General features: G+C 34.1%; 4 protein-coding genes across 6 annotated transcripts; 2 read left to right on the forward strand and 2 right to left on the reverse strand.

Annotated features, from left to right (window-relative positions):
- Positions 1-11,069: 11,069 nt before the first annotated feature.
- LOC140062859 (sialin-like) lies at positions 11,070-20,718 on the reverse strand. Its single transcript, XM_072109230.1, has 9 exons — positions 20,665-20,718; positions 19,714-19,947; positions 19,008-19,095; positions 14,960-15,055; positions 14,577-14,707; positions 14,202-14,351; positions 12,993-13,125; positions 12,337-12,578; positions 11,070-11,573 (listed from the first exon to the last, which is right to left on the reverse strand). Exons 2-9 carry the CDS (start codon positions 19,873-19,875, stop codon positions 11,370-11,372), a joined length of 1,206 nt encoding a protein of 401 aa, XP_071965331.1. The 5' UTR covers positions 19,876-19,947; positions 20,665-20,718; the 3' UTR covers positions 11,070-11,369.
- Positions 20,719-25,536: 4,818 nt separating this feature from the next.
- Positions 25,537-37,642, forward strand: LOC140062241 (E3 ubiquitin-protein ligase parkin-like). Its single transcript, XM_072108370.1, has 10 exons — positions 25,537-25,914; positions 27,659-27,806; positions 28,704-28,822; positions 30,612-30,695; positions 30,979-31,094; positions 32,635-32,771; positions 33,669-33,730; positions 34,416-34,565; positions 34,821-35,019; positions 36,878-37,642. The coding sequence occupies exons 1-10, from the start codon at positions 25,537-25,539 to the stop codon at positions 37,003-37,005; spliced, it is 1,521 nt and encodes a 506-aa protein (XP_071964471.1). The 3' UTR covers positions 37,006-37,642.
- Positions 37,643-38,244: 602 nt separating this feature from the next.
- On the forward strand, positions 38,245-100,768 carry LOC140062001 (uncharacterized). The gene is made up of 28 exons (XM_072108041.1): positions 38,245-38,337; positions 41,457-41,634; positions 46,387-46,523; positions 47,095-47,293; positions 47,539-47,622; positions 57,906-58,003; positions 58,412-58,556; positions 58,753-58,866; positions 59,926-60,051; positions 60,595-60,762; positions 61,093-61,218; positions 61,610-61,777; positions 69,613-69,750; positions 70,622-70,783; positions 71,320-71,499; positions 72,108-72,187; positions 72,567-72,714; positions 73,614-73,874; positions 74,850-75,040; positions 75,195-75,343; positions 75,753-75,788; positions 76,292-76,417; positions 79,172-79,259; positions 79,485-79,585; positions 82,206-82,359; positions 82,612-82,947; positions 84,263-84,355; positions 100,711-100,768. Coding segments are annotated over exons 2-28 (3,786 nt in total). The 5' UTR covers positions 38,245-38,337; position 41,457; the 3' UTR covers positions 100,712-100,768.
- Positions 85,798-95,062, reverse strand: LOC140063140 (uncharacterized). Of its 3 annotated transcripts, XM_072109586.1 has the most exons (14): positions 94,881-95,061; positions 94,520-94,560; positions 94,124-94,290; positions 93,182-93,319; positions 92,928-92,976; positions 91,695-91,777; positions 90,488-90,692; positions 90,047-90,079; positions 89,938-89,964; positions 89,443-89,667; positions 89,216-89,266; positions 88,294-88,491; positions 87,227-87,316; positions 85,798-86,451 (listed from the first exon to the last, which is right to left on the reverse strand). In XM_072109586.1, the coding sequence occupies exons 1-14, from the start codon at positions 94,925-94,927 to the stop codon at positions 86,246-86,248; spliced, it is 1,560 nt and encodes a 519-aa protein (XP_071965687.1). In that variant the 5' UTR covers positions 94,928-95,061; the 3' UTR covers positions 85,798-86,245. The 3 variants fall into 3 exon arrangements, with proteins under 3 accessions (XP_071965687.1, XP_071965688.1, XP_071965689.1); XM_072109587.1 differs by lacking the exon at positions 89,938-89,964 and having other exon boundaries at positions 94,881-95,062; XM_072109588.1 differs by lacking the exon at positions 89,216-89,266.
- Positions 100,769-144,179: the final 43,411 nt, after the last annotated feature.

A 144,179-nucleotide genomic window follows, 5' to 3' on the forward strand; every position in this document is an offset into this window, starting at 1 on the left:
ATACCTTTAACTCTATTCCACCGACCAGCGTGGGAATCGAACCCACGACGATTAGGCGACTGAGCTAACTGATCATTTTGGTTTATCAAGGTTAATAGGATATTTATGATGTAATGATGAATTACGTAATACACGTATAAATAGACAATTATCAGCTGTTCAGTCATGTTTCAGTTTGTGGTGCAACGGGTAATGCTCAGTTTTTGAGTGGTATCAGCTGGGGTTCCAACCTCTACGGATATTTTTTTTTTTATGAATATTGTTTTTTTTTTTGAAAGAGAGATATTTGGAGGGTTGAAAATGTCAGGCATAGGCAAGTGGATTTTAAATCATAAAGAAAAGTGTATGGCATTCATTTTTCTATTAAATAGACACCATAACACCCCGAATGTTCCTCATTTTTTAGTACTCTTGGGTACGGTGGCTTCTTTTCAACATAAGCTTCTTTTCCACATTGGGTTCTTTTCAAGATTACTTTTGTAAACTAAAGTAGGGGAGTTTCTAGATTTCCGCCCGGAAAATTGTATCTTTACATGATTTGAATTTCTAATAAATATTAACAAAATCAAAATTTAACTTTTAAATTTAATTTTGTGGCGTGTTCACCGCGTAGGACTAACAATACCATCTTCCCCATTACACCTGCACAAACTCATTTGCATAACAATGCAGGGCTTACCAAACTGTTTAAAATAGCTACAAGGTTCCCAGAAATGACACCTATAGTATTTTGAAACATGATATATAAGAGTCTTCACTACCCCACCATTATTGGGGCTGAGCAAAAACAATTTTGAAAAAAAGATTTATTGAAATATGAAATTAAATATTAAGTCTCCAGTTAAGCTCCCCATAGTTGGGGCAGAGCTAAGAATGAAAGCTGAGTCCCCAGGAAATTATGAAACGAAATACAAAAATCTTCAGGACCAGTCATACAATGGTGATTGTTTCCCAAGTGTGAGACATGCAATGCACGCGGCGGCCGTGAATAAAATTATGAAATAAAAACAGAGCTAGCACACAAAAGCCTACTTACTAATTTTAATATTTCTATAATTTAGAGAACAATTAGATTTATCATATCACCTTTGATAATTATAATGTTAAATTTCAACTATCCAGATGCGAATTTTAGGTTGGGTTTTAAAAAAACTCGACTTCGTAATATGCTTCAATTTCGAAGATCTGCTTAAAACACATTTATTTATTTATTCTGCCATAAACTTTTATTCACAAAATATTAGTAGGCCTACAATACAATATCTTGCATGAAACGGATATTTAAAAGTACACTATAATGAGTACGCTTTAGCCATAATGTCTTTCAGTTCATATTTCGTAACGGTAGAATTACAATTCTAATGTAAAAGATTAACAAAATAAAAAATTGAACAGTGTTGTACGTGTGTTGATCGCGAATGACTAACAATACCATCTTTCCCACAGCACATGTGCACACTCATTTGCATAACAAACGCACGGCATACCAAACTACGATGAGATAAAATTAATTCTCTTCTAAACACGTAACGAAGAGAATTAATTACCTTTTTTTCTACATTAAAATAAATTGAGGGCGCTAAACATAAAATTTAAACCACCAAAGCAGTTTGCGAGAGGCAAAAAAAAAAAGATGGTAAATGTGCTCTCCCTGCCTTAGCACTATAAGGCCCTGCCACAGCTTGTTGGGGTCGTTTCCACCACATTACCAGACGCATTGATGTTGTCGCCTTATGATGTGTGGTGGAAAGGGGGACGTATGATCTGTGAACCCCAAACACAGTGACTCGCATAGCCTTAACTCTATTCCACCGACCAGCATGGAAATCGAACCCACGACATACGTGTTGTTAACACGACGCTCAGACGACTGAGCTAACTGATCATTTTGGTTTAGGTTAATAGGGTATTTATGACGTAATGATAAATTACGTAATACACGTATAAATAGACTATTATCAGCTTTTCAGTCATGTACTTGGTGGCGTAATGGGTAATGCTCTGTTTTTGAGTGCTATCGGCTGAGGTTCGAACCTCGACGGATATTTTTTTTTTTTAATATTGGTTTTTTTTAAATAGAGATATGTGACACTGTATTGTCGAACATATATGGTACCATACCGGTAGGTATTCAAATATGCTTAATACGAAAAGATATTAAAATTCAGTGACTTATTTCTATTTTATATCACTGTGCTTCACTGGCTCCAAGTTGGGTCCACTTGAGCACAGTGTATTAACATACGAAAAGATATTTAAATTCCGTGAATTATGTCTATTTTATATCACTGTGCTCGCCTGTTGCCAAATTGAGTACATTGTATTAAAATACGAAAAGATATTACAATTCAGTGACTTATTTCTATTTTATATCACTGTGCTCCACTGACGCCAAATTGGGTCCACTTGAGCACAGTGTATTAAAATACGAAAAGACATTAACATGCAGTGACTTAATTATTTCTATTTTATATCACTGTGCTTCCCTGGCTCCAAATAGGGCTCTATTGAGCAAAGTGTATTAAAATACGAAAAGATATTAAAATTCAGTGACTTATTTCTATTTAATATCACTGTTCTTCCCTGGCTCCAAATTGGGTCCACTTGAGCACAGTGTGTATTAACATACGAAAAGATATTAAAATTCAGTGACTTATTTCTATTTTATATCACTATGCTCCCCTGGCTCCAAATTGGGTCCACATGAGCACAATGTAATAACATATGAAACGATATTAAAATTAGTGACCTATTTCTATGTTATATCACTGTGCTCCACTGGCTCCAAATTGTGTCCACTTGAGCACAGTGTATTAGAATACGAAAAGATATTAACATTCAATGACTTGTTTCTATTTATATCACTGTGCTCCACTGGCTCCAAATTGGGTCCACTTGAGCACAGTGTAATAACGAAAAGATATTAAAATTAGTGACTTATTTCTATTTTATATCACTATACTATTTCTATTTCGGAAGTAAATAAAGGCATAAATGGCGCTCCGTAGAAGTAGAGAATGCTCGATTTGTCGAAATGACGCTCTGAATATACCACTCCTATTCGTTCAATGCAAATAAAAGCGAGACAACATGGAGCTAAATTTAAAGGGCGCCTCGATCGCACGTCGAGTAGGGATACGGAAAGTTATTAGTCGCGTGGAAGCGACTCTATAGTTCACTATGTCGGTCGGTCGGTCGGTCGGTCTGTCTGTCTGTCTGTCTGTCTGTCGGTCGGTCGGTCGGTCTGTCTGTCTGTCTGTCTGTCGGTCTGGTATCTCTATGCGTTTTATCGCTTTATGACCTTATCTTGATATCAGTTTAATCTAGCTAAGTCAATTTTTCACAGAATATTCCTTATGGCCAGGAATCGATGTGGTTATGTTTTCACGGTGCGCAATAACAAATTACGTGGTCTACGCACGATTTAACGAAATCACGTTTGTAATCATATCTTCACAACCATGAATCACAATTAAATAAAATTTGGTACTCATAAATTGCAGGGCATAAATCATCATATGGCAATACAATTACGTGCGTAGCGCATGTAAGGCATGCGTACGCGCGCTTAAAATTTTCAAAATTTATTTTCGATGAAATAAGAGTACGTTTCAGGCAATTTTAAGCGTTTACAAAATTGCCATGAGTGCGCAGATTTTTTGCGCGTTAAATGTTTTTGCGCACTCTTTTTGCCCGATTTCTGTTTTCTTGACTTACTTTTCAACTCGAAATTACGTTATACGAGCACGTCAAAAGTGACAGGCTACGCACGTGTAAATTAAAAAAATATAAATGTTTTTAAACATTTCAACATTTTTAAACATGTTCAGTAATTTCGGTCAGTATAGTTCACTATGTCGGTCGGTCGGTCTGTCTGTCTGTCTGTCGGTCTGTCTGTCGGTCCGGTATCACTATGCATTGTAGCACGCGACTTAATGGCTGTTGGCCTTGTTGTATAGGAAATAAGCTATTATAACAGTAGAATAATATGATTGTAAAATTAAGATTGAATACGAATTAACATATAAAATGTAATGTTATCTTTATAGAAAGTGCAAATGAATCATATTTATATGCTTTGGAATAAAAATTTGTGTTTCAATTACCTGGAATTGTTTAGGTACTTGGAATTGTTTAGGTACCTGGAATATCTACCTGTATTTAATTTCTTTTATTTTAATGTTTTTATTTGCAAATAAATTTTAAAATTATTTACATTTAAATGTTTATCATTGGACAGAGATAGAGAATTTAATACCTAGCTTTAGAAACACTTCTTCATCAGAGTGAATAAATATATTAGGAGCCTAGTGGTAAATAGGCCTACAATGTGTATGCCTATATAATAATCGATTACTTATGATTTTTTTCTAAATGGGTAATACTAGAGAATAGGTAGTATGGCTTGTAATCAATCAATCAATCAATCAATGTTTATTGTAATCAATAATATTATACAAACAGTCGATCTGTATACAATGAATACGGTACCAGTAGGCCTAATAGGAATTTGAGTACGAGTATGTTTTACTGAAAAATACCAATTATTGTTAATTATCTATTAATTTTAATAATTTAATAATAACTAATTATTATATTATGCTTGTAACACTCTGAACTTTCGTGAATTCACCGTAATTGTATATGACATGATTATGTAATTGTGAATGTGATAATAATAACAATAATATAACATTATCGATAATATTAATTATGCCGTGAGTTCATTATTGTTAAGGAAAAAATATCAGTGGGGAGGCCTACTTCAGATTCAGATTCAGATAATATTTATTTAGATAATAATGAATGAATATATACAAAATAGAAAAAAGATATTAAAGTGAACATAGATAAAGCAGTAATTGGTAGTCATTATTATCATGGATCCCTTCTAGAAGTTAAAAACTTGTCCCGTAGGGACCCACAACAAAACACACTTTACCCCCTTTTATTATACTACCCTTACAAAAAATGTTATAGAACTCTACTATAGAAGTTTAGAATTCTATGTTAATCTATAGAAACAGATACTTTCTATAGGATTGAATTTACAGATTTTAACCCTAGAGTTTTATAGAAATTGCTTTATAGAAAATATTGAAATTGCAGAAGAATTGCTATCATTTATTCATAAATCATATATTGTTTGCCAACAACAATACTGTATACTGTAAAATTTGCATTATGACTTGACTGGGGTTTACCAAGATTGGTAAGAGTTTTCCAAATCAAATAGAATATCATTAAAAAAACATCACTTAACGACAAAAGAACAATAATAAAACTATTATATAATTCATCTGGTTCCGAATATAATTAACTGGAAAACTATTACTTTATGTTAACCAAAAAAATACAAACACAAACTAAAGGTATTTATACCAATTTTGTATGTATTTTTTTGGTTCAACATGAAAGTAATAACTTTCCAGTTAATAATTAAAACTGTTATGTCAAAAAAGTCGAGCGGCGTTTTTTGTAAGAAATATTTCTTGTTTAAACCTAAACCTAAACTTATGTAAAATTATGATGTTTAATAACATAAATTATCATCAATTTTAAAAATGTAGTGATTACCGACAAAACTGTAAGTAGGTAGTCGATTAACTAAGATATCTCTATTTAAAATTAAGATATCTCTGTTTAAAACAAAGATATCTCTGTTTAAAACTAAGATATCTCTATTTAAAAACTAAGATATCTCTATTTAAAATTAAGATATCTCTATTTAAAATTAAGATATCTCTATTTAAAACAAAGATATCTCTGTTTAAAACTAAGATATCTCTATTTAAAAACTAAGATATCTATATTTAAAACTAGGATATCTCTATTTAAAACTAATTGATATCTTGTAAATGATTTAATGACAGTTTGGCCCGACATTATGTACGCGCACAAAAACATTGAATCCAACATCGACTTGTTGGAACTATAACGTACATAACAGTAAGTCAACGAGTTAAAAACCAAACAATCGAGTAGCAATAGTATTAAAAAAACATCAAACATCGACTTGGAACTATACGTACATAGCAGTAGGCCAACGAGTTAACAACCAAACTACAAGTAGCAATGGTATATATAGCCTCGACGTTGCAGTGTATCGTGTGCGCGCGCAAAAAAAACATCGAACATCGACTGGAACTACTGTATACGAAGGCCTACATAACAGTAAGCCAACGAGTTAACAACCAAACACTACAAGCAACAATGATAATATGGCATTGACCTTGTAGTATCGTGCACGCGCGCAGCAAATAACAAATATCGTCTTTAAAACAACGAGTTAACATACAAATATAGCGCGCGCGAGCAGCAAATGGTAATATAGTCCAACGCGTTTACGACGACCTTGTGAAACAACTCAATACAATGTATATAAATACATTAACATTAACTCGATCTTTGGGCCTAGCAATAAATTTGATTTTAATTGTGTGTGTGTGTGTGTGTGCGCGAAAAAGTTTCTCTTTTTTAAACATTTGCGGGCTCAACAGCACTCTCAAGTGAACGCCTACACAATACAAACGGAGAGGGTGAGTTACAAATAATAATAGGAAAAGAAAATTATTAAATGAAAGTACTGTTGTGGTATAGACCTATAGGGTAAAATAAATCAAATCTAGTAAAGAATACAACGACACGGCATTCTGAACACGAAGCATTAACATAACAATAGACCCGGGTGTCACGCAACCTAAGACCGCGAAAGCTAAGACCCCCTAAGACCTAAGATCACGAAAGCTAAGACCCAAGACCTAAGATTACAAATATTTATCTTTCACCTGCCTTGTATTTTAACTCCCAACATTTATTCTGAATACCACACCTTAGAATTGGCACTTTCATGAAAAAGAATCACATAAAAAGTAACAAATACATTTTTAAATTGATGATTTTACAGACGTTTTTCTCGCACACAAAATGACTAGCCTACAGACAGTACACTAGTAGGCCTACCCCATGTTCAATGTTTTTGTTTCTATGGAACGTCAAAAGAGCAAAAATTATATAGAGGGCTGAAAACTCTGTGGAGTCCATCTATAGTGTGGATGGAACAATGTAAAATTAAAATTGTAATGATAATAGTATAATCATGCAAGTACGAAGAAATAAATACTGGCAAATAAATTTTAACTTAAAAATCATGATAAGTTTTTTTGTTTCGTTTTCTTTCTGTTTTTATACTTGTACTATTATTGTTGCTCTTTTGGCGCTCCATAAAAACAAAAACATTGAGCATGGGGAGCTCGAGGAGTTACATTACAGTATACAAAGAAACACGTCTGTAAAATCATCAATTTAAAGGATTTATTTATTTGTTATTATGTGTTTCTCCTTCTGAAAGTACTTAAGTCCTAATTTTAAAGTGTGGTATTCAGGATAAAGTTAGTCAACAAATTTGGAGTCAAAATACAAGAAAGGCAGGTGCGTAAGAAAAACATCCTCTGAACCAACACAATGGAGTAAATATATACCAACAAACAACCCGTAAAGTTTGTTTGTTGTAAAGAAAAAAATATACATTTACTCAACGGGCGAAAATAATGTGAGTTTATCTATGTTTTGCGGTAGTATTTAATTATATTTATGGTAATAAATGAAACCTACTGTGTTAAATTATGTATGGATAAACAAGTATTGTTTTTAAGCTGTAGTATATCTTAGAATTTGTAATCTTAGGTCTTGGGTCTTAGCTTTCGTGATCTTAGGTCTTAGGGGGTCTTAGCTTTCGTGGTCTTAGGTTTCGTGACACCCGGCTGTGGGCCTTGTTTTTAACAAAATGGACCTCACACAGGCCATTTCTTTTAAGTAAAATGTTAAACTTGGCAGCTTCTTCCTCCTCCATCTTTCTTTTTTGTTGTACTCGATATAGAGAGAGCCAGGGCTGATGATGAGGGGGGATGGTCAGAGAAGTAATCGCGCGCTTGCTGATCGCCGCACGTCACATGACATCATGGTGTGATCGTCGGAAGAGCGCGCAAGTTCAGACATGCTATCGTGGAATTCCGTCTTGCCGAGATACTTTACCTTGGAATTCCGTCTTTCCGAGATAAACTATCTGAGAATTCCGTCTTTCCGAGATAAACTATCTGAGAATTCCGTCTTTCCGAAATAAACTATCTGAGAATTCCGTCTTTCCGAAATAAACTATCTGAGAATTCCGTCTTTCCGAGATAAACTATCTCAGAATTCCGTCTTTCCGAGATAAACTATCTAAGAATTCCGTCTTTCCGAGATAAACTATCTAAGAATTCCATCTTTCCGAGATAAACTATCTAAGAATTCCATCTTTCCGAGATAAACTATCTGAGAATTCCGTCTTTCCGAGATAAACTATCTGAGAATTCCGTCTTTCCGAGATAAACTATCTCAGAATTCCGTCTTTCCGAGATAAACTATCTCAGAATTCCGTCTTTCCGAGATAAACTATCTAAGAATTCTATCTTTCCAAGATAAACTATCTGAGAATTCCGTCTTTCCGAGATAAACTATCTGAGAATTCCGTCTTTCTGAGTTAATTTATCTTGGAATTCCATCATATCGATTGCTTTATTCCATGTTTCCAAGATAATTATCTCAGTAACTCGGAATCTCGGAAGGTCAATTTAAGCTTCCGTACATAGCTAACTACAGAATGCAAATTGGACTCTATTAGAAAGGAAAACGAAAGAAAAAAGAATATGCAAGAAAAAATAGCATAAGCGTTATGAAATTGGTTAGCGTTTCAGTACGAATAGCAGCCATAATTTATGTACAATTACTACTTGCTGGAGATCATCCAGGGCCTCGTCCAACACGACAGGAAACAACCAAACAAACTGACCCCGACGAAGAAAAGATAACCGGTTCTTCATTTTCTCACATTTAATACAAAATATGAACACAAAAATGAACTATATTGCTGAAGATATAAAACTTATGAAAGCTCAGATGGATACAATAACTAGTAGCATGAACCATTTAAAGAAAGAATTGAAGAAGAAAATAATATCTGAAAAAAGAAAACGAAAAACAAAAAATTAAAATAGACCAAATTGAAGGACAAAGCCGAAGGAAGAATCTAATATTTTATGGAATAAATGAAAGAGACGGTGAAAGTTGGGCTCAAGCCGACGAAAAAGTCAAAGAATACATCACGGAAACTCCAAAAATGGATGGAAATAGTATCCAGTTTGATACTTAATGCTAAAATTAGACAAAGGCCTATAATAGCGAAATTTAAAAAGAAGATATTTTAAGCAGAAAGATACGTCGACATGCAACCGTGGGAGAAAATGTTTTTCAAGCAGAAGCAAGCGTCAATGAAGACTCCACAGCAAGAGTTAGAGCAATTAGAAAGAAACTGAAACCAATGATGGCCGAAGCTATTAAGAAAGGGAAACAAATTAAATTAAGATATGATAAGCTTATTATTTATAATGAATCATTTACCTTTGATTTAGATAATGATAAATTAGTTTCATTAAATAAAAATAAATAGAAAATAAATAATGCCAATATGCAAAATCAAAAAAAGACAAAAACAAAAAATGTAATAGCCTTAAAATCGGCACCAATAATAAACGTAATTGTAAATAAAAATTACATTTAATGTAATAAAAGAATTTGTAAAAAAAATATATAAGTACTAAAAATAATTACAAAAAACTATTAAAACAGAAACAAATAGACTACTACAAAACAAAAAGGAAAAACATAAGACGACTCCTCAAAGATAACGATAATAAAAGATTCCGAGAAGAGAAGAAAAAAAGCAATCTATCAAATGAAATTTCATTAATGGTATGGCATCGACACTTTAGTAATGTAAACAGTTCCAATAATTGTAAGCGTAGTGGACAACTTGCCCTATGTCAATCAAATATTGAACACAGAAATTAAATTAGATGAAGTCATAAGTGCATTTAAACACCAACAAGGGTAAAGCCCCGGGTATTGATGGTATCACGAGCGGAATATTATTAAATGTCCCTAATTTTGTATATGAAAAAAAAATTTAATATTTGTCAGTAGGACTTTCCCTTAATGTTGTGCCACCACTGTAATTATACCAATACATAAAAAGGGAAAAGTTCTGAACCTCAAAACTATAGAGAGGGATATCTCTGATACCAACCATAGCTAAGGCTTTCCTTTATATCATCAATAATAAACTCATAGACTGGACAGATAAATGTAACATTTTGAATCAGGAGCAATCAGGGTCTAGGAAAGGACATCGAACCCTCGACAATATATATTTTGAACACAATTGTATCCAAAAATCTTATTAAGAAGAGGGGCAGAACTTGTGTTACTTTTGTCGACTTAAAATGTGCCTTTGATTCTTCAATAAACCACAATTACCTTACTTACGAATTAAAGAAACTAGGTCTGCAAGATGAAATTTTAAATGTAATTAATTCACTCTATTCAAAACTAAAGTCTTTTGTTAAAATTGATTCCCTACAAAATGGAATTGGTATACAACAGGAGTCACCATTATCATCTCTATACTATTTAATATCTTTCTACAAGACTTAATTCTGCAAAACAATCTGATAAAATACAGATTCAAGATTACAAATTTTAGATCTTGAAAACGAAAAGGGATGATGGACAGGAATTGAAAGGGAAAAACGAATCTGTAAAGTTTACAAATGTAATGAGGTTGAAAATGAATATCACCTAGTTTTAGTATGTCCATACTACAACGAAATTAGACACTCCTTCTTAAAACCTTATTATTTTAATCAACCAACAAATAAAAAGTTTATTTTACTAATGAAAAACAAAAAAAAAGTAATAAAAAACCTGGTAAGATTTGCCTTTTTGGCATATAAAAAGAGAACTAATTATTTTGCTGTTACTACTTCTTAAATTTTACAATATGTATTATTTTCTATTACTGTACTTGGGCCAGTGGCCTACATACTATTGAATAAATGGATGAATGAATAATGTAGTTATGGTTAATGGTTAGCATTGTATCATTGTGATCTCATCTTTCACAAATTTTGAAAACATATATATTTCTATATAATATCTTAATATAATTTATTAAGGCCTATTACCATGTCATCGAATGAATTAAAACAACCGTGTAAACATAAGGAAATGTGTTTTAATATGTATTATTTTATATTATATTAGTAATTAACTGAAGGCCTACATAAAATATTCAATTTTAATGGGTAATAAGATTTAAAATTATAGTAACAATAATAATAATTTAGATTTAGCCTAAATAAAAGGCCAACCAGAAGTTTTAAAAGAGGGTACCAGGGAAAGTATTACTGTAGTTTATACGGGCCTATGTGTACGGATATAGGTGGGTAAATCGCATAAAAAACACAACAAAAAAAACCAACCAAACAATATGCCTATAAGCCTACATGAGAAAATATTTCAAAATGCCCCAGTTTCTTCAAAATCAGTATAGTTATCTGTTCATTCTGATCACGTGATGATTTTCCTTTATCCCATTCCTGTTGTTTTACATCGCCAAACATTAGGAAAATCACGAGTCCAAATATATGTACTACAGCAATGATAATGAATATGATACGCCACTGGTTCATTGAGTTCTGTAATAAAACACAATATATATTAATATTTAATAAACTTATGGATGGATATTACCATTGATTATTAGCACACATAGCCCTTTGCTTTTTAAACTATGCCCCTATAGCAAAGTACAGAGTAGTTGGGTATCACTATGATGCGCTGAGTTCTTCCATAAATTCTTACAGAATGAATTCATGAGGCTTGCTTCATTTTACTTTCATAGAATAAGAGTAAACGGATATTTAACCCAAGTGATGGAGACGTCATCCACAATAGGTGGTGCCATAAAGTGTCTTATTATGATCATGGAAGACCTCTATGTTATTATTATATTTGTTGATGTGTTTAGTATGCGTATGCGGTTGTTGTTTGTTTTTATTGTTTATTTGCGCACACACACACAAGAACAAAATTTAAGTTTAAAAAAAAGGTGTGCAGAAGAAGGCCAAAATAAGTTTAAAGACAAAATTTAAGTCATGGCCAGCAGATTAAATAAATAAAATATTGAAGGTATAGTAGCCCAGTTTACAAGAAGAACAACTTATAATGTTAAGAAACAGTAGCAGGTGTTTGCCATAAGCCGCAACCAGATTCTTATTTAAGTTAAATTTGAACGAAGGAGGATTGGAAAGACATTTGAATGAAGTGCTTAATAAATTCCATAATTTCGGGCCATTTTAAAACATTGATTTTCTTCTCAAATGAAATGTATGCTTTTCGGATAAAATATTGGTTTTGGCAAAGCTTGTAAATTACACGGCAAGTAAAAAGGGAATCTACCTCTGTTTCTAACAGTTTTCCAAGAATTGCCGGTCCAGCGAATCCTGTTCCATTTGAAACCACAAAAATAATTCCAGAAACAAGACCAGTGTGATTTGGACTGATGTCCATAACGTTTGTTTCAATCCCGGAACCTGCAAAACCATATGCACCCAAGGCACCGATAATGCAAAGTGTTCCTACCACCGGGTTGGCACCAAAGTATCCCACAATCGTAAATAAAACAGCGGGTAAAAACAATGCTGAAAAATAAAAAGGTAATTGAAATAATGCTTTTATTTTTTTGAATGAATGTTCGAGTATTATATCATAAGATACAACGTAGACCCTACCGTGCATGCAGAAGGTTAAATATATAAAAATATATTTTGATTCTTTGAGCTTAAAAAATGTTATTTTAAAATTATCATTAGATGAGATCAGGGAGATTTATTTTACATCTCCCTGATGAGATCAAGCATTGTATTCAGATAAAATATTTTACGCATGCGCATTGTCTATCATTCTCTTAGCAGCAGTGCCGCTAACACTGTTTAATTCCATTAACAAGAGAGGCTGTTCGGGTTGCTATGTTTTAATACTTTCAATCTAATCGCAATTGTTTTAAATGGTTATTTGTGTAACAGTATTGATACATGTATATAAAACGTACTTACATAAAAATGTCATTAGTTTTCTGGTAAGTAGGATGCTAATCTTTCCTCTTGACATTAAATAATGTGCAACAATGCCACTTATTATGAAGACAAGCATTTGTGTTAGGTACGCTATGGAAACCATCAAACAGGTCTTGAATATAAAGAAATAATTATAAAAAATATATAAAGTATATCGATAGATATAGACAAATGCCATGATCGTATACAACACCATTTGCTCACAGCATTTTTAGTCGCGTGGAAGCGACTCTATAGTTCACTATGTCGGTCGGTTGGTCGGTCTGTCTGTCTGTCTGTCTGTCGGTCTGTCTGTGTCGGTTTGTCGGTCCGGTATCACTATGCGTTTTATCGCTTTCTGACCTTATCTTGATATCAGTTTAATCTAGCTAGGTCAATTTTTCACAGTATATTCCTTATGGCCAGGAATCAATGTGTTTATGTTTTCACGGTGCGCAATAAAAAATTACGCGGTCTACGCATGATTTAACGAAATCACGTTTGTAATCATATCTTCACAACCATGAATCACAATTAAATAAAATTTGGTACTCATAAATTTCAGGGCATAAATCATCATATGGCAATACAATTACGTGTGTAGCGCATGTAACGCATGCGTACGCGCGCTTACAATTTTCAAAACTTATTTTCGATGAAATAAGAGTACGTTTCAGGCAATTTTAAGCGTTTACAAAATTTCCATGAGTGCGCATATTTTTGCGCGCGCACTGCGCGTTAAATGTTATTGCGCACTCTTTTTGCCCGATTTCTGTTTTCTTGACTTACTTTTCAACTCGAAATTACGTTATACGAGCACGTCAAAAGTGAAATTAAAAAAATATAAATGTTTTTAAACATTTTCAACATTTTTAAACATGTTCAGTAATTTCGGTCAGTATAGTTCACTATGTCGGTCGGTCGGTCTGTCGGTCTGTCTGTCGGTCTGTCTGTCGGTCTGTCTGTCGGTTCGGTATCACTATGCATTGTAGCACGCGACTTAATGGCTGTTGGCCTTGTTTTAATTTGTTTACTTCGAGAAACGCCAATTACAGGATGGATAAACTATTCATTCCGTTCTTTGTTGTACGAGATTATAATTTACGATTTCTTTTCAAACATCATCCACAGACATCATAATAGAGTACATCTTCATTTACTAGTTCTAATAACCAATTGTATCTTAGCTATCTTAATGTGCCTACTTACAACTTTGACGTTCAAATTTAGTATAGTAGTGAAAAACATAGGTACGTTTGAGTGTCCAAAGAAGTAACCAAGTTGGAAGGCAGTGTAACTTATAAAAAATGCCCAAAATGGAGCCGACGTTAACATTCCAGACCATGACAAACTTGGATTCTATTTGAAAAATAGAATAAAATATTATAATATAATAGGTACGCCATTTTTTACAGATAAAATGGATTTCTTGTGTAGGCGGAAAACGGTTTGGGGAGGGACGATTATGTAGGCAAATACGTGTACCATTTTAAATTATTCACGTCTTCATCGTCTATGACTCACTATACATTTTATCATTTAAGCACCCCCAGTTATGCCATTATCACATTAAAACGTTAATACCTGACTTTGATGTTTATCTTGTTTCCAGCTTTGAATATGTTTCTTTTCTTGAACTGATATTCTGGGATTTCTATCTGGATTGTCCAGATGAAACCAATTCCAGAAGAAACAAAAAACCAGCCCAATGCAGCCTATAAATTATTATTAAACTTCATTTAATCCTTTAAATTTGATGTACATATTTAAAAAACAATTTTTAAAATTAATATTTTGTTGGGAGTAACTTCCACGAGGTAAGGAATGCTATAGCCTTATAATATTTGCTATCTACATTATCCATTTCAATAGAAACATCTGAAATGGTTCTACAACAATTACAGACTTAATTCCTGAAATGTTTTTAACATTGTGCCTTGAAATGGATATTATTTGATATGTCTTACTGAAGAAATAAAATGGTAATGGCCATCCTCCATTGAATGACATTGAACAAAGAAATGCCGCCACGTAAGAAGATGCTATGAATCCAAAACATGCACCTGTGACGAAAACAATGTTTAAATGTTTATTGAACAAGAATCATGTCGGAATGTTCGTCTCCCTTTCTCGTCATGTTACTAGGTAGTTTGAGTGACGTCAGTAAGATGTTTTCTGTTTCTCCTGTATTTTGAAGGCCCGGATGCGATTTTTTTTTTCGTACATAAGTTGGGGACCCCTCATGAAACGTCACAAAATAAACATGAATAATTCATCAGTTAAATTTGTTGTTCCGTGTGCACCCAAGCGTATAGCAACAAGAAGTGATTACACGCACAGTACAGTACAACTAAACTGCGATACGATTCTTTCTACAGTAGGCCTAGGATTCTAGGTCAATTCACGTGATTGCCTTCGCGCACTCTTCTTCACACCATGGATTAAAGAATAGAAGGATATGCATCGACGGTGACATCAAACGATTTTACAACGCGCTTGCCTATACTAAAGCACTGCTGCCAATCAAACAAACACGTTCATTGAACTCCGTGTCTCTAACCGCGGCCCTCTGTAAAACGCTGCGAATCAACTGTTACATTTTTTGAGACCAAAACGTAACCATGTAGAAATCGTATGCGCAGTCTGAATGTTCTATTGACATGTCTGCGTCGATGATTAATTGATAACAAACATATATTGCTGAATAATTCTGTTTTAGTTTCATCACAATCGGACTACGAAAAGTTCACTTTCTTACGACTGGTAATTTTAAGTAGTTGGTAATATTAATAAAATATGCAATTTTTATATTTGAATTATCATTATTTGCCTGCCATCTTCTGTCATTAAAAATTGCGTTAATCTATAGAATATTAAATTATGCATTTGACCATGTATGTTGTTAGCGTGGCCGGTGTTCAGACATACACCAATCGTGTTTTTTAATATATGGCTAAGCAGTGGTTTCTTCATAAATCTCCTTAATTATCGATGTGATTATATTTAAACTGTAGTGCCTGGTGATTGGCTAGTGGTTATGTCATCCACATCACCGGGCCTAATTGAATGAAAACAGCGATCCCTGATCCGGGATTGGCTGGCTATGTATAGTTGCGATTCGTTACCTAGCGGTCGTTTTGAAAAGTACACGCAGGGCAAACTTGATCACGAACAAACGAAGTAGGCCTACCTATTATTATTCACACAAGAAGTAAGACAACGGTGAGTATTTAAGATTAGCCTAGGCCTACCTAGGCAGTATCAATGTCGGCAAATCATAGGGTTTACTAGCCCAGTTTAGCCTAGTTAGTACAAGGCCTAGCTAGGCTAGCATTCTTGTAATTTTACAACAAATGAGACAACTAATAGTTATTGTCTCAGATGTAGGGCTACTACAGGTCATAAAATGCTACTTTAATCATCATAAAAAAATCATTAGCGTAGATCAATCGCGGCAGAAACCAACATAGTCAATAGTTGACCATCTACAAACATCATGCAACCAAAGAACGCGAAAGAAGCGTAGCCAACAAGGTTAAATGTCGTTGCACATGTGCAGTAAACAATATATATTAGGCACGCGACCGTTTCGTTGTTACCATGCGGTTAATTAAACTGTAACATTGTGGGCGGTCCGCAGTCTGTCGGCGAGAGTCAAGGAACCCTTGATCTCACGTCGATGCATATCCTTCTATTCTTTAATCCATGTTCACACACACCACTATGCAAAATGTGTCGAGGCTAATCGACAGCTAGGCAAGACATTAAACTAAGTAGTAATTGGACGGGTGTCCCGAAACCTAAGACCACGAAAGCTCAGACCCCCTAACTAAGACCTAAGATCACGAAAGCTAAGACCCAACACCTAAGATTACAAATACTAAGATATACTACAGCTTAAAAACAATACTTGTTTATCCATACATAATTTTAAACACAGTAGGTTTCATTTATTACCATAAATATAATTTAATTCTACCGCAAAACATAGATAAACTCACATTATTTTCGCCCGTTGAGTAAATGTATATTTTTTCTTTACAACAAACAAACTTGACGGGTTGTTTGTTGGTATATATTTACTCCATTGTGTTGGTTCAGAGAATGTTTTTCTTACGCACCTGCCTTTCTTGTATTTTGACTCCAAATTTGTTGACTAACTTTATCCTGAACACCACACTTTAAAATTAGGACTTATAAGTACTTTCAGAAGGAGAAACACATAATAACAAATAAATAAATCCTTTAAATTGATGATTTTACAGATGTGTTTCTTTGTATACTGTAATACTAATGTAACTCCTCGAGCTCCCCATGCTCAATGTTTTTGTTTCTATGGAGCGCCAAAAGAGCAACAATAATAGTACAAGTATAAAAACAGAAAGAAAACGAAACAAAAAAACTTATCATGATTTTTAAATTAAAATTTATTTGCCAGTATTTATTTCTTTGTACTTGCATGATTATACTATTATCATTACAATTTTGATTTTACATTGTTCCATCCACACTGTAGATGGACTCCACAGAGTTTTCAGCCCTCTATATAATTTTTGCTCTTTTGACGTTCCATAGAAACAAAAACATTGAACATGGCCCATGTGGTAGGCCTACTGTACTGTAGGCTAGTCATTTTGTGTGCGAGAAAAACGTCTGTAAAATCATCAATTTAAAAATGTATTTGTTACTTTTTATGTGATTCTTTTTTCATGAAAGTGCCAATTCTAAGGTGTGGTATTCAGAATAGATGTTGGGAGTTAAAATACAAGGCAGGTGCGAAAGATAAATATTTGTAATCTTAGGTGTTGGGTCTTAGCTTTCGTGATCTTAGGTCTTAGGGGGTCTGAGCTTTCGTGGTCTTAGGTTTCGTGACACCCGTAATTGGGTATAGCCCAAAGAAAGCTTAGACCCACAAGAATAAAAAATGTGTATTGTGTACTGTAATTTTTTAATTCTGCTAAATTTTATTATCAAACAATAGGCCTATGCATGTACTCAAAGGAACTTTAAAAATGCGCGTATATGAACACATGCGATGGGAAGATTAGACCCACGAGAATAAAAAATGTATTTTTGTGTAATGTTTATTGTTTAATTTTGCTGACTATACTATTACTCGGACTGTGTCATACCTAACACACACGTCACACACACACCCACACAGCTACTACTAGAATAGACATGGGTTTAGAGACTAATAATTAGGCCTAATAGTATTAATAGAAACTATAATTTTAACACGTAATTCTTTAGTAATAAATTATATTAAAAACACCATAAACTAAAGGCTGATTATTTCGACAATCCACACAAAACGCCGCTTTTCTTTTATGAAATCCCACGCGGCAACCACAGCGGAGATTAGGCCTAGAATCGTACCGCACTTGTGTAATCACTTCTTGTTGCTATACGCTTGGATGGAACAAGAAAATTTAACTGATGAATTATTCATGTTTAGTTTGTGACGTTTCATGAGGGGGTCCCCAACTTATGTACGAAAAAAAAAATCGCGGCCCGGATCGTGGCACAAACAACCTGACAGCGTCACTGCCGACAAATAGTTATAATGATTAATAATTATGATTAAACCTGGGAGGAATGAACAAAAAGCAAAAACAATACGTATAGAAGATTTGTAGCAAAATGGTCATAAATATTCCGAAAAAGCTAAATAAATTATACATATTAAATGTGTTAACCTGAAATTGATTAACCAAGATGTTTGTACTCGATTTTTAGAAGGATTTATTAATTCCATATTGTGCATGTATAATATCAATTAATTAGCCTATGAATGTCTGTATACGAAATTAGGGGAACAGAAGGAAAAAGCAATAGTATGGCTAGTACTTGAATACTATCAATGTGGCTAGGATCAAATGTTGGTTAATGACTAATAATGAAAGTGAATTTCATCTTTCTAATTTACTTTAATTCTATTTACTTATTTATTACTCAATCAATATGTGTACACAGTACAAAATGTAAATGTATATAGAAGAAGTTGGTTTTTACCTGCATATGTAGCCGAAGTAGCCATGCCCCTTTCTTCTGGGGGTGTCCATCTTCCAATAATAACGTACAATCCTGGGTATACCATTGCCTGACATAAACAGTTATAAAATCGTCAATTACAAAAGGAAGTTGTTGTTTGTTCTCTGTTTTGGCTCTTTTCACCAGGTAACTAACATAATTATATTCAAATTATCAGTTCGTTAGCCAAATATAAGGCATGATCCATTTTCGACATATATATTTGTATTGTCCGTACCTTCTCATAGGTAAATTAATTCTGAATACACGACTGTTTTGTTGGTTTTTTTGTATAGTACATGTTGCTTTGTGAAAGCTTTCTACACGAACTACGACCCCGGGGGCCCCTGATCAAGGCCCAGAGAAAAAAAACAGGCATCAAAATATGAAAAAGTCCAATGACTCCAGCGTTGGACGGCCATCTATAGCTTGGTTCCCACTAGGACGTAACGAACGACCGTAAGCGCAACGCAAGCAACAAATGACAGACTACAGTTAATCATCTATCATGTGTGGTTAAATTACTTGCGTTGCGTACGTTCCAGCGTTTATGCCACTGCACGTGCGACAGGTATTACAACGTATGACTTCTGTTACATATGTTCGTATTCTTACTTTCCACGTATTTATTATGAATTTGCAGTTAGTATGTAGGCCTACGATGGTGTACCATAATGTATACACTCACCTGTGCAATACCATCCAATACTTTCATTGTAAAAAGTAACCATACATCTGTCCTGGCTGTCACAGGAATCAATGCGTTTGCAATAAAAGACAATACCATACTAATAGTTACTACCCTTTTCGCGCCAACAGTATCGGCCAGCCATCCACCTGCTATGGGCATGATGCAGTAACCATAATAAAATGCACTGAGTAATAATTGTTGCGTCTTTTCATTCCAATCAAACTCACCAGACTTTAAAATAGAATACACATTATATACCGGAAAAATACGATTTACATCACCACAAGTGTATTTTTCATTATTAACATTTTAATTATTCTAGAGAAGTCAACTAAAGTTAATTTAATTATTAATGCATGTCTTTTATTATTTACATAACATATTTATATTATTATAGGTTTATGGATGAACCTATAAATGAAGGAAGAAAAGGAATTCATTGGACAAAAGGAAAAATGTTATCATGATGTCAACATTATAGTTTTAAGTGTTATTGAAATAATGATTACTGATTAGAGAGGAAAGTGTGAACAATTACAATAATAAATATGAAGTGTACGCTCAGTGAGTACAATACATTAAATAATGGCACATACCCACAATTAGCCTACTAAACAATATAATATATAAATAAATAATTAAATTGTATTTATTTATTTCTTTCAGTGAAACAAAAAATGACAGAAAAAAGTCAATGAAAACTATCTCTATCTATTACTGCTTGCGCGGTAAAAATCCTAGCACCGAATATTATTTGCTGTCTGTCTAATTCGATATTTGATTGAAAATCGAAGCGTCTGATTATTTACATAAAAGTTTAAATATAGAACAGTAGGTGTGTTATTAAAAAAATAATGAATGTCTTGTATCCGTTGATTGAAGAGAATTCATTTTTTTATCTCTTGAAAATGTATTATTTGTATATTAAATAAAACTACACGTACTTACCAGTACAAGATTGTTTTCGTTTACTGTTGATATTTGTGAATTGTTATCCAAATTCGTTTTATTTTGTCTCACCATGACTGTGATAGCAACACTAAAAATGTTCCGGAAGCTGTTGATCAACGCAGCTACAATTGTACACATTCCAATCACAATGTATCTAACTTGAACAACATTTTTCTTGCCTAATGTTGAAATCAATGACTTGTAAATCTTAATCAAAACAACTAGAATTGTATTGTTCTGATCTTTAGTATTACTATGATTAGTATTAATGGTGTACCTGTTATAATACTATTGATGTAATGATTGTTAAAAAAGGGAAAAAAGAGGGAAAATATGGCGTTTTACGTATTGTATATAATTACGGTACATGCATTAGAAAGAAAAGACTAGTAACTTACTAGGCCTATAGTTTTTATTATTTATACACAGTAGTGGGTTTTAATAAACAATTAGTACAAGTAAAAGATATGAGAAAACAGAAAATAACGAAAAAAGTAGAACATTTATTGTACTTTATTATCATTTAGGAAAATATCGAAGATGATTGAAAGAATATAAGTGTTGATAAAAAGTGAGGAAAAAATAAAAAATCTTAAATCAAAATTTAATTCTAGTAAGTTACGATCTGTTTTAATTTATCTAAACTTGATTCAAATAAATAACTTAGATCTGTTTCGCATCGTGAATAGAGAGAAATTGTAAATTATAAAATATCGTAATAAAGGTTGAATGTAATTTCTGAACATTCTTCTTAATATCCACTACATGTATTTTATTAAGTGTACACTACAAAAATAATAAACTTACTTTTATTCAAATTATTCGCCAACAATGGTTTCAGTTCCTCTATGGCCATTATGGAAACATAGACCTTGTGAACTTATGATCCTAAACATAAATTGCATAATTATTCAAAATATTGATAATATAGTTTATTTATTTCGGTATATAAAAACATACAAACATCAGCACAAAGGCTAAAAACGTTGGTCAACAAATATTATATTAAAAAAAATCCAATATGTCTACATCATCAGGTTTAAGAAAAGAAAATGACATTGGAAATACTTGAAAGAGGTGAACCTAATTTAGAGAAAATTTATGTCAACCACACTTCTATTAAAACGAATGTTTCCTATGTCCACATCGTATATAAAATATCTAAAAAAATCGTATACAAATATTAACTTAAATTTTTACCTGTTGTGTTGATGCAGTAAAACAATATCGGCTTATTTCTTACAAAAGCGATGATACTGCTTGTTGCTGCATTGCAAATATTGTTATTTAACATGTTTAATAAACGTGTTTTGTAGCTTATTACCATACGCCTTGAGTGATTATTACCAATTTTAAATGTAAATTAATATAGCCATATTTAATCGACGACACCGTGCCGTGATGACGCACGTGTACAATGTAGCACTTAAAAATTCGCAACTTATTTTGTAAGTTGGATATTTTTATAACGCGGCAAATAGAATTAAGTATCATATAGCACGGCATATATATATGAACCTAATTACTAGTAGGTATTTTATTATGCGTTATTTTGCGTTTATTTGTAGTTCAATAACCTTTAGGCCTACACCGTCTACATCATGATATTTAGGAACATTGAAAACAAATTTAAGAAATATGCCGTACGGTATACAAATACATTAATATTGGAATTTGAGTGACAAAAAAATAAAATATAAATATATCGTATCTGGAAAACATTATCTGGACACATATCCCCACCGATAATACCATTCTTTTTTCCAACGCGATCCAGAGAAACTGTGATTAACATTAACATAATATTTTCTAAATTTCTGTATAAATAAATAAAACATAAATGTTCATTAATTATTGTTGTGTGACGTCAGCATAATTACAAACAATTAACTAAATGGTTTTCCTCAAGCTGCTAGTTGGCTAAATGGTTTCTTATGTAGAAAATATTCATGCATTAATGTGGGTTTAACACAATAGGAAAAATACGGTATTTTTAATCACACCGGACAAACTCCTATCTAAACGAGTTAATAATGTCGATGAACTTGAAAATTTGACTGAAATCAGATTAGAATTTCTTCTTCGACTTGCACAACATAAACACTTTTGAAGTCGGTGCTTCCCAGTTAATATTAAACGAATTTTTCGTGGACGCGTTTAATGAAATTTTACTGAGCAATACAATTTCAAATATTCAATTCGATTAAATTTTATTTCAGCACTCTGGCTCAAAATGAGTCTTGCTTGTAACATATAAAAACATAATATGATAAAATGGTAACCATGGTACGACACCAAAAGGGTAAAATACAAATACAAGAAATATACATTTCATATAAAGGTTAAAACATGGCAAAGTACAATTATCATAACAAAGTGTCATATAAATTTTGGATAAAAATATGTTTAAAATATGTTCACCTGACAAAATTTGCATTATAAAGCCAGATGGGAGAATCGACTGTTTGACGTTGGTCTAACAGTTTTGATTATTGTTCTGTTTTATTAATATCCTATTTAAACAGTTTAAGAAAGACTTATTATCAATTTTTGTTTTATTAATCAGTAGTAAACATTTTGTGTAACGTAAAGATACTTGACAATTTAATGTTTGACCATCATTGTAAGCAATATCTGACTCATTCATAAATAGGAGACTCTGGACACAGATATAAATAATGTTCTATATTGTCTATCAATTGTGCATTACAGAAGTTACAAAAATAATCTATAATTATTCCCATTTTTTCAGTAAACTGTTTGTTGGGTAACAATTATTCAGGATTTTCCCGTTTGTAGAGAATACTCTTGGGTATTAGGAGCCTATGCATAGATTGTTCCAAATATCATCCCAATTAAATTCGTAAAATTTGAAGCGTTGTTGCCAGTACATTTGACTGCTTGGTGGTTTGAAATATTTATGTATAAGTTCATACCTTATTAATAAATTTGTTAGTGACTCTAATGTTATAAAATGATTCTTTGTGTAAAATCCAGGGGAATTAAGTACTTGGTCACAATTTTGGTTATAGTTATTTTTCCACTCTTTTGGAATTGCCTTAAAAAGCATAAAGTATTCTATAGTAAAGGATTCTTTTCTTTGCACCACTTCTTTAAGTTTTGAAAAAGACTTTTATGTTGCATCTTTATTAAAAAGATCTTTCATATAAACAATCCCGTTCTCTATCCATTTTTTAAAATACAGTTGCCTATGTTCATATGTAATGCAAGCATTGCACCAAATGATCTCGTTTGCTGGCATACCCACTTCAATCGTATCCTTGGGAGTTTTAAGTTAATACCAACATACCAACATACAAACACTTAACATAACATTTATTTTCTTTGCGTCTCTAAAGTTATACAGGGTTGTGATGCAGAGGAATTGAATAGAGAGACGACATATTCGGTGCAATACCTGATATTATTGACAGTGGTATGTTTTTCCATGCTGCTATTTCATCGTTAAAAATTCTTTTAACGTTGAAAATAGAGATAATGTACCGTAAATCTTCTAATTGTAACCCTGGGTTATTATTCTTTGATTGTTTTTTTAGAGTGGGTTACTATTAGAAAGGGGGGGGGGGTTACTATTAGAGTAGTGGGTTACTATTACTAATCTTAAATTAGGCATCTGGAAATAGTAACCTACCCCCAACTTTTCCGGTCAGCAACTTATTTTATAGCAAAATAATAAAACAGTACGAATAAACAAATTTGGTTGAACTATAACTTTATTTTATAAACTCAAAAACACTCAATCCTCCCTCACTCCCGAGATCAACATGCATTATCTCCTTATTTTCAAAATACGACTGCTGGCTGCATCATAATTTTTTGTGACTCTAATAATAGTAACCCACATGGGTTACTATTAGAGTAGTGGGTTATTATTATAGATTGACTTATAAGGTGGGTTACTGCTATTGGAATAGGGGTTACTATATTAGAGTCCCGATTAGAGTGTGGGTTACTATTAGAATTAGATTTACGGTAGTCATTTTAGTTGTTTTGTCTGAAGTATATTTCGGACCAGAACATCGGGTTTCGCTATGTTCAGAATGCATAAGCGTCGAAGGAGGAGTTTAGAAGGAATTTCATAAATCTGATTGGTCCGATAGAACAAGCTAACCAATCAAAACCATATTCCCATATTTAATATCAATGTAGAAGACAAACAATGCTCTCCAGTTGACTTTTTTCCGGTTAAAATCAACCTACAACTTTTGACGGTAAAGGGATTTGTGTTGAGGAAAAAACAGAATCAGGTGCGATAAAAAGTCCGATGAAAGTATTATGATTACAATTATAAATTATAATTACTGTAAAGATGAGTAAGATAGGTTGAAATTAATGCGTTTGGGAGGCCGAAGGGAGGGGGAGGGGGTGAGAGGTGTTTTGTCAGTTTTTGTTTTGAAGTTGTTATGTGATTATTAATATTGGTTATTAAAAATCATTTCTTTTTCAGGTACTTACACTGTTTCTAGTGTAAATGTTAATCCTTTTTTATCTTTTAATATAGGCAAAATACTCTAAAATTCAAGAGTTTTGACTTCAACGCGCTTACATGGGAGATGCGGCCACAAGAACTTTGCTCTCCGAAATTATGGCACTGTTAATTAAAATATAGTAAACTTTTTTACTTAAGTTTATTAATTTAAAAACAATGTAAATAGTTAAATAATTTAAAAAATAAAACTGAAATAAAGAATAAAAAGACTTTCCTTTTTGTAATGTAGGCGTACTTCTAGTCTGAAACATAAAACGGACGGTAAATTTCTTTGCATGGACAATAGCATGCTTTAATGGCGTTCCATACATATTGCTTTTATTGTGTTGGGGGGGGCCGATGCAATGTGGTATATGTGAATGTGGCCGACATTCGACATTTTATTGTTATCCGTTGTCGTTCGCAGTGCGATACTGTATCAATTTACTACCTTAGTGGTGTTAAATTATAGAAATATGTTTGAAGTGTTTATAATGCTTAATGGTAGAGATAAAATATTGTTAACTGTAGACGAAAAATGGACTGTCTTAGAATTAAAGAAGGCAATCGTTGCTAAACTTGGAAGTGGGCCTGCTGAGGCTAGGCCTACCCAAACCCCAAAAATTGACTCTGTAGGACCCCTGAATGAAGTGAGCCACGAGACATTCCACCTAGGCCTAGGCCTAGACTTGAATAAACACAATTCTATCAAAGTTATTTTTGCAGGAGTGGAATTACTAAATTCTTTGAATATTAAGGTATAATTTGATAGGATGATCGTATTTATCTTGATTTTAATAAAATAATACTGTCATTAAGCCGTGCCAGGGCCTGGGTAGAAACTAGTAATAATAATATTAATAAATAACTATTGCACTCTTAATGACGTCATCGTTTATATGCGTGTGTACGTACTGCAATTCCGTTTTGCATGCTCTTGGACATTCAAGAGATTAAGTTGTTCATTAACTGCAGGCAAATAACTATTCACAATATTGCCGACATCATCATGTTACAATATGAATAATAACCACAGTACCAACTTTCAGTGAGAAAGGATTGAGAATAATTAATGTATTTATTTATTGTATATTTTGCCATAGAAATGGCAATTATATTTGAAAAATTGAATGTAGTAATTTTATTCAAGTGTTTTAATGCAATGTACAATATTATAACAAAGTTTTTAGTCGCGTGGAAGCGACTGTATAGTTCACTATGTCGGTCGGTCGGTCGGTCGGTCTGTCCGGTATCACTATGCGTTTTATCGCTTTCTGACCTTATCTTGATATCAGTTTCTAGCTAAGTCAATTTTTCACTGTATATTCCTTATGGCCAGGAACTGATGTGGTTATGTTTTCACGGTGCGCAATAAAAAATTACGCGGTCTACGCACGATTTAACGAAATCACGTTTGTAATCATATCTTCACAACTATGAATCACAATTAAATAAAATTTGGTACTCATAAATTTCAGGGCATAATTCATCATATGGCAATACAATTACGTGCGTAGCGCATGCGTACGCGCGCTTAAAATTTTAAAAATTTATTTTTTCGATGAAATAAGAGTACGTTTCAGGCAATTATAAGCGTTTACAAAATTGCCATGAGTGCGCAGATTTTTGCGCGCGCACTGCGCGTTAAATGTTGTTGCGCACTATTTTTGCCCGATTTCTGTTTTCTTGACTTACTTTTCAACTCGAAATTACGTTATACGAGCACGTCAAAAGTGACAGGCTACGCACGTGTAAATTAAAAAAATATAACTGTTTTTAAACATTTCAACATTTTTAAACATGTTCAGTAATTTCGGTCAGTTGGTAGGTTGGTCGGTCGGTCGGTAAACACTAAGCATGTGACTGCAGCCATCTATATGGCCTTGTTAAATACAAGTTATGTTGGATATACAGGCCGACACCTCTACCAACGCATTGTTGAACACAGTAGATGCTTAATAGGACAGCATTTAAAGGATCATAATGTGATTGTTAATCCAAGTAAAATTAATTCATGTTTTAGTATACTTAGGAAATGCAAAAACAAATTTGACTGTCTTATCTATGAAATGTTATATATCAGACAATTAAAACCTAGTCTGAATAAACAAAGTGACTCTTTTCTTTTTGACAGGATGCAAGACAATAGGTCTTTTCTTATTTAAACTTTGACCCTTGGCTTGTGTTATTTAATTAGTTGTTATTTTAAATTTCATTCATTGGACTTGATAATGACCCCATGATGGAGTTGTAACGTCGTTCTTTTTTAAGCGTTATTTTTATATTATACAATAAACGTACCCTCATTTTTAAATACAGTATCGGAAATTTTAAAGTTTAAACATTGACAGACAACCACTGGTATGTCTATATGCCTTATATTCCAGGCACACTAATGTGCATATTTCCTATTATATTTTTAACCATGGTTGTGGTAGGCTTCAGATTTAAGTAAAGTTACAGTGCATTTTTCATAAAAATTGATTCGTTCCATTTGCATAGGACTGTGAAATCCCTGATGGAAGTATGATTCACATAGTTGTTGATGTGAAAACAGATGAAGCACAAAGGGATGACCACAATAGACCAGCCTACTCATCACTTTTATCTAGGCTTTCAGATTTAGAAGCAGCGACATCATTTAATGAGGGTACTGTATTGTTGCTTCTGAATGCTTGTAATACTATCAATACCATCTTTAAAGGATCTTTCACACATGTTCTTGCACGGTTCCAGTCCATGTCAATGTTTTGTTTTCATGCGTCTATGCACATATCGATTGGAACACATCCGTGGAAACAAAACATCGATGTTCGATTTGAATTGCCGATGACACAGGAACCGTGTCTGAACATGTGACCAAGTCTCCTTGGCAGTAGAATTTTTAAAGATGTACTATGATGTAGTAACTGATTTTTGCATCAATCAATTACGGTAATTGTACTACAGTAAGTTAGTATTTTACAGTATAAATGTGTTATTATTGCAGTACCTACTACTTACCTGAGCTTGAATGTAACCCTAGCCATTAGCCCAAGCTCAATGGTCATCCTTGGTAGGCTGGTGGTTTTTAATCTTGCCCAAGAGCAAAGGTTTTTACAGCATAAGATTCTCAAATGTACAATTTCATCATATTCTGGTTAACTTTCACCCGAAAAAAGTGCTTTGAGCAACTGATGTCAAAGTATAAACACAGTTGAATTGCTGTGAGCATTTTCTACTTTTTCCAAAACTGAATCGTGTCATGTATGCGGTTTGAGAAACCATGACTAGTAGTCACTTGTTCACTATTGATAAGTACACACAGGTTCCTATTTAACTCCAAATTGTGCCTTGCGCATGGTATCCATGACTAGTTCAATCAGTTCTATTGTCGACATAAGCAATTGCACACTAGTTCGGTTAAGTTGCTTGAAAAGTCTTGCACAACTAAATTCACTTGAGTTGAGATGCTTTCAGTTTTTCAGGTACATAAGCCCAACATTTTGGCATTCCTGGGCCACATTAAACTGAATAACATGTTTTTCATTTGATTTAAATCTTTCAGATTTGAGGAAGAAACCATGCTTTTATGTATTTTGTAAAGAACCATGCAGCAGAGTCACGCAGGGAAAGCTTAGAGTTTGTTGTCAGAAATGTAAACAAGGAGCATTTACAGTTTTACAGGTGCTGTAATTCTTTTATTCAATAAACTTGCTTTTTTTGTTTTTAAATTTTATCGTATATCTTGTGGTTCTTGGGACTATACCTGAGGAAAACCTGGTTCATGGAAAATATAATAATGCATTTCTTGTAAAAACTCATCGCTGGATAGAGAGACTGGAACTACACCCAGGGATACTGTATGCCTGTTTGTGAAATCAGATATAAAGTGGGATTAGACCCAAAGTGGGATTATACCTGAGGATATATGGTATTTAGGCAAATTGCTAAAGATAACTATATAAACAAATTCACATTTATGTTTTTTTATATTATATTGTTTGAAACCACAATAAACTAAAACGGCATTCCAAGAGTGAATAAATAAAAAAAAACATAAAGTACATAAGATACTTTGTGTACAAAGTATCAATGTCTTAAAAGTATTTGGGAGTGATTCTTAGGAAATTGTGGCCATTTGGCTTTAATGACCTGTAGGAGTAATATTAAAAGCTACTAAAAAGAAGGCCTGTTCTGTGCCTGATTTGTTTATATATAAATATAGATAAATTCATATCACCTGGATAGAGTGCTCAATACATGGTGGTAGAGCCCAATAATATAAATAAAACAAAACGAGATGAACAAAGAAAGATGACTTCATATTTATTCACTACAAGCTCGTTTCGTATGGCCAGCAAAGCTGGTCACATTGTTCAGATAAATTACAAAACATGGTCTTGTATTAATTCAATTCAACTTTTTTAAACTGCAGAGGGCCAGATCAACACATGGTTGTTCATCCCTGTGGCCTTGCACACATACAATGGTTGTTCATCCCTTGGGTCTTGCACACATACAATGGTTGTTCATCCCAGGGGCCTTGCACACATACAATGGTTGTTCATCCCAGGGGCCTTGCACACATACAATAGTTGTTCATCCCAGGGGCCTTGCACACATACAATGGTTGTTCATCCCTGGGGCCTTGCACACATACAATGGTTGTTCATCCCAGGGGCCTTGCACACATACAATGGTTGTTCATCCCAGGGGCCTTGCACACATACAATGGTTGTTCATCCCTGGGGCCTTGCACACATACAATGGTTGTTCATCCCAGGGGCCTTGCACACATACAATGGTTGTTCATCCCAGGGGCCTTGCACACATACAATGGTTGTTCATCCCAGGGGCCTTGCACACATACAATGTTTGTTCATCCCAGGGGCCTTGCACACACACAATGGTTGTTCATCCCTGGGGCCTTGCACACATACAATGGTTGTTCATCCCAGGGGCCTTGCACACATACAATAGTTGTTCATCCCAGGGGCCTTGCACACATACAATGGTTGTTCATCCCAGGGGCCTTGCACACATACAATGGTTGTTCATCCCAGGGGCCTTGCACACATACAATGGTTGTTCATCCCAGGGGCCTTGCACACATACAATGGTTGTTCATCCCAGGGGCCTTGCACACATACAATGGTTGTTCATCCCAGGGGCCTTGCACACATACAATTTAACAATGTTTTAACAATAATGTACAAAATATAAACATATATTTTCAACTTCACTACTTGAAGACCTTTTTGTCAAAACACAATATATTGACGTATGTTCCGTTTACACTCCTAGCTGATGCAAGATATGTTGATTGTGGCCTCTCTATATTAATATATTTAAAAAAAATTATGGCGCCCTTTATTGTTTTTGTGGTGCTTTTTAAAGTTTACCCAATATTCAAGTTTTCCAAGTTGGGTCCTCTGTCTACCTTTCACCTAATCTAGGTCTTTCTTGATTTTAGGACGTCACATGTTGGGAAGATGTTCTAACCCCAGGAAAGATTCAAGGATGTTGTCAATTAGATGGTTGTAATGGAGATAAATCAGTGAGTTTAAAATTGCTTAACTTTGCAATATTCCCATTTTCAGTTTTTTCTACCCTATAGTTTTGTAAAACTAAGTTGCTTAATAAATTATTGAATACAAATTATTAAACAACATTACAACAACATTTTTTGATTAGTAACTTTATATTGAACATATTCAAACTACAGAGGTGACATTAAATTTAACAAATTAACATACACCAATTAGCATCTCAAGTAGTTGTAAAGTTGTTACTGAACTTGTTTTATACAGTGTACTGTATATTATTATTACTATTTATAGGAATTCTATTTCAAGTGTGCAAACCATCAAGGCAGTGAAGGGGGTCGCGTTCCAGCTCTACACTTAGTGAAAACAAACACAAGAGAAATACCATGCCTTACCTGTGATCATGTGTAGTACGTATAATGGATTCAGTATCATTAGTCATATCAATGGTATACAAGTAATAAATGTTCATTGAATTGTGAAAATATTTCAGGAGTTGAAAAATTGACTGCTCTATTTTTAACAAGGCGGGGCTAAGTTGAAAAATTTGGGAAAAAAGTGGAAACATTGCAATCAATTTTTCATTGATATAAGTATATAATTATCTGATGTGATTATACACCTACTCTGTAAAGCCCACCCCTCTGTTATAAGCCCATCCATCTGCTTAATATCCCTCTACTCTGTTAGCCCTCTTCGTCTTTTTATTGTATTTATCTTATTTATATTCTCCTGTGCTCTGAGTTTATCACCTGAATAGCGGCTATCCTTCTCTGCTTACCTCTAGCTTAACTTTCTTAAAAGCTCAGCCTTCTCTTATAAGCTCGCCGCACTATTAAAGCCTATCCCTCTGTTATAAACCCACCCCTCTGCTCTTTGACCCATTTTTTTGTAACTTACCTGCAAAATAAAATATAACTACCAAACAATTTAGTGGCTTTGTAAAAATATAAGCAAAAATATAAGCAAATATTATTCAAATATTCTTTATTCATCCTCAATCATGAAAATATACAACAACAATATATGAGAACATAAAAAAGATGAAAAGGAAACACATAAAAACTCAAAAGAGCTTGATTAGTTGTGTCCCCCTATGTCCCTAACTAGCCTAAAAAACTAAAACATAAATAATAAAAAAAGCTAAATCCTGCAACAAGTATTATTTTTAAAATTATTTGTAAAATGATAATAAATGTTCTTTAAACAATGATTTAAATATATATATTGATTTGGTACTTTGTAGTTCGTAATTCAAGTCATTCCACAATTTGGGTCCCACACATGACACAGTAAAACTAGTAGAAGTACGATTACGTTTTCTGAGTCTATCTATTTAGAACTTCATTTAAAACTTTCCATGTTTGCTTTGAATCGTGTCGAGCTGCATCCAGTTTTTTGGAATAATATTGTTTTTTCCGAATTCTAATTAAATGAGTTAATTTATTTTTGTACTTTTTATATATATTTTTAATAATTGTGTTGGGTTTTTAAGGTATTTTTTATAAAGTTTTATTTTTCTTTTTTATTGAAATCAAAATTCCTGTTGTGATCCATGGTTTTTTCTTTGTATTACCATTTGGCTTATTACTTTTTGTAGGTATGTTATTATCTATGAGATTGGATAGTTTTTTAATAAATAGGTTATATGATGTATTGGTATCTGTGCATAAATATAGTTCACCCCAATCCTCATTAGAAATAGCAATAAGCAAGTTATTTAATGTTGTATCATTAATTATTTTTTGTTTTGTAATTGGAGCTTGTGTGTTAGTATTTAATGACAAGTGTGTTGTCATGAAAATGGGTAGATGATCGGTAATGTCAGTGACTATATTAAATGCCAACCAAGTTGGTTTGTGTTTCGTAAACAAATTTAGTACAATATATACTTTCAATTCACTATCGAACGATTGATTGACTATAAATATCATTTTCATATTATTGTAGTGACCCTGTACTGGTGTTTTCTTGTGAATCAAGTCACGTGATCTGCTTAGAATGCTTTAAACTATACTGCCATACAAAATTGAATGAACGTCAATTTATCCAACACAATGAAATAGGCTACTCACTTCCTTGTCCAGGTAAGCAATAGGTAAAAACTACTGACCTCACTTGGTGTAAGACATACAGATACAGTCAGATACAAGGCATGGAAAAACATTGTTCTGGTGAAGTATGTACAGTAATCTAAGCTCATCATCTACCTCTGTAAGGGCTTTTTTGGGGCTTCTGTTAATACTTGATAGTAGTGGAAAAATGTCCTCTAAAACCCCACTTAAATGCCTTAGTTTGCTTTGAAATATCTTATTCTGTTTTACATATCAAGTCCAACTGCAATTTAAAAATAGTGATAATAAATAGCGGACTATTCAAAAACTTTAACTTGAGTTTTCAAAGCAGTCTTAAAATAAGCAATTGAAGTTGTCTGACTGATAGAGATTCATAAACCGTTTCAAATAAAGAAAAAGCCTAAGAAAAAAAAAAAATCCAAAATAAGTAGGGACCGTTTAAAACTAGATCACAAAGACCTCTTAGGAGTATGTGGAAAACATTGTGAAATAAAAGCCGGTGAGAGATTTGAAGATAAATAGCCACATTTTAAAATTGATTCTCTGCAACAGCCAATGAATGTTTAGAATGTGTAATGTTTATCTGTGTACAATATACCCTGATAAACAAGGGCTACTTTATTTTATATATCTATGTCTGTGTGCGATGCAGTGTGCCTGATCGTTTGTTTGAATCCGATGCTTGTAGCAATGCTTAAATCCTTAGGCAAGACACTTCACATTTGCCTCTCTCCACCCCCAGGTGTACAAATGGGGGTACCTGATTAGGTCTGCTGATTACTAGTTGCATTGTGGGAATATGTTTCCATTTGATCACAAAATTGACCGGGGTAATATGTTCAGCGCTTAGGTTTCACAACATATAAATTCAGGATATTATTATTGTTAATAGTTATCTTCTTTTCTCAGTTGGCTGTGAAAATTCTCTGATAGAAGAAACACACCACTTTAGGGTTCTTGGACACGATGAGGTAAATTTCTCCTTCTTTTCAGAGGAACGTTTCTTATTACCACTTGTATTATGCATACAGTATATCCTTGCCTTGTACTCTATTCAAGAGTAAACATCTCTTCATTTTAAAACCACCTTACGATTGACAAAAGGGTGCGCTAGGTGTGAGATATTCTATTTTAACCTACCCAAAAAAGATAGGGTCATTTATATGATTGAACATATTACGATGTATAATTTCAAAGCATGTGTAAATTTCAGATTTGCAAATTTTATGTGGTACAATGAAATGTCTGAGACGTAATTTTAAGGCGTCGTCCTGCTCTTCATTGAGATGAAAATACGAAAGATAAATTAAAACATCTTCAATAGAAAAGGAAGTACCTTATTTCTAGTGAGATTACACATCTTCTTTGAGTGCATCAAAACCACCTTGTCTGTGCTATGAGAATAGTTTCTTGAAACATGTCACATTTTAAGGGAGTTTGCCTATTTATCAAATGCCTCACTATAGTTATTTTAACTCCAAAAGTTTGGTAGTATCATACACGATTTATCTAACTTAAAATTGAGCAATACAATCTAATTTTTGATGATAGATAAAATGTAAAACATACATTTAATTGGAAATATGGAAAAATATAAGCCACCTGGTTGCAATAAATTTCATCCCACCTGACCTAATATTTTATATTGTCCCACAGTACAATAAATACCAGTCATTTGCCACCGAAGAGTGTGTACTGCAAAATGGAGGTGTATTGTGCCCCGCTCCAGGGTGCGGCTCTGCAATATTTGTAGATGAAGATATTCGAAGACTTAAATGTATACAGCATGGTGATATTGGATGTGGCGTAAGTCAAATATACACCTGATAATAATGGAAGTTATTTTATAAAAATCTTTTTCATAAACCAAACTTTATACATAAATAGACATACTTCTTTAAAATAGTTATAGTTATTGTAGTAAAGGCATGAGTGGCACACCATACTTGTTTACTGATAGACTACAGAGCTGTTCACACTTTATGTACGAAATAACCTTTCTATGCTATGATAAAGTATGTCATTTATATACTCATGATATTTGTACAAATTTGTTTTCAGTTTGTTTTCTGCCGTTCTTGCAGACTATCATACCATGATGGTGTTTGCACAAACAATGAAAATATACCATCACAAGTAGATGGCTACCTGGTTGACTTGGCCAGAGCCGAAAGAGCGAGGTGGGACAATGCGTCCAGAACAACCATTCATGCTACTACTAAACCATGTCCTAATTGCAAAGCACCAGTTGAAAAAAATGGTTAGTATCACAGCTCCTGGCCCCTTCCTATGCACTTTTCAATTGTATGACACAATATACGACCCCCGAGAGAGGTGAATCATGGGTGCATCATCTATATATAAATTTACGTAAGGGCAAAATTTGGTAAATTGCGTGTTACTTCTAGAATTTTCAGTCGATTGTATATAGAGCGGGTTCATATGTTCGGCATTCTGATATTAACCACCTAACATAACCCTGTTCACTAATTAGGTTGAGTTAGATAATTAGTTAATGACGATTAAAACAAATTTAGGTTCAACAATTTGCCCCAAATAGGGTGTTTTTCAATCACGGTATACACTGTCTAATGGATGGCCATCTTGAAAAATACCCGCACACAATAATTGGAGGATGCTTCGCATTACCTATCTCATTCTACGATAATTGTTTTTAATAGCTGAAAACTGATAGATGTAGATGTATGTAGTAGTGTACAAAAAATATAATTCCTTAATTGCAAGACATTGTTGTAAGAAAATATTATGAATATGAAGATACCACCCCATCATAAAAGAATGAGAAAGGAATTTTGCAGGCCGATACCATGCAATACAGACAATTCAAGTCTAAAGTTTAGTTTTCATTTAAAAAAAAAAATTCTCATGATGGCAATTATATTTGGATACAGATTACATCGTGTTTGTATTCATTTGCTCTGTGTTCAATTTTACAATTTCCAGTTAATAACGCAAGGACGTATGTTTTTATAGGAAGTATTTAGTTTTATTCGTATTTGTATTAAGGACATTTCTTTGCACCCATCCTCTTCCTCATCTCTCAACCCTAATGTTACATACAAAACACAAATTGGGTTTGTTTAAATTTAACTCAAACATTTGAACTCATTTTGTGACAAGTTTGTCTTTCGAAAGTAATTCCTATAGTGCTAATTTTAGCTGACTACATAAATCATCTTGTCTATTTATTCATTCCTCTGTAAATGAATGAATGAATAAATGTTTTATATTCCTGCGGTATGTACATTTGAAATTGACAGTTTTTTACGTTGATATTACTATGTATTTGAGAACCATCTGTGGGCACGACCTAGATGGTACGCGAGCGTACCATTTAGTTTACAAAGTAATCCTAAGGATAGAGCGTGTGATGAATCTTGTTTTATAAATCGTAATTATATATAATGTTATGCGACATTTATATATCGCTATTTCATGAAGATCAGAGCGCTGTGGACTTAGATGTTACCTTTTCAATAACATTCTTCTCTCCTAAGGGTCACATCGTGTCATCAGCAGCCAACTATGGCGCCATTACGTCTGTCCACGACAGTGTGTGTGTGTGTGAACTAGTACACCGGGGTATCCTCCTACTCGTCTCGAAAGTTGTACTAGGTTCTTTAAGTGCACACGAGCAATATGCATACTGGTTTATAGTCCTTATCCGAGAAGACCTGTTCTACCACTAGAACCATGGAGCGAGTGAGCCTCGAACCCTTGTCGATGTTATGACTATGGATTATGGTTCCACTGTCTTAACCGCTCGGCCGCTCACTCGCTAATTATATAAATTGTTTATCAAGTTTCAACTGACTTTGTAAGCTATGGTGGATCTCGGAGAAGGGAGTCATAGAGGGAACAGGGATGTAAAGTTAAAAATTGCTCTGATCAAGCTAAAAGTTGTGTAAACTAATCCTGAGGATATAGGGGGCATATGAATCTGATAAATGATGTTTTAAACTGCATTTAAAACCGTCGTGGGGCAGGTATACTTGCTAGTATTTATAAGCTATAAGCTGTGATATTTACTGTAACTACAGTACCATTTCCTATAGACCACCATATTCATGATTATTTTTTTCTATTTCGTGTTATAGGTGGTTGTATGCATATGCAATGTCCAAGAGTTAACTGTAGATATGGATGGTGTTGGTTGTGTGGTGTAGCTTGGAACAATGACTGCATGGCGTTACACTGGTTTGGAGAAGAACCTTTCTTTTTATGATCTGTCTGAAGCTGCTCACATTGCGCCTTGATTTGATCCAGCACCCTGAGGAAAAGTGTTAAGTGTGCTTTCACATCAAGCAATTTGGTGTCAATGCTCACTGCTGATTGGACAAAAGAAAAAAATTGTATGATTCCACTATATAAAACATTAAAAATATCAATACAATACATTAAAACTATATACAGTAATAAACAAGTTTACAGAAGGAATAAAAACAACTATCTTTGAAATGTTGAGTTGGAAACATGAATAGAGTTGTGGACAAATGATTTCCTACATCGAGTGGTATTGCACATTAAAGGACGGTTCAGTGTTTTTTCTCAGCGCTTTGGGACAATCTTTTGATTGTATAAGAGTATATATAAATCGAACAACATTACATCAGCTGATGTGTTCTTGGGTCAGTCATCAGACTAGACCCGACAATCACATTCACAAATGACAATCTTTATTCCGGTCAGAATTATGTTAATCTGCAAGGCCAATTTACAGAGACGAGCAGTAATGAAGGGGAAGTTATTTTATAATGGTTAAACTGACAAAGAAGTTTTACATTCAGTTTTTTTTCCTAAATAATATATTTTGTTGTTTGTAAAAATATTCTTTTTCAGCAACCACAAACTATTATTTATATATATATATATTATTATTAAACAAATTATAAATTTTAAAGAGAATCTCTACTGTAAAATGTATATTTATTCACTGAAATGATATAGATACATAGTAATATATTTATTAGTTGATTTATAAAAAAAACTTTTGTGTGTCTCCTCTCAAAATAATTATTTCAGTGTAGGTTAGTCCAGAGGTTATGGTAAAATATTTTTTCGTTTGCTAAATTTTAATTCACATTAGATTTAACAGAGTAGAAAGTTTAGGTTTGGTCCTACAAAAACGAAATTAGTTATTGTTATTATTAGTTATATATAATAATATTAGTTATATTATTATTTGAGGTTTTTATGGCAAAATAAGACAATGTGTTTTTTTTTGGTAATAAATATTGTGAAATATTGTTATATTTTGTTCTTTTTTTTTAGTATAGAATTATATAGATCGTATCAACCCAAAGATTTGTTTTATACTGTAGATCTCTAATTAATAGTACTTACCTCGATGGGAACTTAACCCATGGAAAAACAAAAACTATCTTTGGATGGTTGGAAGTAAAATAGCGCCCTCTATCATGTTTCCAATGGTGAAGCCAAGCTTTCTAAAAGAAAAGTTGAGAAAGGAACAGTTTGTTGTTGTTTTCGGAAGTAAATAAATCGTTCATTTATGATGATTACAGAGTGCTAAAAGTCGTAGCCTCTACGTACAACCAAGGTATTTATAATTTTATGCTAATAATAGATTACTAGTAGTAGTAGGGCCTAACTAGGCTAGTAGTAGTGATTATCGACAATCAAAGGGGCCTACCATATTTATAGGCCAAAATACTTCGGTGGGAGAGGCGCACAAAGTGTCTGATCATTTCGGCGCCAGTCATTTCGGCCGCCGGTTATGGAACGCCCAAAATCATGAAACGCCAAAAAAGACAAAATATGTATTGTTCATTTCGGTTAATAACGTATGGCACGCCTTAATTGTCAAAAAGGGTGTATACGTGCCTATCGCCTGAATGTATTATCACACAGCCAATTTATGACTTATGGAGGGATTAGTTTACTGTTTAGTAGTTTTAACTAAAGTATTTCTACACGACTTACTTTATTTCATAGTGGTTGTTGTGGGGGGTGGGGGAGGGCCCAGGAAGAAGCCGGCGAATGATAGTAAAATATTGATAGCGCAGCTCCATGTAAATCAAAATGTATGAACTATGATCGTTTTTGTTGATTGCTTGCTGTTTGAATACGCACGTCTATTCAGGCAATAGGCACATGTATACGTACGTGCCCTTTTTGACAATTAAGGCGTTCCATACATTAACAATTGACGATTTTTGCGGCCGAAATAAACAATACATATTTTGTCCTTTTTGGCGTTTCATGATTTTGGGCGTTCCATAACCGGCGGCCGAAATGACTGGCGGCCGATATGCACTGTTAACCCATCACACTGCTGGTGTACCTGGAAGTCTTCCTACAGTACGTGCAGGTCATGTATGGCTGCATGCCAGTCACGCTCAGTTAACAGGTGGGGCGAAAGAAGAAGGTACTCGTACTGCTGTATAAAGCTACAGTATTATCTTTTCGGCGCTAGGCCTAGTTCAGTTTCACACCTGTCTTTTATTTCGACTCCAAATTTGTTAAGGAACTTTATCCTGAATACCACACCTTCGAATTAGACCTCATAACTACTTTTACGATGGAGAATCACAGAAAAAGTAACGAATAAATCCTTTAAATTGATGCATTGTAACAGACGTGTTTCTCACACACGGTTTGTGAATTTCACATACTCCATGTTCAATATTGACGTTTCAACTATAATATGATATACTGTAGGGCTAAAAGTAAAAAGTCAGTGGAATGCGTTCAATTTCAATATATTTTGTCAATACTAACTAAAATGTTACTGTTTATACAGGTACATGGTTTTCGTTAACTTTTAAGAATAAAAATCGACAAATTCATCATAAGATGTACTGTAGGTTTATATACCTCAGTGATCTAAATAATATCTCGAGCATAGATAGTCTGGGCTCCAGACGGAGTTTTGTCTTAATATTAATTAATATTTGTCTAAATTTTGTCTATAAATATTTTTGCACATATGGCGTTTCATACGGGTATTACTTGAGTTTGGATACTCCATCTGGGGAAACACGCACAAGTCACATGGTTTGACACCAAGAATTCTTGGTGCATAGATTATCCAGTTGACTAGTTTCATCCGCATGTGATTGGCTACTCACTCGTACGCTGTTTTAATATTCATATTTTAGAATTTCAAAGACTCACTACAACTAAGATGATGCGCATGCGCTATGTTACGTTTAGACAATGTGTGGAGATGTACACACGTGTGTACTTTTTACATGATGAAAGTTTCGGAAGGCTAGAAATGATTTTATATGCCTAGTAGTCTGGTAAACATTTTATGGGATTTTCTCCAAGAACATGAAAACTCTTCTTGATAACGATAGGCTAGCTTCTCCGCAAATCAAACATTGAATGGATTTGTTATGCGGAGATTATTTAATTCCCACCCAAACCCTGTCCTCCTGTGTGGTAGTGTAGCTCTGTTGGTGGTATGTACCTTATTGACGTTTTATGGCAGGTCATAGGCCTACGTACGGATTGAGTGGCCTACGGAGGAGGCCTAGACAATTAATAAACAAAACAACTTGGCAATACGATTTTATATTTCAACAGTTGATCAGTCTCGATCGTACATTCAGCACTGTATTTTCAGACAAAAATCAAAACGACGGCATGTGGAAATTACATAAAAAAGACAATATACTGTACAGACTTGGAGCAAGTCTAGTCATAGACAAATTGGAAATTAATTGATTTCATAAATAGATATACCTGTCCTGGATAAAATCGGTCTGGGCAGACTGCTGCCAAATGGTACGGTCTTAAAAATATGGTGGTGATGGTGTGCAAAATTAAGGCCATAAATAAACTAAGGGGTTGTCTTTATTAATTTGATATTATTTTAATTAATCCTGTTTTCAATTTATCATTACTGTATAAGTAAAGCAAAACGCTTTTGAATGTAAACTATGTCAGGTGAAATTCTTCTAAAATGACATTCTAACCATTTTATATTTTACCATGTTTTTTAACCTTTTTTTTGATATTTTAGTATTTGTTGCATTGCATTTTATCCTATTGGTGTTTGTGGGTAACATTGTGCTTTATTTAGGCCTACATATTGTTTTATAATGGATTCCTATTACAATACTTCCTGATTGCCTCTTTGTACTGTATTTTTACCTTTGAAAGCTTCATCACTGATTGGCTGTTTCTTACGATCCTTGGGCTTACGCTTACGAAAGTTAACTTGAAGTTAACTTTCGTTATCGTTATCGCATTGTAAGAAATGTTCATCCAGAAATTCACTGGTTTCCTGTCGAACCGCCAAATATCGACGGAACAGACGGAAGCTTCAGTCACCAGTTTCCTGTCAAACACCTGTACTACTGTACTGTATGATTTCTACTTGCGTTACGTCGTTTAGACATTTAGTTTTCTTCAATCGGTTTCCTGTCAATTTTCAATTTCTATATGATATGTGATATGTGTGCAGATTCAGGGATTTTAAGATAATAATCATTGCACTGAAATCTTAATCAAATCTTACTCATACACTACTGACTTGGTTTTACGTTGTTACCTTTTAGTCCCACAGTAGAATAGTACATAACATAAATCTCTTTATTCATCGCATAAAACAAACAAAAACAATCAAGCAATGAGTAAAAAAACACAGTAGTAAAGCGTATTCGGTAAATAATACAGTTATTTTTATTTTCATTTTTGTTTTATTGCTAGAATGAAAAGGTTAGAATCATTATCATCATCATCTGTTGCTAGGCGTCATAACCGTGGATTTTCTGAGCCAAACACAAGCATGCCCTTATATTTGCAGCAAGATGAGAGTGTATCTCGTAGGACACATCTGGATAATTTTGAGCTTATGACTTCAACACAGCTAAGGGATGAGTTAAGGGTAAGTTCTGTGAGGAATAGTTTATGCACAGAGACATTTTTTAACACATTGTATGCTTTCTAAAGGCACTATTGGAACATTTATACAAAGTATCAAGGCAAGCTGTACAGTATACAGTACCAGTGCGAATTACTGAGCCGTGACCTCGCTAACCGAGTCTGATTTTGTTTATTCTTCGCAATCAGATTCATTTTCAAACGAAAACGGAAAATTAGGCCTGACTGAGCAGGGTCGCCTGTATTGGTTGTTGTTTAGTATAAAATACTTTTTAACATTCACAAATGATATAATTAAAAACAATTCATCCAAAAAGCCAGTTACTGTTTCCCGAAACTGTCTAGCCATCTCTAGCCATGTATGTACTGCCATAGCGCGCAACAGCAGAGCACAAAATATTTCTCTACTCCATGACTCTGCAATATTGCAACTCAGCGCCGCTGACAAGCGGGTTGATGACATACATTAACATGGAATAAATACAACACTGTCACTAGGAATTCAGCAAAATCTGTACATACGCTAATGTAATAATGGTTTACTTTAAAAAAAAAAATGTTTTTTTTACACTATATTGTTAAATGATCACATAAGATTACAGTACACTATTGTTTGTAGTAATTATAATAATGACTGTAATGTAATAGTTGTTTAATTAAATATAATAATATATATTGAATTAAAACGAACAGTTTGCGATTTTTAACAACTTTTTTTTATAACTTTTATTTCTATAACTATTATTAGCAAAACAAAATAAAAATTGCATTAATTGTCAGTAAAAGACACAAAATTGGTTCAAAATAACAAGGGCGGGTGTACTGTAGGATACCGAACAATACAAAGAGTTGGTTGACGGTTATATGGCGGACAAAGATGACTACCCAATTTTGTCAGAATTACGTAAGACACCTGGAAAGCAACTGGCTACTGAGAAAATCACATCCTACGGTATTATTGAAACTATAAATAAAAAATAATTAAATGTTAAATTGCATTATACTGTATTTGAATAAGGAATCCATTAATCAAAATAAAACTATACTGTAGTACTAGCTAAATATTACCTGTATGTACAGTACATATGTATAATTAAAATAAAAGTATTTTATGTATTGTTTCATTATCAATGTCAATTATCAACATTAATTTGCTAAATATAATAATTATGAACATAAATCATAATGTGTACTGTACAGTAGTAATATACTGTATACATACAGTAAAACATAAATAAAAAATTGAACATACTCACTGTACATGTAAAGCTCTGTCTACAGTATCAAACTTTATAAGAATGTGATGTGTCCATGATATGGACATGATGATATCATATCACGTAAACGAGCTGTAAGTGATTTGACCAAGCATGGCACAATGAATGTTCAGACCTTTTACTTGTGATTTGTTAAGTAACTTTAGCTAGCGTTGTGCCTATACAGTATGTTGTTGCAAAGTGCGAACCAAGTTTAGCCCTAAAGCCTGGTTTCCATTAAAATCGATACAGCGTTTCCATTAAAATCGCTACACGCGCAGATGTCGCCGACGCAATCGGGAAGGGTCCCCAATTCATCGCAGTCAAATCGGCAAAGTTCAACCATGTTCAACTGAACATGAATCGTACGCGTACCAAAGAATATAGCGCTCGCGTACTAGATCCCCGATAAATTCTAGCGTTTCCATAGAATCGCTACGCTCTGTCGTGTAGCGATTTTATGGAAACCAGGCTTAAGAATAGATTACCCATTTAACTTCATTCTGTTTCATAAAACTTTGAAAACAAATGATTTTAAATTGTGCATGTTTCACTTCTTATAGGAATTTGTTTTATAGACCTTTGCTCATAGTCTTTGTCAATAAGAATCTGTTTTTAAAATATTTTGTCAACTTTTTGTCGCCACCCAAAAATTGTTTAGATATTTCCAGCAATTTGTCACCCACCCTAGTTTTTTTATAACTACAGCAGTATAGTGTAATCATTTGTCTCCTGATTGTTTGTAAAAGTGCTATTGTTCCTTAAATGCATGAATGGGCCATCCCGTATTAAATCAATGAAGACGATGAAGCGTCAAATAGAATGTGACAGTAAAATAGCTTCTCATTCTTTCTGGACACTTTCAATATTGATACATATATTCAATGGACAGCACACATCGATCCTTTCTAGTCAATAGGACTCATTGATAATGAAACAGAAGAAATTGATGACAGGAGAAATTCACACAAGTTGAGGTACAGTACTGCTTGATTATCAAGCCAAATACCCTTACACAACTTGGTCTAAAGCCGGTCTATAAATTAATAGGATTCTAATTTTTGTAACTACTTTGCATCAGGGTGTTGAGTAATTGGTCAGATGTTTTCCCTACTCTGACGTAATTTAAATTTAATTAAAATTAGCAAGTAACTCCAGATCACTAGCCTGGCGTTCAGACCACCGAGCTTGCACTGCTTGGGGCATCCTGTTGGTTAAGTACCCGCTGTTTCCTTTGACTCGAATCTAACCCCTACCCATTATTTCTCCATGGTATAAAGTAAAATAAAGTACATCACAGTACGGCATCTAACGAATTATAAATAAATTCTAATTTTTTGGTTTTAATTGAAGTATTTATTATACTGTAGGCCTACCGTGGTATACAGTAGTAAAAGTAAACAGTATTTATTCTTCTTTCAAATTAAACTAAATTAATCAAAGTATAAACTCAAACAACTATTAAACTACTGTTAAGGTCATAGAGTTATTTCACTATAATATTTCTAAGTTAAGGCTAATTATTAATAATAGCAAACTTTAACCCTTAAAGAAGTGAAGTGAAGATCTGGAAATTGTTTTAAGTATTCAAGTGGAAACATATTTTAATTATCTTCTCTTTATGAATATTTAATGATGTTTTTAAAGTAATTATCTAAGTGCCAGAGATAACAGTTTCCAAATCAATATTTTCCCTGTCGTATTTATCATGCACCGTCACTTAATTTTGTGCATGAGCGAAGATCAAACGTGCAGAATTTCTTTGAGTTCACCAACAATTTTCTTGTCAATCTTTAGTTATTGACTAGCAATTAAAAATAAAGTGAGTCAATTACTGTTTTATAGTGCTAAAAATCATTAACAATTTTAAATTAAAACGAATAGATTCTTAATATTATGTATTCTATATTAATTTCCTTGTGAAGCTCTTTATTCTAATCTTATGATTACATTGTATAACACTAAACGTTAGAGGAGCTAGAAATATATAAGCAACATACTGTAAATTGTTCCAATGGGTAAAAGATCAAAAAGCGGATATACAGTATGTCTACTGTACTGTATGTCAGAAACCCATACAAATGACATACTTAATAAATCAAATTTTGTTTGGGTAGGTGAAGCGATCCATAGTATAGGCATGGAGAAATCTCCATGCCTATAGGTAATTCACATAGTAGCGGAGTGTCTATACTATTACGAAAAGGTGTGACAAATGTGGAGAAATTGAAAATCATTTTTTAGTTAAATACAGTAATATAAAATAAATAATATAATTTATTCAGAAATTTTTGAGGAAAATGCTCAGTATCTTTTTAAGTTTAACCACAGTAATATAATCATTAAATTAATACTACTGTACATGTACAGTAGGTACGGGAGATAATCTAGTAGATTATATTTGCACATTTATAGCATAAAAATTTGATACGATTTTATCAGAAAAGAAATTACTGTGTTACGAGTTATAGATGCTGATTTATATGGTTTTTATTCGTTTTTTATCTTGTATATAATTTATAAATAAATAGTATAATTACAGTAGGATTCTAAAATGAAAAAATAAATAAAAATGAAAAACTCACAAAGGGAAAATTGTTCTTGTGTAAAATATTTTAAAATGAGATAGATGATAATGATCATTTGTAATGAAAGTAAATATGTAAAAATGTACGATTTTTGGAAACAAAAAGATTATTTAGACCAAACGTCTTTGTATTAACTTAACTTTTTTTGTAAGTGTATAGAAAAGTATAAGAAAATTAATTTAAAAAGGTATAAATACTAATAATATTTGAAAATTTAAAAATGTTACGGATGAAGGATGTTATGATTTTATGTAATGACATGAAAGATAATATGAAATATGAATAAAAGTGGTGTTTACGCCACAGAAGAAAAAAATTGCAATGTTTTAAACTACAGTATATTGGAAGGTTTTCATGACAAAATGAAATGTTGATATAAAGTTTGCGGTATACCTTGTGTGTTAGTTCTGGAAAAAACGATTGAGTTTCTCGATGTTCCGATCAATATGCTTTGATCGTCCTCAGGAGTGAGAATTTTGAATCCATTGATGTTGTCCCAGATATTATCTACAAATTCCTTGAACTGGTGTTACTTTTTTAAATACGGTATTCACTTAGGCCTCTTTTATCTGAAATACCTACTGTAGTGTAGAGACTAACAATCCAACCCAACTGGTGGAAAACAAAGATATGAATTCTGTACAGTACATTCAGTGCAGAATGCAGGTAGTATTTTGTTGAAAATATGACAACATTTGTCTACAAAATGTTAAAATTCGTCTACAGTACAAAATGACAAGTTCACCTTTTTTCACTATTTTCTATATATAATTCTATTTTGAAAAAGTGTGTATTCATCATTCATCATGTATTTATCATTCATCATGTATTTATGGTTCTGCACGTTGATGCACCAATTATTTCCTCATTGACCAAAGTTTTTAAATGTGATATAATTATTTAATTCAACAGAGAGAAAAGCTAAAGAGAAGAGAGACAGAGGCTGAATTGGATTCAATGAAGCATCCAATTGGAGTTGGTTACACTAGCCCAATCCCACGCCATGTAGACCTCTTGCATACCAGCTTAGATTCAGATAGTGGAATAAGGTAACTGCAGTGTACTGTAAGCAGATATCTTCTGGAATCTTATTAATATAAAATCTTATTTCAATCCTATCGCCCTACAATATGGTTTGGGCACAAACAATTTGTTGCACTGTAGTATTTTTATTTACTCAGGGTGACAGTTCCATATTGGTTTTTTTTCCTAAGAAGTCAAGGAAGCAAATTTGACTGCTACAGTGCTTACCCTAACAGGAAAACACAACATCCACATTCAGAATTTCGTCTGTGCATGTACAAATTTGGAATTCATCAAAATTATCCATGATTTTCAAATACTTTACTTTTCTTTACACAACTTTAGTCATCTTGGACTGTATACAGTACTTATTATGTTATGATGATTAATTGTAAATTAACAACACTTTTGATTGGTCAGTGTGTAAAGCTCTGTCTACACTGTCAAACTTTTTGTGACAAAAAATGTGATGTGCCCATGGGCATGATGATGTAATATCACTACCATATTTTGGACACAACACACTTATTTTTGTCAAACTAGTTTGATAGTGTAGACAGAGCTTAAGGATCTAGCTATGAAATATTTTATTTTCAGCCACAGCTTCTCTACCAGAACAAAGTCACCAGGTGGATACAGCCCTCTTCTGATGATGTCTAAAGGAGATATAGTTCCCCGAACACCTCCTAAGCTTGATGGTCTTTCACTTAAAAATATGAAAGATGCCATGTTTGAGAGTGAGAAAAGGAGAGTTTCGCTGATGGAGAAACTTAGAGATGCTCAGGAGACTTTGCAGGTAGGAAAAGTGTCTTGAACAACAAACAAGAAAGGAGTAAGGACAGTCTGAACAGGGCCTAAAACAATTATGATCAGATACCATTATGTGTCAGTTTAAACCCCTGGATATAATTGTGATGGAGGTGGGTTGGATATCCAAAATTCTACCATCCAGCATAAGCTTATTTTAGAACCACCCATTGTAATAAATTCAATAGCTACTACCCCATATTTAAATTAATTGTTGTTTTTGTTGTTGTTTAGTTTCAAACAGATGAATTAGTTGCAAGTAAGGCAATGTTAAATGATAAAGAGAACACAGTCCAGTCACTTGTATCAAATAATGAGGTATAGTACAGTATTAACATTTTTGATTTTATAAATACTTGACTTGCCTATTCAAGTATTCTTTGGAATATCCAAGCTGCATGGGAAAACTACTATAATAATGCTTACAAATGTATATTGGTTGACAACACATTTAAAGTGTGTTTGGCTCATATACTACCCTGGTATTAATAATAAAAATATAAAGAGGTATTTGATCGATCAACACGTTGATGAATATGAACTAAATGCTGTTGGTTATTTGAATGTAACAAACAGAGTAAAATTGTTACAACTTGTACATGTAAGTAAGTAAGTAATATTTATTGCTTTCCAAATACAGTACAAATAAATAAAACAGTATAATGTAAATGAAATAAAAAGAGAAACATTAAATATAAAAATACAAGACTAGACAAGAAAATAAGCATGGAAAGCAGGGGATGGCCCTTTAAGCCCAGAGGCTTGTTTCCACATAACATTTATTATGGAACATCCATCCCATATATGTATTCCCATTTTGTCAAATTAAGTACCACCCATAAACATGAAACCAGATCTAGAAAACATAACTTTCAAATCCCTCGCCTAAATGGTGTTGGACAAACCAGCTTCTATTACAACGGAATAAAAAAACTGGAATTCTCTTCCAGATTGTATTAAGGCCACAACCTCTACTAAGCTGTTTAAACACAAAGTCAAAGAATATTTTAAGAATGTTACATAATGTTTCCTATATGTATTTTCGTTTAATATATTGCTAAAATAAATATAATTAAAGATGTATACATTTTGTCTCAGCTAAATGTACATAAGGACTGGAAATAAGTTACACTGAAAATGTGAAACTTTATCTAATTATCCTTGGTTCATTTGTTTTGTTACCATTGTTTGACGCCTTCTGTTTTTTGTATATTTCTGGATTTGTCTTTGAATTTGATGTTTTTGTAATTTGTCTGTTTGAAAATTTGATTGAATTTATTCGGTTCATACATAAAATATATTTTAAGTATGAGCCAAATAAATTCAATCAAATTCAATCAATCTACAACTGCAATACGATTCTTTCTAGGCCTAGGATTCTAGGTCACGTCAATTCACGGGATTGCCTTCGCTCATGCACTCTTCTTCACACACACACCACTATGCAAAATGTGTCGAGGCTAATCGACAGCTAGGCAAGACACATTCAACTAATAATAAGTAGTAATTGGACATAGCCCAAAGAAAGATTAGACCTACGAGAATAAAGAATGTGTATAATTTCTGTACTGTATTTTTTTAATTCTGCTATTTCATTATCAAACAATATGCATTTACTCAAAGGAACTTTAAAAATGCGTGCACTGTATATGAACACATGAGATGGAAAGATTAGACCCACGAGAATAAAAAATGTATTTTGGTGTAATGTTTATTGTTTAATTTTGCTGACTTATTACTCGGACTGTGTCATACCTAACACACACACGTCACACACACACACACTACTACTAGAATAGACATGGGTTTAGAGACTAATAATTAGGCCTAATAGTATTAATAGAAACTATAATTTTAACATGTAATTCTTTAGTAATAAATTCTATTACACCATAAACTAAAGGCTGATTATTTCGACAATCCACACAAAACGCCGCTATTCTTTTATGACATCACATGCCGCAACCACAGCGGAGATAGGCCTAGAATCGTATCGCAGTTGTGTACAGTAATCAATTCTTTTTGCTATACACTTGGGTGCACACGGAACAAGAACATTTAACTGATGAATTATTCATGTTTATTTTGTGACGTTTCATGAGGGGGCTCCAACTTAAGTACGAAAAAAAAAATTGCGTCCTGTAAATGCTAGAATTACTTAAAAATGAGGTGACAGATATGTGGGACAGGAAAATTAATTCGGTGAAGGTTAATTTTATTCTATTATGTTTATTTAAAAACCACAACTACAACAAATTCAGCAATAATAGGATACAAGAATACTAACACAAAATTGCAAAAAACTGAACCATAAATAAAGCTTAGAAGATTAGGATTTTTGTTTGTAATTTTAAAACATAATTTGATTTAATGTGCACCTTTTTGATGCGAGTAGTTTAAAAAACCTATTTCTTTTCAAATTCACTCATTTGATTTTCGCGTTGCTGTTCTATTGTTAGTCAACTGAAGCTATTGTTAATTGAAAGGCTTGTTACATAACCATTACACCGAACTCGCATACACATGCTTTTAGTGAAGTTAGCCTAAATCACAAACAGCATTAGGACATATACAAATATATATATATTTTTTCCCAGAGAAATCTTAAGTAGGAGAATTTTACAGTAGGTGGAGGTATGCACTCTTGGGAGTGACTTTCTAGTTTTTATATACAATCTGGATAATATATATTGAAATGGCCTTCGTTCAAGCAGTGTAATAGGTAAATTCTGGCCCCATAGCACTGTGCTAGCCTACGCTGATCTCGGCAGTATTTGTGAATTAGCATATCTTTTGTAAACCCCTTAGTGGAATTTTATTAATATAAATTTAGTTTTATGAATATTTTATTTAAATTTTATTAAAGTTACTTTTGCTGAATTTTGTAATTCCGCACTACTTACTTTATCAGGATTCCAAGATGGCGGCTATTTAAATTTTGGATTTGGTAATAATGGTTTATGTAAGGGAGCTACTTGTGTTTTACCACATAAATATATTGACAGACTGAGAGATCGGAATGTTCCATTTATCGTCAAGTATAAACATATATTAAATCTTGTAAATGGTCTTCAATGTTATGATGCTGTACTCGAGCTGTTTAACCAGTCTTCGGCTATTAAAAACAATTATTGTAGGTAAATGCAAAGCATCCTCGTATTATGGTGTGCGGGTATTTTTCAGCATCGACACATCTATTAGACAGTGTATACAAACCCATATTTGGGACAAATCGTTGAACCTAAATACGTTTTAATCGTCAATAACTAATTATCTAACTCAATTAATAATCTTAATTAGTAAACAGGGTTACATTCAGTGGTTAAAACCAGTAGAAGTTACGCTTGATATTCCGATTTTTGCCCTTACGTAAATTTATATATAGATACTACAGATGCTTTGATAATTCTACCCACTAAAACATTGTTGTTATGCCATAATAGACACACAATGGTACTGTATTTGTTAAAGCAAACAAATAGTATTCTTGTTATGAATATAACAATAGGCATTTTCAAATAATGCATTTATTGTATTATGGAATTCAATAAAACTCAATCCTTTATAATACATTAAAAGGATATTTATTAATTTTTTACTTTTCACATACACTTGTTAACTTGCAAAGTTAAACTGCGGTGCTGCAAACTGGAGCCATAAAGTTTCCCCAGGTTAAGGCTCCCATTTGACCATATAGTTCTGCTTATTTTTTGGATAAAAAATTATAATTAGAAGTTTTTGTGCACTTTAAAGAACCTAGTCAATCTAAAGTGTTAGGCACTGCACTGTAACTGATTTGGTCTAAACTAGAGGCCCTATCTGAATTTCCTCAATTGAGGATGAATAATATAACATTAAAACAAACAAAAAAACTACCATAAAAGCTCATTGATCTTTTCAATATAGTATGGGCTTCTTTTCGAGACTATTTAAATATTAAATGAACATCATGATTTAATGCCAGATAACTTGTGATGCAGGTTTTATAGAAGTTTATATCATACATTTATTTTACAGTTTAAATTGTATTTTCATCACAAATCTGTGAAATTGGCAAATAATGTCAAAAAAATCCTATTGTAGTATAGATATTCACAAAATGTACAGAATTCATTTCGAAAAGAAGTTCCCCTCTTTAGTTTAATAATAATAATAATAATAATATTTATTCGGCAAAAGTTCATAAAGTACATTTTACAATTCATCTTGCCAGGAGCAAGTAATAGGCATGAACCCAAACAGAAAACTGCTCTTACTCCATCATTACTTATAAAATACAAAAATAACAAAACTAAGTAGCACAAATTAAGTCAAAATAAAACAAAACAAAGTTACCCATAACAAAAAGTCTTAGTAGTTATAGCTCTATAGCGGTTAGCCTTATAGTCTATCCGGCTTAGTAGATATAGAGCTGTCGCCTATTTATCACCTACTAGTAGATAGATATTTGATAGATTTTTTATAGTTGTTAGTAGATTTTTGCCTCATTAGCATATTTCGCGATGACATTAGTAGGCGACACCTACTAAATACAACTATGATTAGACTACCAATAATCTATCTAGAATGGATTCTTAATTGGCTATTATTTGGCTTTTAAAAATCTACATTAATTTGCTATTTATGGGCTATTAAAAATCTACTAATTAAATGACTATTATTGGGCTATTAAAAATCTGTATAAATTGGCTATTATTTGGCAATTAAAAATCTACATAAAATGGCTATAATTTGTCTACTTAAAATCTACATTATTTGGCTATTAATATACTATTAAAAATCTACTAAATAATTGGCTATTATTTGGCAATTAAAAATCTACATAAAATGGCTATAATTTGTCTACTTAAAATCTACATTATTTGGCTATTAATATACTATTAAAAATCTACTAAATAATTGGCTATTATTCAACTACTAAAAATCTACATTATTTGCCTATTATTGGGCTATTAAAAATCTACATAAAAATGGCTATTATTTGTCTACTAAAAATCTACATTATTTTGCTATTATTGGGCTATTAAAAATCTACTTAAAAATGGCTATTATTTGTCTACTAAAAATCTACATTATGTGGCTATTATTGGGCTATTAAAAATCTACATAAAAATGGCTATTATTTGTCTACTAAAAATCTACATTATTTGGCTATTATTGGGCTATTAAAAATCTACATAAAAATGGCTATTATTTGTCTACTAAAAATCTACATTATTTGGCTATTATTGGGCTATTAAAAATCTACATAAAAATGGCTATTATTTGTCTACTAAAAATCTACATTATTTGGATATTATTGGTCTATTAAAAATCTACTTAAAAATGGCTATTATTTGTCTACTAAAAATCTACATTATTTGGCTATTATTGGTCTATTAAAAATCTACTTAAAAATGGCTATTATTTGTCTACTAATAATCTACATTATTTGGCTATTATTGGGCTATTAAAAATCTACACTATTTGGCTATTATTGGGCTGTTAAAAATCTACTTAAAAATGGCTATTATTTGTCTACTAAAAATCTACATTATTTGGCTATTATTGGGCTATTAAAAATCTACATTATTTGGCTATTATTGGGCTATTAACAATCTACATATAGATATTATTGGACTATTAAAAATCTACATATAACTATTATTGGGCTATTAACAATCTACATATAGATATTATTGGGCTATTAAAAATCTACATATAAATTGGCTATTAAAAATCTACATAAATTAACTACTGTTAATTTAGATACTTAAAATCTACAGAAATTAAAAATCTAATCTTTTCTGGCTAAAATACAGATACAGAACAATAATTCATCTTATTGGCAAATAACAAATGTATAATGACAATAATAATAACAAATTAATTTTTTTCTCGTATTTGTAAACCTTAATCTTGTCCATACATATGCGAGTCCGAAAACTTTAAGCACATATTTTAACTCAGTTGGACATGTAAAAGGAAGAATACCAAACAACAACAGTTACTTTTGTAACAATTTAGACTTATTAAGTGAAACAAGACATTAGTAAACCAAATATACAGTATACATTTTATAAATTTATTTAACAAAAAATTAAGATAGTACATTATTTGTAAACCTTAATATCTTAACCATTGCACATGTTTTAACTCAGCTGGACATGTAAAAGGAAGAATACCAAACAACAACAACAGTTACTTTTGTAACAATTTAGACTTATTAAGTGAAACAAGACATTAGTAACCAAATATACAGTATACATTTTATAAATTTATTTAACAAAAAATTAAGATAGTACAGTATTTGTAAACCTTAATATCTTAACCATAACATTGCACATGTTTTAACATCACTTTTGTAACAATCTAGACTTATCAAATGAAACAAGACACAGTATCCAAATATACAGTATACATTTTATTTAAACTTCAAAATTCAAAACAATTCCTGAATGGAATTAGACCAGACAATAAGAAATGCACCAAATATTGTCACTATTGACATGAAAAATTAATTACGCAAAAGCACACTTCACCATAAATTAATCATCTTTGCACTTGACCATCAAATTTGTACTTGTATAGGTTAAAGATCGTCTCTCTGAAAAAAGAATTGTTTAAACATTTTTTTGTTGAATATGCCATTTGAATTTTGCTATACAAGGGCTACCTACCAGTAACCTATTAACAGACTATAAAGAAACTGATAATAGCCAGTAACTATTAATAAACTATTTATTTTATATACTTAGGCCTACTAAGAATTATTACAAATAGATACAGTAGATATAGCTAGATGACCTAGGCCTCTAGGCCTAGATACTGCATTAGAAATCTATTATTTAAATATCACAGTTGTAATATCTATCAACTGCATACTTACAATAGCTATACTAGGGCTACCAATAATAACCTATTAATAGACTAGGCTTAGGCCTATTAACAAACTGATAATAGGCCTAGGCAGCCCAGTATAACTATTTAGTATTAATATTATAAACTAAAAAATCTATTTTATAATTGAACCCTGGGAAGTAGGCCTACAACTTGTGGCTTATTACTATGTTTTCATTTATGTACACACCTATAATTATATTATACTGTATAATGCCATTGTTGAATAAATAAATGTTTTTTGAACAACAAATAGGCAATGTAGGGCCTAGGCTAACTAGTAGTAGGCCTATAAGCCTAGGCTATAAAGTATATTAGGCTAGGCTATTATAATTATAAATTGAATGAAAAATGCCTAGTGCAATTTAAAAAAGACTAGGCCTAGGCTAGGGCCTACCTAGCTTAGTAGCCTAGCCTAGGCCTACTAACTAATACAGGCCTGGCTAGCTTATAGAGCCTACTAGAGGCCTACTAGCCTAGCTTCTAGCCTATCAAAAAGGAACACTTTAACTTTAACAAATAAAATGTAAAGATATGGATTGATTCACTTACCACTAAACTGACATTGTGGTTGGAATAAAAATAAACATTCATGGTCTGATCGAAAAGGCCTACAACAAGCGAATGCTCCTTTTTTCTCTGATCATCTGCATCGTGCCTGCTGCTGCTGCAAAAAAGAAGCGGGAATTTGGGTGTAACAATTGTTATACACACGCACTAATATATAGACAACGGCTATCTATAACCTATTAACAAACTACATTTTACATTTTACATTTAACTTATATTCCATACCTACTAAATATCTATTATATATAGATAGATGGAGGCTACTACAAGTCTATTAGAAATCTATGAGTAACACAGTTTTGTATTATCTATCAACTGTCTACTTATAATAGATAGACAACAGCTATCTATAACCTATTAACAAACTACGTTTAACATATATTCCATACCTACTAAATATCTATTATATATAGATAGATGGAGACTACTACAAGTCTATTAGAAATCTATGAGTAACACAGTTTTGTATTATCTATCAACTGTCTACTTATAATAGATAGACAACAGCTATCTATAACCTATTAACAAACTACGTTTAACTTATATTCCATACCTACTATATCTATTATATATAGTTAGATGGAGACTACTACAAGTCTATTAGAAATCTATGAGTAACACAGTTTTGTATTATCTATCAACTGTCTACTTATAATAGATAGACAACAGCTATCTATAACCTATTAACAAACTACGTTTAACATATATTCCATACCTACTAAATCTCTATTATATATAGATAGATGGAGACTACTACAAGTCTATTAGAAATCTATGAGTAACACAGTTTTGTATTATCTATCAACTGTCTACTTATAATAGATAGACAACAGCTATCTATAACCTATTAACAAACTACGTTTAACATATATTCCATACCTACTAAATCTCTATTATATATAGATAGCTGGAGACTACTACAAGTCTATTAGAAATCTATGAGTAACACAGTTTTGTATTATCTATCAACTGTCTACTTATAATAGATAGACAACAGCTATCTATAACCTATTAACAAACTATGTTTAACATATATTCCATACCTACTAAATATCTATTATATATAGATAGATGGAGACTACTACAAGTCTATTAGAAATCTATGAGTAACACAGTTTTGTATTATCTATCAACTGTCTATTTATAATAGATAGACAACAGCTATCTATAACCTATTAACAAACTACATTTAACTTATATTCCATACCTACTAAATATCTATTATATATAGATAGATGGAGACTACTACAAGTCTATTAGAAATCTATGAGTAACACAGTTTTGTATTATCTATCAACTGTCTACTTATAATAGATAGACAGCAGCTATCTATAACCTATTAACAAACTACGTTTAACTTATATTCCATACCTACTAAATATCTATTATATATAGATAGATGGAGACTACTACAAGTCTATTAGAAATCTATGAGTAACACAGTTTTGTATTATCTATCAACTGTCTACTTATAATAGATAGACAACAGCTATCTATAACCTATTAACAAACTACGTTTAACTTATATTCCATACCTACTAAATATCTATTATATATAGATAGATGGAGACTACTATAAGTCTATTAGAAATCTATGAGTAACACAGTTTTGTATTATCTATCAACTGTCTACTTATAATAGATAGACAACAGCTATCTATAACCTATTAACAAACTACGTTTAACTTATATTCCATACCTACTAAATATCTATTATATATAGATAGATGGAGACTTCTACAAGTCTATTAGAAATCTATGAGTAACACAGTTTTGTATTATCTATCAACTGTCTACTTATAATAGATAGACAACAGCTATCTATAACCTATTAACAAACTACATTTAACTTTTTTTTCATACCTACTAAATATCTATTATATATAGATAGATGGAGACTACTCCCTGTCTACATAAAAACTCTTAAGGTGAAAAATATCTATTAAAAACTACTAACAATGGTGTAGCTTAAAGACCTACTTTAAATAGTGCTACATCAACTATGACACAACTACTTACTGTGTACTTTTAATAGGTAGTACCTATTATGTCACCTATCTATTTTATGTAGTCAGAAAGTAGTCAAAGAAATTATGATAAAATCCTTAGTAGCCAAGAGAAAAAAACTACTAACGGCCTATTAAGCCTACTAAGGATAGAGCTATTTCTATTAAAGACTATCTAAATATACTTAATTATTTCGTTATGGGTATAATGAGATACACCAATTAAAAATAAGCTGCATTGAATAAACAATATAAACAATTACAACTTAATATTTTGAGATCAAATGTTTGATGAGTTGGGCTTTAAAGTCTGAAATTGTAGCACATTGTTTAATTTCATTTGGAAGTTGCTCCCATAATCTAGGGAAAATAACAAACGATGAATTTAAAAATGTATTGGTCTTTGCCTTCCAATGTATTAACCGCCCTTCACACCTCTCACTTGATCTCATTAAAGGATGATGGACAGAGGCCATGCATTATTTTAAAACCTAATGTGAGTCTATACACTTTAAATATATCTTCAATACTTAAAATATTTAGGGTCTTTAACCTATATAAATATGAAGTGTCCCAATTTCCTTCTTTTCTGTACATAATTATTCTAGTGGCCTTTCTCTGAACCCTTTCAAGTCTATACATATGAGATATTTCAGTAGGTGCCCACATACAACAACAGTAAGTCACAACAGGTAGTATTAGTGCTTTGTAAAGATTTAGCATTGCCATCCAAGACATTGCTTTACTACATCTTGAAACAAAACCAAGAAGTTTGCTTGCCTTACTACAAACATAATCTACATGAGAGTGGCATGTTAATTTACTGTTGATATATACACCAAGTAGTTTGAATTCATGGACTTTTTCCGTTGAATCGGAATTTGAGTTTGCAAATGTAGTCTAAAAAAGAAGCCCATAATTTAAAATAAGTCCACCCAAGAGTACTAAAAAATTGAGATTTTACAGTATGTAGCAACTAGTACTATTGCAACATTAATACTTTCATTATTTGGTTTAGTTTAACTAACTGTTTAACTATATTCTTATTAATCTTCCAGCTTATAACATAATTGTAGTTCTAGTATTGCTTGTTGGTATTGAGATACTTAATTCTGCTTTTAAATCCATTGGGTTTACCTTTCTTAGTCTCTGCAACAGAAAATCATGACTTTACAAAGACAATCAGACATGAATGATGCAAGTAGAAATGAAGCAGAGAGGAAAAACGAAGCTCTCCAGCGAAGGTAGGATAGTCAACATGTATATGCGGCATCTAAAATCCTTAAATTAGAGATAAACAGAAATATGATTTATTAGCATTTAGTTGAATTGGCTCCAATTAAACTGATTATGTTACATTCACTCATTAATAAAATCGGAATTTATTAGGCCATTTTGTAGTTTGAATAAAATGAATTACTTCCGCAGAAAAAACAATGTTTCATTTATAAAAAGACAAAACTATTAACTTTTTTTTTTTAAATAAATGTTTTTTTTAAATCAATTTGTGGTCAAAGTGAATAACTATTATTGAACATTAAAATGGCATATTCAACCAAATTTTTAAAAATAACTTTAAAGGTCATGTGCAGGAATGAATTTTACATAAAATTTGCTTATAAAATTTTACTTTGGTTTTCTTGTTTAAAAAGGGTTGATGAATTAGACCTTAAGTTTCGAAGTTTACAAGCTGCTCATTCCACCATACAATCTGAACATCGTCAAAGAGAAATTTTGTTGGAACAGACCTCACTGTCGCTTAAACTTGTCGAAGAAGAAAATGAACAATCAAAACAGGTATGCCTACTGACTGGTTATAAACTCAACCATTTTATTTTATTATTGGTTGTTTTTTATTGAATGTGAAAAACGTGTCGGCATATAAACATTTTTAATGGTAACTAGAATTAGGACATTTTGGTACCCAAGAAAAAGTTGGAGAAAAAAAGTAATATTTACAACTTTAGAACTAATTTATACATCTCCATTTTAGACTAAAGATACAATGCTGAAAGAAGCGCTGGCATTGCGAGAATCATTGCAAATATCACGTGCAAAATGTGACAAACTTGGTATGGAACTGAGAGATCTTGAAGGTATAAGAAAGGTAGGACGATTTAAAGAAAAAAAAATATTAACATATATCACATGCCAAATGTGACAAACTTAGTATGTAACTGAGAATTCTTGAAGGTATAAGAAAGGTAGGACGATTTAAAGAAAAAAAAATATTAACATATATCACATGCAAAATGTGACAAACTTAGTATGTAACTGAGAGATGTTGAAGGTATAAGAAAGGTAGGACGATGTAATGAGAAAAAAATATTAACATATATCACATGCAAAATGTGACAAACTTAGTATGTAACTGAGAGATCTTGAAGGTATAAGAAAGGTAGGACGATGTAATAAGAAAAAAATATTAACATATATCACATTCAAAATGTGACAAACTTGGTATGTAACTGAGAGATGTTGAAGGTATATGAAAGGTAGGATGATGTAATGAGAAAAAAATATTAACATATATCACATGCAAAATGTGACAAACTTGGTATGTAACTGAGAGATGTTGAAGGTATAAGAAAGGTAGGACGATGTAATGAGAAAAAAATATTAACATATATCACATGCAAAATGTGACAAACTTGGTATGTAACTGAGAGATGTTGAATGTATAAGAAAGGTAGGACGATGTAATGAGAAAAAAATATTAACATATCACATGCAAAATGTGACAAACTTAGTATGTAACTGAGAGATCTTGAAGGTATAAGAAAGGTAGGACGATGTAATGAGACACTAGATCTTAACAAATATCACACGCAAAGTGGGATGGTATAACACAGATAGGACTATATCATTACAAATATCTTCTACAAATCTTGGGTTGAACTCATTTTTGTTATATCCAACGCTCGTCACATTGCATATATCCTTAGCCAAGAATTTGCCTCTATCCACCCAGGTGTGCAAATAGGCATCTGGTAAGGTCAATCCACAACTAATTACTAGCTGCAGTATGGGAGTCCATACATGTTTGATCCAAAAATTGGCTATTAATATGTACAGCGCTTAGAGGTTTCACAACATTAGGTGTTTTATAAATCCAGGATATTATATGATATTAGTATGTTTCTGAATGAAATTTTATTTTTTCCAGAATTGTAATATGCTGACGACAAAGAACACAGATTTATCAACAGAGTTGTTACAGAATCAAAGCATTCTGAATGAACTCCGTAATCAGTTACAAATTGTTGAAGGAGAAAATAAAAAGATGATCCAAGTAAGTATATTATACTGGTACCTATTTTAGGTGGTGAGTTGTGAAACTTAAGTATTGCTCAAGAAGAACAGGTTTCTTACTGTTTTCCTCCTTCAAATGTATTTTAAAAGTCATTTCCTAATTGGCAAGAGCTTTCTCTTTGATTTTCAAAAGGTATTATTAAAAAAAAAAATTTATTTCATTCATCATTTCAATGTTTGCCCTTTTGCACCATCTCTCCACATCTTACCATCTTTTCCATTATTTTCCTCCAATCTGATTTTTATGCCATCCTTTTTAACATAGGCCTATCTTTCCAAGATGGACAACCTATTACTTTTCTACCTTCAACTTCTTGAAACCGACTCTACTGCTTCATTTTTATGTAGTAATACCACAAACATTTCTACCCCTAAATTCTATATTTTTTTTTTATTACATTGTAGTTTAATTACCTTTAAAGATATATATGTATAGATAAACATTCTATCTTGACCACTTTCCATAAATGCCTTACATATTACATACATAATTCTATTCTAATTTCTATTAAACTCTTTCAAGGAACGAGATTCATTTCAAAGTCGTGCAGTTGAACTTGAAGAGACTTGTTCCGACTTAAGTAATAAACTCTACACATCTTCAGGAACTAAAGAACGTCTGGTACAAGAGAAAGTGGATTTGCAACAACTACTCAAGTATGCTGGTTTTGAAAAAGAACAAACAATAAATGTAATTCAATTTTATACTCTTTGTAAATTTCAATCAAATGCTGTAATTTGAGAAGGCTTAGACTTGGACATTATTCATGTCTGTAACAATGTCTTTCAAGTCATGTGTGCAACATGGCTCATTTGCACGTTAAAGAACGCAGTACACAGTGTACTGCCCAATTCATCTCCAGAAGGACTCCACTGAAAACAAGTCTGGAAAGTAAATAACAACAATACTTTTTTCAGGCCTTTAAGAATGAAGACAGACGTCATCTTATAGTAATAGTAAATTATTTAAGAAACCTTCTTTTGATTACCAATAGTTTATCTCAACATCTTTCTTTTAAAGGCTAAAAGAGAATTAGAGGAAAAGCTGGAAGAATTGAAAACACTGAACCACAAGCTCAACACAGATCTTGGAGATGAGAAACAAGACAAAGACTTACTGCAACAAGAATTATTAGCAGTTAAGAAGGTATGCTTTAGGAAAATATGCATGTGGTGTAATGAATTGTGCTTTTATAAAGATTTATTATCATCTTCACCTTAACTATGATGAACAAAAGGATGAAGATAATGATCTTGTGATTTAAATATCATGTGTCATGACGTATTGTTAGCACGATAATGAAAGAGAAATCTTATAAATCATATCACAATCTATTTATTCTAGTAATAAGGTGTCTTGTTGCATGAAAGCTGGACCAGTAAGGCTGTGCTAAAATTAAATGCTAATTAGTTGAATCAGTCTTCATCAAACTAGGTCAATCAAGTTTTGCAAACATGCTAGAACATCATTTAAAGTTCACATGGAACAACTGGATTGATCATGATAAATCTTCAATATTCAAACCTTTCTATTTTAGGTTGGAGAAGACCTCTCCACTGAACTATCAACTGCTAAGAAGAATTTAGAAATTATACAGGAAGATGTTCGGCAACTCCAGGGAGAGAAGAAGTCAGCCCAGCAACATAGTACTTACTGGGAAAATGAGGTGAAAAGACTTACAGGAGAAAGGGATTCGTATAGCAAGGTACTGTGTATTATTATACAAATAATGAATGAGTTGAAACTTAACCTTTCATCATTCAACAAATGGCATTATTTGTACTATTACACGAATATAAAACATTCATTATTTGTTTTATATAACATCGAAATAGATTCCTTTCATTTGAATCAGATTGAATAAAAAAAAAAGTAGGTCTAGGCCATATTTGATTCACATTGATTGAAACAGTAACATTTGTAATATTATATTTATTTGGATTTTATAATAAACACACCTACTGTAGTGTTAATTATGTCAACAAACGACCAAACAATCCTAGGCCTAGCCTAATATAACAAGGCCCTAGGCTAGGTTAGAAAGGCAGCGATACCATTATGAAAGTTCGACAGGCAACTAGAACTCATCTCGGCTAACGTTTTTTCCAACGATTCCACATCTTGTAGAGATTAATTAATCAAATACATACAAACGATTTAAAGCTAATTTAAATTCCCTTTTTGGTCTAATTTAGTACATATATCTCCAAAAATGTACACAACATTCAATATTCACGGAGAAAAGTACAAAATAGATTTTTTTTTTTCGTACATGAAAAAAAGTAATATTGAATGACCTACTGTAGTGTTAATTATGTCAACAAACGACCAAACAATCCTAGGCCTAGCCTAATATAACAAGGCCCTAGGCTAGGTTAGAAAGGCAGCGATACCATTATGAAAGTTCGACAGGCAACTAGAACTCATCTCGGCTAACGTTTTTTCCAATGATTCCACATCTTGTAGAGATTAATTAATCAAATACATACAAACGATTTAAAGCTAATTTAAATTCCTTTTTTGGTCTAATTTAGTACATATATCTCTCCAAAAATGTACACAACATTCAATATTCGCGGAGGAAAGTACAAAATAGATTTTTTTTTTTCGTACATGAATGACCATTCAATAGTGCGTATTATTTTACACCGTGTGACCCACAATCATCTATTCAAAAGCTGAACTTTCTTGCCATTGGTTAGTGGATCAGTCAATTTTTACTCTCCAAAAAAAGAAATTTTTTAATAAAATAAATTGAAGAATCCGCATGAAAATAACGTTGAATTACAAACAAAAAGTAACAATACAATCTAATAATAGTTGTATCGTTTACCGTACCAGAAGTACAAGTAGGCGCGCCCTACATTCTTATCAAAGACTTCCCCCTGACGTTCGCATTAAACGTAAAATACGATTCCTAGCGTGCTATGGGAGTGCCATCTAGGGGTGCCACTAAACTAAATTTGCTTCGTCAAGGCCCCATGAGGGAGGGGGATGTGGCTCAAATACTTTGTGTCCAAACCAACACCATGTAATAACTAGAAAGCCACTCCGAGAGGGCATACCTCCGCCTACTGTAAAATTCTCCTACATAAGATTTCTCCGGTAAAAAAAATATATATATATATTTGTGTGTGTCTTAATGCTGTTTGTGATTTAGGCTAATTTCACTACAAGCATGTGTATGCGAGTTTGGTGTAATGGTTATGTAACAAGCGTTTCAATTAACAATAGCCAGGGCTGCAAATTAACTTTTTTACTTGGTAGCACTATCAAATTTGTATGATGGCTAATAATAATTTTTGGTAGCACCACCAATTTTTTTAGTAGCACCTTTTCATCGACAACTAACCCCCTTCCCTCAAACCCCATCCGCGCAGATCCGTTTTTAGTTTAGGGGGGGGGGGGGGGGGGTGTATAAAAATGAAATACAGTACAACCTTAGGCTGGGGGTCAGGGGGCCGCCAATGGTCCCGCTTTGGGGGGGGGGGGCGATTTTTGAGTAATTATAGGTTGTTTCAATCGATTTCTGAGCACATAAAAATTCAGCACTGAAGAATTCAATTAATTTGGGTTATGCACATTTTTTAGGCACTGGTCCTGATGCGCCACTTATATTCACGCAAAGATCTATTATTGTTACGGTACAGAAAGAAATTACTGCTTTGTATATACGCGTAACCTTTCGTAGCCTACGCGTAAATAGATCGTAGGTTATTGTTCGCTAAACCATGGAGGAAAAAAATTCCTCCATTGGCTAAACATATCCTGTAATTTCCAAAGTATTGTTCGTTGCCATGCCTACGATTTTATGATAATATCTACGCGTCGATCGTACGGTTTGTAAACACCAATGTCATCGCCTTTAGGTAGGAGCATAAACAATGGAAACAAACATGTATTGTTGGCTAATTAAAATCCTAGACGTTAATTTTTGTAGCCGCCCTACACATCGGTTGTCCTAATTTGGCAGGACATCCGCCGACGAGACGAAATCGGGCCCTCAGCTCACGCAGAGAGAGTTTCGGCGGCCTACATGGTTCAATCCTACCTTGGTTTAGCGAATTATAAAAACAACACCACCTTGGCTAGGACACCAACAAAATATATGCAAAATAAATATATATTCCATGTTAAGATTTAACATAGGCCTTTGTAAATTATTATTACGACAAAAGACCCGACCAGAATTTGGAGGGGAAAAACGTGCGAACCGTGGGAACAGTTTAGAGCTGTATTACGTTTCATGCGACGCAAAATTCAGGTACACTGTTTTGTGTAGCCATCCCCCTCGTACCGAGTAAAAAAAAACATGCGAGAGGTTTGCGGTGGTAAAACCATGGATTAAAGAATAGAAGGATATGCATCGACGGTGACATCAAACGATTTTACAACGCGCTTGCCTATACTAAAGCACTGCTGCCAATCAAACAAACACGTTCATTGAACTCCGTGTCTCTAACCGCGGCCCTCTGTAAAACGCTGCGAATCAACTGTTACATTTTTTGAGACCAAAACGTAACCATGTAGAAATCGTATGCGCAGTCTGAATGTTCTATTGACATGTCTGCGTCGATGATTAATTGATAACAAACATATATTGCTGAATAATTCTGTTTTAGTTTCATCACAATCGGACTACGAAAAGTTCACTTTCTTACGACTGGTAATTTTAGGTAGTTGGTAATATTAATAAAATATGCCATTTTTATATTTGAATTATCATTATTTGCCTGCCATCTTCTGTCATTAAAAATTGCGTTAATCTATAGAATATTAAATTATGCATTTGACCATGTATGTTGTTAGCGTGGCCGGTGTTCAGACATACATCAATCGTGTTTTTTAATATATGGCTAAGCAGTGGTTTCTTCATAAATCTCCTTAATTATCGATGTGATTATATTTAAACTGTAGTGCCTGGTGATTGGCTAGTGGTTATGTCATCCACATCACATCCAATCACCGGGCCTAATTGAATGAAAACAGCGATCCCTGATCCGGGATTGGCTGGCTATGTATAGTTGCGATTCGTTACCTAGCGGTCGTTTTGAAAAGTACACGCAGGGCAAACTTGATCACGAACAAACGAAGTAGGCCTACCTATTATTATTATTCACACAAGAAGTAAGACAACGGTGAGTATTTAAGATTAGCCTAGGCCTACCTAGGCAGTATCAATGTCGGCAAATCATAGGGTTTACTAGCCCAGTTTAGCCTAGTTAGTACAAGGCCTGGGCCTAGCTAGGCTAGCATTCTTGCTGATTTTGTAATTTTACAACAAATGAGACAACTAATAGTTATTGTCTCAGATGTAGGGCTACTACAGGTCATAAAATGCTACTTTAATCATCATAAAAAAATCATTAGCGTAGATCAATCGCGGCAGAAACCAACATAGTCAATAGTTGACCATCTACAAACATCATGCCACCAAAGAACGCGCGAAAGAAGCGTAGTAGCCAACAAGGTTAAATGTCGTTGCACATGTGCAGTAAACAATATATTAGGCACGCGACCGTTTCGTTGTTACCATGCGGTTAATTAAACTGTAACATTGTGGGCGGTCCGCGGTCTGTCGGCGAGAGTCAAGGAACCCTTGATCTCACGTCGATGCATATCCTTCTATTCTTTAATCCATGGTAAAACAGAGTATCGCGTTTCATGACATGTGACCAAAAAACTAGGTCTGTATTAATTACGGTCTTCTGTCGGCAGTCTTTTTGAGCGACCGATTGAACGTTCTGATACTATATTTAGAATGAATTGTTTTCGATCTTTTTGTTTGCATGTTTCTGGATCGACTGGACGTTCGCTATATTATTTTTATTAGTTGGCATAGTTCATTGTGTTGGATCGTGTCTCTACGTTTACATTGTGGAAAATTTATATTCGCCGTTGAGAGTAAAAAAACACACGAATGAAATATTTACGAATAAAAACTATTATGTTATATATTTCTTAGTAATGTACAAATTGGTCCTCCTCCGTCAGTCAAAAATAACACATTAAATAATAATTTTCACACCTTGTTACTTACTAAGAACATCGTGAGGTTGTTTATTGAGGTTACTAACGAAGCCAAACAATGTAACCTACAAAGCCAACATAGCCTGTTTTATCTACGAAGCTACTTCGTAGGAAAAGTTGCGGTATTTTCTCTGATATATAATTTTCGATAATCAGAATCTGGAATAAAGTATTAAATCTACTGATAAACAATACTGTTGTTTAATCTATATAATGAATAGATATTATTATATATATCATCAATTACATTATTTATTAATCATGATATAACCATTTATACTGCCTAAAAAATGCTGATGACTGCGCGGCGACAATCCTTTGTATCTACCGCGCCCGCCCTGGCTAACTTCTGTGTACGGCGGTACAATTGATTTTATATTCCTTCTTTAAAACAGGTGATTTTCCACGAGGTTTGTGTCGTCCGCGCGTCACACTGTGCTGTGTGTTTGGTGTCCTTTTGTGTGATTGGATAAGGCAGCATGCAATAAATGGACAAACTTCGAATCACAACGAGTGTAAAATGTTTAGGGGCTTTGTACGCTTGAATGAACCTGACACCTTTGCGGCGGCGGTGACTAGTGGAAACTCCTGAGCCTTCCGTAGTGGAGAGTTTAAATTACACAGTGTTTGAAATAGGGAAAACACATCCGACTTCAATTTGAAACAACTCGCACAAGCAGATGATCTTGTCGCGCTATGCGCGACCTATTCTGTTTCTTTAGTCGCAAACAGAAAAATTAGGTCGCAAATGCGACCAAATACCCCTTAATTTGCAGCCCTGATAGCTTCAGTTGACTAACAATAGAACAGCAACGCGAAAATCAAACGAGTGAATTTGAAAAGAAATAGGTTTTTTAAACTACTCGCATCAAAAAACGTGCACATTACATCAAATTATGTTTTAAAATTACAAATCACAAATTATAACTCTTGCCTCTTGTTAAAAAATGAAGTTTTTTGGACAAGTAGTTCTCGAGAAAATGCAATTTCAGTTTACTTGTTACTTTAAGACTGCTCGCCGGCTTTTGAAAAATTCTGTCCTATCTTTTAACACTAGCAGGTCTAAAAAAGTATACTAAAAAGTGGTCCAGAATTGGGACTGTGGTCCCAAATGGTCCCGAAATTTAATGGAATGGTCCTTGACCACATATCTATCTGTCTATTCATTTTGGTAAAGATCTTGTAATTACTTTTTGAGTAATCCTGCTACTTGGCAAAATATATCCACTGACTCGGAGCATGTTGAAAGATACATTTTTTTTGCTTTAGGTATTAGCTTTACATTGTTAAAATCCTGCTGAGGTTAATAATTTGTTTAAATAATTTTTTGATACAAACAACTCCGGCATTGCAACAATGACCTTTCTAAAATCAAGATTGACCAGAATAATGATCGAGGAGTGTCTTGAAGCTGTACCGATTTGCGGCGCCTCTGCCTTAACCCATGTAGTAATATATCAATTTACCTGAAAATCAATAGGCATGTTCTGTAAGTATATACCTGATGAAATAAGGAAGGACACACGCTGGTGCTAACAAAACTACTTATCAACTTACAATAGTTTAATTTGAATAACAATAGAACAGCAACACCAAAAACAAACGGGTGAATTTGAAAAGAAATAGGTTTTTTAAACTACTCGTATAAAAAAGCTGGTACACTGAATCAACTTTTGTTTTAAAATTAAAAATCACAATTTATAACTCTTGCCTCTTGTACAAAAATGATGTTTTTTGGACAAGTAGTTCTCGAGAAAATGCAATTTCAGTACACTTGTTACTTTAAGACTGCTCGCCGGCTTTTGAAAATTGTCTCCTATCTTTTAACACTAGCCAGTCTGAAAATAATATCATTTTTGTTATTTGTCAAGTTATTAATAAACCAATTTTGTTGATTTTCAATAGGCATGGTCTGACAATATATACCTATCTACACCCAAAAATTCAGAACGATAACTTGAAAACTGTAGGCGCTATCGTGCTAACAAACAAACAAACATACAAACATACAAACATACATACAAACAAAGTGAATACTATACTTGGCAAAATTCTTTTTGCCAAGTAACAAACAAACAAACAAACACACGCTACCGATTACATATACCTCCTTGGCGGAGGTAAATAATAATATATAATATATATACCAATATATATATGAATTTGCCAATTCCAGCAACAAGTGATCAAAGGCGCTGTGGACTTCGATGTTACATCTTTTCAACAACATTCGTCTCCCCTAAGGGTCACATCGTGTCATCGGCAGCCAACTACGGCGCCACTACGTCTGTCCACGACTGTGTGTGTATGAACTAGTACACCGGGGTAACCCGGCCCTACTCGTCTCGAAAGATGTACTAGGTTCATGAGCAAGATGTACACAGGACCTACGGTTTATAGTCCTTGAAGACTTGTTCTACCACCAGAACCATGGAGCGAGTGAGCCTCGAACCCTTGCCGATGTTATGGCTATGGATTACGGTTCCACTGTCTTAACCGCTCGGCCACACTCACTCATAATGGTGTAACATGTAATGGTACAAATGATGGCATGATGTGAAATATAACCTTTCATCATTCATCAAATGCGATTATTTGTACCATTACACGGATATAAAACATTCATTATTTGTGTTATATAACATCTAAATAGATTAATTCATTTGAATCAGATTGAATAAAAGGTAGGCCTACGCTAGGCCTACATTTAATTCACATTGAAACAGTAACATTTATTTGTTTTTTATAATATATTAAATAATAATCATAAATATTATTTATTTGGATTTTATAAACACACGTTTGCAATGTTAAATATTATGTCAACAAACAACCAAATAATCCTAGAGGCATAGCTGGGCTAAAGCGCTTAGGCCTAGCCTAATACTAAGAGGCCTAGCTAGGCTAGAAAGACAGCACCATTATTAAACTTCGACAGGCAACTGGAACTAATCTAGGCAAATTTTTTTTTTTTCCAACAATTCCACAATTTGTAGAGATATTCCCAGTAAATAATCAAATCATACAAACGATCTAAAGCTAATTTAAATGCTTTTTTTGTCCAAATTTGTACACATATCTCTCCAAAAATGTACTTCCGTCAATTCCAGTCATCACACTGAATCTTTGCGACAGAAGTACAAAATAAGTGGCGCTGTTGTATTTCAAAAGCAATAGTGTAAATGAAAATATTTTCCAAACGCCATCTATTATGGCAATACAACAGAACACTGAGTTTGCCAAGATAATAACTTGTAACAGTCCTTTGGTCTTATGTCTGGCTGCGACAATAGTACCGTATGTACATATTCTCTACAGCACAGTCTGTCAACCAAACATTTGAAGTCAATTGGCCAATCAAAAATCAGTTGTCATTGGATTGATCGTGTCGCAGCCACAGATTTCCAGAGCTCAACAACCTGTTGTTTGATTGTCATGATTCTACTAAAGAAGAGTCATGCATGATTTATATCCACAATTTTTGTATAATACTTATTTTCTTTCTTGTAGAGTTTGGATAGATTGCGCATTGAATTAGACCAAGAACGTGATCATTATTCAGAACAATGTCATCAACTTCGTGACAGTGTTCGCTCAATACGACAAGAGCGAGATGAGCTTCAAACAAGGTGTCAAGAGTTAGAGACTGTAAGATCTCCATTGATTTTATTAGCATTTAACAGCTCCATATTATAATTTTATAATAATTTATCCTGTTACTGACATTACGGTCCCATTCAAAATTTATGTTTTCATTTTCCAGTTTTTTGGCATGTTATTTTTACTGTTAAGCAATAAATTGATTAAGTTTTTGTATAATGCGCTATATAAAGCCTGAATTATTATTACATATATTACACCAGTTCCTGAAGGTAAAATGGCCACTGTCACTTAATGTCTACCGCCCTGTTGCATTAACTTATTAGTGTAAAAAAAGTATGTATGCCACTACACTAACAATAAAGCATATGAACGCTTTTCGTGAAAAGAATCATGAACAGGTAAAGCAGAAAAACAAAAATTAACTCAATGATTTTTACTCAAGATTTGATAACACTGACTTTAATAATGAAATTAATCTTAAAACTAAATTAAATAATTATAAAAAAGGGGTGTGAGCAAATTAATATCTGATAATGTAGTTTGTAGTGTATTTAAGTTAAAGTTAAAAAATCATCAGGTCAAAACCATGTCCCCAACAAAGTCCTTTAATACTGTACTGACGAACTTGCTGCAATATTTTGTCAAATTTTCTAAATGTCAATAAACGAAGGCTTATTCCTAAAATAATGAAGACTGCATATATTACACCAGTTCCTAAAGATAAAAAGGCCCTGTCACTTAATGGCTACCGCCCTGTTGCATTAACTATTATTTATAGGTCAGTTATCCAGAGTATAGTTTTTTGTTTAATTTGAACTTTTGGGAATTTTAGTAAATAAAAACAATTTCTTTTGACTTAAACTTAAGTACATCTGACTCATAGTGTGTTTCTTTTTTTGGGCTATTATTTTGTCAGAAACATAAGAAAGCCAACAGTGACCTTCATCAAATGACACTGATGCACCAAGAAGAGCTGGATGATTGGAAAACATCATGTGAAGAACTGACAGAAAACATCAGTGAAAAAAATAAAGACATTATGATGTTAACAGAAAGAATTGAAGAAGCAAGTGATAAGGTAGTATTGAATTATTTAAAACCACATGCATCATCTCATTCACATTAGCTTATGCTGCTAAGCGAATGCTGCTAAGCTAAAAGCTGCGTTCATTATAGCTTGTGAAAACTGATTTCACAACTTGCAACACACAAGTGAAGAGTGGCAAACCAGGATGAGATGACCTACAGCAAAACCAGCCAGTTTATTGATGGTTTCATAGACATATGGATCTAGTAGGCCTAGCATTTCCAAATACACATATCTGTAAACTTTATACATTGCAAATTATGATGTTTATAAACAAATCACTTTAGTTGAAATAGTATTACTTGGGTCGAAATAAATTACAATAAATAGGTCTGCTTGTTTATTATCAGCCATGATTCCACACGATTTGTGCAAGAGGAAAAACGTGTGGGCTGTGAAATACACACTTCACAGTGAATGCAGCACAAGTCCTGTTTAATTAGGCATATTAAAGTAGTGCTTAAAAAAGACTGTAAAAATGAAAAATGTTGTACCTGCCAGTAACATAATATTAACTTATTTAACAGTTAACAGAATTGCATGGCGAGAACTCTGCATATAGAATCCGTCAGGAAAAATATGATGAGTATCAGAAAGATGTGAACTTCCTTCAGGAAAAACTACAAGAATTGACCAATCAACATGCAGAAGATCAACAGGTTATTTCATTGCTGGAAATGCAGAAGAATATATTGAGCAAAAATCTGGTAAGTTAAAAATTATAACTGCTTAATATAAAGTTAATTTAAAATTACCAGTACTTGTTACATACTGGTACCCATTTTGGGTAGGGAGGAGCAAGGTGGATAAAATCTTGCTCAAAGATGCGTTTACCAGACCCACTGGTCCAATACTCTATACCATTGTGCCACAGTGCAATTTACTTTTGGACTATTCCATAATTTAGCATCACAAGAACACTGCCAGAGCTATTCTTCTTCTTTCTCTTATGTCAAGGAAGTCGAGAGCGCTACAACTTGCTCGTTTTCATGGTTAATACTACCCCCAAACTATATGAATGTTTATATTATTTCCAAATAGAGTGCATATTCAGCCACTTTGCAACAGAGATCCTGTGATAAAATGGTTCAAATTAAGGAACCTCTTTGCAGTGGCATAACTGAGGCCCCCTGGATCAGGAACCCTAAGTGGCCCTGCAACGCTGGAGGCCTTGGCTATATTTTAAAGACTGTTGTTTCCTCTGGACTCTACTCAGGGGCTCATGTAAGAGTTTAGCCAGTGAGCCCTCATAGCCTATTTGACGACTATACTTGAAAGCATATGTGTCTCTTATTTTTTAATCTTCTTGGTTCAGTCAACCACAGGTACGAAATTGAACACTGATCATCTCAAGGCAGAAGTTGAGAGGTTGAAAGCTGAGCTACAGCTATCACAGTAAATATACTAGAATTGTGTTGTTTTCAAATGAATTAGATGTAATAATTTATGGATATGGTTGCAAATTTTAAATTTGAGCATTATAATAATTTACATTCAGACGTAGGGTAAATAATTGAATATATATCAGAATACCTACAATGAATTGTAATTTGACCCACAAACTAATGTTTTCATTTATGAAAGACGTAATTTATTGCATTTTCAAACTCATTTAATTATTTTTACGTTTTTACAGGTATAAAATATAATAAAAAGAAAGGATGAACCGGTGAAAAGTGCAATCTTTCTTGAAAAATCATTACATATTACAACTATCGATGATTAAGCCAATTTCCATTTGCAGGACAGATTATATACTTTATTTCTTATTTAGGGATAAGATGATAGAGTTAAGAGCTGAAATTGATCGAACACAAGCAGAACAAAGATTTATTCCTTCATGCAACAAGTGTGAGGAATATCAAGAATCAAATTCACGGTTACGAGAAATCAATAAAATGATGACAGACAGGTTGGCCAAGGTATGCTAATATTTTCAGATATGTAACTTCAAGTCTGTCACTGTCACAAAAAAAATAAATAAGTACAAATAGACAAAGAATTTTACGTGATGGCACAAGACCGTGGCGACTGAACAACACAAGATCAAATATAAATATAAACATATTAATTAAATAAATAAAATTTAATTAATATATGCTGTAATCTTGTGGGAGTTTGCTAGTGTTGAAGTTTTATTTGAAATTTGTTTCAAATATTGAAAATATTTTTGTAGAAGTTATAATTGTTGTGATATTTACAAATGTGGTTCCATAACATTATGAGCCATGTATTTTATGGAACGTTAACTATTTATGTGCTTTGTGCCAATGTAATTGAGTTGTATGTTTGTAAGAAGACCTGCTTTCATCATACTCATCATTTTCCTTTTCCTCTGAAGCTATTGACCAGACCTAAAATATTTTTGATGTCTTCTCTACACCTCTTTTGTCTTCCTCCTCTTCCAGTTTTTGGTTGCCTTTATGTGACTCAATTTTTGCCCATCTATTGTGTTGTGTTGAGCAGTGTGTTGGACTATTAATCCTGAGTTCGAATCCAAAGCTTGTCGCATTACTGGTATCCTTAGGCAAGATACTTTTACTTATGTTTGCCTCTCCACACCCAAGTAATGGGTACGTGGTAGGTCAAAACACAACTGCGCTGATTACTGGCTGCAACATTATGGGAGTGTGTTTCCAGACATGTTTATCCAAAAATGACCGGAGTAATACTGTTGAGCACTTAAAAGTTTTGTGCATGCAGGCCTATCAAAATAAACTTATTTTTTTTAGATTAGATGGAATTTATTTAAAAAATAAATCATAAGAACGGTCATTTCATATTCAAGCTTATAAACAATTTTTTATTTTGTAATTGACAGATGGAGACACATGCTGAGGTTAATAGCAAACAGGCATCTGAAATCAACCATTTTAAGGTGAAATCTGAAAGCCTCCAAGAACAGATTGACATGCTTCAGGACCTGAACCTTAAACTTAGTAAGCAAGTTGCCAAGCTTGAGTTAGATAACCTACAAGTGTCAGAGAGGGCGGGCAAAGCTGAAGAACTTGGTAACCGTTACAACGATCTTGATGAACAGAACCAGACACTCCAAGAGTTGAACAAGGTTTTGACTAATAAGGTATTTTATGTGATATTTGCTTTTTGTGAATTCTGTTATTGCTCCAAGTTTATCTTTGCTTACAGTAAAATGCATACATGTACCAGTTGTTAGAAGGGGATTTTTACAACCTAATTATAGAATCGTTTGCCCTCTTTGTGTTGGTGATTAGATATTGATCATGCTTTATGTACACATTAATTGGTTACATGGATCCAAATGAGATGAGATACAGCGACCAATATTACATTTTTGTACTTCAATGTATGCCACTGATTATTAATAGTATTATTTATAATCTAATTATGCAATTAATATCATCATCTTCTTAAACGCTGTCATGTGAAGTGTCGTTAGACATTGCACGTCTCACTTGTGTTCGCCACAGTTCCGTTTCCTTTTTAATGTTTACCATCTATGTTGTTTTGGTCTTCCTTTTGGTCTTTCGTTGAGCCTCTCTGAGTGCAATCTTAACTGTGTTTTCACTTAATCAGAGTATATGACCATACCATGTCAGCCTTTTTTCTTTATATCCTTAATACTCCACTCCACTCAATCTCTCCTGTTATTTTATACAGATCTTCATTTTTCATTTCTCTATTCTCTTTTATTATTATCATGCGGTAGTGATACTGTCATTGGGCACAGTTCACTATTATACAAAATATATTATTGTAATTAATATGTTGATATGTATGCTTAATAGGCATGATAATATTTTTTTAATTGAACAAAGCTCAATCCATATATCGTTCACAATTACAAAATTTATCTGCTGTCTGCAGATACACGGGATATAAACACAAGCCCGGGAGTTTTAATGTGATTATTTATATCTAAGATATAAATATAAATTCAGAAAATAATTATATTTATTTTTACATGTAAACAAATTTATTACATGTAAAAAGCCTGGAAAAAATTATGTCACTGTAATTGTAACAAAATTGGCTAAATGAAAAAATTAATTAATTTTTACATTTCATTTCTATATAGATATCACGCTTAGAATTAGATCATCAATCAGTTAACCATACTCGCGAGAAAGAGCTATTTGATCAAAACCAGATGCTGACAGAAATCAATCAAACGCTTACAACAAAAGTGTCAAGGCTAGAAAAAGAGAAAAGGGAACTTATAATGAAACAGCCAAAAGAACAAATGGTGTCTCTTAAGGAATTTGACAGGTTTGTTATTTGTTTTATACAATATATAATAGAACAACAAAAGACAGAAACATATCCATTAACTAGAAAATATATTTATGAACTTTCAATTTTATTTTCAATATCATTTCAAATTGTATCTTTCAATTTCTAATTTCATGTTTCATCTATCAAGGGTTGAACGTGAAAAGGACAGAGTAATTTCGGAGTTGGAAATCATTAGTCATGATTATAAAGACCTACAAGATAGACACAAAGAATATGTATCTGAGCACTTATCCAGAACACTGGATACATCTAACACTATGCCACCTGAATCTAAGGGTAAGCACTTGTCCAGAACACTGGATACATTTAACACTATGCCACCTGAATCTTAGAGTGAGCACTTGTCCAGAACACTGGATACATCTAACACTATGCCACCTGAATCTAAGGGTGAGCATTGTCCAGAACACTGGATACATTTAACACTATGCCACCTGAATCTTAGAGTGAGCACTTGTCCAGAACACTGGATACATCTAACACTATGCCACCTGAATACTGGATACAGTGAATGCATTTTGAATTTTTTTTTGTACACTAAAATAAAAAATAGAATCAATCAATCATCTTGGAAATCTATGCTTCATTCATACAGAATTTATACTAATTTCTGTTTTCTTCATTATCACACATTTTTGTTAATGTTTTATTTTCTTTTTCATTTAATTCTTCAATAATTCACTAGATATGGATGAACATAGTTTAGCAGGAATTGGAAATGGTATTCAATGTTCTTGGTTCATTTTTGTTTAGAATAGAATCCATAATAATTTCACATTGTCCCTCATGAAACATCTGACCTCATCCTCCATAGAAGACCTTAACAATATTGTACTCTGAAATCGGTGTATTTTATTAATCTGTCTATAAAGCATTCAATAGTGTAAAATAGATGGCAAGGCAACGTTAGCTCAATTTTATTTGCTAATGCTGAGTACACAATTGCACACAGTAGTATGATAGTTACTATTGTTGATTTTATTGTAGTTTTTTTTATGTGAATTATTATTTTTTGTTTATTTGTTATTTTGTTACTTTTTTGCTACAAAATGTTTTTATGTTTGTATATATTCTCAGACCGTGTGTCCAATGCTGGTTGCTGTTGTTGAGGGATGTTAAAATGTTTAAAATCACAACCAAGCCTTTAAATAATTGGCAAAATAACCATGCAGATAAAACTGAATAACTTCTGGAATATCTAATAATGTTGTCTTTTTTATGTAGAAGTGTACGATTCTGATATTCGAAAACTTAAAACGGAAAATGAGTCATTACGAAGGCAGAATGACCTCTCCCACAGTCAAACGGTGATTGCAGAAAATGCACGCAAACGAGCCGAAGATAGAATCCGTAAGGCACTCAGATTTAAATTATCTCCTAGTAAGAGTAGTCCAGTAAAGAGTCCTAAGAAAGAGGAAGTTTATTCGGAAAATAGTGAGGAATATTAACTTTTCTATAGTGGTTTTGTGACTTAGCACTAGTCATAGTTAACTATTAATGTGTTTTAATTAGGCTTTCATATTTTTATTTTTGTAGGTGAATTCTTTGCAAAATTCTTAAATCATCTATGCAATCTTAAAATAAATATAAAGAATATGTTAATATAAATAAGAAAGTAGATTATATTGTTTCTCTTTTTAATAGTATCTTAATTCTAATCGATCCTTCTTTTTTATTTATGTTCTGCAGTATATTTCTTCCTGAAATGTATTGTAAAAATTGCTTTAATAAAATAAATACAATTTATATAATTAAAATAATTCATAGTCATTTTAATATTTATTAAATCATGGAAAAAATTGCCAAAATCATTGAAAACATGAATATTCTAACTGCATTAATTTTGTAAAATATATTTAATGTTTTAATATAAAGTAAATAGATGGAAATTGTATGTATAGCTACAGTACTTTGTTATGAACTTTGTTGTACAGTTTAAAATTGACATACATGGTAGACACACTTTGGTGCTTTCTGTATATAACACACAATTTGTTATTTGGGTATCAATTATATGCAACATTTCCAACCACAACTTCTTTCCAATTCAATTCAGTCTTATAAATAATAATATAAATATAAATGCTAAAATATTGTATGAAACAATAATATTAGATTGTTATGCTTTATTCAACTTTCACTTTTTTACAATCAACAATTAATGACTGTCAATAAAATAGTAAAATAACAATAAATAAATAAAAGCCAAACATTCAATTACAATTTTTTATATTGTATTCAGGGTTTGAATATAAATGTAATGGGTATTTTTTTACCAATTTGTTAAATTATCTATTTAGTATAATATAAAATATTTTGTGGTCATGTAGTTACTGTAGATTTTATGTAAGTAAACTAATTTCTGGTCAATTATTCAGGGTACTAAAATAAATATATAATATTATAGGGAAAAGTAGAATATTTATAAAGAATATCATTATTATTTATAGTACAGTAGTTTTTAGGTTTATAGATTTCAAGTCTAGTTTTTCAATATGGTTTTCTTTTTTTATTGGTATTATGTATCGCACTGCACTTCGTACAATATTGTTTTGGCTATAACATTTGTAACCTCTGTCTTTCACTGAATGAAACATTGTATAAACAAAATGCTAACTTTATATATTGTGTGAATTATTTCTTGTTTGTTGAATGTTTTTTTTCTAATATAATCATATATTTCATCATTTCATGTCATCAATTATTAATCACTTTGTTCATCAGTTTAATTGTAGGTGAATTTTCACCATGAGTTCATTATGCATTCCATAGCACATCACATGATCATTTTTAAATAGTAATTGCATGTGTATACGGTACATTATTGATAGAATGTCCAGATAAACTTCCAGCAGCAAATATCAATGCATCTATGGAGTAACTCCATAGTCCATCTAGATCCATACAGTATTACTGGTATAGTATCAATTTGATTGGTTAATAGAGAGGTTTCGCAATCTTACGAATACGATTAACGAAAACGGATACGTCACGCACACGTATTCGTTTTCGTAAGCCATAAAAAAATCTGTTTCGAATGGCAACGAAATATTGAGGCGCGTCCAAAATATGACTGCGGTAAATTTGAGCGAAGCGCAGGTACGTGTTGCTTGGTGCTTGGCTGCCTAGGCCTAGCGTAACATCAAAGCGAGTGTGGACTTTAAAAACTGCTATTTATCTAAATTGACATTTTAGTAAATTACTTTCAATAAATCTATAATTATATTATATTCATGAATCATTCCTAATTCAAATGCAAAATGTGCAAAATAGATCAAAAACTATACTCGTTTTGTAGTTACGAATATGACTGGTGATATTCGTCAACACGAATACGCTATACGAATATCAAATGGGGATCAGCTCAAAAGTTTCACAAATGTATGACGTATCCGTTTTCGTTATCGTATTCGTAAGGTTGCGAAACCTCCCTAATATGACATAGATTCTCCAGTCAAGTAGAACTAATAAGGCAGTCAAGAGGACAAGGAAAGGTATATGCGCTTCTTAAATCGAGATCTTGGTTACATTTTTACACACTTGGCATGCTAAACTTATACCACTTGTACCATTTATAAGTTTAGGAGTGAGGATGATCAAATCGTATTGATCTAAACATTTACAAGGTTAACAGTTCTTTTCAGAACTACATATTTATCGCAAACTTTATATCTTTGCTTTAGATTTTTGCCATTCAAATCTTCAAACAATATAAACATGATTTTGTTTCTATGCATGCTCAGTAAACATGGGGTTTTCTGCTTTGTTTTTTTTCTTTGGCTACAACTTTAATGGACTTACTCTTTAAAATTTTGTTTAAAAAGCACCCCTTAACTTGCTGGAAAACAGGTAAGCAGTAACTAAATCACTTTGTAACATCATTTTTGAAGGGTCTATGTGGTGTACTAAATTACCCATATATTAATAAAGCATTTTAAAGCATAATAAAATATATAAGTATTTACAGGTAGCTATCTAGACTTGTGTTGTATACTGCATGTACATATACCAATACTAACAAATAGTCATTGGAAGCATTTACAAGTTAGTCATTGTTTTATATTAAATAATCTTTAAAATAAACCTTCCTTTTTTATTCTGTAGATGCAACTGAAGTCACTATAGGTGATTTAAGACAGTCTATTGCGTCAAGGTCGTTTGATGAGACAAAGTTTAGAGAGCAAATTCTTAAGTAAGTTATTTAAGAATAATATAAGTGTAATATAGGAATACAGTAACAACTCTTTTTAAACACCTATTAAGAGGACACTTTCCCATGAAACAAACAAGTCACAATTGGCTAGACTCTTTCTTGGGTCCCGAACAGGTTTCTGCCTACTGTATTATCTGCCTTGCCAAATTTAATAGACTCTATTCATATATTTATAATTGAGTGTGTTTGTAATATGTTGTTTAGATTGGAGGAGGAAATAAGCCAACATGTACAAAAGAATGATAGATTGGAATATACCATCACTAAGCTTCAGGAAGAGAATACAGAGAAAAAAACACAAACAGGTGAAAAAACAGTAGATTTTATTCTTTATCTCTTGGTGTACGTGAATTCTGTAATCCGATTAGTCAATATGTATGAGATATAATTCCGTATTACGCCTATTTACTCAGTCAAGCGGATCAGAAGGGTAATATATCCCGTATTACCTGTTTGATGTTTCTATGCGCGTGTTGTTATTGTATTGTATTTTTATAGTTAAGCGTATGCGTAGTTGTGATTTCAACCATCGAATATGAACCCGTGTTCGACGGTCCGTAAAAAAGCTAATCGTAATCGTCAAAAACTCCCTATTGTTGTGATAGCTGTTATATGTGTACACTAAGAGATAAAATCGTTAGACCCTGCTTGTTCTTACGAAATACGAGAAATATCTACGTTCTGGTTCCATATTCTATTTCAATATACACATCAATCATAATGCAGTACACATCAATCATCATGCAGTACACATCAATCATTATGCAGTACACACCAATCATCATGCAGTACACACCAATCATCATGCTGTACACATCAATCAACATGCAGTACACACCAATCATCATGCAGTACACATCAATCATCATCCAGTACACATCAATCATCATGCAGTACACATCAATCATCATGCAGTACACATCAATCAACGTGCAGTACACATCAATCATCATGCAGTACACATCAATCAACGTGCAGTACACACCAATCATCATGCAGTACACACCAATTATCATGCAGTACACACCAATCATCATGCAGTACACATCAATCATCATGCAGTACACATCAATCAACATGCAGTACACATCACCATGCAGTACACACCAATCATTATGCAGTACACCAATCAACATACAGTACACACCAATCATGATGCAGTACACACCAATCATCATGCAGTACACACCAATGGTCATGCAGTACACACCAATCATCATGCAGTACACATCAATCATCATGCAGTACACATCAATCAACATGCAGTACACACCAATCATCATGCAGTACACACCAATCCTCATGCAGTACACATCAATCATCCAGTACACATCAATCATCAACGTGCAGTACACATCAATCATCATGCAGTACACATCAATCAACATGCAGTACACATCAATCAACATGCAGTACACATTAATCATCATGCAGTACACATCAATCAACATGCAGTACACATTAATCATGCAGTACACATCAATAATCATGCAGTACACACCAATCATCATGCAGTACACATCAATCATCATGCAGTACACACCAGTCATCATGCAGTACACATCAATCATCATGCAGTACACATCAATCATCATGCAGTACACATCAATCATCATGCAGTACACATCAATCATCATGCAGTACACATCAATCATCATGCAGTACACATCAATCATCATGCAGTACACATCAATCAACATGCAGTACACATTAATCATGCAGTACACATCAATCATCATGCAGTACACATCAATCATGCAGTACACATCAATCATCATGCGGTACACGTCAATCATGCAGTACACATCAATTAACATGCAGTACACACCAATCATCATGCAGTACACATCAATCATCATGCAGTACACATCAATCAACGTGCAGTACACATCAATCATCATGCAGTACACATCAATCATCATGCAGTACACATCAATCATCTTGCAGTACACATCAATCATCTTGCAGTACACATCAATCAACGTGCAGTACACATCAATCATCATCCAGTACACATCAATCATCTTGCAGTACACATCAATCAACGTGCAGTACACATTAATCATCGTGCAGTACACATCAATCATCATCCAGTACACATCAATCATCATGCAGTACACATCAATCAACGTGCAGTACACATCAATCATGCAGTACACATCAATCATCATGCAGTACACATCAATCAACGTGCAGTACACATCAATTAACATGCAGTACACACCAATCATCATGCAGTATGATTGTACTGAATAACAATGGCTGTGTACTGCATAATGATGACCGTGTACTGCATAACATTATATCACTGCCCTATCATATCTATATTATTATTTGTTTCTCTATCATGCGCCCATTGTTTATTAAAAAATACATAAGAAAATATAAAACATGAATCAAAGTACAAAGTAAACAAAGAAACAAACTTTTTGTCTTCCCAATTTTAAGAATACAGTAAAGCTATTCACTTTATGAGTTTCTTTACTACAAGGGTAGGAGGCGCTCAAGTTTGGGATGACCGAGCACAAGTAGTGCTCGCCAGGGTTTAATTTAGACAGAACCCTGGTCACCGACAAGGGCAATTCCCATACTTCGGTTTGGGTTTTATAAACCCAGGATATAATATAAATACTATGCATATTTTTTAGACTCTCCCAATGACGTGCCATATTCATATATCCATTTCCAGAACATAATTTATCATTGGACGTGTAGCTGCTAATATATATATGCGAGTTGATATTTAACCTTTCATCGTTCACCAAATGTCATTATTTGTACCATTACACGAATATAAAACATTCATTATTCATAATTACCACTAGTTCTATAAAAATGTGAATATTAAAATATTTTGTATTACTAAATTTTCCTTTCTTTTTTGTTTTCTTTTATAGACTTAACAATTTGTTTAAATTCTTTTAGGTACAGATGGCTGCACTAGTTGTAAGCTAGTAAGAGCAGAGATGGACACCATACTTCAGGAAAAAGACATGTTTGAGGAAGAAAATGAGGAATTGAAACAAGAACTTGAACAACTTGAATCGCAGTTGGATATAATGCAGCAAGACGCAGAACGGTATAACACTATTTTTTGTTTCTGTTTTTATGGGAGTTTTCGATGACCATAATTTCTTTATGAAACCGATGATATAATATCTAAAAATGTACGTAAGTAAGCCCATCCCCTAAAATTCCATGCAATCCAAGTATAATCCCATCCTCAATTGAACCAAATAAGCCCCAGTGAATAAAATAATTGAGAAAAAAATAGGCATTCTGTTATTTTATTACACATCTAACAGTGTTTTATTTCTTTAATGCATTATAGGTCTGTTAAAGACAGTAAACCGAATCACCTCCTAGGTAGATCAACTCCTAAGCATTTCTCATCCACAAATAAGTCTAGCGCCATTTTACCTGTTCCACGACAATCATCGTTTAGCCCTCAGTCGTCTCCATATCATTTGTACTCTGACCACAAGACATCATTTGCAGGCGATTCGAACGAAGAGCTAAGTCCTAGAAGACTACGAGGCTCATCTTCACCTTTGTCTTTACGAGATGAGGTTAAAGGTCGTATCAGCACTGAGAGAAGACAATCGCAGTTGAAGGAGCTTATTTTGCCATCAAAGGGTATTGAGCCGGGATATACATCTTCAGGAAGGTAAGGCACTCCATACTAAATTAATTGTTTTTGCATGTGCTAAATATTTAACATTTACTCCTACTAATTGCCCCATCCATATTTGTTTGTTTTCTTCTGTTTCAACAATTAATCTGTATTTTGTTTTAATATGAAACATTACTTAAGATCTAAAATCACCCTTTTGAGCCTACATTATTTTTTACAAATATATTTTTAAAATAAAGTTTTGCTCTTGAATGCTTTGCAGAAAATTTAAATGAATAAAATATTTCCCAATTTGTGGTTGTAATTGATTGACAGAGCTAAAAATAAAGAGAACTAATTGCATGAATTTGTTTTTATTTCAGACGTATTAGTCTTCTTTTATCTAGTTTCCCTCAGTAGCCTTTTGTGTCTATTGTTTTTATATTTAATAATGTGCTACTCTTATTTAGTTTTAGAATGAATAAATAACAATAATTTAATAGTTTGTTAGCAAATGACTTTTAACTCTAATTTTCATCACTTTTTTCAAATTGAATTGTGTTGCATCAATAACATTTGTTATAGAAATTGTACACATGCATATAGTTGACATAAAATAGATATAATAATTGGTTTTCTTGAGTAGTGTTAACATTTCTGTATATTTATTTTCTCAGTTCATATGGAAGTGTTTAGTGCATGTTATCATCCGAATCATCGCATTCATCTTATCATCGCTTATGATGCTAACCATCAGATACCAATCACTACATTCATCTCATTATTCTACTTTTAGTTTTCATTCTTATCTTTTTCTTTTTCCCATGTTTAGACATGGATCAGAGCATTCTTTGTTAGATCTGATTATCAATAGTAGACAATCATTATTAGAACGGGTATCAGAGAAAGGCTAAATAGTTTAACTATCTCTAACATTAATCTCTTTTATTAAACATAATGTTTTTAAGGTTGTTGGCATATTTTCATTTCTGTTCATTTCAGTAAGTAGTTAAATTATGCAGCTGACCAAACATAGGTCTGGCTGCAGCCAGGATTATTACCAAATGGGGGTGGGGGGGGGGGGGAGACTATGGGACTAGGCCAAAGAAGGTGGGGGGAGACCATGGGACTAGGCCAAAGAAGGTGGGGTGGGGGGGGGGGGTGCTATTGTTGAAGAACTAGGGAGGAAAAGGGAGAAGTTGTGCCTATACTAACTATGGGCTTAGAACACTCCTTTTTTCTTCATAATTTTGTATTACCAAATTGCCAGTAGAATATTGTTGAAATCATTGTTTACTTAAATGTTGCTTAAAACTAAAAGATATAGTTTCACATTAGAAATGCCTCTTTATCTCTTTAATTTCTATAGCTCTCATCTCTTTACTATTGAGAATAAATCGTCAAAGATACCTGTGAAAATGGATAACACAACTACGAGTTTTTCAAGTAGTTTGAACCAATAGTAAGATATCATGATGTATCGAAGCCTTTGCACAGTGATGAAAAGGAATTAAGATTTGATTAATTTTTTTCTGTGCATATTTTATTTTTGTTTGTTTTTGAATACTGTAGTGTAATCTGATTGTTGTCTTGAAATGCTATGCTTATTTTGCATGTTTTGATTTTTAAAACAATATAATTTAATATTATAAATAAATTGTCAATACTATTACTACAGTAGCAAGTTCTGTAGTGTTTTTTCATAAGAAATCTGGAAACAGATACATTTTCTTTGTGTTAATACTAAACTTGTGTATAATATCAATGATATTAACATTAGCAGTCTTATCTTTTAATGTAGTTTAATTGTAACAATAGACCAAAATATTTTATAATTGATACATTTTCATGCTGTATTTTTTTATTATTAAATATTTTGTACAAATATGACCTGTTTAATGTGATTTTGTACATTTATAGGCATTAGAAGAAATTCTAAACCAGGATGGGATATTTATTGACTGAAAAATAAATATCCCATCCCATCCATCCATCCATCCATCAGGGTTGATGGGTAAATGATTGATGGGATTATGCTGGATGGGATTGGATGTGATGATTGGATGATAGTGAGATGATGGATGGGAGGATTGATGGATGAATAATAGATTGATGAGATTAGATAAATTATTCTTTCCTTAGCATTATTTTGTCCGTCAATTATCTTGACATCAATATCATCTAGCTATGTCAATTTTTTAGTGTATACTCCTTATGGCCAGAAGTCGATGTGATTATCTTTTCACGGTGTGCAATAAAAATGATGCGGTCTACGCGCAATTTAACAAAATCATGTTTGTAATCATATCTTCATCAGCATAAACCAAATTTGGTACTTATAAATATCAGGTCATATTTCATCATATAGCAATTACAATTACATGCGTAGCACATATGCACGCTTACAACATTTATTTTCGATTAAATTAGAGTATGTTTCGGGCAATTTTATGCTTTTACCCTTTGAAATAGAAAGTTCAAAAACCCTCTGAAAGTCCATTTTGACCTCTCGGATGCTGAAACATCATCGTATAGCCACTCGAAAACTAAATGAATTTTTTCTTTTTCGTCATAGCTCATCATATTTAATAGAGCGCATCTGGCTTATTTTCTCACTTTTACCTAGATGTTAATATTTTTTAACTCAATCAATTATCTGTCTAAGATAGAATAAAACAGAATCTTTATTAGAATAAAAGGTGGGTCCTGAAATTTCATAATGGCTTAATCTTTTTCTGTGTGCAATATTCCAATGTATGATGTGTATGTGTTTGTCAAAATGACAACACTGACCTTCCTAAGCACTAGAGGCAAAAACAAATGAGGCAAAAGCTGCTGAATAGAGGGTGGGAGAAACAATACATAACACTTGATAAGTGCACAAAATCCATTCAAACCAACACATTCTTTGAATGCAAACATTTCATTTATTAAACAAGACATCAAATATCACATTTAGTGTATGACCCAAAAACACATGCCATTAACACTAAAAAATCTTAACACCGAACCATTGGATATTACACCGCACATTTCCAAATATACACAGGCTTTGATAAAAAGAATCATTTACGTAAAATTTTCACTAGGATGGAACATTAAAAAATAAAAAAAGATGGTGAAACATAATTTTAAAAATTGTTATTAATTAGTTCAACATGATAAAGATATAATTAAAATATCGGAAAACTTCACATTTATTTCTCATACCAACATTTTGAGGCAGAAATGACCATAGGAATGTTATTTGAACACCCATGATAACAATATTTCAATAAAAAAAATGGCTATTTACAGATTAATGTTAATGGATTTATAAACTTTCAGTTGTTATCAAGTTGTAAAAATAAGATTATCGCTTATATGGGTGAAATTGTTGAACAGCTCCTGCTGCTGGTCGTCCAAATCCACCAGATGGTTGTCCAGGGTTGTATAGTTCCTGACCATCAGGTGCACCACCATAACCTCCACCTTGACCACCTTGTGGTGGCCCTGCTTGGTAGTTGTTTCCCATCTCTTGCCCATAGTTGCCTGGTGGCGGTGGTCCTCCTCCACCCCCTGAAATAGTAACAAAACCAGCATTAAGTGATCGCATTTTCAACCACTTACAGGACCAAAAGCTAAACCTACTAAGATAACATGACACTGCTGTCCTACTCTACTACAGAATTGCATAAGCACTAAAGCGCTATTATTATGATTATCGAGTGGATTAGAAACATTTAACATGCAACGGAGAGGTGGCGTAACTGAAATAGTGTTTTGTGGCACATGTTAATTTAATGTAACCATTTTCTGTTGGGATCTTTTTAATGTAATTAATTTTAATGTAATTAATGGTTAATGTAATTAATGGTTACTATATTTTAGAAGTTTAAATCGTCCAACTATTTGAATATTGGCTGTGGGAAACTTCTCTATTGGCCGATTTGATACACAGTGGTGTAATAATTCTTTTTTCCAGATATCGATAGTGCTGGGCGGGATCCAAGATTATTTTAAATAGTGCCAGAAATATTATTTAATGCAGTGTGGCCAGATCCTGGATTCAATTACACAATGGAACAAACAGACAGAACATAACATAGAAAGAGTGATATATGTCAAACAACACCACCTAGTAAAATAAATGTTTATTTGAAGACGATGCTTTTCTTCACTGCAAATAAAACATGAATAAATCATGTAGAACATCATCAACCATTGAAATTACCAAACTACTAACTACAACATTCAAACAATATACAAAACACAAACACGCAACAACAACATAAAGTGATTCATAGTTTCATATGCATGCTAATAGAATCTGGCATATATAAAGGTCACTGACCTGGTGGCTGATTGAAGTTGCCATGCTGGTTGTAGTTGACACGTTGTGGACCGTAACCCGACGCTTCTTGAGCATAGTTACCCATGGAGCCTAAAAAATTAGCAGAAAATCTTGCATCAAATAATACACTACACAACTATCAGGCCAAACTAGTCCTACTGAAATTCTACCTTACATTGAATTACCACAGTACATGGTATATAATATGTCAGAAATGCTTAAGTGTTCTGCCAGACCACATTCATTCAACATCAATGATTTTGCAATGCATGACTGTTAACTAAGCATGAATATGGCAATATAAATACAAGGATCTAAGTTTTAATAGCTTCAGGTATTACTACTAATAACTTGTGTAAAAACCTTGGTTACCATATCATTATTTTTAATGCTTGCTATTCGTAAAAATAAACCTACTTTGTTTGTCAGTGTCTTTTAGAATAAATTAATAAGAAAATCTAACATTTTAAAGTACCATGTTTATTGTTCGAGGGAGGTGTCTGTAGTTAATATAATCAAGAAGTGATAAATACAATCAACAATTAATAAATTCTACTAAAAATTGTGTTGTGTTTTAATGCAATATTGTGTGTATATATATGTGGCGTAGCGATGTTTTATGGGGGAGGGGCGTTTAAATCTTGTAAAACTTGATCAAAGTTTGCCGTTTCAGTCTAATATGTTTTAAATAGCTTGCAACATGTCTCAATGGTGCTAACCTGTTCAAACCTGCACAATTAATTCCATTCGGCTATTAGGGTTTCACCCGATTTCAACCAAATCTATGATGTTTCATCAGTTCTCCCGTTTTACTTGATTTCCGACATTAATTTAATATTAACATATTTGCCGCCAACGGCAAATGTGGGGGGGAGCAAAGTGATCTGCTTTTAAATATATATTTACAAGTGTGTAGTTTTAAATGTTAGTTTGAGATAACAATAATAAACCCAAATTTATTTTGACCATAAATGAGTAAAGCTCATATTTGCCATGAATAAATGAACTGAAAAGGTCAACATATATGTTGTTATTATTGAGAGATGTGAAACAACAATTCAACATACCATAAGGTGGGTTTGATGCACTCTGATAGTTGTTGAAATCTTGGCCTCCGGTTGGCGCTGTTGTATCTTTCTGTGGGCCTGGGGAGCCATACGTCTGTGGGTTACCATACCCTTGTGTGTTCTGATTTCCATACATGTCATTTGCTGGTGGCCCTCCATAATTTCCACCGTAAGAGTTGTATGGCTGCTGAGCTTGTCCTAGCCAAGTTAAAATATTAGTTAGAACAATTATTATTATAAAAAAAAATAATTAAATTGTAAAAAAGGTACAGCAATCATATAGTCCACTCTCTGGGAAATGTCAGAAGCATTTAGGAATATCAAAGAAGTTTGAAAGAAAAAAAAAAGGATTCCCAAATATGGTAGTGTTACCCGTAAATATGGTGGTGATATGACATCATCATGTCCATATATGGGCACATCACATTTATCTGTCACATAAAGTTTGATAGTGTAGACAGAGCTGTAGAAAGATTGTTTTTGAAGGAGTTTCTAATATTCGGCAGCAGACCTTCACTAAAAAGGAGCACTGACTCAAAATATAACGCTCCTCAATTTTTCCAGACAAACTTCACAAGACTATAAATATAAAACAAACTTTTCATAAATTTGAGTGTACAATTTTTACATTCAAAGAATATAAATAAATGTATTGTTAGATTTAAATGATTTGTTAGAAAATATATTATATCTCAACACAACTGCAAAACAACAAACTGTAGGTTAATATTTGTAGAAAGAAAGGTTAAAGTTCAAATGAACTGCCTTTAAAAACACAACAAATCCTCTTTTTCAAAAACAAAGATCCATATAATTTGGATAAAAAATCTGTAGTGTTAAGTAAAAATGCAGACAAGGTCATTCGTATCAAAACTGGAAATCGCACATTGTGAGTGAGAAACACACACTATACCAAACTCACTTTGGGTCTCAGATTTGTAGCCTTTTAGTCTTGGTATTCGTGGAGACACGTCTACGAAAATTATTCAGATCATTTGTCAAATGTGATTTTGTCTCTGTTTATATATATGTATTATATATTTTTGAATGCAAGATAATTAAAATAGTGATTTTGGTTTCTAGTTTTGCATCATAAATCAAGACGGGCTTATTAAAAGTACAAGAATTTAGATGGATTTGATTGCTTACCATAGCTAGGCTGTTGAGGTTGGGCCGTTTGACCAAATTGGCCGCCTTGTATAGGGTATTGACTTCTTTGTGCCTGCTGATTCATATAGTTAGGCTGAGGTGCAGAGTTGTTGTAGCCTCCTCCGTAGTTTCCTGGCCCTGGCTGACCTGCTGCTCCACCACCATGTGGTCCACCAGGCCCTCCTTGACCAGGTGGTGGGCCATAGCTTTGTTGGCCATAGGTATCTGTTTATAAAAGAATTAAGATTACCAAATAACATAAGACATTTTTCATTCCCTTATTTATTCGAATATTTATTGAATAAATGTCCCTTGTTGCCCCGCATATCTACACAAAATTGTATTACAACACCTTTCTATTTGTATTGTAGCAAAATTCATTGATTATATAATTATATAATGATGATAATGATCTATAATTTACAAAGCCTCCTGAACAATAACACGCCGTTTATCTCAATAAATATATATTGACATTTAAATCAAAATACTCACTCATCGATGGCCCTTGACCCCATTGGTCTGAAAAATAATAATAATAGAATTTTCAAACAAGTTGGTTTTAATTATAGACTTAAATTAATTAAACAAAAAAAAAACTCACTTTGTTGCTGCTGCTGTGGAGGCTGTGACCATCCTACAAGCAATTAATAAAAAGCATATCATTAAAAGAAATATTGGCATTAATAACATGAAAATCTAGATATATATATATTTCACATTCAACAGCAAGAAACTTGTCAATTACAGGATGGATAAACTGTTTTATAATTTATCGTGCTTATAAACCGAGTTTCATTTGAGGTTTCTGGAGTGAAGTTGAAAGAGTCAGTGCCAGAGTTAAAGCCCTGGCACTAGGTCATGATTGAACCCTGGCATTTTTATTCTCTTCAGTTTTTACATTTCACAAAACAAAACTTCCCATGATGTTAATGGTAGGTCCAAAAGTTTGCAGTAGACCGTACATAGTTGTTGAGGTTCTCAATGTTTCGATCAATAACTTATGTGGACAATTGATATTGATTGGTATTGATCATAACGTTACCTTGCTGTTGACCACTAAAACCTGCAAAGCCTTGGTTCTGGTTAAATCCACCAGGTCCTCCTCCTGCATTTTGATTCCAGATGTTGGGTTGGTTAAAACTTCCTTGATTCATACCGCCGCCACCACCACCTCCACCCATTTGACGATTCCCTCCATCTTGTCGATCTCCACCATGGAACCTTGGTTGAGCTTTCTTTACTTCCACCTAAGAATTGAGAGAACAGAAACAGTAAGTAAAATAGCGAGTATTCAAATATTTAAAAAAACATTGCAGCAAATATATTTATAAAAGATAAACAAAATAAAATACTTTAATAATAAACTACTGATATAAAAATACAAATAATTATATTTTATCTTTATCCAGAATTGTGATTAAAAAACATATGACATAAGTTTTTAAATTTCTAAAATCTTACCTTAATATTCCTGACTATATATAGTGACTATAAATCAATTACTTACCTCACTGCTATTAAATAACACCGTACATCTACAACCTCATCTTAACTATACTCACCTTAAAATAAAACTTATGCTACAATCAACACGCCTGTGTTAAACATGTTTATTTTTATTTTCCAATTAATCAGTCTTCAAACTCCTTTGACATTGGTAAGCATCAAGAAATGATTTTGGTAGATTCAGTGCATATCTTACCTTACAAATTATGTAGAAACTACAGTATAACAAACTTAAGGCATGCTATCACTTCACCTCAAACTAACCATGGAGTTACTCCATAAACTACAGTAACTTAGAAAAGAAAATAAACTACTGTACTTTGAAATCCCTAATAATTACATTTGCATGCGTTTCCTTAAATGCTAATTATAAATGGTTTATTTTAACTTTACTATAAATAGCACAAGGACTAGAAAAAATGTTTTAAGTAAAACATATTAAGAAACTAAAGACTAATTAAAAGGTTTCAGTGTGCAAAGATGGTGATAGCATTTAAGAAAACAACACTTAGTTAATATCTCGTTCTTTCTCCTCTTTACTAATTGTTTTCTCATTCACTGCTTATTTACATACTGTACAGTACTAATTTAAATTCACTTATTCTGAATAAAGCCCAATATAGCTTCTTAATTAAAATAGCTAATAGGAAAACAATTTATGCAGCTAAACGATGCCAATTCTTAGATAAGAGAAGAAGAACAAATAGTCAAACTAAAGTAAAGTAACAAACTTATAACTGCACCCTTTTCCCTTTTATGTCCAAATAATGGATCGCATCCAATCGGTTGACTGTATCCTCACTATCAAAGGTGACAAATCCAAAGCCTACGCAAGGTATATGAAAAAATTCGAGTTAACATCATCCTGTCGAGATTTCCCAGGAGAATAGTACTGTAGCTCTCGTGGATTACCGAAGAAGACTGACACCATCAACTTATTCAAATTAAGCATTTAACTATAGATCTTATAATCAATTAATCTTATGTATACCATGTATTAGATACAGATATCTCTAAGCCTAAAGATTAAAAATAATTCTTATTAATTATGAAAGTTGTGTTGTATTTTTTTAAAAAGGTTTTAAACATCTAAGTTACTTAATAATTATGTAAATTTATATATTTTAATAAAGCATTAAAGTAGTTATTCCTTCCTTTTTTAATAATTATATTAAATCAGATTTAAATCACTAAATTTTGTCATATTAAAAACGGCAAAGTGTTCTTATAATTTAGAATGATATAAAACCCCTGTAATATTTAAGAGTAAAATTTAAATTTTCTAAAAAACTATTTTGATTATATAATTGGTGAGAATTAGATAGTAGCGATGACGTAAACACTTCATAATCTACGGAGTAGAATAACTTATAAAAACACATGCATATATACAATACAATATCAAACAGGTAGTCTTAAATTAAGTCTTAATCAAATGTTTTCTTATCAACAACAGTGTTCTACCCAGTATTTGACCCAGTCCTCATGGACACCTGTAGGAAACCTTGCATTGAGTAAGATCAATAAAAACCATCTTATAATTTGAATATGTACCATGGGGAATTATGAAGTTGGCCTGGAGATAAAGTTGAAAACAAGTAGTGCTCATAAATAATGGGTCCCTGTATTCTAGACAAAACATCGGTAGCGTGCCATGGCGCTTCAAAGCACTAGGGAGAACACTGAACAATGTATAGTAAACTTAAGACTTAAAAATGTAGACTACAATACTAAAGATATAATATATAAATATCTCCTTATAAACAAAATGTTTCTCAAAATGTATAAATTGTACAATTTAATTCAAAAGGTATGCATGCATGGAAAACACAGTTGTATATAAAAATGTAATACGAGATATAAGCTATTGTATATCTGCCAGTGGAATTAAAGGTTCCAAAATTGTTTTTAGATAAAATTTACAATTGTTTGTTTAAAATGAAAATTACAGAAGAAAATATGAGAATGTTGCTTACCTCTGGACCTTTTAGTCTGTTGGTCTGTCATAATCACTACTTCAAGCACCTGAAATTAATTTCAAGACAATATGTTTACAATTGATTTGGAACATAAGATGGGTATTGCTAATCTGCGCAAAACCCTAAAAACCCCTTCAAAATAAAAGAAAATTTCTGAAAAAAATTATTTGAAATTGACAGCCTTCATTTCAGTTTACAAAATTAATCTCGAAAAGATTCCTAAGGTGTTACGGTATAACTTCTAAACCTACAGTTCCATAACTGGAAAAAATGCCTTGCAGATCAGATTCTGTTGTGTCATTTGACAAGCCTCCTACAAACACCTTATTGTGTATTGTATTAGCAGCACGTTTGCTCTGACTTCTTGGTGTACAAGGCTTAGGATCAATCTAAAAAAACAAACAAAAATTAATGTTTTAATATATGCTTTTGTCACGTGACTAATATATCAGTTGTCCTGAAAATCAATAGGCTTGTTCCTATACGTATTAACTTAAAAATCGTGGAAGCTATCGTGAAAGAAACCAAACAAGTACTTAAATAACGAGTTCTTTTTAAGGACAACTTGACCGAGGACGGTATTTTAACAACGTATTATTAGGGATGTACATATGATTTCAGAACCATCGAGCAATTAAGGATGTCACCGCACACGCTCGCCGTAAATTTCTGTAACATCACAGGTGCATCGCAAAATTTACGTCATAGTTCATTTTATTTGTCCATACGGAAATTCATGTGACATACAATTGCTCAAAGTTAAAAGGTTAATACAATAAAATTACATAGCAACAAAATTCAACGACTTAACAACGATTATTAAAATGTCTAATTGAGTACGGAACAAAGAATTAAGGAAGCGTTTTATTCTACAGCGTGTAGCCCTCAAACGCCTTCCAGATCTCAACCATTGAAAATCACTATAGAGTGGATGACTCATCTTTCATTATGGCAATGACATTATCATAAATATTGACGTTACAAACATCATCAAATCTAATGATCTGTTTAGTTATTCTGCACGCTTTATTTACTAAACATGGAACATTCTTTAGGTCTGATTTTCTAAAACTACTGAACCATATCAGACAACCAAATTCTTTAATATGTCTATGTTCGCAGTATTGGTGTATACAGCTTTATGATTAGTGATTTTGAATAATCAGTTTATTATACAAAAAAATAAGAATTACCTTCTTTCCATCTAATATATGAGGTCCTTCTTGGAGAACCTTATCAACAAGATTTGGATCTTTGTATCGAACAAATCCAAATCCTCTACTGCGACCATTGCCAGGATCATGCATTAACACACAATCTGACAGCTCTCCATATTTGGAAAAGTATGCACGGATACTCTCTAAAAATAGAATTTATAATTAATTAATTTAGTCTCATATTAAAGGCACCATGGTCTTTATCTATCATCTTTTTTACCCACCATTATTGCCTAGATAGGATTTGTTTAGGTTTAAGTTCTCAGTGTTAGCCTAGGCTAGTAGTTTCTGTAAGAATCTGTTACAATATGCAGTTAGTTCTGGTGCCGGAATCCTAACCTGGGACTCGGCAAATTTTTTATTAACACAAACCTTTTGTTGTATCCCAACTAATTCCTCCCACAAAAATCTTTCTGCAAGAAAAAAAGCGATTATTTAGGTTAGGATAAGGCCTACCTCAACGCAAAAAAAGGCCAGTACAGCACCTATATGCCGCATGCGACCTCCATGTACGTGACTTCCTCATTTACATTGATAGGCTAGGCCATCCAATAGGCCTAATGCGAAGTCAAAACGAACCACGCCGCGCCAGCCATGCTTGCTTGGCGTTTAACAAAATGGATGGGCGGCGACAATACAATGAATTTTTAAATTCAATTATAAAGGGGCATAGCCTATAGGAGGCCTAGGCCCTAGGCTGATATAACTTGATACAATTATCATATAAACATACCCAAGTTCGTCGTCTGATGCCATTGAGTTATTTAAAATAATATTCATGTACAAATTACAGCGCTATCTATTAATTCTTTACAACAATTCCACTAAATCGTCGTTAAAAAAACAAGTGCGCTTTTCTTTTCTTCACTTTCTCGATCCACCACACTTCCAGAGAGTACAAATGCAAAATGGACGTGCGAAGGTTGGCAGGTAGAAAATAAAAACCCAATATTAAACGTAAAAGTATTGCCAGAAATATTTTGGTCAATCAAATTAAAAAAAAAAAAAAAAAAAAAAAAGCACTTGTTGTTTGAACAGGGAGTTGTAATTAAAAAAAACACTCACTGGTATGAATTATTAATTATTAGTACATTCCTTTTTATTTTTATTTCAACAATATTTTACGAGAGTGGTCCATCCAGCCGAAGCTGGTCATTAGGTACCTTCACAAAAATACATGACAAGACATAAACATGTAACAATAAAAATCAAATTTAAATAAATATAATTTATAAAGATAAAATAAAGCACAAAATATTTAATTTAAAAAAAATGAATTACCGGTAAATTAAATTGGCCCTCTCAGAAGAAAGGGTAGGAAAAAGGAGATGGTACTTGAGCAGAAATTTAAAGGAAGTACAAAACACATCCATTATGTTTGTTCGGTGTACAAGACTAGCTTAATTCTTATTTTTCACTCCTTTAATAGGCAGTTACATTTAATAGAATGGAAACATTAGGAAACAGTTACCATGCAGTAGCTTCATTGTTTCTACGGCTGAAAAAAATGGGTATTTGGAAATTCGGACTAGGCATGCTCAAACGTCAAAGCATGTCTGGGAGAAGAGAGTACGAGATGTACGGTATGCGGCTATTTATTATTGAACAATAATAATAATAATAACGGTAAAAATCGTTCTTCTATGGTAAATAGTTTTGGCGAATGGTGTGTTTAGCCTATATTCTGATCTGATATTGGCTAATTGAGTATGTTTGTCGGCGGATGTACGAATTTTTGGGAAATTAGAAATTTGTTTACAGGAATGTTGTAACACCCCTACCACAGAATATGCACAGTACTATTAAAGTTTTGTTCTATAAATTAGTAAGCTATGGACTTTGTTCTGAAATAAAATTTGATTGTTTGATTTAATTGAATGGTAAGCTAGATCAACTACAGAAGAAAAACTGCATCCAATCATAATCCCCATCCTCAAAACAATGTATTTAATAGCTGATGCCCTGCTTTATAATTAAATAGAACATTTCATATCTTACGTTACACATGTTTACTAAGCCTACTGACAAATAAAATTGATAATAAATCATTATCATTAAATAGAATATCAATTAAAACCATCATTTAATGATGAGCTGTAACATCAAAAAGTCAAGCAGCATTTTTTTGTAAGAAATATATCTTGTTTAATTTATCATCTTTTTGAATCTGAAATTAATTTCCTAAAAATCAATATTTTTGTAAAATTTTAGATAAATCTATTGCAGTTATTGCAGACTTTGCTGTACATAAAAGAACCTTAGATATTGTAGATCCACAAATCTTCTTAAATATCAATATTTAGAATGTAACTAAAAAGTTTGTCATGATGGAAAATGAAATATAATGTTTGCAATAGTATTTTAAGTTCAACGTTAACAATATTTGATTTTATTTGATTTTATAAAATTTCATATAAACAATTCATTAAACAATGTCTTCAAATGGACGCAGACTTAAAGAACAGAATTGAGGAGATACTAGATAAGAACTGCTAGAGTTTGTCCCTACTACAACCTTTTTTCACTTTCCGTGACACCATCTACCAACAAGTGCATTGAATCGCCATGGGAAGTCCATGTAGTCCAATAGTAGCCAACCTATACATGGAATGGTTAGAGGAGCAGGCTATTGCTACAACTACACCTAACATTAAACCACGTTTATAGTTATATTATGTAGACGATATCCTACTGGTATCAACAAGGACACGGCTCCTATTCTTAATGACCACATCAATAACATTGATCCTACAGGAAATATAAAATGTATGTTTGAAGAACTTACCAACAACTCTATTCTTCGACACCCTCATCTCATTAGATATCGATGGCAACACATCGTAAACCAACAATACAAATCGATACACTACATGCATTTTGACTCTAATCACTCACTACAACATGAACTAATGTAACTCGCACTCTTATACATAGATGAAACAACATAGTTTCAACAGTCGGAAAGAGAGAAGATGAAATGAAGAACATCAATATAGCACTGAAAAACGGTGGATACCCTAATTGGACAGTAAATAAGGTAAAACAACAGAAGGAAGAAACAACCAAGAAAACACAAGACAAGGATATATTGGAATTCCTTACCTCAAAGGTCTATCAGAAAAGATAAAGAGAATTATACACTCACAAGATTGGAACATTCTTCAAACCTATTGATCATACATTCCAATAATTATCGATCTATAGTTTCCCCTATGTTTCATAATTTTTTGGATTTTATTTGTGTTACACGAGCTTGTTGAAAATAAGCCCTTTCTTATCAGTGGGGGGATAGTTCAAATTACACAGTAAAATCTCTATTCTTTTGTACACAAATTTTGTAAATAGAGAGGCATTTTAAAAAGCTATTAAAAATAAATGGTGTGGTAAAAAATGTTATCAGATAACTAAATATAGGTAATATAACTTGAATATTACATTCCTGATATTTTCATTCAACTTCAGATTTTTATTTTCATGCTATAGCAAAAATTATCCACCGTATATCCACCATATTTTTTCACCTTTTAGGGAGTCACCAGACATGTTATTACATTAGGTTAACTACCTAACTACTGAAAAAAAGTCTTCCTGGTTTTTATAGAAGAATTTTGCCAAATTTTGTATTTGACCATATTAAGAAAAATTCATGTTTTTTCGTCTCGATTTCTGTTACAAATATTTGATTTGTGTACAATTAACCAAATATTATATTTAAAATTCATGCCTGTACCTGAGCTTTAACATATCATTTCACCCCATTCCACCCAGAAGATTTGACCCTATAATGTTGTTAATACTACAAAAAACATGCAACAAAAGTTTGTCAGCCTGACCCCAAAAATAGCCTACCTCCAGATCCCCTAAAAAAAAACCCCCAAAAATAGTTTATTTTACCCCATTTCACCCATGGACCAATATTTTCTACGAACATAGAAGTGCGTGAGAAACAAAAACTGAAAAAATATCAGCTCGGAAAGGTCATGTCAAGTCTCCTTATAATTACACCCTCCCAAATACGTTAATCTCACATTGTAGTATGCAAGTACATAAGAAAAAAATGAAAACTGACAACATTTGTTGGGTGCAAGAAGGTTCTTAAAATGAAAATCAGAAGTAGTAGTAGTATTCCAAACCTAAACTGAATAGAGGCGAACAAATCTCGCATGCAATGCTTTTTGTTAAATATTTTGTTCTAGAACATTAGATGCTAGATTAAATAATGTTAATTTATTTTTTTTTTTAAACACAAAAATATATTGTGTAAAACCATAAGGAAATTTAATAAGGCACGTGGGGTGGTGGAGGTGTGCTGGGGTAGAAGGAAATGGTTTTTGTTTTTTTGTTATGTCCTACCACACTATGTTTGTACAAATTTTGGTCCATGGGTGAGATGGGGTGAAATAAACCATTTTTTTCCCAGGGTCAGGCTGACAAACTTGTTTGCATGGTTTTGGTAGTATTAACAACATTAAGGGGTCAAACTTTCTAGGTGGAATGAGGTGAAATCATATGTTACTCGAAGGACAGTACTTGTAGAGTGTATGAAATACAGTAGGTTGTTTAAACTGTGAGGCTGTATATGTTTGGGAAAAGGGTAGAAAGTTAAAAACTAGGATTGAAGAACATAAGAAAGATGTTGAAATGTAAGAACAACGCATAAAACAGAATCATGAGCAGATTGAACCACACCCACAACTGAGACGATACAAAAATATTGAAAAAGAAAGCACATGGCAAAAACATATAATAAAAGAATCGCTATTGATCAGAAAAAAATACAAAGATACCATGAATAGGGATGACGGTGGATTCTCACTTTCTCACATATATGATCTGTTAATTTCACCTGAAAAGCCAAAGAACTTCGGTAAATCACAGACTAAGGTTACGAATAGGGGAGCTGCTCAACAACAAGCCATACAGTAGTACTCCTAGCAATCACTAACATTTGGTCATTAGCAAATAAAGACTTGTTGGTAACAAGTCAAAACGTCGTAGACCCAACTATCCCCTCCCTTTGACACCCCCCACCCTCCAATCCCTTTGACACTACATTCAACTCTCCCCTCCTTTCCCCTAACACTACAAGTACTGTGAATAACAATTACACATGTTTTGCACACACTAGTATGCCATTTCATTATCTTAACATTTTTTGGTTGCATTACCATCTTATTGTGTTTTTGTATCAACTGTTTTGATTGATGTATCACCATTTCTTTTAGCTGTTTTATCATCATACTGTATTTTCATCTATTTTACTTCCTTCTTTTGGCTGTATCACGTTTTTTAAGCTGTTCTACCACCATCTTTTTAGGTTGTTGTTGCATCATCATCTTTTTGGGTTGTTGTTGCATCATCATCTTTTTGGGCTGCATCACCCTCTCTTTGGGCTGCATCACTATATTTTTGGGCTGCATCACTACCTGTTTTAGCTGCTGTATCACCACCTTTTTGTGATTTTGTACCACCATTTTTTTTAGTTGTATCACCAGTATTTTCATTTATTTTTGTATTATTATCTTTTTTCCCTGTGTTGCTATCATCTTTTTGCCCTGTGTTGCTATCATCTTTTTGCCCTGTGTTGCTATCATCTTTTTGGACTGTGTTGCTGTCATCTTTTTGCCCTGTGTTGCTATCACCTTTTTGCCCTGTGTTGCTATCATCTTTTTTCCCTGTGTTGCTATCACCTTTTTGCCCTGTGTTGCTATCACCTTTTTGCCCTGTGTTGCTATCATCTTTTTGGACTGTGTTGCTGTCATCTTTTTGGACAGTGTTGGTGTCATCTTTTTGGACAGTGTTGTTATAATCTTTTTGGACAGTGTTTCTATCATCTTTTTTCCCTGTGTTGCTATCATCTTTTAGCCCTGTGTTGCTATCATCTTTTTGCCCTGTGTTGCTATCATCTTTTTGCCCTGTGTTGCTATCACCTTTTTGCCCTGTGTTGCTATCACCTTTTTGCCCTGTGTTGCTATCATCTTTTTGGACAGTGTTGCTACATGTATCATCTTTTTGCCCTGTGTTGCTATCACCTTTTTGCCCTGTGTTGCTATCACCTTTTTGCCCTGTGTTGCTATCATCTTTTTGGACAGTGTTGCTATCATCTTTTTGCCCTGTGTTGCTATCATCTTTTTGCCCTGTGTTGCTATCATCTTTTTGCCCTATGTTGCTATCATCTTTTTGGACAGTGTTGCTATCATCTTTTTTGCCTGATGTACCACTAATTTGTTTGCCTTTTGTATCTGTTTGGGATTTTTTATCGTCTTTCAACTTTGAAGGTTCTTTTTTTTTTATGAATTTGAAAACAGACTCCATTGCTTTTGATGATGTCTCTTCATGCTTTGTTGTACCTATAAATATACATTCAAATATTAGTTTTAAATGTTTGCCATTTGCTGCAATCAATGTATGAATGATGTATGCAATGAATTTGTATTTACTAATAACATAAATCCAGCCTAATCAATACACAATTAATTCAATGTACTGTTTAACAGCAAAATTACTCTTTAATTTAAACTTTTACAAAGATTTTATTTTAATAATTAAATATCTTTTTTTAGAGAGTTGCTGGTAAATATGAAAAATCTACTGGTGAACTGATAAATTCATGAAGGTTATACTGTATTTAGGAATAAATCTCTTTTGAAATAAACTTACCAGCTGAATATCGTTCAACATCTTTTTTATAAGACATTAGAGGAAGAGGAGTATCAAGCTCTTTATCAGAAGAAACCCAATTTTTTGCCCGCTTAAAGAGAAATTTAATTAAATATAAATAAAAGTACAGTATAGTAGACCGGGCACCCTGAGAGAATTTATTATTGAGCTGATTATGTAGATATATGCCCAAGATTCAATATTGCTGCCGGGTCCTATCCTGTAAATTTACCCTGGAAACATCAAATGAGGGGTAAAAAATGGATTTAATCATTTGAAAGGCCACAAAGGTAAATGTGTATACAATTTTAAAACAGTAATGACAGCAATTTTATTCTGTAAGTTGCCTGAGCCCCAAGTGACCACTCAAAAATTCCTTTTACACTTACAACTGTTGTAACAAAAATACCATTGACAGCAACTTTATCCTGTAAGTTTACCAAGACAGTAGCCCAAGATAGAAGTAGCGGTCGGACTCGGAAATTGTTGGGCTACTGTCTGGGCCAACTTACAGGATAAAGGGTAATAGTTAAAGGAATTTGCTGTGTTGCTCTTTGCATGATTCAGTCTTCAAACAGGGATTTTTGGGTAAAGTTGCTGTCAATGGAATTTTTGTGCATCCCAATGGGGACCAACGGTTGCAATGCAAAAGAATGGCCTTGTGGCTTTTCACATGATTAAATCCATTTTTTAAATTTTCTATAGTCATTCTTATTCATTGCTAACATGATTTTTTTTATGTTGATATAAAGTTTACGGTACAGCACATGTATTAGTTCTGAAAAGGAGTAAGGACGATCAAAGCATATTGATCGAAACGTCGAGAAACTCAACAGTTCTTTTTCAGAACTAATACATGTGGTATACCGCAATTGATTTCGCCATGCGAACCTTCAAACAATATGATTTTTTTATCTTTAAATTGTTATAGCTATTATGACATGCCATCTGTGGCAAAATATTTATTATAATGTTACTTTGCTTAATTAAATCATCTAGAGCCTCGAATAGAGCTATCTAGTATACTAGTTAAAATACCTGAATAAGCCATCCACGATGCATAGGTGAACTCAATTGATAACTTATCTGGTGCACAGAATCAGTAAATGCAATTGCAAATACACACTTGTCTAATAATTTATTATCAAGCTGGAACAAAATGATATGAGGATGAGTTAGAAACTGAATCAATTTTAGTATGCTTAAAGGACAACTTGACCGAGGACCATATTTCAACAAAGTATTAGGGATGTACATATGATTTTAGAACAATAGAGAGATAAAAGGTATCACCGTCGTCGCCGTAAAATGATGTGACGTGTGTGGTGAATCGCATAATTTACGTCCTGAGTTTTCACTGTTGTTAACATACAAGAGATAGGTATCACTTCAATTGCTAATTTGACCTGTATTAGGCTTAATATCCTTAATCTCGCATCGTTCTGAAATCATATGTACATCCCTAATACGTTGTTAAAATATGATTCTCGGTCAAGTTGTTCTTTAAGAGTATCTTTGCCATTTGATTGGTGAATTTTGTATTATTTTCTGTGCATTGTTTTCTCCCATTCAACAATTAATAGTAAATATTTGCACAGTCAGCTATTTTTAAGGCATGACTATTGTGTGACAGCAAATCCGTATGTAGAGTGCGCTGTCTATAAAATTAGTTTCACTTAACACTGAAGCCGGTATGTACCGAACAATACCAACAAGTAGCTGCCAATAAAATGTTGACATTATGTTTGTACACATTATTTACTTACAAGGCTGAGCACAACACATCCTCCATAACTATGGGCAACAATTGCTATATGAGTTTTAGTATCATGTGCAACATTTAGTAGCTTCTCAAAAACATACTTTCCATGTTTCACTGGATTTTCACTACCCTGTAAAAAAATATTTTTGAGAAAGAAATAAAAAATAAGCGACAAAAAAAATAATGCAAATAACTTTTCATTCTCTACAACTGGAAATGATAAAAACATCATATAATTTATAGTATTGTTTGTTTCATGTCATTACTAGCTTACTCTAATTTCTTTGCCATCTTTATCCTCATTTTCATTTGTGTTCAAAACAAGAACTTCATACCCTTCCTAAAAAAGCCAACAAGTAAAACAATTATAAGCATACATTATTCATCAGGTCATTATTACAAAAACATTTGTATACAGAACAGAAACATTTAAAAATATTATTAAAGATAAAATTTATATGAAATGTAATGAAAGAAAATAGTAGAAAACACAACTGGCAGCAATTGGTTAAAGAAAACTGAATTCTAATTACATAAGACAGAGAAGACTATATAAGGAAGTGCTTCCAGCATCTTTTAGAGAATACAATAGCTACCATGTCCAGTAGCCATTAAGTTAATTAATTGATATGTCTTGATGTTTAATTTTAAATGTAAATAGGCTAAGTAATCATCAGGAATAGTCCTGAACAGGGAGATAAGCGCCGCTGCCCACCGATGAGTTTCGGGATCCCTTTGACCCTGAGAGAGAGTACCCATCAGGGTCCCTACCTAGGGTTACAGGTCACAGGTTTTTTAGTTTTTTAAAATTAATTAGTGTTCCATGACCTTCTCATCAAAATTAATGTCTCTCATCGTTGTGCTATGTCAACATAATGTCAATGACGGCGAAATCTCCCCAATAATGGGGATAGCTATGCAAACAATACTTCATTACTGTAAAACGTTCAGTCAATCGCAGGACTGCCGACAGAAGGTCACATTACAAAGTTTACCTAGATTTTTTGGGTGACATGTCATGAACCACATGAAACACCTTCCGACATCAGCATCTCACATGATTTGTTTTCACTAACATTGGATAGTGTGCTTGGCCAATTTACAAATTATGAATCAAGTTCTTTATTACCTTCATTGCCCTTTTAATGTATGGTATCTGTGTTCCAGTGTCCAGGCAATCATTAATAATCAGCCTCCTTGCCCACTGGCCCGCACGCACCACACCACTTCCATGGATAAGGATCAGTAACTTGCCTCTGGTTTTCAAAGCATTCTTACTAGCAAACACAAAGCTTGTAGGCTCTCCCTCTGCTGCATCTAGCTAAATAAAAAAAATGATGGGTGAAACAAAAAAAACATTTACAAAAGTATGAACAAAAACAGGCATCATTTCCACCTCTCTGCAACTTAACTGTGCGGAATTGTCGAACCTGTAATGAAGTGTTTGATTTCAAATCAACCGTAGCAAAGAAATTTGTCAAAAATATACATTTTTGTGGGAAATCTAATAGTGACAATAGTGATATTAAGGATATTAGAAGGTGCTCCAGCACAAATGGCAAGAGAGTTGGCACTGAGGGGAGCAGGGAGTTACCACCCCACTGTTCTGGTCCATCTCGTTTCGTTGTAGACAGATGTCTTGTGATAGTTGTACAGGAGCTGCAAGTGGAGATTCACACAGAAATTTAGCCCAGTGGCTGCAAGTTAAAGGTTACACTCCAACTATTACATTTAAAAAAGCCAAAACATATATTGCATAAATACATACTGGTATAGTAATTCTTTCCAAGTTGCACTCTGTTTCCAATAAATTATAGACATAATGATTTAGAATTTCTCCAAGTGCTTCGTATCGTTTTTGATTGTAGTAATGGTTATCAGGTTTAATTACAAACTTGAATGGTTCATTATTATCACTTATTTCTCGAAGCTGACCATCTATAATTAGAAAATACAACATTATTTAATGTAGGGCATCAATTTCACTCGGTCTAGGGCAGCCAAAATTTACATAGGGGAACCAAAATTCAAAACCAACTATGTTGCAGCAAGGCAATCTAAGCTCCAGAGATCAAAGGGTTTCTCTTTTACAAGTTCCTATCTTGGCAAAGCGAGCTCAGTGTCCTGTTGTTAGATTGCTTTGCTTGCTTGCAGGTATACATTATGTATGACAATATATGACGATGTGAAATGGGTACTAGGACACACTCCAATTTGTTAATTGGAATAAAATGATCAGTAACAGTAAATACAGACCTTCATTAAATTTATAATTGAATCCTTCAAGTGTATCTGGAAATGTATTTGGTTCTTGTTTTCTTCTTTTACTATCACACATACCATTTGAATTATCATTCTCATTGTCTGTTGACATTCTACATTTTTCACTTTCACTTTCTTTAAAACAAAAATAAAAAATATATTCATAAATATGAGCGTTTAATTGAACCTATTGGTCAGATGTTTGCCCTATACTCTGATGTAATTTTTATTTTATACTAAGTACATTGAGAATACTTGCAAACCTAGACCAGCAAGTTTGCGATGATAGCTAGGGGTTTAATTCGATCCCAAGATTCGATCCCAAGGTTTGATTGGAACAATGGGGCCTTGTTATCAGAAATATAGTAGTCTAATCTCACCAGTTTTTATAGATCAATGAATGCAATCGAAATTTCAAGAAACTTTGAGACATTTTATTTATCAGTATGGGGTGGGAGTGTTTGAGAAAATAAAACAATTTAAAACCTTGAGTATCAGTATCCATGTCACTATTGTCTGATGTCGGGCTTAGCATTTTCTGTTGGTTGGCAGTTTGTTCACAATCCTCAGATTCCATGCTGTGGTGAAAACTAATCTGAAAACAATTCAATTTGCGATATCATCAACAGCGTTCAATACAGAGATTCACAAGAGATGAAATCTCTAAAGTAGTAGTAGTAATTCAGTGACATAACATGGTTTAGGGACCTTTATTTCCACGGGCACTGCTCAGGGACGCCTTATAAGTCGTGAGGTAATTTCCCGATTGATCATAATCAAAACGGTACTGGGTTTGGTCTACTAGCGTTTCTGCTCCCAACCAGTACATCCATTCATAGAAGCTTTAATGAAGTAAGCCTACCTGGTGGTAACCATAGAACGGTTCCGAGATAACGACTATACTTCGGCTTTTAGTTGATAGAAGATTGAAAAAATTGTTAGAGATAGAGTATACGATGTTTGATTATGTGTAGATGTGTGCTCTGTTCTTTTATTCAAATGATGTTATTTACTTAATAGGCTACATTTTTTATATCAATTAATTAAATTATCGTAGATTGTATATTATGCGAAAAATATTATTAAATAAATTTTTTATATATTATTATTATTATTATATTAATAAAAAGACATTTGTTAGTATAAATTTTTTAAATATAGATATAAGGAAGAAAAGAAAAGAGATTATGGAGCGGCTGTACCAGAATATACAACACTAATTTAGGCGATCTTGTCAAAGGTCAAGCGCCTTCAGCAGGCCACGTTTCGATATTCAATATTGAACTTGACCTTATAAGTTCCTTGTAATACAATAATGTAGCCAAATTTGTTTTGATAGAAGTATTCAATATTTATTGAACTTAAAATATTAGAATTTATGTGCTCACATATTTATAAATCAGTTTTTTATTTTCGCAAATGTTAAGGTGCCACTTTATTTTGAATTTTAATTAAAATATACTTCACATAATCAATTAATCAATAATGATTCAATAATTCCAGTGACGATGAGATGCTTCTCCTATATGTTGCTAATCAACAACATAAGAAAAGAAAAAGAGAATGGGTACAAGACATTTACATAAAAAAAACGCACGGTTCATATAAAACGTCAAAGCATACTACTGCTACATTCAAATATTGCAATTACTAATTGGATGTTATAATTTATAAGTTTTCATAAGTCAATTGTGAAATATTAGATTAAAGTTATGTATTTTCTTGTTTTTCTTTTGGATTCACCGTTATTCGCATGAGTGCCACTGATATAAGTATTGGTTCCATGTGTTGGTTCCATTATCATTATTACTATACTATATTGCGAATACAGTAAATTGTTTGGTAACTACGGTTCCAATAGTGACAAAGAATACTTAGGTAGTGCATTGTTTCTCACTTTTTATCATAATTTACCATAAAACGTACATTTAAGACAAGGAATGACCTGTTTTAATGTTTTTAAAGTAGTATACATGTATTATTTTTACAAAACATCTACAAATTGTAGGGAAGGTGTCTTTTTTAAGATAATTTGAATTTATAACATTTTATTTTTATTCTTGAAACTGTAACCCTACCTAGGCTACTACACTGTAGTACTATAGTATTAGGTCTAGCCAAGCCCTGCAACTAGGCCTTAACTTAAGCTAGGCCTCCTCCTAATAATTATACAGTACTACTTGTTAGGCGAGCTAGGCCTATTTATACTGAACTAGTCCTAGCTAGGCTAGGCTCTCTTGCTGGTTTTGGCTGTACTGTTTAGTCTAGTAGTAGGCTAGCTAGCTAAAACTAGGCCTAGCCTAGGCCTAGCCATCTTATTCATATTTTGTTTTAAGCTATTGATGTTTGTACTTATGAATGTACTTACTTTAAAACAAATTAAGGTTAGTAATAAGAATATTGGTAAAATAACAGAATTTATTCTGATGAAATCCAGCTCCTCTAGTAGCCTTAAATTGAATTGTAACACTAAAACAGGTACGGGAAAATCTAAAAGGGAATTTCCCCTTGTTAAGGTGGGTATGGTGTGCCTAATGTGCATTTCAAGGTTGTCATCCGGTAGCTTATTGTTTACTCAAAAAATGGGTATTTAGAAAACACGGATTGGGCATGCTCAGACCCAAAACACGTCTGGAAGAAAAGAGTCTATCAGATGTATTACAGGAATGATATGCTGGGGGTATGTGGGAGTACGGATTAATGCCTCCTAACCGGAATATACACAGTATTTTTGTTTTATACATCAGTAGGCTGGACTTTGTTCTAAAATAAAACTTGATTGTTTGATTTAATTAATTGATTAATAAGCTAGATCAACTGAATCCAATAACAATCCCCATCTTCAAAACAATTTACCTTGAATTTACCTTGAACTTCGGACGTTGAGAACTAGCTCATTTGTCCTGTCACGATAAATATGGTCCGGGGCCAAATCGGTCCGGCCGGATCAGTTTTGGCTCTAAAAGTGAATGGGTATGAGACGCTGATATTGCCAGCTAGATTTTATTTATTGGGCCTTTTTTCTTCCTCAGCCTATATTGGATAGTTGTTTTATAATAATTGTATTGAATTTATATTGATTGATTAACCATAAATAATTAATAAATTAAATTGTTTTTAACATCATGGGGATCAACGAAGATGTTAAAAAAGAAAAATGGAAAACAGGCAGAGATACATTGTATACAATAAGCAATTAGTACTGATGAGTTACTAAAAAAAAAACAGGCTTAATTTATAATATTAAAATAACAAATAAAACCCCGGGTGTCACGAAACCTAAGACCACAGAAGCTAAGACCCCCTAAGACCTAAGATCACGAAAGCTAAGACCCAAGACCTAAGATTACAAATATTTATCTTTCGCACCTGCCTTGTATTTTAACTCCCAACATTTATTCTGAATACCACACCTTAGAATTGGCAGTTTTATGAAAAAGAATCACATAAAAAAGTAACAAATACATTTTTAAATTGATAATTTTACAGACGTTTTTCTCGCACACAAACTGTTTGCGAATTTTGCATGACTAGCCTACAGTACAGTAGCAGTAGGCCTACACCATGTTCAATGTTTTTGTTTCTATGGAACGTCAAAAAAGCAAAAATTATATAGAGGGCTGAAAACTCTGTGGAGTCCATCTACAGTGTGGATGGAACAATGTAAAATTAAAATTGTAATGATAATAGTATAATCATGCAAGTACGAAGAAATAAATACTGGCAAATAAATTGTAATTTAAAAATCATGATTTGTTTCGTTTTCTTTCTGTTTTTATACTTACTTACTTGTACTATTATTGTTGCTCTTTTGGCGCTCCATAGAAACAAAAACATTGAGCATGGGGGAAGCTCGAGGAGTTACAGTATACAAAGAAACATGTCTGTAAAATCATCAATTTAAAGGATTTATTTATTTGTTTTTATGTGTTTCTCCGTCTCAAAGTACTTATAAATCCTAATTTTAATGTGTAGTATTCAGGATTCAACAAATTTGGAGTCAAAATACAAGAAAGGCAGGTGCGTAAGAAAAAAATCCTCTGAACCAACACAATGGAGTAAATATATACCAACAAACAAACCGTCAAGTTTGTTTGTTGTAAAGAAAAAAATATACATTTACTCAAAGGGCGAAAAGAATGTGAGTTTATCTATGTTTTGCGGTAGTATTTAATTATATTTATGGTAATAAATGAAACCTACTGTGTTTAAAATTATGTATGGATAAACAAGTATTGTTTTTAAGCTGTAGTATATCTTAGAATTTGTAATCTTAGGTCTTGGGTCTTAGCTTTCGTGATCTTAGGTCTTAGGGGGTCTTAGCTTTCGTGGTCTTAGGTTTCGTGACACCCATAAAACCCCGTAGTTTTCAATATAATGACTAATCATGGCCTTTTTTTAATGATACATTATGACTCATTTTGCGCACCATATATTTGTAAGACCGGACAATATGTGGCGGCCAAAAACAGTTCTACTGCCCGGACCGATTTTATCCAGGCCGGACCAGTTTTGGTGGCTAAAATTGATCCGGCCGGACAGGTTTTGGCAGCCATAAATGGTCCCAGGACTGATTTTGCCAGCCAAAACTGGTCCACCGGACCGATTTTTGGCCCTGACTGATTTTGGTGTGACAGTCCCTCCATCGTCATAACTACAAACTCTTCAGTAAACTAAGGGCGAAACTTGATCTGGTGGTCAGACCAATATTCAATGCCTGATTTCTCATTGACCGATTGTGCCTCTACTACATGACTGGGTAATTCTAATCATCTACAACTCTTAATGAATAGGCACTCTTTCTAAAGTTTAATTTTATCTTGGGTTTAGAGACCTAATTGAAACTGTGTCCTCGAGTTTGTTTTTCATAGATTTTACAAAGAGCTTTGTAGTGTATTGACCACATACATCATACTGTAAATAGTTAGGCCGCCCTCTGTTGTTCATTAAAGAAATCTCTCTCTATAAAATGGATACTGGGCATGAGTCATGTGTATGATACATCACAATTGGCGACGAGAATATAACGGAAAGCGCGTCAATAAGAAGATTAATCTGTGAGTAAGAATATTCAATAGTTAATATTCTACAATCTGCTAAGATGAGTACTATAATTGGTAGACAGCGTGTACCTACGTTACTCAGCTTGATAGGGCCTAAGACTTACGGTCTTCTGAAGAACTTAGTGGCTCCTGATTTACCATCAACCAAAACATTTCCGGAACTTGTGGATTCGTTGGAAAGGCATCTGAGTCCTAAACCTCTAGTTATAGCTGAAAGATTCAGGTTTCACAAATGTGAGCAGCATGAAGGTGAAACAATCCAGGCCTATTTAGCGGATTTACGACGCCTCACCAAACACTGTGAATTTGGAGCACAGCTAAATGACGCCCTGCGGGATCGTCTTGTTTGCGGAATTAGGTCAGGCAGTATACAAAAAAAACTGTTGGCTGAGACAAAGCTTACATTAGCGAAAGCGCTACAAATGGCAGTTGCTATGGAAACTGCAACGAAGGATGCTTCGCTACTACAACAACAGCTTAAAGAAGAACCACAGAGTACTGTGAACAAGATAAACGTGAAACACTATAATAAGCAGCAATTATGTTATCGCTGCAACAAGGGTGGTCATAAGGCAAACGACTGCCGGTACAAAGAAGTTGAGTGCCATAACTGTAAAAAGAAGGGACATATCAAGGCTGCATGCCGGAGTAAATCAAAACAAACACCACACCAAACTAAGAAGGGTAAGCGAGTGAATGTTGTTGATGAAGAAGAAGACAACCTTCTAGCCATGGTGTATGTTAATAATGTAGACGTTGGGAAATCAGTGAAGATAAAACCAACGATAGATAATATCCCATTGGACATGATAGTGGATACTGGCAGTGCACTCTCGTTGATTTCGACAGAAGATTTTGAGAAATATTTTAGGAATACAGACTTGTTGCCGACCAAAGTTCAACTTAGAACTTATACTGGAGAAGAAGTAAAGACAAAAGGGTATTTGAAGGCCAAAGTAGAATACAACGGACAGAAACACGATGGAAAACTATATGTAGTAGAAAGAGGTGGACCCCCGTTGTTTGGTCGTCAGTGGTTGACACATATCAAGTTAGACTGGGCCAGCATCTTCACAGTGAAGGCTGACCACAACAAAGCTGATGTACCAGCAATACTGAATAAATTTCCAAAACTCTTTAACAAAATTGGAAAGGTGAATGGGGTAAAAGGTAAACTTACCTTACAGGATGGAGCACAACCAGTTTTTATTAAGGCAAGGAATGTACCATATGCACTTCGACCTGCAGTTGAAGCCGAATTAAGGAACCTCGAGAGTCAGGGAATCATCACCCTGAATCAAACTAGTGATTGGGCAACCCCAATAGTGCCTGTACCAAAAAGTAATGGAGATGTCAGGTTGTGTGGAGACTACAAAGTTACAGTAAATCCAAAGTTAAAAGTGGACTGCTACCCTCTTCCAAGAATCGAGGATGTTTTCGCAACCTTAGCGGGTGGACAGAAGTTCACCAAACTAGATTTGAAACAAGCATATTTACATTTAGAGATGGAAGAAGAATCCAGAAACATGCTGACCCCCATAATGCAGCCGGTAACCAGCGCAAAGTTGTGTCTAGATCTAACTGGGTACCCATTTATACACCTGGGTGGAGAGAGGCAACGTAAGTAAAGTATCTTGCCTACGGATACAAGCAATGCAGCGAGAGTTGGATTCGAACCTAGGTCTGACGATCGGTAGTCCAACGTCCAACACACGCCCTATATATTGATAAAAAACATAACAGAAACTGTTTTAAAGACATTTTGCGCAGGAAGCACTGTACCCAAGTGGAGGTAATTTGTTAACTTATACAAGACAAACAATTAAAATTGTTGGGGAATTTAATGCATTGGTTAAGTATAAGTAAAAAATGGCTACAGCAAAGTTTTTAGTAGTAGACCAAGAGTGTTCTATTTTAGGAAAAGATTTGATTCAAAGGCTAGCGTGAACAATTGATGGGTTGACTATGTCATGTTTGACAATGAAAGTTGAGAACTGTGAGGGTGAGGATACCAATATGGGTTGGGTAAAAAATAAGTTTCCCCATCTATTTGGTTCTGATCTGGGACACATAAAGGGTTTTGAGCATACAGTTAAGGTTATGGTACCTGTGCAGCAAGCACTGAGTAGACTGCCTGGCAGTTCAGGACAAAGTTACTAATGAGTTAAATAGGTTGGAGAAGGAAGGAGTTATTGAAAGGGTTAAGGGAGCAACCGATTGGGTGTCTCCATTATTAGTTGTTTGGAAGAAAAATGGTGGAATACAACTTAGTGGATTTGAGAAAAGTAAATGAATCCATAATAATTGAAAAACACCCTTTACCAAAAATTGATGAATTATTAGAGCTCTGTCAGCTCCAGGTGGTAAATTGTTTAGCAAATTAAATTTGAAGTCTGCATATCACCAGTTAAATTTACATGAATAGTAGAGACCTTACAACGTTTGTATCCCACTGGGGTTTGTACAGATTTAAAAAGGTGTGCTTTGGGTTGGCTTCTGCTCCTACCACATTTCAACAATTAATGTCAATAATAATGCAAGAAATTCCTAATATTGGGTACTTTATTGATGATATTTTTGTTTTTGGCAGGACTAAATCAGACCATGATACAGTAGCTCTAAAGGCAGTACTAAACAGGCTTCAAGAGTATGGAATGCAAGTGTGAGTTTGGAGTGTCGACTAGCGTTACAATTTTGGGCCATGTATTAGATTCAGAGGGGCTTCACCCAAACCCAGAATTAGTTGAAGCAATAACATGAGCTCTGGTTCCAGAAAATAAAGAGCAATCCTTTCTGGGGTTAGCCGCATACAATTCCAAATTTATCAAGAATTATGCAACTCTTGTACAGCCACTAAGGGATATTCAATAAGGGGAGGAATTCGAGTGAACACCGGTACACACCCAGCTAATCAAAGGGAAGGAAGTAAATAGCTTTCACATTAAAGGAAGTTAACATGTGCAGAAAGAAAATATTCTACAGGCGAACGTGAAGCCTTGGCATGCGTGTACTCAATTGAGAAATTTCATACGTACCTATGGGGTAGACATTTTATACTACGAACAGATCACAAAGCACTGACAACACTGAATGGCCACAGACCTATGCGTATAGCTAGATGGGGTGCAAGACTGCTAAATTATAACTACACCGTTGAATACAAACCAGGCTCTGATAATGCAAACGTACATTTGACCATCACTTTTTAGGTCAAACTTGTTCAAGTTCAATAAACGAAACCAAGGAGAAACCATAGCTCAGTATGACATAATGTCTCGTGAACAAATCAAAATGTCCAGCATGAGGAAAAAAGTGTGCTACATGTGGCAATGTAACCATTTCAAAACCTCACAAGTGTGTGTGAAGAATTTAATTTCACTACACAAGATGACTCTGATTCTGCTGAATCCGTCAGCTGTAATATGTTGGTACACAATGTGAAAGTGCAGTCAGGTCGACTCTGGTGCTACGGTTAATTTGCTACCAAAAAGTTATCTGATAGCAACTGATACTATTCGCAAGGAGAAAGTAACATTGCAACCCGCACTAGGAAAATGTAGACTAATCGTAAGAAACCCTGCTAACAACAAAAAATACAAGATAGATTTCACCATTGTTGATGATTCTTTTGTTCCAATTCTTGCTGCAGAAAAAATGGGACTAATAACTGTTGATTACAATTCAACGGATGTTGCACACGTGTTGAAAGTAAACACCGATGACAACATCTTTGCCGAGTTTCCTCAGGTGTTTGATTCTAGAAAAGTTGGTTGCCTACCAGGTGAATCAGCCATTTCAGAAGGTGCTAGACCTGTGGTCAGACCAGCGAGAACACTTCCAGAAGCAATCAAATGTTCAGGGAAGGCAGAGCTTGATGATATGGAATCCCGTGGCATCATTGTAAAGATTAGTAAGCCTACTGTCGGAGACTGAATTTATTTGATTGTCCAGACCTACTTTACTGAGGGATGAAATTTTATTTTAATGTTATATGCCTAGTATGTTTTACAGTTTCTCCGCGGATGTTTATTTTAATAGTGTCATAGTAATTAGGCTAGCGCATTCCTTTTACCAAGCGGGAGATTCAGACCCTGCCTTGAGAGAGACAAGACGTGTCTGGCAGAGACCCTGGTTATTGAATATTTTATGAGCATATAACTTATTGTAATTTTAATTTTAAACGCAAACCTTTAACCTGATATAAGTGTCTAGAAGGGTCATCGTAAGGAAAACTGCACTGGTCAATATAAATGCCTTCATTGCAAACAGACCGGACACTTTAAGAAAGATTGCCGACAATTGAGTACAGTCACCACAGACGTACAAAAAACAGTTGTAGACGGTCTAGAAATTGAAATGGGCATTATTGCTAGCGTAGAAGAACACGAGAGCGAGCTTGTAGCAAACAGTCCTTCTGCTACCATAACCCTTGCAGGCATTGAGTTGGGATGTATACTGAATACTAGGGCTATAACCTCCTTGATTTCAGCTTCAGTATACGAGACTAAACTGAAACCAAGACTTGGCAATTTGGCACCTGAAGTGACATATCTACAATGGAGAACCTGTAGATATTCAAGGCTATGTGGAGCTTCTGATGAAATATTGCGAGAACAAGCTCAGTGCGAGTTTCTTAGTGTCCAAAGATGGTTCAAGTAAGAGAGGAGTCAAGATCATCCTGTCCTACTCGGCTGTTAATATCCTGAGGAAATTGTCTGTTCTTAATGTTCCGCAAAAGGACAACTTTGCCTGGAGGTTTGTCAGAAGTTTGATGTTAGAGAAGAGTGACGGCAAGGTTGAGACACCTATGCCTATGGTATAGCCGAGCTGAGATTGTCTGAAAATGTTACCGTCCCAGCATGCAGTGTCAGAAGGATCTGTTGTCAAGAAGCAATCTTTAGGGTAATGTGTTGGCGAGTCCAGTTCAGGGAAACCAACGTGTAGAATTATTAGAAGGTTGTGGGGCAATCAAGAATGGGATTCTTGGGGTGATGTTGGCCAACTCTGAAAACCAACCCATCAAGTTGAAAAAGGATGTTGTGGTAGAAGTGTCAGCAGTCAATGAGAAGCAGGAAGCTAAGCTAGTGCAGGTAGCTGATGGTTTGGAGGTCCGAGTGGGAGAAGTATTAGTAACACCCGGATTTGGTGTATCCAGGGTTCTGAAGAGCGAAGGACGAAGAGTGTAAAGAGATAGCTCCTGGGTTTGAGTTTTAGCCATTTGGGGGAAAAAAAACTATATAAAGTTGTGCAGTGCATCAAGAAACATCCAAGCGCATTTTGGACTGGCTCATTTGATGTTGGTAAAAGTAAACCTTGTTCCCTATTCTATTACCCTAACATCAAAGAAGATTATTCGAGAGTCATTTCGGCAAATACACCCGCACAAAATTCCAGAAATCAAGAAGATTTAAGAGATGCTAGACCAACAAATTATTCGATTGTCGAAAAGTGCCTACGCACTTGTAACATTAGAAAGTGCGTGCGTAAACGGTGTTTGAAATTTTAAAATGCTCCAAATCAATTTCTGATTAAATTAGAGCACGATTCAGGTCATTTTAAGCATTTGAAAAATTACCACCAGGTGCGCACATTTTTACGCGCGCACGGCGCATGGAACACGTATGAGAATTTCTTTGGCACGATTTGTGTTTACCAAACTTTGGTTAACAATTTTACGTTATGTTATTCACTATTCAACTTGAAATGGCGTTCTACAAGCATGTTAAACATGACTGGTTGCGCACGTAAAACGTAAAAAAATTTTGAAAATGTTGCAAAATATGTCTACTTTTAAAAACGATACAGTTCATCAAAATGCAAGGTTACCCCTATTTTTTATTTTCTTTTCTTGCAGTGTATAAATCATAGGTCTGATTTTATTATATTGTTGAATGTCAAAATGTGTTTGATGGCTACATTATTTGACCATTAAATATAATTTTTGAAATATTTATCATCAAATAAACAATAACATTTTCAAAGAGCAAAACAATAAACATAACGTTTATCTTTTTTTCTTCACATGTTAATGGGTTCACGACATACCGAAAGAACGAGGAATCTTTCTTCGGATTTTCTTCGGCAGGTGCTCATATGGCTCGATGTGTAGTGCAACCGACTTTGGTATCAGAGGTACCGGGATCGAATCTCATCACCAACAAATTTTAAAAGTCAGTTACAATTGATTAATAGTGTATTTTTGAATGTGCTATTTTTTAGATGTCATCATAGTAAAAATTACGATTGAATTCGGTAGCTAATAATCTATCTATATCAAGGGGTTCACGACATAGCGAGTAATCTTTATTCATTTTGTCAATGAGTGCTCATATGGCTAGATGTATAGTGCAAACGACTTTGCTATACGCGGTACCGGGATCGAATCCCATCACGAGAAACAAAATTAAATAAAGCAGTTTATTTAGTTATTACACTTATAGGACAGTTTAATTTTGAATGAGCTAATTTTTTGAAAAATCATAAATAATTTATTGTTAAATCTTTATTATGTTGCGATCGTTGTTTATGTTTTTGTTGCTTATTTGAATGTATTTTTATAGTTTATTATGTTTAGATTCAACCTGTTAGTGGCGGTTTCATCGCTGTTGGTTGTCAACTGAATAAAAGAAAAGAAAGAAAAAAAAAGTACTTTTGTTATGTTTTCCACACCAGATGGAGAAGGTTATTCGCAACATTTGAAAATAATGTAACCTAACTATTATTTTTTATCATAACATGTGATATAACATTAAGGCCATTTCGAAATATTCTAATCAAAATTTAATTTGAATTGCCTCATGATAGCTATAATAAATTGGAATCACCTTGGCTTGTAATGAGTCTAGACCTTTGCTATAAACATGATCAATTAATGTATTGTTTTCCGTAGTATATTAAAGTTGAGTTACATGTGCAAGAAAAGAAAAAACTCATAAACCAGCTAGTAGAAAAAAATAGTGAAAATACTGATTTACAAGATCAGGTAGTGCAACTTCAAGACAAGTTACAGGATTTGGAAGACCAGCTTCAGTGAAACTCTGAAGACATTTTATTTTATTTTTTTATTTTGTTGAGAATGATTCTATTCAATTTATTCATATTTTACACCTAAATAATTATTTTGACTGGAACTACTTTATTATTATATAGAATGTTTGCTTTTGTGATTTTGCACGTATGCGCATTAATATTTAGATAGCGTCGATGTTATAAGGTTGTAGGGCGAGCAATTACCTCGTGGGCAGTTGACATAAAAGCTCGAGGAGGATAAGCTGTGTTAAAGAGTTTCAAGATTGTTAGTTTGTTATTTTTTGCGAAGAAAACCACTTTAATTATGGTTGGTGTTACTGACAATTGCTGACTGCAGTAAATCGAGCTGATTTGAGAGCAACTCGTTTTTAATTGTAACTATACTAAGCTGTGTTAAGTGTTACAGGAGGGCATTGCAGGGGTTTTTGTGTGTTGTATTCTGTTTAATGATTCGATTTACGGTCCAGTTATAATAAACGTCTTACAACGTAAATACAGAACAGAGTACGAGGTTCATTCTTTTGTTCTTTGTGTGTGGCCCACGACATTTTGGTGGCAGCGGTGGGATGAGACTGAATCTATAGACAGAACTGAATTCTAAGAGGAAGCGCGACGAGTGACAATCTGGTGCTGCAAGTTGGTGTGGTACAGAGACTGATTCAGCTTCAACAGAATACCAGACCCCTGGATGATGATGGAAGATTTTATTGATTGTTTTTCATTGATGCTTGATTTACATGCTTTTTGTATTGAGATTTTTTTTATCACTGTATTTTTTAATTGCTTGTGCATAATTTCTTCTCCCAACATAGTATAGCAATGGCAGAGGCAAACGAAATGATACTGGCGCTGACGGCTGCCTTACAAGGTCTGACAACTCAATGTGGACCGCCTCCAGTGAAGTTAAACAAATTCAAGGGTCTTCCGGTAGCTGCTGGAGATCCATCTTTGAAAGAGTGGTTGGACGACTTCAACAGTTATGCAGGGCATTATAACCTGACTGGCGAGGCTAAAGCTAATTCTCTCTTAGCTCATCTTGGTGGAGCAGCCAAGGAAGAGATTATGTGTCACGAGGAGGACGCTATTAGGAAGGATTATGATCTTGCTGTTAGCAAGTGAGAGGTGCTTTTTGTTCCGGTGAGTACAGTTCAGTCACTTGGTAGAACGTATCAAGTGGAGCGAGGGAACCATGGATGCAAAGAGAATTGCGACGCATTGAGATGGCTCACAAAGGGAAAAGCTTCCAGAAAATGAGAGAAGAAGCATTAGAATTCTTTCAACACCAAGAGACGGCAAAACGCAGAGTGCAGGTACATGAGGTGGTAAGAGATCCAAGCCGTGGAGAAATAGAGGCTCTGAAAGTCAAGTTGCAGGCTATGCGAGCTCGGTTAGATAGACAAGCGGCAAATGATCGAAGCGGATACGAGAAGACCAATAGGAAGCCCTTTACATGTTATAAGTCCTTAGAAACCGGCCATAGAAAAGAGAATTGTACAGGTTCGTTCAAGTGCCTACATTGCAAGCAAGAAGGCCATTTCCAGAAAGATTGCCCTGTTCTAGCAGCAGCAAGTGGAAATCCAGCAAGTGGAAATCCAGCAGAAGGAATTCCTGGAGTTCCGGTCAGCAGTGTCCATGGAGACGACTCGCAACAGGTTTCGGGATTAGTAGCTAACAGCCCGACAGCAAAAATATCTTTAGCTGGTGTTGAACTAGGCTGCGTAATCGATACTGGAGCGGAGACTTCGCTGATCCCTGTCGATGTGTACGATAGAATGATTAAGGATAAAGCTGGAGGTAAAGTGCCTGAAGTTACTTACCTAAATATATATGGTGCAAATGGAGAGCCTGTTGAGATTCAAGGGTATGTTGAGTTGCCGATGAAGTACGGGACAGCAGAGTTGATGGGGAGTTTCTTGATCACCAAACGCTGTGCAGGTATGCGAGGAGAGCAATATCCAGTATTGTTAGGCTGTAAGCTGAGTGTTCCTCACCAAGATAGCTTTGCATGGAATTTTGTTCGAAGTTTGCTAAGTTCTTCTGAATCTGAACACCCTGAACCAGTGCAACAAGAAGTTCAAGTAGGACGGTTACAAGTAGTGGCTAAGGTGACGCTTCCTGCTCATAGCATTCGCAGAGTAACTTGTCAAGTGCAGAATGTGACTGTACTGTGTTGGTAAGCCCTATGGATTCTGAGAATTCGGTTAAAGTGGTAGAAGGATGCGATGCGGTTAAAGATGGTGTTGTTCGAGTAATGATAGAAAACCCTGAAGATAGACAAATTAAGTTGCAGAAAGAACGCATAATCGGTATGGTGTCTTCAGTGAACAGCGAGGAAAGGGTAGATCTAGTGGAAGTAGCAGATGGACTGCAAGTGCATGTGGGAGAGGTGATGGTGTCTCAAGATCACAGAGTATCGCCTGTACCATCCGCTCAAGCTAATATTATGGTGAGTGAGGGGGTAGCTCCAGGTCTCAATTTGGACCATTTAGAAGAAGAAATCAAAATTAAAGTCACCAATTGCATCAACAAATATCCCACGGTCTTTTCTACAGGAGTCTATGACGTAGGTAGATGCGATCTAATCCCACACTCTATCAAACTAACTACAGATAAATCGGTACAACAACCTTTCAGACGCATTCATCCGCAGAAAATCCCAGAGGTCAAAGCGATGTTAAATGAGATGGTTAAACAAGAGATTATTCGTCCATCCAAGAGTTCATATGCTAGCCCGATAGTGCTTGTTACAAAGAAGGATGGGACGCTTCGTCTGTGTATATAGATTACAGAAAGATTAATGCAGTTACTGTAAAAGATTCATTTCCGCTTCCAAGAATTGACGAAGTTCTAAATATACTGGGAGGAGCAAAGTACTGGCTCATGGTTATTATCAAGTTACAATGGGACGGCTTTCCGTGTACCTTGGGGCTTATACGAATTTCTGAGAATGCCACAAGGACTAAGTAACTCTGCCAATACGTTTCAAAGACTAATGGTTTTTATATTTGCAGACATGAATCTAAATGACCTCGTGTTATATCTTGACGATATATTGATATTTTCCGCTACATTAGAAGAACATATGGCTAGATTGGAGAAGGTGTTAACAAGGCTGTCAGAACATGGATTGTGTGTGGCCCACGACATTAGACTGTAATGTGCCGACGGAACACATCCCCGACTAATGACAAAAATGGCTAAAAACTATGGGACATCAATTGTCAATGTTCCCCATCCTGTAACGGTGCAAGGAATGGCTCGGGAAGGTGTTATTTCCGATTATCAAACAGCTAATTTTATATTGAACAATGAAAACTTAACACTTGGCTTCGATGCCACAACGCAAGAAGGGGTACACATTAAAGACCCCTTCCCTGCAATTTTGGACGTTTTTTTAAAATTAATACATATATATCACTTTAAAAACATTAAACCATGTCATTCCTTGTCTTAAATGTACGTTTTATGGTAAATTATGATAAAAAGTGAGAAACAATGCACTACCTAAGTAGCTCGCGGCGACCGACCTCTCGTGGACGGTCTATTTTTGCCAGACTCCGTTGATACAAATTGGGGAAAACCCGGTATTTTCGCTGAAAAGTTAGGAGTCTTCCATTTGTTTTGGCTTCACGATCGATCGAAAAGTGGGCGAATTACAGGTGAAAAACAAAAATATCAATCCGCGCGTAATGCATTTTGGGATTTATAGCGGGCCGCTATAATTATTAGAATCAATTTATTTTTCACATTTTTAACCGTTTAAAGACGAAAAAAGTTATCGCAATAGGACCATATAGTATTATTTTTACATTAAATATAGTTTGTGATCTTAAATTAGATCTAAAAAACGTAGGGAATTGGGCTTTAATTCAATACATGTGACATCAAAAACAGACTGCTATAATTGACGGGAGGTGAAGGGCGCCCCCCGTGGATTTGAGATGTTGTGTGCGGATGAGGAGAACGCACGAGAGGAGAGATGAACACGACGAATAGAGTTGAATGGACATTTCCGAGTAATGATGTTTATATTACTTGTTAGTTAATAATTTGATGTTTAAGAGGTAGGCCTATAATACGACGTTGGAAACAGAATTCGAGTGTGAAGATGTTTACTGTAGTTTGAACTTACATGGATTGTAAAGGATTTCATAGATTTAGAGTAGATTACTATACGAAAAGTTTGTTAATTTGTATTCAATGTTATCAACGGATCAAGATCGTTGAAGCTTGCCATGGTTGAAGTGTTACTGATATTGGAATTGTTTTAGTTCAAGACAAAGAATTGTTGATACTGTTTTGTACTACTTATTAAACTGTTGCAAAATTTTATACTTAATCGTATTCACTTTATTTGGATTCTTTACGATCTGAGGAGCTATACATATTGATAACTCCCACACCCCCACATTACGACATAATCCACAGCTGTTCCCCCTGGAAGTTCATCCACTGCAATTACTTAGCAAACACATTGATGGCTCCATCTCGCACATTGCAAATATTTTCAGCCAAATAAAAAATGTGGATGCAAAAGAAACACGACAGAAAATAAATGGAAATATTGCTAATACAATGACAGACCGAGCAGTTGTTAATCATGCCACCATAGCCAGCCTAAATGAAGTTTGGAATAAGGATTTGAATGAGTTGAACTGCCATTTACATCCTCTGGATTCGATTTCAACTTCGTGCAAGAAATCTTTAAAACAAATTGAAGACAAACATAATGTAACAGGTAATAAGAGAAATTTTTTATTGTTGTATCCGTCATAACAAAGGCTAACTTAAACTTGAGTTAGATTTTATTTTGTTTACAAAATATTAGTTTAATTAAATGTTTTCCTTGTTTACATTGCAGGGAAGCGATTTACGATTCAGACTGTTCTGCTGGTCAGTTGGTTGGTTGGTGACCCAAAGACATTTAAAGCAGAACTAGTGGGGGCTGGACTACCAAAGGGATATTTGCCAAGGTATCGTGGGAACAGGTTGCATGTTCTTTTTGTAATATGTGGTAAACTTGTTGAGCAACAGCGGTTTTTTAATGGCCTTTTCCACAACACCAACCTTTCCAGCGACAAACTTCGCAGAGCAGTTGCTAGTGATTTTTCTATGACTCACTCCAAGGTTGAATTACAAGTTTTAGGACTTATTGGAAAACTACTGACTGGTCCGTGGATGTCAATGTTTTATGTTAACTCCCTTAGCAACATCTGGAGGCCTTTCAAGTGGTAAAGAAGTTAGTTGTTAATTTAGAACACATCATTTTACACCCTGAAGAAACGATAAAAACAACAAAAAACTTCTTCCAGAATGACCTATCACCCGTTGATGCAACAACGAAATCTTTAGAAATAGTACCAGAAGATATGACATTGTTTGAAGAGATGATGTCGTCGTGTTTATCTGATACCAGAGATGTTCTTCTTCGACAGTATAATCGATATTTTGAAATGAACGTAACTAGGCAACTGGAATCAGAAACCAGATGTGCTCGTCTACATAACATTGATGCCGAGCAGATAATGGGCATGTTTTCTGCCATTCAAATTGCAAAAAAAAAATGCGAATATTGATTACATTTCCTGTGGAATTTGTTCCAGAAAAAATCAGGTGGTTGAATATTTAAATGATATGCCAGTAGAGCAAAGGAACTCACTCATCAATTCCGCAAGACCACTTGCAAAACAACAACGAATCATAAAAAAACAAGACAACAAAAATATTGAGGAAGAGATCATGCAAAGGATTGCAACAAAAAAACAAAAGCGAGATGAATCCACAAGGAAAAAACTTGAGAAAGATTTGATGAACAATGTTGTCGCTACCAATACTTTTCCGGAACATCAAGTAGAATTGGACAAGATTTTAGAGGGAAAACTTGTACCTGGTTGCACGAAAACGAAAAAAGCCAAAATATACAATTGCCTACTGGCAGGATGGACAGACATGAGGATGATGGAGAGGACTTTGACATGTCTGTTTATGAACTAGCTGTTGACCTTAAAACTGGGGACTTTAATATTCAGTTAGTTTCATCTCCCTTAACGGACACATTCCATTTGTTAATTTATTCACACACAATAATATGTATATTGTGTATAAATATGGGTATGAAGCGTCTCACATACACACAGAGCCAAGATATAAGGAGTTTTGACTTGCACAGTGTATGGACGCTAACCTTATAGTAGAGCAGTTAATGACATGAGCTGTGCATTTTATTACCAAAGCATGAAACTTGGCACAAAGTTTCTTTGATGTATATAGATTCAAAATATCGGGGGGTGCCAAGTGTCCAACGTCTGGTATGGCGGCCATCTTGATTTCAAAATGGCCACCATAAAATCAAAAAATGTTCATATCTTGGCAACTATACACATTAGAGACTTAATTCTGGTCTCAAATTGTTCACAAATTATATATTTCTATTTGCTCTAATGAAAAGTTTCGTCCAAAAATGACCGGAAATGACGTTTCTTACAGTTTGACCTTTGACCTCGTATTTGTATATCTCTGTAACTACTGGTCATTATTAATCGATTTTGGTGTCATTTTGTTCAGAATAAATACATTTATATTTGTAGTAATGGAACATTTTCACATAAAATGACCGAAAATACAATTTATGACCTTTGACATTATTTATTGATTTTTAATTATGTGAATATACTGTATGTGGTTTTTGTTGGTCTTAAATGCACCTCATTTTGAACTTTTACCTAATAGGCGTAATTATATTAAATGATTAATGGACTTAAATTGTATATAGTACATAAAATTGGTAAACATTGTGCTTGGTGGTACCATTAGTACGATGTTGGCACCTTCTGATTCGCTGAAAGTTTTAATAGTTTGACAGAGGAAATAACATACATGTTATGGAATACCGTAAAACCTCAAAAAGGTGATAGTATGAGCTTCTTTTCGAGATAGACTGTATTTGAATGTCAAATAATTAGTATGATGATCGTGTTTATATCAATATATTATTAATGACCTTACAAAGAACCCTTTATATTTCAACAATTAAGCCTCAGTTTTTCTACAATTTATTGTTTTCCAAGTGGTAGGCCTATTTTGATTGCATCTTCTTTTTGTATGCTTCCTGGGTTAATATGGTCCTAACCCTCCTTCTTTGTCTGTAGATGGTCTTACACCCCTTTCTTTATCTGTGGATGGTCTTATACCCCCTTCTGTGCCTGTGGATGGTCCTATACCCCTTTCTTTGTCTGTTGATGGTATTACACCCCTTTCTTTGTCTGTTGATGGTATTAAACCCCTTTCTTTGTGTGTGGATGGTCTTACACCCCCTTTCTTTATCTGTGGATGGTCTTATACCCCCTTCTGTGTCTGTGGATGGTCGTATACCCCCTTCTTTGTCTGTTGATGGTATTACACCCCTTTCTTTGTGTGTGGATGGTCTTATACCCCCTTCTGTGTCTGTGGATGGTCTTATACCCCTTCTTTGTCTGTTGATGGTATTACACCCCTTTCTTTGTGTGTGGATGGTCTTATACCCCCTTCTGTGTCTGTGGATGGTCTTATACCCCCTTCTGTGTCTGTTGATGGTATTAAACCCCTTTCTTTGTCTGTAGATGGTCTTACACCCCTTTCTTTGTCTGTAAGATGGTTTTTTCCCCTTCTTTGTCTGTGGATGGTCATACATCCCCTTCTTTGTCTGTTGATGGTCCTACACCCCTTCTTTGTCTGTTGGTGGTCTTATAATCCCTTCTTTGTCTGTTGGTGGTCTTATAATCCCTTCTTTGTGTGTGGATGGTCTTGCACCCCTTCTTTGTCTGTGGGTGGTCTTACATCCCCTTCTTTGTTTGTAGATGGTCTTACACCCTTTTCTTTATCTGTTGATGGTATTAAACCCCTTTCTTTGTGTGTGGATGGTCTTATACCCCCTTCTTTGTCTGTTGATGGTATTACACCCCTTTCTTTGTCTGTTGATGGTATTAAACCCCTTTCTTTGTGTGTGGACGGTCTTACACCCCTTTCTTTGTCTGTAGATGGTCTTACACCCCTTCTTTGTCTGTGGATGGTCCTACACCCCCTTGTTTGTCTGTCGATGGTCCTACACCCTCTTCTTTGTCTGTTGGTGGTCTTATATCCCCTTCTTTGTTTGTAGATGGTCCGACACCCCTTTTTTGTCTGTGGATGGTCCTACACCCCCTTCTTTGTCTGTGAATGGTCTTACACCCCTTCTTTGTCTGTGGATGGTCTTATACCCCCTTCTTTGTCTGTGGATGATCTTATACCTCCTTCTTTGTTTGTGGATGGTCTTACCTCTCCTTCTTTGTCTGTGGATGGTCCGACACCCCCTTCTTTGTCTGTGAATGGTCCTACACCCCTTCTTTGTCTGTGGATGGTCTTATACCCCCTTCTTTGTCTGTAAGTAGTCCTATACCCCTTTCTTTGTCAGTGGATGGTCTTACACCCCCTTCTTTGTCTGTGGACGGTCCTACACCCCCTTCTTTGTCTGTGGACGGTCCTACACCCCCTTCTTTGTCTGTGGACGGTCCTACACCCCCTTCTTTGTCTGTAGAGGGCCTTACACCCCTTTCTTTGTCTGTGGATGGTCTTATACCCCCTTCTTTGTCTGTGGATGGTCTTATACCCCCTTCTTTGTGTGTGGATGGTCTTACACCCCCTTCTTTGTCTGTGGATGGTCTTACCCCTTCTTTGTCTGTGGATGGTCTTATATCCCCTTCTTTGTCTGTGGATGGTCTTTTACCCCCTTCTTTGTCTGGACCCACTACTTTGATTGATTAAATCAGACATTGTTTCTTGTATGATTAGGAGACCTTCAAAGTGAAAGTCCACAGGTGGATGCCTAAAAAGGTCTTGTACAGAACAGTATATTATAGGTCCATGTCACTAATTTAAGGATTACTTGAATAATTATATTGAGATGTCTTTTACGAATTGATTTTGTTCGGATTTTGCTAAAAAAATCAATGGCTAGAGAAAATCGAGGAAAATGATTCAGATGAAAGGTTTACAGCAAACGCCCATTACCATAAAAATGGAGTACATTTTTTTAGATGCAACGAAAATGAACAAGAATTATATGAGTTTCTGACTAATGAAAGTAGGTCTACTGCACAAATGCAGGATAAGTTTGTAGTAAGTACTTTGAAAGACGGTGTTCTCTTCTCTTAACTCATGCAACATCAAAGAGGCCAACGAAAGAATGCTACTTTACATCAAAAATTTTTCCAAATGGCATCTAACAATTCAATTCAACATATGGTATAATACATTACAAAATAAAAGAAAAGATGAAGGAGAGAGGACCAAAACTTTTATCTAACGATTGACACATCACAGTTAAGCAAACAAGTCGGCATAAATGATCGCTCAGTGATCTGTCATACTTTATGCCTATCCTATCACATCAAAAGTAAAAAATTCAGAATAATAATTCCTGGTCATTTTTGCGTTAAGTGTCATTTATTTCGGTAAAAAAATTAGGTGCATTTATACCAATGTAAACCACATACAGTATGTTCACATAATTATATATGTCAAAGGTTATAAATTGTATTTCCAGTCATTTTATGTGAAAATGTTTCATTACTACAAATATAAATGTCTCTATTCTGAACAAAATGACACCAAAATCGATTGAAAATGATCAGTAGTTACTGAGATATACAGATAAGAGGTCAAAGGTCAAACTGGAAGAAACGTCATTTCCGGACGAAACTTTTCATTAGAGCAAATAGAAATATGTGGTTTGTGAACAATTTAACACCAGAATCAAGTCTCTAATGTTTATAGTTGCCAAGATATGAACACTTTTTGTTTTTATGGTGGCCATTTTGAAATCAAGATGGCCACCATACCGGGCGTTGGACACTTGGCACCCCCCGATATTTTGAATCTATATACATCAAAGAAACTTTGTGGAAAGTTTCATGCTTTGGTAATAAAATGCACAACTTGGCTATTTTTATGGCGTTAACTGCTCTACTATTACGGTTCTCATTTATTTGATCATTTCATGCTATCACTCTAAATATCTTTTTTCAATCTTTTTGCATTCAACTATATTTATTTCATACAATATTTTTCTTGGTGAAAAGGGAGGAACACATAATTTCTCATATTTTAATCTCATTTGGCAATATTTTTATAATCTATACAGTATACTAATAGTCAATAGATAACTTAGACCATATCTGACTGATCTCCCTTCATACATTCAGGACTCCACGGACTTTATCCGCAAAATTAACCAAATTCAAAATGTCTTCTAACTCAACGCGAAGTACATACAATTGCTTATAGAGTTTTGGGCTGGTTTTAAATGTTCCATCCATAAACCAGGTTGTTGAATTGCAATTGACGCAAGCCATCTGAAGTTGCAAAAACTGTGACACGGTCATTATTACCAATCATAGCATCAACAGTTTTCATCCATTCACCATCAATTATTAGGTCTTTCAGCGATTGTGGCTGACCAGGGTGACTTTTACTTCTTTTGATTCTGATGTTTCTTTTTAGACTTTCTGCACAAGTCATAGTAACACGAACATTGAGTGGTTGTTTGGCCATCTCATCAATGACTATCTGAGCTGGAGTTGCTCCAGAAGTTGTAGCTTTATCCATAATATTATGTCTTACTTTCTCTGCATGAGCTTTCATGATGTTAACTGCATGATTGTGTTCCGATACATACTGCACTTCGGCCATATCGATGTCCGTAGTACACCTTTGCAAGCAAACTTTCTACGTGAAGAACACTCCCAAATTATCGAACTTCTGTTAGACTTACGTTTAGTATAAAGATAACCATCATAGCATAATTTGCGACCTCCCTTATTATTTGTAATGAACTCCATTTTGAAATGATTTGTATTTTGACAACGTGCCTTATTTAAACATAGCATATAAATAGGGTAAAATTTATTATGAATCTAAGTAGGAAGTGTTTGATGTTTTGGCAGTGGCATTTGGAAGAGGTAACATGAAAAGTGTAGGCATCTCTTTGATTAGCTTTTATATTGTTTCTAAATAACACCTACACCCAAACTGCTATTCATAATAACACAATTGAATAAAAATTGATTGTCCAGCACTCCCACTTTACAATGGTCAAGTCCATTGTTGGGTGGCTTTTTACAGGGGTGGCTTTTCTCCGATTTACCATTGTGCCCGAAAGCTCTGCTAACTTTTCTGGCTGTTTGCTTTTTTTTTTTGTATCTCCATTGAGATCCAGGCACACGGATACCCACAGCATTGTCATTTTTTTCAGTAATTTGCCTTTGGATTTATATAATATATTTTATTTTTATACTAATGTATGTGTTTTATTTAACTGTAATGTAATATTTTTGTCTTGTTTTAATGCTGGAATTGGCTATGTTTATTTAGTTGGATATTTGTTATCTATTGTATATTTTAATATAAGGCATCCTGTCATTGGCGTTTTCGCTGTTGGGTGTATGTGAAATAAAATTAAAATAAAATAAAAGTCAGATTAAAATAAATTAATAGTGCATTGGCTATAATATGAAAGAAATAAATGTAATGGTTTATCACTCAAGAATAGAGAATAAAAATCTCCAATCCTCTATCTTCAGGTCTATGTCAGTGGACCAGAGAGAGAGATAATCAAAGGGGCATTACATGGAAGCAGTAGAGGACCCAGGTTAGGGAAGGGATTTTTAGAGCTGTCCCTAAAAATTTGGACGAGGCTGTTTTAGCAGCATTGAACGTGCAAGGTTTTAAACAATTGGAAAAACAACGGGAGGCTTTAAACATGTACGTGCTGCACGAGAAGATGACTGCACCATGTGCCTGAATAACATAGAACGAACGTTGTCCCAATTGATGATTAAATTAAATAATTCACCACCCCCCAAAGAACAAAGAATGTGAGAGATAGCAACAGAGAACTAGGTTATTGTTTTAATTGCGGGCAACCAGGCCACTTTGCACAAGAATGTAATATGCAACTACACCCATCGGGAAACGACCGTCAGCCAACCCCAAGACCCGGGGGAAGGCTGCAAGTGAGAGGGGGTCGCCAGTAGAATCCGGATGGAATGAAATGAACCAGATAGGTCTACCTGTATACAATCCTGTATATAACCCGAAGGACGGGCTTTATACCGGCTGTAGTAGCCGGTACGAGTGCAACTTTACTTATAGATACCGGGGCTACCTCATTATTTTACCAGATCAATACCGATAAAAGGCCTAAGTTAGAGAACATTAGGGCAGAATTGCACCAGGCAGATGGGAAGCCCCTTATGACGATCGGTAGTGCTAGGGTACCAGTGAAAGTAGGTAATACAGTTTCTTCAATGACAGTCATATTTGCTGATTTAAAAGTGACGGGACTCCTGGGTATGGATTTCCTGTTAAATACCGGCGGAATCCTGAACGTAGAGACCATAGAATTGTGTATAGGGAGTGAACGAATTAAATGTTTAACGGCAGACGGGAACGATTTTTATGCACCAGTGACAGTACGAGAAACGGTGGAAATACCGTCCGGAACTGAATATTTGATCCAGGGGTATGCAAGTAGAACCTGTGAAAGAAATGGGCTGGGTTGAACCATATGATAATTATCGATTGCAGAATAATGGGCTATGTTTAGCTCGGACGCTTGTTGCATTGAGGGAACAATTGTTTCCGTTACATGTTTTAAATCCCAGCCCAAATAAGAAAGTGTTAATGGCTGGAACCAAGGTCGGTGTTTTGACTCCTGTTGGTAGTTTCAATAAAAGTGTAAATAAAGAAATTAGATTACCAGAGTTTTTGAACGATTTGTTCGAACGAAGTGCTACCGGAGTTGAACCTGCATTTCATTTTAGAATACGTGATTTACTTATAGAATTTCAAGATGTCTTTGTATCCAGTGATAAAGACTTAGGTAAAACCGGTCTCGTGAAACATTCAATTGATACCAGTAATGCACGCCCAATACGGGAACCTCCCCGGAGACAACCTGTTAAGTACCAGGAAGAAATAAAGAACCAGATCACTGACTTATTAGAAAGAGGGGTTATTGAGCCTAATGAGAGTCCTTGGGCATCGAACGTGGTACTAGTTTCTAAGAAGGACGGGACAAAAAGATTCTGCGTCGACTACAGATGATTGAACGATATAACCATTAAGGATGCGTACCCGATACCCAGAATTGATGACTCACTTGATGCCCTTGCCGGGGCGCAGTGGTTTTCTACATTGGACCTGGCGTCCGGTTACTGGCAGGTTGAAATGGACGAAGAGGCCCAGAAAAAGTCAGCATTTGTTGTACGTGGATGGAGGCGTATCCCCTTCCGAACCAGTCTGCCGAAACTGTGGCTAAGTGCTTTGTGGAAAGGTTTGTGCTAAGGGATACCGCAACAGTTACACTCCGACCAGGGACAAAATTTCGAGTCAACAATTATTAAAGAAATGTGTATGTTATTAGGCATACACAAAACCAGGACTACCCCATACAACCCCAAATCGGACGGCCTTGTAGAACGATTTAACAGGACGTTAGTGAATATAATTGCAATAATGTTACAACCTCTAGAGGACCAGAAAACCTGGGACGAGTTCCTCCCTTATGCTACGTTTGCATACAGAACCACCCCTCCAATAATCCACAGGGGAAACACCACAGCTGATGATGTTCGGACGAGAGGCAACGGTACCCGTGGACATGATATCTCCAATAAATCAAATTCCTGAGGAGGATTTTGAGTCTCGTACGAAACATTGGATGGAATTGGCCAGAGAACGAGCCGAAATGGTTTTAAAAAGAAGTACGAGAAGACATAAAAAGTTGTACGATCATCGATCCGGTGGTAGGACGTTGGAGGAAGGAATGTTCGTTCTGATGTACGATAAAACAAAACGTAAAGGGGTATCTCCAAAGTTGGAAAGCCTATGGCGTGGGCCCTTCCGCATTGAAAAGAAATTGTCAGAAGTAACGTACCGGATACGCCTAGGACCTAGACCGAAATTCAGAATAGTACATTTTGACCTGTTAAAACGATACGAGGGTGAAGTTCCAGTCGAATGGGCGTCAATAATACGAGCTGAACCTCAATCGAACTTAAGTAATATTGTACCCAAACCGAACTTAAGTGATGATATACCAGTTGAAACTGAACCTTTCTCGTTTCCTGACGACCAGGAATCAGTGGTACGAGAAACTAGATACCCCCGCCGAGAACGATGCCGTCCTTGGCGATATAGGTAGATTTAATAAATACGTTTCTTGCTCTTTACAGATTCAGTATGCTTACTTGTGATCGCTGTGAGGAGCAATTCAGGACCGCCTCGCCGCTCAAACGACACCGGCAGGAGAGGCACCCTAAGCGGTTTTTGTGGAGGAAAGTTCCACACAAAGGCGGACCAAGTACGACACGAAGAACGAAATCACCACCAGCATTGAAGGAATAAACCTGTATCTTGTCACCAACAACCGAAGCCGGCCGAGGTTGCCGAGTTTCCATCTATAATGGCAGAATTGCCGGTGTTGGATCTAGCTCCCTGATGGACGAGATATTATTAGAGACTCAAAAACCCGTTCGAAAGGTAAGAAGAATATCCAAGGGAAAGCCGGCTCTTTTATCACCAGATGAACGAAGCGAATTGAGTTCGCAGGAAGAAAACGATACGAATAAAGTTACCGACCCCGTCCGACCTTCTACACGTACCCGTGCAAGCAACGCACTGCAGGACAACATCGCGTGCCAAGTGGTGAAAGTAGTGGAAACCAGCACTATTACTGTGATGCGGATTGGAGACGTACAACAAATTGAGGAAACCTCCCAAAGTATTTTTTAAATTAAGTATAGGCATATTGTTAAACTTTAAACTAGTTAATCTTTATTTTACAAAGGCATAGTAGACCCTTTGTATAGAATTGTAAATTAATTGTATTCTTGATAATTTTTAGGCTAAGCCTACTTTCTTGTATTCTGATTCAGGGGACGAATCAGTCCGAGAGGAGGGTAATGTAACGGAATTTGGTATAGTCCAAATCATTTATTTCCTATTGCTATAATGTAGCAGGCCAAATAAGACCAAGTTCTGATTGGCCCCTGGATAAGTTGTTTACCAGAATTTAGCGCGTAGTTAAATTACACGCACAGTAAAATAGCCAAACAACTTATCCAGGGACCTACTAGGTCTCTGGCACTCTTCGTTTTGATTCCAAGTGAGTGGGACGTACGAGAAGCTCTTGGACCATCCATCCCATAAATTGTATTTGTAATTGTGTCATATCATGTTTTTCTCTTTGTATACAATATTATGTGTTTAATATGAGTTACTTATATAGATGGGAGAAGTAAGAATCGTCGACCAAGAACAGAAACGTCTTTGGACACTCCGTCTAACAGACAGCAACAAAAACGAAGTGGAACTTTCACTGTGGGGTGACCATACAGACATTGAATTGGCTCTTGACCTAAGAATTGAGGTGACTGGTGTCATAATCACTCAATGGAAGCACACCAAACGAATAGAATCAACTCCAACCATGACGCTCAAAGTATGTACAAATGAAAAATATTACTTTATTTAAAACACATCATTTACTATACTTATATCTCTCTCTCTCTTAATTATTGTCAAGAACCATGCAAACATTGCAAAATACAGAAAAGCAAACATACATAATTTAGCACTAACCAAACAATCCTAAATATTTCAAATTTTAATTTACAAATTATTACAAACGTTTCCTAAAATAGTATTGCTTGAATAATGTTGTATCATTTGTTATTCACATATTCATTAAATATTTTATCTAAATTTTGCCAAGTGTATTGTATCTCCAGGTTTATTTACTTACAATATATTAAACCTTAAACAATAATGTTTCTATATATTAACACTTTGACTGCCAGAGGTTTTTCCAGTTAGAAACTGCCACCGCCAGCGTTTTTAGCCCAATTCGATGTTTTTATTAAAGCTGATTGAAACCATGTATGTGATCTGATTTATATGTAATTTAGACTAAAATAATCATAAAGAATTTAGCTTTACAATGGTACCAAGAACGATTTTTAAATCGCAATATGTAAATCGTAATAGTAAAATGAAAGTAACCCACTTTTTGAATTTTTCGTAGTTTCGCGCAAGAAAGTCGAGATAATCGCGATTTTGTGCAAGACATCACAATATGAAAATATCGCCCGGTGAGATCAACAAACAACGAAAAAGTTACTAACACGGCACCGATAGGCCTATAAAAACAAGTTATCACTATCGAAAAATGTATTACATTTTATAAATCATATATCTTACATCAATGTTTCGCCAAAATCCACATAGTAAAGACACCAGGCCTAGTTAACCAGGCCTAAAGTTGGTCCGGAACCGTTTTACGACTAGGGCTAGGCTAGCCTAGGCCTAGTACTACTAGCCTAGGCCTAGCTAGGAGATAGTAAACTGATGATAATAACCATACCATTTCAAAACAAGTTTGTTGCGTGAAACTCGGTAACTTTCAGTAAAACACCAAAATAATTAGGGTATACATACAATAATAAAAGTAAAGACTTCATATTGAAAATGACTCAATTATTTTTTATTCAGATAACAAACAAACATGTCAATCCACAAAAACCTTTGTAATGCTTCGACGGCAGCATAGCTAGCGCGCGACCGATACACAATGCGCCAAGCCATCGCTCTACGCGCTACTGTGATGCGCGGTGTTTGTTATTTCGACAGGTACCATTTTGACAGTCGTTCGTAACCAGATTAGTTACTTTCAAATTGTAAAATATTGACGGTCCAGACCGAATATAGTGTTCATATTTATAGTATATACCAATAATTAACCTATCTACCGGATTTCGTAAAAAAACGCGAAAAACGAAGATCTTCGTTTTTGGCAGTCAAGCGTTGTGTTTCCAAAAACGAAGATCTTCGTGTTTGGCAGTCAAAGTGTTAAACAAAACAATGTCAATTGTTAAATTGAAAATATCCAAACATACTGATGAAATTTCAAACAATCATAAATTTATAGAGTATACACTTTTTTTTTATCTAGTACTGTACATCAATGAAAAGACGGAGATATTTGGCCAACTGACTGCCAGTGATGAGTAAGTAATCATTTTCATTATCCTATATTGCAATTTTAACCAAAACAAATGCACACATTCATTTAAAATTTAAAAAAGTCCTGGTCAATTTCTACATTGAAACTGGCTGGCATTGGTATTGCTATATCACTATAGGGCTTACAAACCTTTCTAACTTCAGAATAACACCCCTTATTCACAATAGAAACATATAAAACATGTCAATATAATCTGCTCTATTACAATAATGTAATGTGTATGTGACATTTGTTTGACACTTAATGAATCAAATTATCACTCTGACAAAGTTTTTATCCATAAACCCCACACCTAATTTAACATAATTCCGACTAAAACAGAATGCAATATTGCTAACATACATGACCAACCCAACCAACCAATTCAAGTCCTACAGAATTTTATTCTAACAAATCAAAAACATTTATAAACAATTGAAAATTATTACAAGTTCAAAATTTCCCATATATAACAACAACTGTTCCCTTCCAAAGCACTTTCACTATGAAATTGCTTGGGAACAACAATATTTAATATTTCCAAAAACAAAAATATTTTGATATTGTACAAACAAAACATTTATAACAAACAAAATCCAACAACTGCACAAAAAAGCAAAACATGTATTTACATAATTCAATTTACAGATAATATTACTAGACTAGAACGTCCATTTGATCTACTGATAAACAATGACGAAAATGAATATGTCGTAACAGTAGTTCAAGGATCAAGAATTGAAGGAGACCTCCTCAACCTGCCAGTACCAGTCCACCTTCAAATTAACAGCAACGGTTCCCTGATGGAGTGTGTCTCCTTAACCACATACATAGAAGACAACGAAACAGAAATTTGAAAAGTAAAAAGCCACACCAACCGAGCATTTATCTGCCTGAAAAAAAAAATGCTGTTCACCTTAGCTTACTCTTACAACAAAAATTATCTTGGTGATTAAACTAAGCCTAGGCTAGGACAGGCTATAATGGCATGGACTAGCTAGGGGCCTAGGCCTAGCTAGGCCTAGTAGGGTCTCCCTAGCCTAGGCCAAGAATAGAATAAAGACATTATTTCAAAGTACTCGTGACAGTGTCACGCTAGATGTACCAATTATTATTTATTCACGTTTAGAATAATGTTATTTTTTTATGTTAGTAGTACCTTTTTTTTTTAATTTTCTTTCAAAATTACATAGGCCAGCCCCCTATTCGTTTATTTCATAATTTCCTAAGCTATTTCATCGCTGCCATGACATCAAAACAATAAATGACCTCTTGACCACATATGAAGAAATGGGTACCCTCCATTTAAATGTAGGCAAGTCACATAGCGACTATGGGTCCCGCAATTTGACCTATACTGCACTGTATACAGACACACAGTATACTATTTCATATGATAAAATAGTACAACTTAGCACTATAAACATAATATACGCATCATGTCATACATTAACTGTTTACATTCATATTTTAATGTATGTCCATCATGGTCACCATGTAGTATAACAAGGGAGCCATGTTGCTACAGTAAAGTTAGTACTGTATTGTTATACACCATGCGGTGTTGTTGGCTTAGTCAGCCGTAAAGTATTGTTGTACACCATGCGGTGTTGTTGGCTTAGTCAGCCGTAAAGTTGTTAATTTGCATAACAAATGTGTCCGCTTATAAAAGGCAACGGAGAGGCGGAATCTATGTTAGTAAGTTACTGTTTACCAGTTATAACCGGTACAAGCAGTGGTATTGTTAAGCCAGGTTGCCGGTAAGCAGTGGTATTGTGTTAAGCCAGCTAAAATAAAAGGAATATACCTGACGTTCGTACTGTCGAATTGTTGTGTGTCTACTGCGTTTTAGAAACAGCGACTACTACCAAATTTATTGCGTAACGGCAATAAAAGTCGTTGAGTAATTAACCAAGAAAAAAAAGAGACGCGGAAAGCTCGAACCCTTGCCGATAACCCTTGCCGATGTTATGGCTACGTAATTACGGTTCCACTGTCTTAACCGCTCGGCCACTCACTCACTCAACTTCGATGCCTTTTGGAAGATTCTTCCATTCAGTCAAAGGTAAATAAAAACAATTCTGAATTTCGCAATGCAAAATGCTACAAGGTGTTGCCAATGCAAAATGAGGACATCAGTTTGACATGGGGCTCTGATGGAGTAGCAATATTTAAATCTTCAACCTTCTCCATATGCCACTGACATTGATGGTGAATGAATTGCCTTATCCATTCAAGAGAAAGCATGTTCTAATGGGGGGGGGGGGGGGGGATTGTGAAACCTGTCATTGATGAAATGAACATTCTAAGCTCTGTTGGTATGAATTGGAAGAACAAAGAGAGTAATGTTGTTACAACATGCTCAACTTGCTCATGACACAAATTCTGTTACTAGGGGGGTTAAGAAACCATCAATTATACTTCTGTTGATGCATTTCAACATTATAACTGGATTTGCCGTTGATTACATGCATTCTGTCTGTATTGGAGTTGTTAAAACCATGACATGGTTGGAGAATAATAAAATTAGAGATTTGAATTGTAAAGTTACTAAAATTAGACCCTGTTCAGAAATAGCCCGCCTTTCCAGAGCTTTAACTAATAGAAAATACTGGAAAGCCCATGAATGGAGGGCATGGCTTTTACATTATTCCCCTGTTGTTTTAAAAGGAATACTACCATCTGTTTACTATAATCATTGGATGAAACTTGTGACCGCAATTTTTATACTACTAGATGAGAGTGTAGATCAATATATGATTAATTTTGCCGAATTACTGCTCACAAATTTTGTGTTGGATTGTGAGGAAATATATGGTAAGGAGTACCTAACATATAATATGCATTTACTAACACATGTTGTAGACTCTGTACGAAACTGGGGACCACTTTGGTCCACATGAATCATAAGTTAGAAAAAATGGTAACTGGAACCCAGTATGTTCAAAAACAAATTGCCCAATAAGTTTCTTTTATGTAGGACATGCCTCATGTTTCTTCGTATTGTTTTGATGGAATGTTTCATATTAAATAATAAATAAATAAATAAATAATAATAATAATAATAAATAAATTAATGTACAGTAAAGATACTGTAAAAGTGTCTAGTGTACAGTATGTATATAATTGACACATAATTAACACAATTTAATTTTTTATTATCGATATAACACACACATACAGACACACATTATTATATTTTTTTACATGTTTACTGTATGTGTAAATCTTTAAATGTTTTTAAATTCAAATGCCAGTACTGGTTTGTAATCTCAAAACAAAATTGTTTTTTGATACTTAAATTACTGTATTTTCAATTTAAAGGGGGGTTCCGGGTTTAAAATGAATAGTAAAACTGGGGACCACTTTGGTCCATATCATACTTTTCTTTTGAAAGCATGAATCATAAGTTAGGAAAAATGGTAACTGGAACCCAGTATGTTCAAAAACAAATTGCCAATAAGTTTCTTTTATGTAGGACATTGCCTCATGTTTCTTCGTATTGTTTTGATGGAATGTTTCATATTAAAGACTATTTTATTAAAACAATCAATCATTTTCCGCTTAATAAGTCACTTGAAAGAGAAGAATCTGGAATAATTGATTCTTTTATGATAATTTTAAATAACATGAGGTCCGGTAAGTCTATCAATTTGGTTTATTATTATTATTTAAATTATTAGTTTAAATTATGCAAAAAATAGTGCCACATTTTAGTGGTTGAGCATTTAAAAGCAGATCTTTTCGATGGTTTTCGTATATTGATTCAAAGCTTCATGATGGCAACGAAGAAATCAACATGCAAGCTCATTGTCGTTGAGCAATTCACCGAGAGAAAAAGAGAGACGCGGAAAGTAGTTATATTATGGGGATGCTTAGCGAAAGCATAAATGAAGATGACAAAGGACAAATAATCCCATGTTTTATAAATGGAAACCTAGAGAGCGACGTGGCGCAAAAAGCCCTCTCTTTAGCGGTGGGAGACCGGTTCATCTCAACCAATGTGAACAGAGGAGGAGACAATCTCCGCCTCTCCAGTACTTTCAAAGTAAACTATAATTCCTTTTCCAAATAATTTAAACATCATATGTGAAAAATAAGTCGTATAAAAACATTACACGCAAAATCATTTATTTTTTAAGTCATTTTACTTATAATTTTAAAATATAAATCCAATTTTACAATTTGTTTTTGTATTTTGATTTTCAGATTTTTACGAAAGTTACTAAATTTGCTGTTGACGATGTAGCAATACAAAAGTTCAAAACGCTAGATTTTGTATCCATGGCGGAAGCCAAAGGGCTCCCGGTTAAGAGAAGATTAAGTTTAAATGGAGATGTTACAATTATGTTTATTTTATCTGCTGATTTTGAAGTTCCTTGCTAATAACCAAAAGTTTGTTTATTTGTTTTCCTTTTCATTTAGCTTGGAGAATTTGTTTCAACAACAAAATATAAAAGAAAAAGTATCAAATTGGAGTGTGATGATGTCAACATGGATATCGTACTCTGGGGGCAAGTGGCCGAGGAAGCAAACGAACTAGTCATTGGGGAAAACGTATCGATAACTGCCCTTATAAAGGAGAGTAATCGGTTGGTATCAACGCTTTCGAGCAAAATTGAAGTAAATATGAATTTAATATATTAATATACTACGTTCATGCATACTAGTGTGACAATGGAAAACGATTAGTACAAATTAGCCCATGGGTACTATCAGGTTACAATGGACGAATCATCGATAGACCGGACAGCTTTCAGAGTTCCTTGGGGTCTTTATGAATATCCGAAGCTGCCGCAAGGGCTCAGCAACGCGGCAAATACTTTGGAGCGAGTAATGGTGTTTATCTTTGCAGATATAAACTTAGTCGAGTTAGTATTATACCTGAAGAAAGATAGTCAAGTGTAATTGGAAAAGCAGTATGTACAAACTTCATTATGACTAAAATGGATTGGTTTCACGTTAATAACATAAACCAGTCTGACCATCGCTGAGGCAATTGACTTACAGCATTACACTACTTCTGGTATGGAAAAACTTATAGCCAAAGTTAAGCAATGTTATACAAGTTTGTAAACAATTTTGTGATATAACACTGTTCCAGGTGCGATAGGGTGGTAAAAACGATAAGACGATTACAACCATTATACATAGCACCTTTTCTGCAAAACAAACTCGGCATTCGTAACAGTCTTCCTCTGTCGGTTCAGCGTATAAAAAGGACAGCTGGAAAGAGCAGTGGGTTGGGTCTTGCTATGAAAGAAATGCTTTCACAATGGTGGTACACCTGGTTGGTCATTATTCGCATTATTAATTATAACATAAACCTTAATGGAAATTCTGGCGCATCTACAACAACCAGTCCATTCAATATTCTAAATCATTAAATGCAATAAAAAATTCAAACCCATTTTGAACATATTGCATTGTATTTGTTATTATTGATAGTTAGTTGTTTTAGTAGTTCTCAGTATTAATTCGTGTTATTCAAGTTGTCTCCCGTTACTTGAGAAGCTTTATTGTTTACCATGTTTTTTTATGACGGACTTTAGAAGCTATATAGAATTTGAGCGCCATCTTTCTGTACTTCACATGCGTTTTAATGTTCAGGTTTAATAAATCTTTCTCACATTGTTTACATTATTAACGTTGTGATAACCTAGTGGGAAAAGCGAGCACACAGTACAAGATGATGAGACAACTAATGATCCAGCTTTCACCTCACAAGATGGTGAGGCAACTAATGATCCAGCTTTCACCTCACAAGATGGTGAGACAACTAATGATCCAGCTTTCACCTCACAAGATGGGGAGACAACTAATGATCCAGTTTTCACCTCACAAGATGGTGAGACAACTAATGATCCAGCTTTCACCTCACAAGATGGTGAGACAACTAATGATCCAGTTTTCACCTCACAAGATGGTGAGACAACTAATGATCCAGCTTTCACCTCACAAGATGGTGAGACAACTAATGATCCAGCTTTCACCTCACAAGACGGTGAGGCAACTAATGATCCAGCTTTCACCTCACAAGACGGTGAGGCAACTAATGATCCAGCTTTCATCGATATCCTGTGACTTCACAAACGCAATACTAAGGAAATGGTGGTAACACTGGTGTCCCTCAGGGATGTGTTCTTTTCTCTCTGTACACAAATGACTTTAAAATTGAAAGTAATAACGTTAGTATAGTTAGGTATGCAGATTATTCTGTTGTTACGGGTATAATTCAGTATAACTGTGAAGATGAGTATAGAAATACACTGATACTGATATACTGATTTCAAAATGTCGTCATAACAAGAAAATTTATGTATACCACCTGACTAAAGCCTATCTGAAGTTCGTTTAACGTGAAACACCGTGTAATAGACGCCAGTGTTCTATCTAATTCATATATATAAAAATACAGTATACATTATATTGTTATTGTGAAGGATGCACCTTTGTACTATTAGTGTGCCACCGATCTAAAGGTGTAATTCCAAATAAATAAATAAAAGGCCATTTTGCAGTTTCAATGAAGTTTTATATTTTAATGTGCTTTTAATTTAGGCTAGTCAATCATTTTGAGTGAAACAAATTGCAAATAGAGATTTTTCTTTTTTAAATGGTCATATGATGAGGAGATTAAAATTTGAGCATCACACCTCTGTCACTCATCCTGATGTAAAATTTGAGCATCACACCTCTGTCACTCATCCCGATGATATGCAAATTAGCTTAAATTAAATATAGAAATTAGGGTGAAATTACAGGGTTACCATATCTAAAAAACTACTAGTCCAAGAGAGTTGATTTTTTCACTGATTTATTCAAAATGTATATATTTATATTTACTCTAATGAAACATTTTACGAAAAAATTACCGGAAGTACAACATTTGACCTTCGACCCCATTTCTCAAACATTGACGAGTGACGAGATTCCGTTTTTTTTTGTGACTGCATGTTTTTAAACATTCATAATTTTACAGTGAGCATTGTTTTAGAATTAAAACAAAATACATCATACATTGTCACATACACACACATACCTATGTGTGAAACGGTTAAAACCCCTTAATGCCGGCTTCCGTTAGACCACCTCTGGACCTAGTAAAATTGCGGTAATATTACTTTCACGTTCGTAAGCCTGATCTGTGTGAAGAGGTCCACTCGATAAAAGGCTGCTTACGCAGAGATACAAGGTGAAAGTTGAGACATGCCTGGGCAATAAGTCAACACAACAAATCCATTGTAGGATTCATACGTTTTTATTTCAAGACGTGTCTTCTTGCAATTTACTGACTTTTAATTAATTTTCCCCCTTGACAATAAAATGGCGGAAGCAAGAACAAATTGGTCCGATGCGGAGGTGAGACAACCTCTGCTAATTCGTTGTGAACAAACAATTGTTTCGCAGCTGGAGAGGTGTACGACCAAATTGTGGTGCGGCTGAGAGAGCATGGTTTCAGCAGAACCAAGGAAACAGATGATTTCTAAGTTGAAAGGCCTAAAATCCTAATTCCAAGGATTTGAACAACAAAAGTGTCGAAAATTGCCATTCATGGCCTTGAAATTTGGGGGAATAGGACTAGTGCAAAGCCATTACATATTGTGTCAAGTGGTGGTAGGCCTAGAATACCTCTAGAGGGAATCTCTTCTTCCTCGGTCACATTTGCCTCATTTTAATATATGTCACGCTAGGCTGAACAACACTCTCATGAATAATAAAGTTTTATACAACCGGCCGTGTGTGATGATACTCTAAAGAATATATTTATCACATTTTTGGGAGGAGAGTAGGCTAGAGATAGGCCTAGGCTAGCACAAAGTTTATATCTATCACATAATACAGACATACATAGGCTACATTGTTTTATATAACTTATTTCATTATCATTAAAATGGAATTAAGTTTAGTGACGATGACGAACATCAAATTACTGAAAAAAAACGAAAAAGAAGAAAATGCAGATCATCCATATCACGATGTAATTGCTGTTAAATTCGAGTTAGAGGTAGCTCATGCCATATCAGCCTAAGAAAGAGAGACTAAGAATAAATAATGATCAAATGTACCAACTGTTTTCAGTGGTACCACACCACATGCCTTAAATTTAAAAAAATTGACTTTGAAATGGCAAGAAAAGACACAAGCTGGAAATGTCACTTCTGCAAAATCAACTAAATAAATCACAAAAGTACTATACAGCAAGAGATGTGTTACCATATTTTACCTTGATAGATTGGTATTCTCATACGAAATACGTATAAAATAAGAATATCAGATACTTTAATTAATCTTAATCATAATTTTGGCTTTAATCTATACTTAATTGGTACATTATTTTTTTTTAGTTGTACAGTAGTATAGTAGTGACTTTTGCAGGTACTTGTTACTGAAGAGTTTCTGGTCATTTTAATATTCATTATTTTTTAACGAACAACTGTAAAAACCGTCATGTTTTCTTTTATGATAAGCAAAAATATCCTCCAGGGTGGATTTAAAATGCATTCCATTTAAAAAAACGTGGCAACAACACACTTGGCAAAAACACAAAAATATACCTAATTTCTTTAATAACAATGACTAAAAAATCACCGACCCTGTAGATATTGCTACCAATTTTAACCGATACTTTGCAGAAATAGGTCCTACGTATGCCTCAAACATTCAATCATCTTCCGGGAGCCATTCTGATTTTCTAAAACTCAATTTTTGTCGCTCCTACTTCTAAAAAAGAAATTATTGACATAACCTCAAAATTAAAAAACGGTAAAAGTCCGGGCCTTGACGATATTTCTCCAAAAGTAGTTAAAGACATTGCACCTCTAATTTCGGAATCGTTAACATACATCTTCAATCTGTGCTTGTCTACCGTAAAATTTCCTACAGCCTTAAAATCTCCTCTGCCCTCTCTGTACATCATCACACAATCGGCCTTTGACACAATTGATCATTCCATCTTACTATCTAAACTTTATCACTATGGTATTCGTGGGACTCCCTACTCTCTACTCTCTGACTACCTCCAAAACCGAACCCAAATCACATCCTTTAATTCTCACTCCTCGTGCTGCCTTCCTACGACTTGTGGCGTCCCCCAAGGATCTATACTCGGACCTCTTCTTTTCCTCATTTACATCAATGATATCCAACAAGCCTCAAGTTCTTTTTCTTATGTTCTCTTTGCCGACGATTCCAATATTTTCCTCTCTCAAACTGGTTCAAAACTAAAAAACTCTCATTAAACATTAATAAAACTAACTTTATTCACTTCTCAAATAGTAAAAAATCTAAAGAAAACCCCATCGAAATATTCATAGACGATGTTTTAATCAAACAAGTTGATCATACTCAATTCCTTGGAGTGTCGACAATTGACAACAAGCTGAACTGGAAGCGTCACATTAATACAATTTCCAACACAATCTCTCGATCTATAGGTATAATAAACAAACTCAAATTCACTTTCCCACAAAACATTTTACTTTCCCTTTATAATACCCTAATCCTGCCACACCAAACACTTTGTCCATGGACTAGCACAGAAACAACAAGACTTGACAAACTTTTTAAACTACAAAAAAAGGCGATCCGCATCTGTACCCGTTCCCAACACCTCACTCATTCCAAACCCCTTTTCTACAAAGTAAAAACTCTTAACATCTTCGACATAAATAAATTACAGACTGCTTTGTTCATGCACAAATTTAGTAATCAAAAACTTCCTATCACATTTAACCGATTCTTTACAAAAAACAACGAAGTTCACAATTATAACACCCGCAACTCTAATAAATATATCCCAATCAATAACCATTCCACAGCAAGAAACTCAATTAAATCCACTGGCCCTATTTTATGGAATTCTTTTCACACCTCCCTAACTAACCGCTCTTTCGAATCCTTCAAGTTAAGCTACAAATCATCGTTGGTATCAAAGTATTCAATCGATCTCCCCTAAGAATTCAGTCGTTATCCTCTAACCCAGTTTTTTTAACTCTTGTCCAGCGTCTTCGTCCCTTCTGTCCTCGTTCTGTCACGTGTTTTTGTCCTGTGTCTTGTTGTGCTTGTGTATGTAGCAAAGTTACAGGAACAAGTCCACAAGGAATGTTTTATACGAACGGCACAAACATTACATGGCAAAACAAGAAACTGGTAAGACCATCGACCAATATTTTGTCC

Source organism: Antedon mediterranea, chromosome 11 (genome assembly GCF_964355755.1).
Source record: "Antedon mediterranea chromosome 11, ecAntMedi1.1, whole genome shotgun sequence".
Taxonomy (NCBI): domain Eukaryota; kingdom Metazoa; phylum Echinodermata; class Crinoidea; order Comatulida; family Antedonidae; genus Antedon; species Antedon mediterranea.

Excerpts from the sequence above, each read along its gene's own strand:
- LOC140062241 (XM_072108370.1), top strand. The coding sequence starts at position 25,537 with ATGTGGCCGACATTCGACATTTTATTGTTATCCGTTGTCGTTCGCAGT. Across the intron at positions 28,823-30,611 it reads GAGCATTTACAGTTTTACAG|GACGTCACATGTTGGGAAGA; the intron begins GTGCTGTAATTC and ends TCTTGATTTTAG. Across the intron at positions 33,731-34,415 it reads GGGTTCTTGGACACGATGAG|TACAATAAATACCAGTCATT; the intron begins GTAAATTTCTCC and ends ATTGTCCCACAG.
- LOC140062859 (XM_072109230.1), bottom strand. The coding sequence starts at position 19,875 with ATGCCCATAGCAGGTGGATGGCTGGCCGATACTGTTGGCGCGAAAAGG. Across the intron at positions 19,096-19,713 it reads TATTGGATGGTATTGCACAG|GCAATGGTATACCCAGGATT; the intron begins GTGAGTGTATAC and ends TGTTTATGTCAG. Across the intron at positions 11,574-12,336 it reads GAAAACTGTTAGAAACAGAG|AACTCAATGAACCAGTGGCG; the intron begins GTAGATTCCCTT and ends GTTTTATTACAG.
- LOC140062001 (XM_072108041.1), top strand. The coding sequence starts at position 41,458 with ATGAAAAGGTTAGAATCATTATCATCATCATCTGTTGCTAGGCGTCAT. Across the intron at positions 46,524-47,094 it reads GATTCAGATAGTGGAATAAG|CCACAGCTTCTCTACCAGAA; the intron begins GTAACTGCAGTG and ends TTTTATTTTCAG. Across the intron at positions 71,500-72,107 it reads ATATATTGAGCAAAAATCTG|TCAACCACAGGTACGAAATT; the intron begins GTAAGTTAAAAA and ends TTCTTGGTTCAG.
- LOC140063140 (XM_072109586.1), bottom strand. The coding sequence starts at position 94,927 with ATGAATATTATTTTAAATAACTCAATGGCATCAGACGACGAACTTGG. Across the intron at positions 93,320-94,123 it reads ATATATTAGATGGAAAGAAG|ATTGATCCTAAGCCTTGTAC; the intron begins GTAATTCTTATT and ends TTGTTTTTTTAG. Across the intron at positions 87,317-88,293 it reads TGCATCAAACCCACCTTATG|GCTCCATGGGTAACTATGCT; the intron begins GTATGTTGAATT and ends CTAATTTTTTAG.